This window comes from Perca fluviatilis, chromosome 11, assembly GCF_010015445.1.
Source record: "Perca fluviatilis chromosome 11, GENO_Pfluv_1.0, whole genome shotgun sequence".
Lineage (NCBI taxonomy): Eukaryota > Metazoa > Chordata > Actinopteri > Perciformes > Percidae > Perca > Perca fluviatilis.
Genome location: NC_053122.1, coordinates 1776425 through 1920603, shown reverse-complemented (window position 1 = coordinate 1920603; position 144179 = coordinate 1776425). Strand labels below are relative to the sequence as shown.

The 144179-nt window shown below is 40.3% G+C and overlaps 2 protein-coding genes, 1 long non-coding RNA gene and 8 gene segments (V, D, J or C); 5 read left to right on the top strand and 6 right to left on the bottom strand.

Annotated features, from left to right (window-relative positions):
* Positions 1–13805: 13805 nt before the first annotated feature.
* On the bottom strand, positions 13806–22549 carry LOC120568501 (the record flags this gene model as incomplete). Its single annotated transcript, XM_039816059.1, has 6 exons — positions 22342–22549; positions 21968–22254; positions 15731–15866; positions 15513–15643; positions 14309–14444; positions 13806–14095 (listed from the first exon to the last, which is right to left on the bottom strand). Coding segments are annotated over exons 1-6 (1026 nt in total), but the record flags the coding sequence as incomplete, so codon positions are not given.
* A 7756-nt stretch (positions 22550–30305) lies between these two features.
* LOC120568500 (heterogeneous nuclear ribonucleoprotein A/B-like) lies at positions 30306–31481 on the bottom strand. Its single transcript, XM_039816058.1, has 2 exons — positions 31448–31481; positions 30306–30994 (listed from the first exon to the last, which is right to left on the bottom strand). The coding sequence occupies exons 1-2, from the start codon at positions 31479–31481 to the stop codon at positions 30306–30308; spliced, it is 723 nt and encodes a 240-aa protein (XP_039671992.1).
* An 8837-nt stretch (positions 31482–40318) lies between these two features.
* Positions 40319–40866, bottom strand: LOC120567888 (the record flags this gene model as incomplete). The annotated part of the segment is given in 2 exon segments: positions 40319–40617; positions 40717–40866. Coding segments are annotated over 2 exon segments (417 nt in total), but the record flags the coding sequence as incomplete, so codon positions are not given.
* Positions 40867–49929: 9063 nt separating this feature from the next.
* Positions 49930–50419, bottom strand: LOC120567891 (the record flags this gene model as incomplete). The annotated part of the segment is given in 2 exon segments: positions 49930–50234; positions 50312–50419. Coding segments are annotated over 2 exon segments (351 nt in total), but the record flags the coding sequence as incomplete, so codon positions are not given.
* A 12523-nt stretch (positions 50420–62942) lies between these two features.
* On the bottom strand, positions 62943–63445 carry LOC120567893 (the record flags this gene model as incomplete). The annotated part of the segment is given in 2 exon segments: positions 62943–63247; positions 63338–63445. Coding segments are annotated over 2 exon segments (351 nt in total), but the record flags the coding sequence as incomplete, so codon positions are not given.
* A 3999-nt stretch (positions 63446–67444) lies between these two features.
* LOC120567894 lies at positions 67445–74108 on the bottom strand. Its single transcript, XR_005640628.1, has 3 exons — positions 74050–74108; positions 67591–67638; positions 67445–67500 (listed from the first exon to the last, which is right to left on the bottom strand). It is a non-coding gene; the product is annotated as an uncharacterized LOC120567894 (long non-coding RNA).
* A 3501-nt stretch (positions 74109–77609) lies between these two features.
* Positions 77610–78150, top strand: LOC120567886 (the record flags this gene model as incomplete). The annotated part of the segment is given in 2 exon segments: positions 77610–77756; positions 77846–78150. Coding segments are annotated over 2 exon segments (423 nt in total), but the record flags the coding sequence as incomplete, so codon positions are not given.
* Positions 78151–87508: 9358 nt separating this feature from the next.
* On the top strand, positions 87509–88423 carry LOC120568499. The segment is given in 3 exon segments: positions 87509–87530; positions 87628–87949; positions 88351–88423. Coding segments are annotated over 3 exon segments (417 nt in total).
* Positions 88424–99053: 10630 nt separating this feature from the next.
* On the top strand, positions 99054–99854 carry LOC120567887. The segment is given in 2 exon segments: positions 99054–99196; positions 99413–99854. Coding segments are annotated over 2 exon segments (420 nt in total).
* Positions 99855–121925: 22071 nt separating this feature from the next.
* On the top strand, positions 121926–124082 carry LOC120568498. The segment is given in 2 exon segments: positions 121926–121968; positions 123748–124082. Coding segments are annotated over 2 exon segments (378 nt in total).
* An 8460-nt stretch (positions 124083–132542) lies between these two features.
* On the top strand, positions 132543–133037 carry LOC120567892 (the record flags this gene model as incomplete). The annotated part of the segment is given in 2 exon segments: positions 132543–132642; positions 132733–133037. Coding segments are annotated over 2 exon segments (351 nt in total), but the record flags the coding sequence as incomplete, so codon positions are not given.
* Positions 133038–144179: the final 11142 nt, after the last annotated feature.

The following is a 144179-nucleotide window of genomic DNA, read 5'->3' as shown; positions in this document are numbered from 1 at the left end:
AGTGCAGAAGTAGTGCACCTCCTACTTGATAATGTCGCTCTCTAGTGGAGGTACACAGTTCAGTACAGCAGTCTAGAAAAAAGTCTTCCAGCAGCTTGTCAGTGTGGCAGCTTGTGTTTTTGTACAGAGACTGTGGGTTTGCTGTCACTGTGGGCCACACAGCACAGTAGTACAGAGCAGAGTCTGTCACTGCAGCAGAGGAGATCTGCAGATCCATTTTGGTTTTATCCTCACTCACTGAAACAGACAGTCCAGAGATTGTTTCATTTTGCGATCCCAAATGAAAGATGATGAACTCTGGTGGTTTTCCTGGATATTGTCGATACCAGAAAAAATAATAACTGTATCCAGCTTGGTTGGAGTATCTGTAGGACAGAGTAACAGAACTGCCTTCTAAACTGTTCTCTTCTTTCTCTACTGGAGTGAGTTCTTCACAGCTGATACCTAAAGGAAGAGATAACTCTGTTATGTAATGTGGTAAAAGATTTAAATAATTATTCACAATCAGATGTTTTTAGAATTATATTTTTTAAGTTGCATAGTCTAACATAATGTACCTGTGATGATTGAGATAAAAAGCAGAGAAAACACACAATGCTGCAGTGACAGCATGTTGAATACAGGTAATGTTGATGGTTTGTGTATTAAACTCTGTTTAATATAGAAGTTCCTCTCTCTTCTATAGCTGAGTAATAGCTTAGCTCCTCCCTGAGTCTCTCCATCTCCTCTTAGAGTAGAGTCTTCTCCTTCGCCCAGAAAAAGAAAACGGAGATTGAAAAGAGCAAGATACCGGCTTTTTGAAGCGTGAAGGCTACCGTAGCTGTAATATGTAATTTGAACTGCGAGGTGCGAGAGAGTTGATTGCAATATACAATCTCAATGCTAGATGGGAGAAACACACATTTGACATTTAAGAATATGGAGAAATAGTGTCCATTAAGTAAGAAGTTGTGGTGTGAGGAAAAACAGTGGACAAGTTTGTCAGGTGTCTGAGTTAGTGACCAGAATTGGAAATAGAACAATCAAATGCTATTCCTTCACATTGAGTTGTTTCAATTAAAAATTAGGTAAATCATATCAGCCAGTACCAGTAAAACAGTAAAATAACAATATGGACACAAGAGAACAAGAAGGTTTAACCCTCCTTTTCTCATCAGGTCAAATTAGACCCGTTTTCAAAATGTCTGTATCAGAAATATGGGTTTCTCTTCAACCAATTACCAAAATTAACATGGATGATTCGATACAATGCTCTTCACAAGTACAATTAATGATCACTACTTTCATTGAATTTTGAGTGTTTTCATTTTTGTTTCATTCATTTGAAAATAATGTATATAGTTTGAAAAGTAACTGACAAAATGTTGACAAACACAAGTCTCTTGATTATCCATCAACATACGTTCTTCTAAAATTAGTCCAAAAAAATAGATATAATTTCATATACACAAGGTTTATTAACAATTAATTCCAAAAATAAGTGTGAAACTAAAGTGTTTTAGTTGGTGTTAGTGGTAGTGAAAAGATTTATCAAACGTCTAAAAAAACGTGACAAAGAAAAGGGACATAAAAAGTGTCAAAGTCATAGAAAAAAAGTGTTAATTTTCTATTTTTTACCCGAGAGGACATGGCCGGCCGGAAGACAACATAAAGTTTAAAGGAGTGATAGAATGCAAAACTGATTTTACTCTGTCATAGTTGAATAACGACAGTTCGGTGGGTGAATAGGACATACATAGAAGCTCAAAAGGGTCTTAGGTACCTCAAGGGGCGGTAACCCACGAACACTGTGGTGGACACCGGTCCGACTGAAGAAGGAATCTTTCCGGGATATGTTATCCCAGAGGACTCCGGAGGCAGTTGCAGGGTACCGAAGGGCCTGAAAGGCTGCAGCTTCTGCCGTGAAAGAGGCAAAGCAGCGGGTGTGGGAGAAGTTTGGAGAAGACATGGAGAAGTACTTTCGGTCGGCACCAAGGTGCTTCTGGAAAAGTTCGCCACCTCAGGAGGGGGAAGCGGGGAACCATCCAAGCTGTGTACAGTAAGGATGGGACACTGTTGACCTCAACTGTGGAGGTAATAAGTAGGTGGAAGGAGCACTTTGAGGAACTCCTGAATCCGACTAATACGCCCTCTATGTTAGAGGCAGAGCTGGAGGATGATGGGGGATCATTGTCAATTTCCCAGGCGGAAGTCACTGATGTAGTCAAACAACTCCACAGTGGCAAAGCCCCTGGGATTGAAGAGATCCGTCCAGAAATGCTCAAGGCTCTGGGTGTGGAGGGGCTGTCCTGGTTGACACGCCTCTTCAACATTGCGTGGAAGTCTGGGACAGTGCCAAAGGAGTGGCAGACCGGGGTGGTGGTTCCCCTTTTTAAAAAGGGGGACCAGAGGGTGTGTGCCAATTACAGGGGTATCGCATTTCTCAGCCTCCCTGGTAAAGTCTACTCCAAGGTGCTGGAAAGGAGGGTTCGGCCGATAGTCGAACCTCAGATTGAAGAGGTGGTCGTGGAACAACGGACCAGCTCTTCACTCTCGCAAGGATCCTGGAGGCAGCCTGGGAGTATGCCCAACTGGTCTACATGTGTTTTGTGGATCTAGAAAAGGCGTATGACTGGGTCCCCCGGGAGATACTGTGGGAGGTGCTGCGGGAGTATGGGGTGAGGGGGTCTCTTCTCAGGGCCATCCAATCTCTGTACGTCCAAAGTCAATCAATCAATCAATCAAAATGTATTTGTATAGCGCTTTAAAACAACCAACAGGTATCCAAAGTGCTTCACATCTTGAGCTAAGAATAGACAACATATGTTGCAATAAGAAGAATGAAATGTAGAAAACAGTAAAATCATAAAAAGGTTACATAGAAACAGAAAGAGGAAATTGTCACACCACTACTGCGTATTAAAAGCCATTCTAAACAGGTAGGTTTTGAGTTTAGACCTAAAAAGAGCAACATCTGTAATTTGTGGCGCAATATCAGGGGTAACTTGTTCTAGAGTCTCGGGGCAGCAACCGCAAAAGCCTGATCACCCCATTGTTTGTACCTTGACCTTGGGACTTCTAAAACCAGTTGGTTAGAAGACCGCAAAGACCGGCTGTGCTCACGCAGGGTTAAAAATCTCGGATAGGTACTCCGGGCTAGGCCATTAAGGGCCTTAAAAACAAAAAAATAAAATCTTAAAATCTATTCTAAAACGCACAGGGAGCCAATGTAGGGTGAAAAGAACGGGAGTGATGTGTGCACGTCTAGATGTATTTGTTAAAAAGCGAGGAGCAGCATTTTGCACAAGTTGAAGACGTGAGATGGAGGTTTGATTCAAACCAACATAGAGAGCATTACAGTAATCCAACCTTGAACTAATAAAAGCATGGATCGCTTTTTCTAGATCATGCTTGTTAAGGAATGGCTTAACTTTAGCCAGGAGACGGAGCTGGAAAAAGCTCATTCTAACAACATTGCTGATTTGTTTGTCAAACTTCATGTTGCATTCAAAAGTCACCCCCAAATTCTGACAGCTGGCTTAAAATATGAAGCCAGTGCTCCAAAACTCGCGATATGGACGGTTTGTCGTGCCTCGAAGTACTGAAGATGATACACTCCGTTTTATCTTCGTTCAAGTTTAGAAAGTTTTGTGACAGCCACAAATTTAATGTCATTGATACAACTAAGCAGGGAGTCTAATGCGACACGGTCATTTGGTTTGATAGGCAAATAAATTTGCAAATCATCTGCATAACAGTGAAAAGATAAGTTGTGCTTTCCTATTATAGCCCCTAACGGCAATATATATATAAAGAAAACAGGATTGGGCCAAGAATTGAACCCTGGGGTACCCCACAAGAGAGAGGAGTGGTTGACGAGGAACAGTCACCAATCATAACAGAAAAGCCTCGTCCGCCAAATAGGAGCTAAACCACTGAAGTGCCGAGCCTCCGGATGCCTACGTATTGATCAAGGCGAGAGGAGGACTGCATGGTCTACCTTATCAAACGCCGCTGTGAGGTCCAATAGCACTAAAACAGTCGGATTCCCAGCATCTACAGACAGGGCAATATCATTGTGCACTCTAAGCAGTGCAGACTCAGTGCTGTGACGTGATCTAAAACCAGATTGAAATTTTTCAAACACACAGTTCAGTTGCAAAAAAGGCTTGTAACTGTATATAAACAACTTTTTCCAAAACCTTTGACATAAAAGGCAGATGGGAGACTGGTCTAAAATTGGTCAACACTGTAGGGTCAAGATTAGGCTTCTTAAGTAGGGGCCTGACCACAGCATGTTTAAAGGCAGCCGGGACAGAACCTAAACTAAGACAAGAATTAAAAAAAGTGAGTAGACTCGGCCCAATGGTGTCATTAAAAACCTCCTTCACTATCCTGGCGGGAACAATGTCTAACGGACAGTGGGTAGGTTTCATGTGTTGCACGATCTCAGAAAGCAATGTCAGAGAAACTGGCTGAAATTCCTCAAACACAGCAGAATGCATAGGAGCAGCAGGTACAAACACATTAAAACTAACACTGGCATTTTGCCTGACCGATGCAACTTTGTCAATAAAATAAAAGAGAAACTTCTCACAGGTACTAGTTGAAACCTCTGTCGGATCAGAGGTGCATGGATTTACAACAGAGTTAATAGTATTAAATAACACTCTGGGTTCATGGCAACTGCTAGCTATTACGGAAGAGAGATGTTGCATCTTTGCCACCTTCACAGCCTTCTGGTATGTGGCTAGACTGTGGCTAAAGTGAGCGCTGTGTCCGGGTTATCAGCAGTAAGTCGGACTCATTTCAGGTGAGGGTTGGCCTCCACCAGGGCTGCGCTTTGTCACCAATCCTGTTTGTAACATTTATGGACAGGATATCAAATCGTAGTCGGGGTGGGGAGGGGTTGCGTTTTGGTGGGCTGGGGATCTCATCGCTGCTCTTTGCAGATGATGTGGTCCTGATGGCATCATCGGCCTGCGACCTTCAGCCCTCACTGGATCGGTTCGCAGCCGAGTGTGAAGCGGTTGGGATGAGGATCAGCACCTCTAAATCTGAGGCCATGGTTCTCAGCAGGAGTGCCTACTCCAGGTAGGGAATGAGTCCTTACCCCAAGTGAAGGAGTTCAAGTACCTTGGGGTTTTGTTCACGAGTGAGGGGACAATGGAGCGGGAGATTGGTCGGAGAATCGGCGCAGCGGGTGCGGTATTACATTCAATTTATCGCAACGTTGTGACGAAAAGAGAGCTGAGCCAGAAGGCAAAGCTCTCGATCTACCGGTCAGTTTTCGTTCCTACCCTCACCTATGGTCATGACGGCTGGGTCATGACCGAAAGATCCAGATCCAGGGTACAAGCGGCCGAAATGGGTTTCCTCAGGAGGGTGGCTGGCGTCTCCCTTAGAGATAGGGTGAGAAGCTCAGTCATCCGTGAGGAGCTCGGAGTAGAGCCGCTGCTCCTTCAGGTCGAAAGGAGCCAGTTGAGGTGGTTCGGGCATCTGGTAAGGATGCCCCCTGGACGCCTCCCTAGGGAGGTGTTCCAGGCACGTCCATCTGGGAGGAGGCCTCGGGGAAGACCCAGGACTAGGTGGAGGGATGATATCTCCAACCTGGCCTGGGAACGCCTCGGGATCCCCCAGTCGGAGCTGGTTAATGTTGCTCGGGAAAGGGAAGTTTGGGGTCCCCTGCTGGAGCTGCTCCCCCCGCGACCCGACACCGGATAAGCGGACGAAGATGGATGGATAGAAGCTCAAAGTCCCATTGACACCCCTTTACTATGAAAATCTCATATTTTGAAACTGCCGCTGAAAACGGGCGAATCCCAACAAAGCTGGAAGTTGACGTCAACCTCCCAAAAACCGGAACCTTTCTCAGCCCATGGGTGTATTAAGAGAACGGTCACGCCCCAACATTTACACAGGCTACACAACTGACCTGAGATCAGATAGTCTTCTGAATCTAGCTAGGTCAGGTTTCAGTTAATCTTTTAATGTGTGTAATTATAATGTGTTGAGTTATTTAAACAAACGATTGGGGAAATAAACGCCGCTGCTGGATGTAGCTCTATCAATGAGAGCTAGCTAGCCTCCTCTTAGAATTCCTCTGAAATTCACAAATATTCATTAACTTGAAATCGGACACCGTTGTTAGATTTATAAGACATTTAGTTAGATGTTGTATATGTGGCGTGACGAAATTCAAACTTTAAATATACTCGAAGTACGACCAAAAATAAAGCTAACTAGCTGCAATCTGTACACATAGGATTGAAGGGACAGTCACAGCTAACGAAACCCTTACAGTTCACAAATATTCATTAACTTCAAATCGGACACCGTTGTTAGCTTTATAAAATATTTAGTTAGATGTTGTATATGTGGCGTGACGAAATTCAAACTGTAATTAAAGCTGTGAGCAGCGATGGACGGGCCCTCACGCGTCGGGGTTACCCGCGGACACCGCTCCTTGCGACCGTGCATTTGCGCGGCACTCAGACGCCGATAAATTGTCAACAATGAAAAGGGAACTCCCTGCCGAGTTCAACAATAGCTCACACAAGACTCTATGTCATACGGTTCATTACCTGTGAAAAGGTGCGTGGCAAAAGCGTAGGGGGCGGGTCAAACCATCACCAATTAAAAAGGAAGTCTGTGCTGAGTTCAATGATACCTCACATAAGACTCTACCTTAAACGGGTCAAAAGTTATGAAAAGGGGCGTGGCTTAACCATAGGGGGCGGGTCAAACCATCACCAATTAAAAAGGAACTCTCTGCTGAGTTCAATTATACCTCACACAAGACTCTACCTTAAATGGGTAAGGTTTTATAAAAGGGGGGTGGCTTAAGCATAGGGGGTGGGCCAAACCATCACCAATGAATAAGGAAGTCTGTGCTGAGTTCAATATCTCACACAAGGTCTATATGAAACGGGTCATTAGTTATAAAAGGGGGCGTGGCTAAAGCATAGGGAGTGGGCCAAACCATCACCAATGAAGAAGGAACTCTTTGCTGAGTTCATTGATACCTCACACAAGGGTCTGCATCAAACGGGTCATTAGTTATAAAAGGGGACGTGGCTAAAGCTTAGGGGGCGGGCCAAACCATCACCAATGAAGAATGAAGTCTCTGCTGAGTTCAATGACACCTCACACAAGACTCTACCTTAAACGGTTCAAATGTTATGACAGGGGGTGGGGCCTGAGTAAGTGGGCATGCTCATATTATAGGGGACGGATCAGTATCACATGTAGACCCCACATTCTGAGTTTCATGTAAATCGGATGATGTTTGTCATATAAGGCAGATTTCCTGATGCCAGACTTTTGGTGCTATGACCAAAAGTCAATTTTGGCCTGTAGGTGTCCTCAGGCCTTGACCCTTGTCAATTGTGAGAAATTCCGGGCAGATAGGACAATGTACACTCAAGTTACAACAACTTCTTTGTTCATCGCTAAACACTCTGGCCGCCACGCCACGCCAACACCGTCTGACGAAAAGTTTTTAATAACTTTTCATCTTTCAGGTGTTGGGATGGTACAGACCAAGTTTGAAGTCCATCTGATGAAATCTCTAGGAGGAGTTTGTTAAAGTATAGCACCTTGACTTTTAGGCCTACTTCCTGTTGCCACCAGGGGGCGCTATGACTTTAAGTAAATTTCGGCCGTTATTTGTCCTCAGGGTTGGACTCTTGTGAATCCTGAAAAGTTTCGAGGTAATCGGACAACGTATACTCGAGTTACACCCACTTCCTGTTTCGGCGGAAAAATGCACAAAATGGCTGCTCCGGCACGGCCACGCCCTATGACGAAAAGTTTTTCTTTTAACAACTTTTCATCTTTAAAGTGATGGTTCGGAGTAATTTCACCCTAGGGTAACTTTACACCATGACCTCGAGCGAAACACCCCCCCAGAAGCTTTTTTCACCTGGGTCTAACATTGGGACAGTTAGCGTAGAGTAGCGTTATAAGCTGAATAGCTTAGCGCAGGGGCTAATGGACCCATGTTTGTATCTCGTAAATGATCCCACTAATAATGCCCCGAAACGATACCAAACTTCTACACTAGTACAAATAGGTTATGTACTCATAAAACGATGGATTGGAAAGTTTGTAAGTACACCAGAAGTTTATGAACACTTGCCTGCTCTCTTCTGCTCTCTGTTGCTGCTGCTGCTACCTGCAGTTAGACGAGTGCTTAGGGCCGTCTACAAATTACTACACCGAAAAGAGATACAACAAAAATATTTATTAATTTAATGATTAAATAAGGTAATGTCTCCAAACTTACCTCAGTTATTATTTGTCTCCTGCTAGTTATACAACAGCACTTTAAAAAATAAGTTAAATTAATAAATATTTTTGTTGCATCTCTTTTCGGTGTTGTAATTTGTAGACGTCCCTAAGCACTCGTCTTACAGCAGCAACAACAACAGCAGAGAGCAGAAGCCAGCAGGCAAGTGTTTTTTACATAAAATTCTGGTGTACAAACTGTCCAATCCATCGTTTTATGAGTGCATAACCTATATGTACTAGTGTAGACCTTTGGTATCATTTCGGGCATTATTAGTGGGGTCATTTATGAGATACAAACGTGGGTCCATTAGCCCCTGCGCTAAGCTATTCAGCGGCTAACGCTACTCTACGCTAACTCGCCCAATGTTAGACCCAGGTGAAAAAAGCTTCTGGGGGGGTGTTTGGCTCGAGGTCATGGTGCAAAGGACCCTACGGTAAATTAATCCGAACCATCACTTTAAAGAAAAGTGGTTGTCAGTCGCCAAAAACTGAGCATAACGTGCTGGATTACGTCAGTTCTTTTCGAGAGCGTCTCAATCATGTGTGTCAGTTAGCCCGTGATAACTTGGCACAAAGTACGACTAAAATGAAGCGTCGTTATGACAAAAGTCTGTGTTCCAACCAGGGGAAAATGTTTTGGTGCTGCTTCCGTTACTTGGATCCAGTTTGCAGTCTCGGTTTTCGGGTCCATATACGCTGGAGAGTGAAATTAGTGACACAGACTATGTTATTCAAACTCCAGATCGGAAAAGGAAATCTAGAAAATGCAATATTAACCTGTTGAAACGTTACTTTTCCAGGGTGAGTGATTCCCCGCCATCTCCTGCTGCGCCCGTGATGTCCGTGTCCGCTGCTCTTCCTCAATACAGTCTTGCTGATGATGGATTGGTAGAGAAAAGTGGTTTAAATTCAGTTACCAAACCCGATTCATTTCCGCTCCCCAGGATGGAGGATTGCATAGACCGTGTAGGCTCCGCCACATATGTGACAAAGCTGGACCTGTTAAAAGGTTACTTGCAAGTTCCTTTAACACCATGGGCCTCTGAGATATCAGCTTTTGTCACACGCGACACTTTCCTCCAGTATACAGTTATGCCTTTTGGGTTGCGTAATGCACGCGCCACTTTCCTGCGTTTAATGCGTACCGTGTTATCTGGCGTTCATATTGCGTCCTAGGCACCCCTAGACTGGGGCGTAACACTATGAAATAACTGGTTAATACTGCATGTTATGTGAAACTTTGATCTCTGTTCTAACACTCACCTATAAGGGGAGAGAACAGGTAAAACAACATGTCTTTGGAGTTGTTAAAGCCAAACAGACAGCAGATGAGCAATGTTCTTCCACTGCAGTAGAATGAAAAACTAAACAGCCTCTCTGATGTGCAGCCCTTCTTCTCAACATCAAGCTGATTGTGCTTTTAGTTCCTCAAACATTTCTGCTCTGGAGACAGAAATAATCTCATTGGTTGACTTAAACGTCAGTGGGGGCGGGGCCAGAGAATAACCTTTTACTGAAAGGTGAAAAGATAAAACAGCAGTGAAGAGAAAGAAGACCTTTGGTGGATGTTTCTGATGTTGGTGGAGTTGTTGTGTGATTGTCTTAAAGTTTAGCAGTGTGTGACTCCCTCTGGTGGATGTTGTGGAGTATTGTGTTGTCTTTGCTCCAAAGGTTTTTGTACAGAGTTTTGGTGTTTCCTGTCACTGTGGGCCTCACAGCACAGTAGTACACAGCAGAGTATGACACCTTAGCTGAAGAGATGTTCATATGGATTTGTTTGTCCTCCACTTTAATCTTCAATCCAGGGAATAGATTAGTTCCTACTTCTCCTGAAGCAGAGTGTGAGATGATTAAATCTGGTGGTTTTCCTGGATATTGTTGGTACCAGAAGAAATAATCACTTAATGACAGTTTGGAGTATCTGTAGGACAGAGTAACAGAGCTGCCTTCTAAACTGTTCACTTCTTTCTTTGATGGAGTGAGTTCTTCACAGCTGACACCTAAAGGAAGAGATAACTCTGTTATTTCATGTTTTAAAAGACTCCATAAATGATTCACATTCAGATGATGCTGCAAATAAACTTTTTCATGCTTCATAATCTAACATACCTGTTAGAATGGAGAGAAACATCAGAGAAAACACACAATGCTGCAGTGACAGCATGTTGAATAAAGGTAATGTTGATGGTTTGTGTATTGATCTCTGTTGAATATAGAAGTTCCTCTCTCTTCTATAGTTCAGTAACAGCTCAGCTCCTCCCTGAGTCTCTCTGTAAAGTGATGCTAGACTGCATGATGAAAAGTATTGTAGTTTAACAGTGTGTGACTTCCTCTGGTGGATGTTGTGGAGTATTGTGTTGTCTTTGCTCCAAAGGTTTTTGTACAGAGTTTTGGTGTTTCCTGTCACTGTGGGCTTCACAGCACAGTAGTACAGAGCAGAGTCAGACAGCTTAGCTGAGGAGATGTTTATACGTATTTGGTTGTCTTCCACTTTAAAGTTCAGTCCAGGGAACATATTATTTATTAATACTGCTGTTCCTGAATGAGTCAATAAGTATTCTGGAGGTTTTCCTGGATGTTGTCGATACCAGAAGAAATAATCAGTTCCAGTTGGTTGTTTGGAGTATCTGTAGGACAGAGTAACAGAGCTGCCTTCTAAACTGTTCTCTTCCTTCTGGACTGGAGTGAGGTCTTCACAGCTGATACCTAACGGAAGAGATAACTGTTATTACATGTTGTAAAACACTCAAGAAATTGAGAAGACATTGGTATCCAACTTTTCCTTGATGAAGAATCTAATATACCTTTTGCAATAACTAGCAACAGAAGAGTAATAACAAATTGCTGCAGTGACATCATGTTGAATAAAGGTAATGTTGATGGTTTGAGTATTGATCTCTGTTGAATATAGAAGTTCCTCTCTCTTCTATAGTTCAGTAACAGCTCAGCTCCTCCCTGAGTCTCTCCGTCTCCTCGTAGCTCTGGATTTTCACTTCTCCTAGTTACACTACTAAGGTAAAGTGATTCTAGACTACATCAGGAAAACATATTCGAGTTTAACAGTGTGTGACTCCCTCTGGTGGATGTTGTGGAGTATTGTGTTGTCTTTGCTCCAAAGGTTTTTGTACAGAGTTTTGGTGTTTCCTGTCAATGTGGGCCTCAGAGCACAGTAGTACACAGCAGAGTCAGACAGCTTAGCTGAGGGGATGTTCATATTGATTTGTTTTTGTTTGTCCTCCACTTTAATCTTCAGTACAGGGATTACATTATTGTTATCTTACAGTGCCTTGCGAAAGTATTCTTTCCCTTGAACTTTTGACCTTTTGCCACATTTCAGGCCTCAAACATAAAGACATAAAACTGTAATTTTTTGTGAAGAATCAACAACAAGTGGGACACCATCATGAAGTGGAACGAAGTTTATTGGATATTTCAAACCTTTTAAACAAATAAAAACTGAAATATTGGGCGTGACAAATTATTCAGCCCCTTAAGTTAATACTTTGGGCGCCACCTTTTGCTGCGATTACAGCTGTAAGTCGCTTGGGGGTATGTCTCTATCAGTTTTGCACATCGGAGACTGACATTTTTGCCCATTCCTCCTTGCAAAACAGCTCGAACTCAGTGAGGTTGGATGGAGAGCGTTTGTGAACAGCAGTTTTCAGTTCTTTCCACAGATTCTCGATTGGATTCAGGTCTGGACTTTGACTTGGCCATTCTAACACCTGGATATGTTTATTTGTGAACCATTCCATTGTAGATTTTGCTTTATGTTTTGGATCATTGTCTTGTTGGAAGACAAATCTCCGTCCCAGTCTCAGGTCTTTTGCAGACTCCATCAGGTTTTCTTCCAGAATGGTCCTGTATTTGGCTCCATCCATCTTCCCATCAATTTTAACCATCTTCCCTGTCCCTGCTGAAAGAAAAGCAGACCCAAACCATGATGCTGCCACCACCATGTTTGACAGTGGGGATGGTGTGTTCAGGGTGATGAGCTGCGTTGCTTTTACGCCAAACATAACGTTTTGCATTGTTGCCAAAAGTTCGATTTTGGTTTCATCTGACCACAGCACCTTCTTCCACATGTTTGGTGTGTCTCCCAGGTGGCTTGTGGCAAACTTTAAACGACACTTTTATGGATATCTTTAAAGTAAACTTTCTTCTTGCCACTCTTCCATAAAGGCAAGATTTGTGCAGCGTATGACTGATTGTTGTCCTATGGTCAGAGTCTCCCACCTCAGCTGTAGATCTCTGCAGTTCATCCAGAGTGATCATGGGCCTCTTGGCTGCATCTCTGATCAGTCTTCTCCTTGTATGAGCTGAAAGTTTAGAGGGATGGCCGGGTCTTTGTAGATTTGCAGTGGTCTGATACTCCTTCCATTTCAATATTATCGCTTGCACAGTGCTCCTTGGGATGTTTAAAGCTTGGGAAATCTTTTTGTATCCAAATCCGGCTTTAAACTTCTCCACAACAGTATCTCGGAGCTGCCTGGTGTGTTCCTTGTTCTTCATGATGCTCTCTGCGCTTTACACAGACCTCTGAGACTATCACAGAGCAGGTGCATTTATACGGAGACTTGATTACACACAGGTGGATTCTATTTATCATCATTAGTCATTTAGGTCAACATTGGATTATTCAGAGATCCTCACTGAACTTCTGGAGAGAGTTTGCTGCACTGAAAGTAAAGGGGCTGAATAATTTTGCCGCCCCAATTTTCAGTTTTTATTTCTTAAAACGTTCGAAATATCCAATAAATTTCGTTCCACTTCATGATTGTGTCCCACTTGTTGTTGATTCTTCACAAAAAATTACAGTTTTATATCTTTATGTTTGAAGCCTGAAATGTGGCAAAATGTCGAAAAGTTCAAGGGGCCGAATACTTTGCAAGAGCACTGTAGTTCTTGTCCTGAAGAAGAGTGGGAGATGATGAACTCTGGTGGTTTTCCTGGATATTGTCGATACCAGAAGAAATAATCACCCAATGACATTTCCAAATGTCTGTAGGACAGAGTAACAGAGCTGCCTTCTAAACTTTTCTCTTCTTTCTCTACTGGAGTGAGTTCTTCAAAACTGACACCTAAAGGAAGAGATAACTGTTATTTCATGTTGTAAAAGACTTAATACATGATTCACATTCAGATGTTATTAAAATAAACGTTTTTCATGCTGCATAATCTAACATACCTGTTAGAATGGAGATAAACATCAGAGAAAACACACAATGCTGCAGTGACAGCATGTTGAATAAAGGTAATGTTGATGGTTTGTGTATTGAACTCTATTGAATATAGAAGTTCCTCTCTGCTATAGTTCAGTAACAGCTCAGCTCCTCCCTGAGCCTCTCTGTCTCCTCATAGCTCTGGAATTTCACTTCTGTCAGTTACACTTCTAAGGTAAAGTTATTCTGGACTACATCATATTGAAGTTTGTCAGTGTGTGACTCCCTCTGGTGGATGTTGTGGAGTATTGTGTTGTCTTTGCTCCAAAGGTTTTTGTACAGAGTTTTGGTGTTTCCTGTCACTGTGGGCTGCAGAGCACAGTAGTACACCGCAGAGTCAGACAGCTGAAGCTTTTGGATCTTCAGAGGAACTGATGTCTTGTTGATTGCAGCATCAACTCTCTCTTGCTCTTTAGAATTATCAGTTTTTACAGAGAAACGTTGCAACAGCATCTTTGGGTAATCCTTTTCTTTTTGTATGTACCAGTACAAAGTGGGATTTGAGATACTGGTCTCAAATGTACAGCCAATAGTAACTGTCTCTCCTTCAGTAGTAATGACATCTCCTGTTGGCTGGTTCACTCTGTCTTCTGCTTTACACTCTGGGAAGAACAGAACATGCAAAGATAAAGAGGAATCAAAGAAGATTATTTAAAGCAGAAAAGTAGGTTTGAAGAGTAAATAATCTGTATTTTCCATTACTGCTTTTTCATGTCAGAGAAAACCATATAACATGTTATTTAGAATGTACGAGATACCAACAGAAATTTTCTTATGTTGCTTTTGTGTGCATTAAAACACTATTTGCACCTTACCAAAGAAAAGAGCAGCAAGAATAATCCACAGCCAATGTTCCATCTCTACAACAAGGTATAAATCAACAGGAGAAACTAGCTGATGTTCAACATTCAGTCTGAGAATTGTTCTCTTCACAGCAGCACTTATTATTGACTGAATGGTTGAACACAGTGCAGAAGTAGTGCACCTCCTACTTGATAATGTCGCCCTCTAGTGGAGGTAAAAACGCCAGTACAGCAGTGTGGGGAAAAAAGTCTTCCAGCAGCTTGTCAGTGTGTCAGCTTTTGTTTTTGTACAGAGACTGTGGGTTTGCTGTCACTGTGGGCCTCACAGCACAGTAGTGCAGAGCAGAGTCTGTTACTGCAGCAGAGGAGATCTGAAGATCCATTTTGGTTTCATCCTTACTTACGGAAAGAGACATTCCAGAGTTTGTATTTTGCATTATTTCTCCTGATTTCAGATGAGAGATGAGGAACTCTGGTGGCTTTCCTGAATATTGTCGATACCAAAAGAAATAATCAGCAGAACCTTTGGAGTATCTGTAGGACAGAGTAACAGAGCTGCCTTCTAAACTGTTCTCTTCTTTCTCTACTGGAGTTAGTTCTTCACAGCTGATACCTGAAGGAAGAAATAACTGTTATTTATTGTTGTACAATGCTCAAATGATTCACATGCAGATATTATTGAAATATAACTTTTTCATGCTATATAATCTAACATACCTGTGAGAATGGAGAGAAACAGCAGAGAAAACAAACAATGCTGCAGTGACAGCATGTTGAATAAAGGTAATGTTGATGGTTTGTGTTTTGATCTCTGTTGAATATAGAAGTTTCTCTCTCTTCTATAGTTCAGTAACAGCTCAGCTCCTCCCTGAGCCTCTCTGTCTCCTCGTAGCTCTGTATTTTTATTTCTCTGTTACTCTTCTAAGTTTAAGGGATTCTAGACTACTTCATATTGAAGTTTAACAGTGTGTGACTCCCTCCGGTGGATGTTGTGGAGTATAGTGTTGTCTTTGCTCCAAAGTATTTGTACAGAGTTTTGGTTTTTCCTGTCAGTGTGGGCTGCAGAGCACAGTAGTACACAGCAGAGTCAGACAGCTGAAGCTTCTGGATCTTCAGACGAACTGATGTCATGTTGATTGTAGCATAAAATCTTTCTTTCTGGAACTCTGGAGCATTATCTTTTGTGCTTCAGCATATACTTTGGGAAATCACTGACTTCTTGTTTGTACCAGAACAAAGTTGGATATGTGGCACTGGTCTCAAATATAAAGTCAAGAGTAACTGTCTCTCCTTCAGTAGTAATGACCTCTCCTGTTGGCTGGGTCACACTGTCTTCTCCTTTACACTCTGGGGAAGAAGAGAACATTCAGAGGAAGAGATGAGTCAATAAATATGATTTATTAAAGGAGAACAGTCAGTAGTTTAAATAGTTACCTAGCCAGAGAGTCCGAATCAGGATGTTAGTCAGCCGGTGTTTCATGTCTGCAGTGAGAGGGGAGGAGAGAGAGGAAGAGCATTGATACTCTGATGGATCTGGGCCTTCATACCATTGGTTCTTCCTCTTCATCATCTGTTGAAGATTTGTCATCGTCTTGAAGTTTACAGTTTTTTACGATCACTATGACACTTTTTTCAATACTTTTAACAACTTTCCTAAACTCTTAACACAGTTAGCACAACATCCGTCTGTGTAGGCTATACAATTAACACATTTCTTGTTGCTTTGACACAAAATGCATTCAGTTAACACAAATTTAAAATGCTTGAACTTCTTTTACACACAAGCTCCACCAAAACCAAAACAATGGATTTTTACTGCAAAATTTACAAATGCTTTTACAGCTGTATGTCAGAACAGATAACATCATGTTCTAAACCTAACTTATAGGCTAAAGTCAAAGTGAACAGCTGATCATATTGTAAATTGAAACACAAATATATCCCGTGCATTTTATACATGCATTTATTGAGAAACAGCTGATTGAAGTTATAGATCAATCACGGCGGATTCCCTTCTACGAAAACACACTCAGGTGTTGAGGTTCTTTCAATCGCATGATCATATGGTAGTACAGTAAAAGAGGACCTATTTGAACAATATACTGTAGATGAACACAGAAAATAAGAAAAATGCCTTCACAAGGGAGAGGAAGAGGAGTACCAGGACAATTCTGCCTCTGTCTCCTTTTTTTCATAAACCGTACATTCTATAAAGCTACTCTGAGATGGGTCAATAATTTATTTATTGAATCTCTGCAGCAAAAGAAATAAATTGGTTAGTGGGTAGACCAGGCGCACATATACTTGGAGGTTTGTGCCTCGACGCAGAGGTCCAGAGTTCAAATCTGACTTGTGACGATTTCCTGCATGTCTTCCCCCCCCTCTCTCTCCCCCTGCAATTTGTCCTGTCAAATAAAGGCAGAAAAGCCCCAACAAATAATCTTCAAAAAAATGTACTAAACCCAAAGGAAACAAAAATGTAGAGAGGCTTCAACAGAAACTACAGTGCAATATGATCAATACAATCACTTGTGGCTGTTGTATAAGGGCAGACCTGACTGACACGTATAAAATAATGCAGTTTCTGTAATTCCATGGGATGTTAGTGTTTTGTATGACATTGTGCTATGATTGACTAAATGTTCCTGTTGGGAGAGAACATGTGTTAGTGTTGTGGAAGAAGTATTTGATTTTGAGACATGATTGCATTGTTTTGGTAGACATAGTGTATTGTGTGAATTATTGTATTTTGAAAATCAGTTTTGGAGTTAAGTTTACAATGTGTGATTTTGAGCATGAAATTAACTGTTTTGCCAATCGTGTGTTGTAGGTGTGTTGGTGCGTTAAGAGTTTAGGAAAGTTGTTAAAAGTGTTGAAAAAATTGTCATAGCGATTGTGAAAAAACAGTGTGTGACTTCCTCTGGTGGATGTTGTGGAGTATTTTGTTGTCTTTGCTCAACACATTCTCACACCAAACTCGTAAAAAATAAGGACGTTTGGTCAGGAGCCTTTCTCGTTCTTATTGACGCTAAAAGTCTCCTTTCTTCTAGTAAACTATTGTTACCTGTAAAAAATATGAATGTGTTGATAAAACCAAAAATAGTTAATTTAAGTGAATTAGGATTGCAATACTTGTTACATCCTGAACATCCAAAACAGGAGAAGAAGACTGAGATGCTTCAGACTGCGCATGCGTTTAGTTTTGAATTCCTGACCGGACCTGGACCGGACCAACATGCCTGACCCTCCTTCGGTTAATTTTGGTAATTCTGTCAGAAAAGTTGCAGTTGGTGTTGGGTGTCTGATATGGAAAAGGTAGGAGGACATTTTCTTTCACTCGAACCTGTTTTGTAATATTTTCTTGAGCATTGTACTTTGTGTTTGTGATGCAAACTGCTGTAAAAGCAGGTGGGTCTTCGACATGTTTGCTATTGAAACTTAGCTAGCTAGCTAACGTTAGCTGTATGACCCAGGTCAGTTAGCTGTTTATCCATGTAGGGTGCCGCTTAGCTATATCTAACGTGTGTAGTGTTTCTAAACTTGAATTTAGTGCTGGTGGCCCAATGTAATTAGCTCAGGTTAGCCGTTAGCTCCGGTCAGCTCGAGTGAGGAAGAGGGTGAATAACCAGATAAATGACGTTTGGGGTCGCATCCACAGTGGTGTGGCTGCGGCGCTTTCGCGGTTTATTAGAACAGATATTTCTGCAGGCCACAACACCACAAGCAACATGCTGCTACTAATGTTAGCCTCTGAGCCTGAAGTGAATGTTGTGGCTGTGTCATGCTCACTGCACGATAAACTTTCTGCATTTAGCTAATACAATAGAAACAATAGAAAAAAATTTGTGGACCTGACGTACGGTTAGCTGCAACACTGCATATCACTCATCTTTAGTTTCAAAGCAGTTGGGCAGGACCCATCCACTTATTTGTGGTGAATTTGAAAGTTTATGTTGCACATGTATTTAGAGTATAAAATATATACCACTCCCCCTACTGGTTGTCTTATTATAACTACAGCTCGCGCTACCTTCCACTCCCCCCACTGGTTGTCTCATTGGAACTACAGCTCGCGCTACCCTCCACTTCGGTGCCCCTACTGGTTGTCTCATTGGAACTACAGCTGCAGCTAAAAGTTGCATAGTGCTGCTTTAAGAACCATGTAAAATGTGCCACAATAATTGATCTGTTAACATCTTTATATGTTTATTTGTCTCTTTTAGTAATCATTATGTTGCAAAATTTCAGATCCTGAAAAATTGCTTCGTTGATGAGTTGTGCTCCTGTCTGGATAAGACCTACTCAAAAAAAGGTAAGATCGTAACTAGCTACCTAGTTACTGCAAATCGGCTTTTGCATATTTTTAGGAACATTTATTAGATGACAGCTTCATTATCTTGTTCTGAATAGATTTTTTTTATTTTAAGGTATAAAGCTCTCTTAAATGCAAGTAATGCATTTCAGTAGTTGATGGCTTCTGTAAATCTGTTGAATTTCAGGTCCTGGCTGGGATAGCCTTTGTCAACTCCCTACGTATTGATGTATTATAGCTGGACTGCGGAGCTTTCATGTGTTACGTTATGGCAGAAAATAGAAAAACCTTTTTATGAGGTAGTACTAAAATAATGAATGTTGACTGTTTTAGTATAGGTACCATTAATATAATTTGTGTTTGTGGACATGTTTTCAGATGGAGGCAGACTTTGTCTTACTACTACTACTCCCCGTCTCTCAAAGTTCCTTACACAACTTGACCAACGCACTGAGCAGCTCATGAAAGTGTTGAACAAAGGAGGCTCTGCAGGGAGGAAAATCAGGATCATTATGGCCCCAATGACACAGGTATGTTTTGCTGTTGGTAGAAAATATTATGGAATTATAAGTTGATGTTGACTAGTTAATCTGACTGACTAGATAGTATCTGTGAATGCACCCTTAAGAGTAGGCTATGAAGTTAGGTTTTGATAGTTGCCTCTTCTGCTTCTTTCAAATTATTTTTTATTTGCAGCCACCTCTGAATATAAACACAGATCAATCAATGTAGCTGTGTTTAGGGATCAAATGTATTGATATTTGGAATGAAAAACAGAAGTTTGCTTCTCAACATACAGCACTGATCACTCAAACAATTGAGGCCGGTTTATCTATTAGTGAGTGTTGTGAAAATTGCGTAGGTAAAACATTTTCTAATATAATTGTTTTCTCCTTGCTCTTTCTTCTCTGTAAAGGAAGCCGAGGGGGCTTGAGAAGTCACCTTTGGTATCTACAGCATCGATGTTAAGGGAGGTGATAGCGCCACTCCTCCAGCCGATGTTGGAATTGTGATTCAGGGTGTTGAAGTTCTGCACGACTTGGGAGACTTTGCCTCTGCATGTGCCCTCAGTTATCCTAACAGACTGAAAGCCTTCTTTGAAGTACTTCAAAAGTTCTGCCTTCAAAAGGATGCTTGCAGACTCTCAACCAAGGTACAGCTGCTCATTAACTAACTGTACAAATGAGACAATCACTGATTTGGATGCTGAATGTTCCATAGAACAGGAGAAATATTTTGGGCCGAAACTGAAAAAAATGATCTGTTTGAAAATAGAGCAGAGAATATACACTTGAGGAAAACAACCAATTTCTTTGCAAACTTTTGAAAAACTTAACCATCTTAACCATCGTTAAAGAAATCCTACTTTAACAGAGAGTAGATGTTTGTTAAAGTGTTAACATCTAAAATAAAGTTTTCAGTGGCAAGGCTGTTAGATGGAGAGACTATTATTTTGTAAACAAATTTGAAAACTGTAAAAAGTATTATTTATTAAACCATAAAAAGTGAGTTATTTATTAAAGTGTGAATTATTTATATATTTACTGTCAATCAATCGACTAATATTTGCATCTGTAATTCCATGTGTTACAAATGTGTACATGCATTGAAATGTTACTTTATTGTATACAATGTTACTTTAGTTTATAGAATGGCACCAAAATGTTACTGAATCACTGCTGTGTTGATGAATAAAGGAAATATGAAAACTATGTTAGGTGTACCAAATTCATTTGTGTGGAACCTGTTGACAAACTTTAATTATGTCAAAGTAAATAGTAAAACTTATATTAGATGAAAACTTAAAGTTATCATTAACTGAACTTGAATTGATTATTTAATGACTACAAATGAGATATATGCTGAATTGACAAATGTAAAATATGTAGCCTGTACATATATTATTTAGGTTAATATAACATAATTGACTTAATTTGGTTAAGCTTAAATATGTCTTGTTGATCAGAAGTAAAACATTTTAATTAGCTGAATTTACAATCATTGTGTTACTGTAACTGTTAGTTAAATTAAATGACCTTAATATTTTTGCTTTTAACTAACCGAATAAAACTACGTGGAACTGGTTGCCTTAATAAATTTAATTAAAGTCAATGATTGAATTTTTTCAGTGTATGTGTATAAATATGATTCATGTTTAACAGCAGGAACAGGAATCGACTATGTTGTTTTGAAGATTAAGGTGGAAATTGGGATCAGAGATGTAAGTTTCAGAGTATTTTGTAGTGTGTTCCAATCATGTACTGCTGCAAAGCGGAAGGCATTGCGTCCAAAGGTAGTAGAAGTAGAGGGGGTACTAAACTTTATAAAATTACTTGATCTTGTGTGATAGGTGTTATGAGCAACATGAAAAAGAGATGACAAATAGAGAGGTGTCTTGCCCAGGATTGTCTTGTATATGAAGCAAAACCAATGATGAAGCCGCCGTGTGTGAAGGGAGGGCCAGCCCACCAGTTTATACAAATCACAGTGATGAGTATGAAAAGGAGCATTAGTGGCAAAACGGATGGCTGAATGATAGTGTATCAAGTTTTTTTTTTTTTTAGAGCTGTGTTCGGAGCTATTCTGTAAATAGTATCGCCATAGTCCAAAATTGGCAATACTGTCATCTTAACAAGAATGCATTTGGTAGCATGAGTAAAAGAAGCTTTATTGCGGAAAAGAAAGGCTAGTCTAGCTTTGACTTTAGTTTGAAGGTTCTTGATATGTTTAATAAATGACAAAGATACATCCAACCAGATACGTAGGTATTTATATGTTTCGACATACTCTATAGCCATACCGTTCACGCAGGTGATTGTCAATGGAGTCTCAGTAACAGGTTTTCAGCTGAAAATTATACATTTTTTCTTACTAGTGTTAATACAGAGGTGAAGATTGTCAAAGAACTGTTCTATCAAGGTGAAGCTTAGTTTAAGATTAGAAGCTGCAGAGGTAAGACCAGAACCAACTTTAGAAAATAATAAAACCATGTTGTTCTTTGTATCTTACCAAAGAAAAGAGCAGCAAGAATAATCCACAGCCAATGTTCCATCTCTGCAACAAGGTTTGAATAAAGGTAATGTTGATGGTTTGTGCATTGAACTCTGTTGAATATAGAAGTTCCTCTCTCTTCTATAGTTCAGTAACCGCTCAGCTCCTCCCTGAGTCTCTCCGTCTCCTCGTAGCTCTGGATTTTCACTTCTCCTTGTTACTCTTTTTACAAGCAAATCTACATCATGAAAGAGTTTAACAGTATATGACTCCCTCTGGTGGACGTTCTGGAGTATTGTGTTGTCTTTGCTCCAAAGGTTTTTGTACAGAGTTTTGGTGTTTCCTGTCACTGTGGGCTTCACAGCACAGTAGTACACAGCAGAGTCAGACAACTGAAGCTTCTTGATCTTCAGAGGAACTGATGTCTGGTTGATTGTAGCATCAAATCTTTCTATGTGGAACTCTGGAGCATTATCTTTTGTGTTTGAGTAACGCTTCAGCATGTACTTTGGGAAATCATTTTCTTCTTGTTTGTACCAGAACAAATAGGGATATGTGTCACTGGTCTCAAATGTACAGTCAAGAGTAACCGTTTCTCCTTCAGTAGTAATAACATATCTTGTTGGCTGGATCACTCTGTCTTCTCCTTTACAATCTGGGGTAGAAGAAAAACAGCAGAAGAAGAGCTAAATAAATAAAGATGATAGATTAAAGGAGAACAATCAGTAGTTTAAATAGTTACCTAGCCAGAGAGTCAGAATCAGGATGTTAGTCAGCCAGTGTTTCATGTCTGCAGTGAGAGGGGAGGAGAGAGAGGAAGAGCATTGATACTCTGATGGATCTGGGCCTTCACATCATTGGTCCTTCCTCTTCATCATCTGTCGGTTCCAGTCGCTACTCCTTTGGCAGACCACGCTACCCCTGTCTAGTTTTAGACTTTTTATATTTTTTGATTTTTTTGTCGCTATTTTTAGACTTTGCGATGGACGTCAAAAGTGCTGGTTGTTGCCGTTTTGCACATACCTCTTGCAGTCTTTGGTAAATTGAGGGTGTTATGCCTTGAGAGTTTGTTACTCGTCTGCTGAATTGAAAGGGATTGGAGCTGGCATGGAACAATGGCGGGTGGGTGGCTCAGTGGCTATCTTGGCAGATTTCCAAGAGTTACCGAAAGAGATAACAAGACACAGGAGAGGTAAATCTGTCGGAGTTTTAAAGAGACTTAAATCATGAAGATGTCGGCCCTAAATTCTGTCTATGATCATGGGCAATGTGCAGGATTGAGAACAAAATGGATGAACTGAGAGCCAATGCCCTGTTCCTCCACGAATATAGATCAATAACTTTGATGGTCTCCTCCACGAATATAGATCAATAACTTTGATGGTCTTTACTGAAACTTGGCTGACACACTGATGAACTGGTGATGAATTTAAAGTTTTTCACAGTTAGATAACGTTAATTAACTCCTTGTTTTTCTGGCTAACATTTACACAGTCAGATACAGACTTTACAGTGTTACTCCTCTTATATGTAACTGTGGACATGTATGTAATGAGCTACTAAGATTACTTTTACACTAAGCTAGCTGTTAAGCTTACCTAGGTTTTTTTATTTAACCTTTATTTGTCCAGGTAAGTCGATTGAGAACAACTTCTCATTTGCAACAACGACCTGTCACATTCACACATTCACACCTGGAAGCTGCCCAGTACAACCACAGTCTGATCTGCTGGCCACTGAGCAGCTCCACTGGAGCGGTTGGAGGTTAAGGGCCTTGCTCAAGGGCACCTCAGTGGTGGCAATGACAATGACAAAGCGCTGTTCTTTCACTTTCCCCAACCAGATTTTCTCCTGTCAGTCTGGGGATTGAACTGACGACCTCACGGTCACAAGCTCGCTTCTCTAACCTTTAGGCCACCACTGCCCGTAAGCTACAATATACAGGCCAAAAGTTTGGACACACCTTCTCATTCAATGTCTTTCTTTATTTTCATGACTATTTACATTATAGATTCTCACTGAAGGCATCAAAACTATGAATGAACACATATGGAATTATGTACTTAAGAAAAAAGTGTGAAATAACTGAAAACATGTCTTATATTTTAGATTCTTCAAGCAGTACCCCGTCCACCTTTTTTTTTTTGATAACTCTGCCAAACCCTTGGTGTTCTCTCAATGAACTTCATGAGGTAGTCACCTGAAATGGTTTTCACTTCACAGGTGTGCTTTGTCAGGGTTAATTAGTGGAATTTTTTCCCTTATTAATAAAAAGCAAAGGGTGGCTACTTTGAAGAATCTAAAATATTGTGTTCATTCATAGTTTTGATGCCTTCAGTGAGAATCTACAATGTAAATCGTCATGAAAATAAAAAGGAAATGCATTGAATGAGAAGGTGTGTCCAAACTTTTAGCCTGTACTGTATGTAAGCTAAATTTGTTAGCAGTAGCTGTGGCCAGGTTGCCGATGCAGGTGATTGTAAACAGCGTTTATAACATCAGTCACTCTCCTCCTTCACTCCTCCCCAGCTCCTCCCTCTCGTCTAAATATCCTCACATCGGTTTATAATGCAACCAAGATGACAGCACCCGTAACAGCAAACTCAATGACTCCGAGAAGCTCTGCACAAACCAATGGGTGACGTCACACATACTCTGTCACACTAGCAGCTGTAACCACAGGGACTCTGTTTAAACTGGAATAATAAGAATCCATCTGATATGAAGCTGTGGTTTGAATACCACTTCCCTCCCCTTTGAAGAGTAGTCAGATATCTGTGTTTAGGTTTCTGTACAGCCTCTTCTACACTTTGTATCACTGTGTTTCTAGAGCACAGTAGTAGAAACCTGTGTCTGCCAGGGTTAGTGTCTTTATGGTCAGTTCAGTTGTTTTCTCTGTTGTTTTGGATTCATACCCGCTTATCTGGATATATTCACCACTACTAGCTCCTTTCCAGAGTATAAACTGAGGTGCCTGAAGGTCTGAATGATGTCTGTACCAGTGAAGTGCAGGATTGTTGATCTTTGTCTCATAGTAACATCTGAGTGAGGCAGATTCTCCTTCTCTGTTACTGACTGCATTCCTTACAGGATAGATTTTGTTTCCAGCTATTAATCCTGAAAATAGTAGAGAAAATGAAGTCAGACTAACAATGTTCATGGGGTGGAGAGGAGAAGACAGTAGAAAATGTCAACTGTATATTCCTACTCTGGACAGGAACAGTTCAATTGTTCAGCGATTTCTGTTCTGAACTGCAGTTTATATAAATCTTTAGAAAATAATAAAACAATGTTGTTTTTTGTATCTTACCAAAGAAAGGGCAGCAAGAATAATCCACAGCCAATATTCCATCCCTACAACAAAGTTTAAATCAACAGGAGAAACCAGCTGATGTTCAACATTCAGTCTGAGAATTGTTCTCTTCACAGCAGCACTTATTATTGACTGAATGGTTGAACACAGTGTAGAAGTAGTGCACCTCCTACTTGATAAAGTCGCCCTCTAGTGGTGGTACAAGGTTCAGTACAACAGTGTAGAAAAAAGTCTTCCAGCAACTTGTCAGTGTGTCCGCTTGTGTTTTTGTACAGAGACTGTGGGTTTGCTGTCACTGTGGGCTTCACAGCACAGTAGTAAAGAGCAGGGTCTGTCACTGCAGCAGAGGAAATCTGAAGAAACATTCTGGTTTTATCCTCACTCACTGAAACAGACAGTCCAGAGTTTGTTAGATTTTGCATTCCCAACTGAAAGATGATGAACTGTGGTGGTTTTCCTGGATATTGTCGATACCAGTAAAACTCATCACTAGTAGTTGCTTGTTTGGAGTATCTGTAGGACAGAGTAACAGAGCTGTCTTCTAAACTGTTCTCTTCTTTCTGGAGTGGAGTGCGTTCTTCACAGCTGATGCCTAGATGTAGTAAAATACTTAATAAATGATTAACATTCAGATGTTATTGGAAGAAAGCTTTTTCATGCTACATAATCTAACTTACCTGTTGGAATTGAAAGAAACATCAATTTGGTTTCATCAGAGCATTGATACTCTGATGGATCTGGGCCTTCACATCATTGGTCCTTCCTCTTCATCATCTGTTGAGGATCTCTCAGCAATTTGTAATGTACCTGAAGTTTAAAAGTATGTGACTCCCTCTGGTGGATGTTGTGGAGCATTGTGTTGTCTTTGCTCCAAAGGTTTTTGTACAGAGTTTTGGTGTTTCCTGTCACTGTGGGCTTCACAGCACAGTAGTACACAGCAGAGTCAGACACTTCAGCTGAGGAGATGTTCATATGGATTTGTTTATTCTCCACTTTAATCTCCAGTCCAGGTATTAAATTATTGTTGTTTACTACTCCTCCTGAAGAAGAGTGTGAGATGAGGAAATCTGGTTGTTTTCCTGGATATTGTCGGTACCAGAAGAAATAATCACCAGTTGCTTGGTTGGAGTATCTGTAGGACAGAGTAACAGAGCTGCCTTCTAAACTGTTCTCTTCCTTCTCTACTGGAGTGAGTTCTTCAGAGCTGACTCCTAAATGAAGAGATAACTCTTGTTAGTTTATGTTGTAAAAGACATAATCAATGATTTACGTTCAGATGTTATGAGAATACAACTTTTCATGCTGTATAATCTAACATACCTGTTAGAATGGAGAGAAACATCAGACAAAACACACAATGCTGCAGTGACAGCATGTTGAATAAAGGTAATGTTGATGGTTTGTGTAATGATCTCTGTTGAATATAGAAGGTCCTCTCTCTTCTATTGTTCAGAAACAGCTCAGCTCCTCCCTGAGTCTCTCTGTAAAGTGATTCTAGACTATATCATGAAAAATATTGAAGTTTAACAGTGTATGACTCCCTCTGGTGGACTTTGTGGAGTATTGTGTTATCTTTGCTCCAAAGGTTTTTGTACAGACTTTTAGTGTTTCCTGTCACTGTGGGCTGCAGAGCACAGTAGTACACAGCAGAGTCAGACAGCTGAAGCTTCTGGATCTTCAGAGGAAAGGACTTATCCTTTATTGTAGCATCAACTCTCTCTAGCCTTCTAGAATTATCAGCTTTTACAGAGAAACGTTGCAGCATGTACTTTGGGAAATCATTTACTTCTTGTTTGTACCAGTACAAATTCGGACTTGCTCTAGTTGTCTCAAATGTACAGTTAAGAGTAATTGTCTCTCCTTCAGAAGTACTGACATCTGTTGGCTGGATCACTCTGTCTTCTCCTTTACACTCTGGGGAAGAAGAAACCATGCATAGGAGGAGATAAATTAATAAAGATTATTGATTAAAGGAGAAAAAATAGTAGGTTTAAAGAGTTACCTAGTCAGAGAGTCAGAAACAGACAGTAAAAATAGTCTGGATTTTAATTATCTGATATCAGATTAAATGATCATTAGAAGGTACTAGATGACAATACACATGATCTGTTTTGCTGTTCTGTATAATAAACATTAAAAGCACTTAACAGTTAAGTTACTTGTGAAAAATGCTGAGAGAGAATACATATTAATTGTATCTTACCAAAGAAAAGAGCAGCAAGAATAATCCACAGCCAATGTTCCATCTCTACAACAAGGTTTAAATCAACAGGAGAAACTAGCTGATGTTCAACATTCAGTCTGAGAATTGTTTTCTTCACAGCAACACTTATTATTGACTGAATGGTTGAACACAGTGCAGAAGTAGTGCACCGACTACTTGATAATGTCGCCCTCTAGTGGAGGTACAATGTTCAGTACAACAGTGAGGAAAAAAAAGTCTTCCAGCAGCTTGTCAGTGTGTCAGCTTGTGTTTTTGTACAGAGTTTTGGTGTTTCCTGTCACTGTGGGCCTCACAGCACAGTAGTACAGAGAAGAGTCTGTCACTGCAGCAAAGGACATCTGAAGAATCATTTTGGTTTTATCCTCACTTACAGAAACAGAGAGTCCAGAGTTTGTTGCATTTTGCATTCCGAAGTGAAAGATGATGAACTCTGGTGGTTGTCCTGGATATTGTCGATACCAGAAGAAATAATCAGCAGAAGTTGCTTGTTTGGAGTATTTGTAGGACAGAGTAACAGAGCTGCCTTCTGAACTTTACTTTTCTGTCTCGACTGGAGTGAGTTCTTCACAGCTTATACCTAAAGGAAGAGATAACTCTGTTATTAGATGTAGAAGTCTAAAATCAATGATCAATGATTCAACTTGTTTATGATGCATAATCTAAAATACCTGTAAGGATGGAAAGATACAGAAAAAACAATGCTGCAGTGACAGCCAGTGATGCCACGTAACGCGTTACTTGTAACTCGTTACTCTAATCTGACCACTTTTTTCAGTAACGAGTAATCTAACGCGTTTCCAAACCAGTAATCAGATTAAAGTTACTTATCCAAGTCACTGTGCGTTACTATTTTTGTAATTTTCCTTAGTAAAAATATATATTTTTGCGTTTTCTTGCGTCTCGGGGAGTGAAGTCACGTATGCGACAGGTCACGTTTTCAGCATGTGGACAGTTCACGTGTACCACGCAGTGACACAAACGTAAACAACAATGGAGGGAGTTGAAAGATGCGCCCTTTCTAGCTGGAAATATAGTCACTATTTAGAGTTTGTGTCGGCTAAAGACGGCAGTATTAAGGTTCGTTGTACACTCTTTGCTGGCGACAAAGTGCTATCTAGCTACAAAAACACTACGTCAAATTTGAAGAAACATTTAGAGTCGCAGCGCTGCAGTCAAACTTACAGAGCAAGTCCCAGCAGGTGGTGCGAAGCAGAGAGCAGGAGGTTTCCTACCACCCAAACAACAAAAGCTGGATTTCGGTGCAAAACCAGTAAGTGGAGAGTTGAAGAAGTTGGTCGGGCAGTATGTTGTAGCGGAAATGCTGCCCTTAAATACCGTTGACTCGCTCTCTTTTGTGCCATAATAAACCAGATCCGACTACTGGCAACGCCGAGCTGCCTCACAGTAAACCGGTTGTAATTTTTATGTTGAGGCTGTGGGGGTTTGTCGGCAGTTGCTGAATGTAACTAATAAAGTAACTTGTAATCTAACTTCGTTACTTTTAAAATCAGGTAATCTGTAAAGTAACCAAGTTACTTTTTCAAAGTAACTGTGGCAACACTGGTGACAGCATGTTGAATAAAGGTAATGTTGATGGTTTGTGTATTGATCTCTGTTGAATATTGAAGTTCCTCTCTCTTCTATAGTTCAGTAGCAGCTTATCTCCTCCGTAGTCTAGTCTCCTCATAAGTCTGTATTTTCACTTCTTTCAATTACTCTAAGGTAAAGTGATTCTAGGCTACATCATGAAAAATATTGAAGTTTAACAGTGAGTGACTCCCTCTAGTGGACGTCACTGCCTCTCCTTTCTTAGTGTAGCAATTCTGGTCATGGTTCCTGTTTTAGAGCTGGTGCAGATTGACTTTGGTAATTGTAGTGAACTTGTACATGCCTTTTTAATATTTCTTCATAGAAAGTTTGAAAGTAAACTGAGACTTGATATTTCAATAGGTTACATTTTAATGCTGTTTTTCAGAATGTTTCTTCAATGTGAAATGACAGGTTAGTATGTTTTGGTCCTCTGCAGCATTTTTAAGTCACATTCAAAGATGGTGAAGGTGTTGGGGAAGCTTCGGTTTTCTTGAAATTATTAGGATGTTAAAAACTTTTGCAAAAAAATGTGATTCCACTGAGTTCTTATGTGAATTATGATGTTATGGACTTTCAAGAAAATAAAACGATACAGCCGTAAACTGTGCGGCTGGTGTCTAGAGTCGAGAGTGCATCCATACATTTTTTCCTTGTCCCTTTAGCCACAAAGGCAAGGCAAGGCAATTTTATTTATATAGCACATTTCAGCACAAGGCAACTCAAAGAGCTTTACACAAATCAATCATTAAAGAACCAATAGCAAAATAGGGAGTAAAATAAGAATAAAAATAGTAATGAATAAAAATTTAAAACCATTTAAGATACATAAATAAAAAATATAGTTCAGCATGATTGTTCGGTTCTTTAAGAATCTCCCCACCGAACGGGGCGTCAGGAGAGGACACGTTATGACTCGTGGTTTTTTTATACCGTTTTGATTTCCCACATACAGTTGTTTAGTCAACAAATAGGTTATAAACCTGTAGAAATAGAAAGGCTACGGTGTAAACAACAATATTAGCCACATACATAATATACCATATTCTGAATAATATACAAATAGAATATCAATTTCAATCTAGGCAGTACTTAATATTATAATATTGTCACAAACCGGCTCATGGCCTGTGGCAGAGAATGAGGGGACACCAACAACAATTATAGGCCAATGAAGAAAATGCTTTATTGTAAACCAAAAATATTAACTATAAACAAAGAAAAAGGAATGAGGTGTGAAAATGTCATAATGTAAGGTGTCTGTAAAGTGCATGGGTGAGTGAGTCTGTATGTGTGAAAATGACTGAGTGGAAACTAAGTAAAACTAAAAAGGAACAAACAAAACAGGATCATACCTGGAGGAGCAGAGCGAGAGAAAAAAAGTGATTAGAAGCAGGTTAAATAACCTGAGCCCAGGTGGCTCCAATCACTAACGACCCTCCTCTGTGTTGCAGGAGGAACCACCCCTGCACTGCAGAGGCGGGGTCGTAACATCCCCCCCCTTAAAATGAGGGTCCCACCCTCAGCCCAAAATTTGGCCCAACCGAATCCAAAGTTCCCCAAAAAGAAAAAAAAACAAAACTCAATCCCGATTCCTAACAGTCGCCTTGTGTCCCCTGGCTGACTGTCCGTAGCCATAGTTCTGGTTGTATCCAGGTTGATCCCAGCTCTGGCCTGCACGGACCCTGCCACGTCCTCCGTATCCACGGCCGCCATACTGCTGCTGGTAGACCTCTTTTGGCTGGGCTATTTTAATCTCACACTTCCTTCCACCGACATTGTGGCATTTCTTCTCTATGACCTTCTTCACAGGAGTCTCTTCTTTATATGTGATGAATACGAATCCCCTCCTCTTCCCTGTCCTTGGATCTTGTGGAAGCTCAACGGTCCCAACCTCTCCAAAGGATCCAAAGTACTCCTGAATGACTTCCTTTGAGGTTTCCGGGTTAAGGCCTCCCACAAAGATCTTGACTGGATCCTTCATGGCCATGGCTTTCTTTGGGTCGATCACTCTGCCATCAAGCCTGTGCTCCTTCTGTCCAAGAACCCTTTCTACACTGGCTGCGTCTTTAAAGAGAATGAAGCCAAAGCCTCTTGACCGGCCTGTCCGCTGGTCCATCTTCATGGTGCAATCTGTCACCTCGCCAAATGTAGTGACGTAATCTTTAAGCTCATTCTTACTCGTTTCCCAGCTGAGACCACCAACAAACATTTTCCCTGCATCCTCCTTGCAAGAGGCAGAGCGGTTAACAGCACAACCTGGAAAAACCTCTGGAGACAGTTGCAATCTGGAGATACCTTTACAGGGAATACTTAAACTTGCTTCTTAAAGATGTTCATTTTGCCATCCGCCTACACCTTACTACCTGCCAAGTCATTCCCCAAAATCATATGGACTCCCTGTACTGGCAACTGGGGCCTAACCCCAACGGCTACATCACCCTCTACCAAACCACATTTAAGGTTAACATCATGTACATGAGAAAAGAATGGAACTAGTCCCATGCCACGTGTCAATACACAACTGCCAGTATCAGACTCCTTGGAGAACGGCAAAACAGATTCCAAAAGAAAGGAATCCAACGCTCCAGTGTCTCTTAAAATCCTGATAGGAACATTGTGGTTGCCATCTACCAAAGACACCACACCATCTGAAATAAAGGCTGAAAAATTTACCTTTGGAAGACTCAGAACCAATCTAAACTATTGGTTGAGAAAACTCACCCTGGTGGTCAGAGGCTGCAACATGAACTGCCATCACAGCAGGTTTAGCTTGATCTAACTTTTTTGATTGAAGTAGAGGACAATCTGCCTTCCAATGTCCTTCAACTAAACAGTTGCGACAAGTATTAGCCTCAACCAGTGCTGTAGGTCCCCCAGACCCAAACTGCTGCTGAGGCCTTTGAAACAAAGCTCCAGAAAAAGATAACCTACTATTCCTAGGAGTAAAGTTACTTATATAGTACATGTCACTGTTTGACTCAAAACGGCTTTTATGAGTTAACCTGTACTCATCTGCAAGAACTGATGCATCACTTGGAGACTTACTTTACGTTCATTAATGTATGTAGCAACCTGGTCAGACACTGAATCGTTGAACTGTTCTAACACAATCAAGTTAGACAGCCCCTCAAAAGTACCAACTTCAGAAGCAGTGCACCAACGATTAAATGCAGAAGTCAAATCTCGAACAAACTCAGAATAGGTTCGTGAATTTTGCTTTTCCCTATAATGAAAGCGCTGACGATATGCCTCCGGCACAAGCTCGTAGACCCTCAGGACTGCTGATTTAACTTTAGCAAAAACTTTACTATCAGCTACACTCAGTGCTGAAAAAGCCTGAAGTGCTTTCCCTGTAAGTGCACATTGCAACAACATAGTCATGTCCAAATCTGACCAAGCTTTAGCTCCCACAATACGCTCAAATAAAGTAAAGTACATATCTGGATCTGACTCATCAAATTTAGGCAACAAACAAAGATTCTGTGAAACATCAAACTGTGGTACTCCTTCTGGCCCATTGACATCTTGCAATCGCACCATTTCTAACTGCAGTCGCAACAACTCCCTCTGCTGTTCAAAAGTTAATGAAGGGCTAGACTGAAAACTTGCCCCCTCATTACTAGCAGACTGACCCAAAAGAACACCTGCTTCCCTAAGACCCTGCTTTAACCTAGCCTTAATGGTCTCTAAGTTTTTTATCAGTAATCTCAATCTGATAATGGTCAGCAATCTCAATTAACTGCTTCTTAGTACACAATTCCAAAGCTACCTCTTAAGGAGCTTGAACAAACCTGCTCAAAATAGAAGACATCTTCCTCAACCAATACAACTATTACAAATGCTGAAAAAGAGAAAAACATAAAATAAAAATAAAAATATATACACAACTCACCTGCTGCCAGTTTGGGTTTAAGGACAGGAGCCACACCCCACTATACTTCAAAACAACTAACTAGCCCCTGGTCTTCGTGCAGTCACATGTGGTGGGGTTTATGCACACAAAACCAGCGGAGTGGAAAAGACAACCAGAACCTGGTGGCCCCTCCCACAGAGGTGCTCCCGAGCCGATGTAGGGAAAAAAGGAAGCTCTACCCACGTTCACTGCCACCTAAAACAAAACCACCACAAGCCTCCTATTGACACTCGCTGATAAGCCTCAACAGGAGAGGACTCCCACCTAAACAAAAACCCAGAACAGGCCCAAAGTGAATTGCTAACCAAATTTAGCTATAAAGTTAACTGAACAAGAGGAACACATGGCTCTCATTGCTCTCTCCAATAATATTGGCCATACCAAAGCATCCCCTCAAACAAAAGTTTGGCAATCTGAGCTAAACTAACAAAACTACTAACCCAAATTAACTACAAAACCATAATTAAATAAGCCAAACTACAAGTAAACAAACAAATCAATAAGGCAAAAACAGTCTAGACAAAACTTTAACCAACTATTGAAAATTGTCAAAGTAAACTAAAATACTAAAGCAAGACTAAAGTATAATTAACTTTAACTTAAAGACGAGCCCCCACTTGTCACAAACCAGCTCATGGCCTGTGGCAAAGAATGAGGGGACACCAACAAGTATAGGCCAATGAAGAAAATGCTTTATTGTAAACCAAAAATATTAACTATAAACAAAGAAAAAGGAATGAGGTGTGAAAATGTCATAATGTAAGGGGTCTGTAAAGTAGGGATGGCTGAAGTGAAACTGATGTTCCGAAGCTTTGCCGAGATCCCGAAGCGCAGATGTTTCGAAACACTGATCCGAAGCGCGATTCAAAACACTGATGTCACGTGACTATGGCTAAATGAAACACCGGAGTGTTTCACTAGTGTTTCAACAGGTGGCATGGTCCGCCAAATCAGCGTTTGATTGACAGGGTCGGGAACACACATCGTACATCAGTATAAAAGTGAAGTCAACGCACCTTGACCTCGTGGGTTTTTGTGAGATGAGTTTGATTTTGAGATAGTGGATATTTGGTGATATAGTGACATTCATAGTGCGATTTGTTTAGTTATATTTAGTCTTACATTTAAATTTACACATTGACTGATAGACTGAGACAGACAGAGTATAGACCTACATACAGTGACACATTAATAGATAGATAGATAGATAGATAGATAGATAGATAGATAGAACAGGACAGTTTATGGGAACGTTTTAATGATCGTATCCGTAAAACCCAGATTATACATAATGCTACAGCTGAAGCCACAGTGGAAGTGAAAAAATACCACAACTATGCGTTTTTGCCCAGAACTCATGATCCCCTAACTTACTGGAAAGAGAGAGCAGTAATCTTTCCTCATTTGTATGTCCTTGCTAAAAAATATCTTTGCATGCCAGCAACAAGTGTCCCTTGTGAGAGGATCTTTTCAAAGGCTGGAGAAATTATCTGTAAAAAACGAAGTAGGCTAAGTCCTTCCACAGCAGAGAAATACATATTTTTGAATGAAAATCTATTAAAAAGTGAGACATTGTGGCTTGATTTCTTTTATTAATATTCATTTTTTATGACCAAAATAGCATTATGCACAGTGAGGAGTCTACATGCCTTACAAGCTTCACATATTAGAAAAATAATACAATACAATAATACATTTTTTATTTTTTTAATGGCTCGTTATCAAGGTTGTTTCAGATCAACACCTGCAAGTGACCACTAGGTGTCATCGTTGAGACGGGTGTCAGATTGTTTCGAAGCCTCGACACAATATGACACATTTGCTTCAACTGTTTCACTGTTTCACGAAGCCTCGATCTGCCCACCATTACTGTAAAGTGCATGGGTGAGTGAGTCTGTATGTGTGAAAATGACTGAGTGGAAACTAAGTAAAACTAAAAAGGAACAAACAAAACAGGATCATACCTGGAGGAGCAGAGAGAGAGAGAGAAAAAAAGTGATTAGAAGCAGCTTAAATAACCTGAGCCCAGGTGGCTCCAATCACTAACGACCCTCCTCTGTGTTGCAGGAGGAACCACCCTTGCACTGCAGAGGCGGGGTCGTAACAATATACATAGTGTTTAAACTGAATGACTAAACAAAGCGCATATATCTAAACAGAAATGCACATCAATATCAATGTTACACATTAAACCAGTAGCCCAAAACCACACAGGTGTATGTTGGTCTAAAGTGTAAACAGCGAGTGTAGTTTCAGATAGCGACGCTGTGCACAGCAATCCATTACCAATGTAAAGCGATTAACTACATTTCCCATCCAGCACCGCAACCAGGAAGTAGCTTGTGTGACAGTGAAACGCACCAATTTCAAACATTTACTGGAATATAGTCACGGATACTATCGAGCCGACAGCGTTAAAAATCAGACCACAAATAAGGTTTTATCAGCGTGACAAACGTAACAATTATCAAGCATACAAATTGCGCACATACATATCGGCAGCACAGCAGTAGCGCAACAGACAAACAAACTTAAACCTCAGCTCATGTAGAAACCAGTACTCGCTCCTGTTTATAGCCCGTGCTCGTTCGTTCCAGGATTCTAACACATCGCTTTCTTTGGTATCTTACTGGTCCACGTTTCAACTCTTGTCTGGCCCCTACTTCAATCAGGTAAGTCTCTACCATTTATTAACCTTCATGTTGATATCCCATAAACGTTTACTTTACAATTCGCATTGAAATTGTATACGAAATAAAATACAAGAATAAAATTCACTGTTCGATAAAAGAATTAACGAAAAGCATCATCAAAAATAAAGGTCTTCAGTCTTGATTTAAAAGAGCTGAGAGTTGGGGCAGACCTGCAGTTTTCTGGTATTTTGTTCCAGATATGCGGAGCATTAAAAAGTGAATGCTGCTTCTCCCTGTTTAGTTCTGACTCTGGGGACCACGAGCAAACCTGTTCCAGACGACCTGAGAAGTCTGATCTGAGATATATTTTAGTCCTAAGCCATTTGGGATTTATAAATCAGCATAAGTATTTTGAAATCCATTCTTTGAGGCACAGGAAGCCAATTTAAAGTCTTTAGAACTGGAGTGATATGATCCACTTTTTTTGTCCTAGTGAGAACTATTGCTGCAGAATTCTGAATCAGCTGCAGCTGTCTAATTAGTTTCAGGGATAAATTTCTTTTCATAAATCTCCAAGACTCCAAGGAAATTTGAATATCCAAGCCGTCATATCCAAAATGAGCTGTTTGCCTCACAATGTTGAAGTTTCTGGCCGAATACCAGTGGAAAATCTGTTTTTCATTTTCACACTTGTATCCTACATGCTTGATGCAGGAGTCACTGTATTCTCTGAGTTCTAAGGTTTTCACCGATACCTGGTATAAACCAATCTGTTCCGTTTTGCCTTTGATATCCCCATTGGAAGCTGAGGATGCCTCTGACACCATGTTGACAAGACCCATGTACCTTTTTAGCCAATGAGCAGACAATTCGATAGACACCAAATTTGACACGGAAATTTTAATCCTGTGATGGCTTTAGCTTGTTCTAAGCAAAAACAGGGCCTCCTATAAGCATATCAAACCCTGTGCAATTTGTAATTAATTATTTCTATATATTTATGTATACAGTTATTTCATGGATGTGTGTGATTGATGTGGATGTGTTTGTGTATTTGAGAAGTTTTTTTTTGTACTTTTTTGGTTTTTCTCTTTGCACTTTTCAAATTGAAATAAGAAAAAGAGAGATTTCTGCTCTGAACTGCAGTTTATATAAATCTTTAGAAAATAATAAAACCATGTCGTTCTTTGTATCTTACCAAAGAAAAGAGCAGCAAGAATAATCCACAGCCAATGTTCCATCTCTACAACAACGTTTAAATCAACAGGAGAAACGAGCTGATGATCAACATTCAGTCTGAGAATTGTTCTCTTCACAGCAGCACTTATTATTGACTGAATGGTTGAACACAGTGCAGAAGTAGTGCACCTCCTACTTGATAATGTCGCCCTCTAGTGGAGGTACAAAGTTCAGTACAACAGTGTGGGAAACAACTCTTCTAGCAGCTTGTCAGTTTGTCAGCTTGTGTTTTTGTACAGAGACTGTGGGTTTGCTGTAGCTGTGGGCATCACAGCACAGTAGTACAGAGCAGAGTCTGTCACTGCAGCAGAGGAGATCTGCAGATCCATAAAATGCTTTTCTTCAGACAGTTTCGCAGAGAACCTTGTGTCCAATGTCAGAGATTTTGCTTTTTTTGTAATGTTTATCCGTGAGATGAATATGATGAACTCTGGTCGTTTTCCTGGATATTGTCGATACCAGAAGAAATAATCATTGTTATCAGCTTATTTAGAGTATCTGTAGGACAGAGTAACAGAGCTGCCTTCTAAACTGTTCTCTTCTTTCTCGACTGGAGTGAGTTCTTCACATTCATTTTTGTCCTCACTCACTGAAACAGACAGTCCAGAGTTTGTACTTTCCTTAATTTTTCCTGATTCCAGATGAGAGATGAGCAACTCTGGTTTTGTCGATAACAGAAGAAAAAATAAGCAGAATCTACAGCACCTGTAACAAACTCAAGGCCCTCGGGCCAAATCCGGCCCCTTGCAGATTTAGATTTGGCCCGTATATCAATTTAGGTTCCCAATACATTTAGGCCCGCGTAGTTGTGCACCAAACCAAAAACACAGGAAAGTGTTTTTTAAACTGCAATGTCATTCAAAGCAGATGCATAATCGTTTTTCTTGATTTGCTGAATTCTATGACGGCTAAGGAACTCTTTTGATGACTTTTGTACGGCTTCATGTCAACAAAAATGCAACAAAAAGTGTATAGAAATGTCAGAAAAGCAACAAATTTGCAAAAAGGTGACAAATGTCTGAGAAAGCCACAAAAACGTTGGAACAAAACAAACAAAAATGAGGAAAGTAAAGCTACCAAAATGTTTAAAAAAAAGTGACATGCAGTAACAAAGGCACGTCAATATACTGTTCATGTCTGGCCCTAGGTGTGATTCTCTTTTTCCAGTGTGGCCCTCTGGGAAAATGAGTTTGACACCCCTGATCTACAGGACTGAGTAACAGAGCTGCCTTCTAAACTGTTCTCTTCTTTCTCTGCTGTATTAAGTTCTTCAAAACTGACACCTAAATTATTATTATTTATTATTATTATTTGATGTTGTACAATGCTCAAATGATTCAAATGCAGATATTTAGAAACATTTTCATGCAGTATAATCTAACATACCTGTGAGGATGTAAAGAAACATCAGAGAAAACACACAATCCTACAGTGACAACATGTTGAATAAAGGTAATGTTGATGGTTTGTGTATTGAACTCTGTTGAATATAGAAGTTCCTCTCTCTTCTATAGTTCAGTAACAGCTCAGCTCCTCCATGAGTATCTCCTTCTCCTCTTATATTTTCACTTCTCTCAGTTACACTACAAGGTAAAGGGATTCCAGACTACATCATATTGAAGTTCAACAGTGTGTGACTCCCTCTGGTGGATGTTTGTGGAGTATTGTGTTGTCTTTGCTCCAAAGGTTTTTGTACAGAGTTTTTCGTGTTTCTTGTCACTGTGGGCTGCAGAGCACAGTAGTACACAGCAGAGTCAGACAACTGAAGATTCTGGATCTTCAGAGGAACTGATCTTAACTTGGAATTCAGTGTAGATGAAAATCTCTCCCTGAACTCGTCTGCTGTGTTCCCTTCATCCCGTTGAACGCGGCTGAGAATGAATTTGGGGCTGTTGTTTCCATCCTGTTTGTACCAGAAGAGATAATTATTAGTTGCACTGCTGTTATATTGACAGCCAAGTGTTACTGCTTCTCCTTCAGTAGTAGTCACATGTCCTTGTTTTTGCAGCACGTTGTCGTTTTGTGCTCTGCATTCTGTAAAACAGCAACAAACAATATCAGTGTGCTATGAAAGATTAATTACAAGGTGGCATTGATAGCAAAGAAACAGAGTTGTTTTCATACCAAGGCTCATTGCAGCCAGCAACACTGAGATGAACAGAGGCTTCATATCTGCAGTGTGGAGTAACTCTGAGTATAGGCAAGTATAAAGAAGGCTGTGATCTCTCTGTTTAGTCTTCATCAACACTAAGTTGGTGGATTAGAAGGAGGAACCTGATCACAGCCCTGGGTTATTCCCCCTACTGACAACTTTACAACTAACACATTTTGTACCTCTCTCCTTTCCTAGTAAAACATGTCTTGTATGAAGTGGTCTTTGTAGTTTTCAGCTGACATGGTTCCTGTTTTACAGCAGGTGCAGATTCACTTTGTTCTCGAACGTATAAAAGGTGGTAATTGTAGTGAACCTGTACATGCCTTTTGATATTTCTTTCTAGAAAGTTTGAAAGTAAACTGAGACTTAATATTTCAACATCTTACGTTTTATGCTAGGTTCATAATGTTTATTGAATGTAAAGTGACAGTTTAGTATCTTTTGGTCCTCTGCAGCCTTTTGAGGTCGAACTTAAAGATGGTGGAGTTGTTGGGGAAGCTTCTGTTTTCATGGAATATAAACTACCAATGATTTCAGAGTTCTATTAGTAAATGTATCAGTGTCTACTTGGGATGCAGATCAACATGTTGAATAATGGAATGAGCTCATTGTGGCCTAATGGCACACAGGGTATGAAGAGGATTTAGTAGGTAAGTCAGTGTCCATGTATTTGTTGTCATGGTGTCTTGTGTTTGAACCATCATACAGTTGGTTTTCCATTGATGTGGATTTTCTACTCATTTGGATCCTCCCACAGAGTTACATTAGCAGCTGTAACCACAGGGACTCTGATAAAACTGGAATAATCAGAATCCATCTGGTATGAAGCTGTGGTTTGAATACCACTTCCCTCTTCTTTGAAGAGTAGTCCGATATCTTTGTTCAGGTTTTTATACAGCCTACAGTGTCGTGATGGTCAGTTCAATTGTTTTCCCTGGTGTTTTGGATTCATATCGCTTATCTGGAATATATTCTATCCTGTACTCTTTTGCTCCTTCCAGAGTATAAACTGAGGCGCCTGAAGGTGAGAATGATATCTGTACCAGTGGAGATCAATATATTCTTCATTAGTCTCATATTCACATTTGAGTGTAACAGATTCTCCTTCTCTTTTACTGACTTCATGCGGTTTTACAGGAGAGATTTTGTCTCCAGCTACTAGTCCTGAAAAAGTAGAGAAAATGAAGACATTAGACTAACATTGTTCATGAGGCTGAGAGGAGAAGTCAGTGGAAAATGTAAACTGTACATTGTTACTCTGGACAGAAACAGCTCAACTGTTCAGAGATTTCTGCTCTGAACGGCAATTTAAATAAATCTTTAGAAAATAATAAAACTATATTGTTCTCTGTATCTTACCAAAGAAAAGAGCAGCAAGAATAATCCACAGCCAATATTCCATCTCTACAACAAGGTTTAAATCAACAGGAGAAACTAGCTGATGTTCAGCATTCAGTCTGAGAATTGTTCTCTTCACAGCAGCACATATTATTGACTGAAAGGTTGGAAAGTGCAGAAGTAGTGCCGCCTACTTTATAATGTCGCCCTTCAAAAGAGTGTGTGTCCTTCTGGTGGATGTTGTGGAGTATTGTGTTGTCTTTGATCCAAAGGTTTTTGTACAGAGTTTTGGTGTTTCCTGTCACTATGGGCTGCAGAGCACAGTAGTACACAGCAGAGCCAGACAGCTGAAGCTTCTGGATCTTCAGCGGAACTGATCTTGAGCTGGAATTTAGTGTGGATGAATATTTCTCCTCATCAACTGTTTTCCCAGAGCCAAACATAAAGCGGCTCAGAATGAATTTGGGGCTGTTGTTTCCATCCTGTTTGTACCAGAAGAGATAATCATTATTTGAACTGCTGTTATATTGACAGCCAAGCGTTACTGCCTCTCCTTCAGTAGCAGTCACATCTCCTTTAGGTTGCAGCACGTTGTCTTTTTGTGCTCCACATTCTGTAAAACAACAACAACAACAACAAACCCAATCAGTGTGCTATTAAACATTAATTTCAAGGTGGTATTGATATCAAAGAAACAGAGTTGTGTTCATACCAAGGCTCATAGCAGCCAGCAACACTGAGATGAACAGAGGCTTCATATCTGCAGTGTGGAGTAACTCTGAGCTACAGCAAGTATAAAGAAGGCTGGGATCTCTCTGTTTAGTCTTCATCAACACTAAGTTGGTGGATTAGAAGGAGGAACTTGATCACAGCCCTGGGTTATTCCCCCTACTGGCAACTTTACAACTAACACATGTTGTGCCTCTCTCCTTTCCTAGAGTAACATTTCTTGTATGAAGTGGTCTTTGTAGTTTCCAGCTGACATGGTTCCTGTTTTACAGCTGGTGCAGATTCACTTTGTTCTCAAACGTATAAAAGGTGGTAATTGTAGTGAACCTGTATATGCCTTTTAGGGCATTTTCACACCTACCTCATTAGGTCCAGACTTTTGAGATTGGTCCACACCAAAATTACAGGTGAGAAAGGTGCCTCGGACCACGGTCCGGATCAAAAGACCAAATTTTGGTCCGATAAAAAGAGGTGGCTTCGGTACGGACCAAACTGAACCATGGCCCGGTCCGTTTATAGTTTGAAAGCATTTTTTGGATGGTTCGGACTTCCAGACCAAATACAACAAGCTCTGGCAGGCTCTCGTCGTGTTACAAGACCGGGGAAGCTCCTTTAAAGAATAGCTCGGTGCTTATGGCGCTTTTCCATTACATGGTACCTACTCGCCTCGCCTCGACTCTACTCGCCTTTTTTGGTTTTCCATTACGAAAAAAAGTACCTGGTACCTGCTAACAGATACTTTTTTTAGTACCTCCTCAGTCAAGGTTCCAAGCGAGCTGAGGCGAGCCGAAAATGTGACATGAAACCCTGCAGGCTGCTGACTGGTCGGAAAGAATCGTCACTGATCACTGCATTGCTAGCGAGAGACGGCATTTTTAAATAGTTTAGCCAGCGGTGTTTTTTGCTCGCGCTCCACGCGAGACTTTCTCCGTAGCATACAGGCCGTGGCCTGATGTTTATACTTGTGCGCTGGTGTGTCGAAGTGCCGGGTGTGTGTAGCTGGTGAGCGAGGGAGAAGTGAGAGAGTTGACGGCGATTAGCCCGCGAGCGAGTAGTGACTCTAGAGTCATATGTGAGAGAAACAAAGTTCTGTCTCTTCTTCTTCTGACCACGGTGGGAAATCTGGAGCAGTAAAAGTTAACTATCTTGTTGATTTCATGTTGTTTACGGAGAAGGAGAACCAGGAAATGAGTCGGGGGGGAAATGCAACGCTACCAAGCCACGCCCACGGCAGTCGCTATGACGACCAGCCACGCTGAGGCGGTACTAAAATCTGCAATGGAAAAGGGACGCACAGTGCGCCGAGTCGAGGCGAGTCGAGCAGGTTACATGTAATGGAAAAACGCCATTAGTGTGTACATGAGAGAGTGAGTGACGGTGAATGCGCTCAGAGAAGACAGCTTACTGTTAAGTTTACTTGTTAAGTGGTACTAAATGTACAGTGTAGGTTTCAGTTTGTCTCTGAATAAATGCTCCAGAAAGAAAGTTCCTGTGTCTTGCTTCTCAACATCACAATAAATCAAAAAGAGGCGCGGTGGTAGGAGAGAGCAGCAGTCAGTAGGAGAGAGTAGCAGTCAGTAGGAGAGAGCAGCAGTCAGTAGGAGAGAGTAACAGTCAGTAGGAGAGAGTAACAGTCAGTAGGAGAGAGCAGCAGTCAGTAGGAGAGAGCAGCAGTCAGTAGGAGAGAGCAGCAGTCAGTTGAAAAATCTCTGACACAGAGAGAGGATACGGGAGAGGACAGGGAAGCCAGTCTACAAACCAATCACTTATAAGTATCTGGACACACAGGTCACGTATGTGATGACGCAGGACGCCGTTTTGTCACATATAGATCTTTAGTGCACTTGCACAATTGCAGTGTGAAACCAAAACTTACCAGATCAAATGTATACAATGTAACAAAAACATGAACCTTGGTCCGGACCTTGGTTTGGACTTTCAGGAGTGAAAAAGGCCATAATATTTCTTTCTAGAAAGTCTCAAAGTAAACTGAGACATAATATTTCAACATCTTACATTTTATGCTCTGTTCATAATGTTTATTGAATGTAAAGTGACAGTTTAGTGTCCTTTGGTCCTCTGCAGTCATTTGAGGTCAAATTCAAAGATGGTGGAGTTGTTGGAGAAGCTTCTGTTTTGATGAAATTCTTCAGTTAGTAAAATCTTTGGCAGTAAAAATGTGATTCCACTGAGTTCTTCTGATTTCATAGTTGTATCAGTTAATGTTTCAGGTCTATTTGGGATGCTGATCAACATGTTGAACAATGGAAGGAGCTCATTGTGGCCTAATGGCCCACAGGGTATGAAGAAGATTTAGTAGGTAAGTCAGTGTCCATTTATTTGTTGTCATGGTGTCTTGTGTTTGAACCATCATACAGTTGGTTTGTCGTTGATGTGGATTTGCTCCTCATGTGAATCCTCCAACAGTGTTACATTAGCAGCTGTAACCACAGGGACTCTGATAAAACTGGAATACTCAGAATCCATCTGATATGAAGCTGTGGTTTGAATACCACTTCCCTCCTCTTTGAAGAGTAGTCAGATATCTGTGTTCAGGTTTTTGTACAGCCTCTTCTACACTTTGTATCACTGTGTTTCTAGAGCACAGTAGTAGAGACCTGTGTCTGCCAGGGTTAGTCTATTAATGGTCAGTTCAGTTGAGTTTACTGATGTTTCGGATTCATATCGCTTATCTGGGATATATTCCATACTAGTACGGTCTCTTGCTCTTTTCCAGAGTATAAAATGAGGTGCCAGAAGGTCTGAATCATGTCTGTACCAGTAAAGCAAGACAATGTTGTCATTAGTCTCGTAGTTACATCTGAGTGTAACAGATTCTCCTTCTCTTTTACTGACTTTATCTCCTGCAGGAGAGATTTTGTTTCCAGCTATTATTCCTGAAAAAGTAGAGAACATGAAGCCATTAGACTAACATTGTTCATGAGGCTGAGAGGAGAAGACAGTGGAAAATATCAACTGTACATTGTTACTCTGGACAGAAACAGCTCAACTGTTCAGAGATTTGTGTTCTGAACTGCAGTTTATATAAATATTTAGAAAATACTAAAACCATGTTGTTTTTTGTATCTTACCAAAGAAAAGAGCAGCAAGAATAATCCACAGCCAATATTCCATCTCTACAACAAAGTTTAAATCCACAGGAGAAACTAGCTGATGTTCAACATTCAGTCTGAGAATTGTTCTCTTCACAGCAGCACTTATTATTGACTGAATGGTTGAACACAGTGCAGAAGTAGTGCACCGCCTACTTGATAATGTCGCCCTCTAGTGGAGTTACAATGTTCACTACAACAGTGTAGAAAAAAGTCTTCCAGCAGCTTGTCAGTGTGTCAGCTTGTGTTTTTGTACAGAGACTGTGGGTTTGCTGTAACTGTGGGCTTCACAGCACAGTAGTACAGAGCAGAGTCTGTCACTGCAGCAGAGGAGATCAGAAGAATTATTTTGGTTTTATCCTTACTCACTGAAACAGACAGTCCAGAGTTTGTTTCGTTTTGCGATCCCAAATGAAAGATGAGGAACTCTGGTGGGTTTCCTGGATATTGTCGATACCAGAAGAAATAATCATCATATTCAGCTTGTTTGGAGTATCTGTAGGACAGAGTAACAGAGCTGCCTTCTAAACTGTTCTTTTCTGTCTCAACTGCAGTGAGTTCTTCACAGCTGATACCTAAAGGAAGAGATAACTGTTATTTCATCTTGTAAACGACTCAATAAATGATTCACATTCAGATGTTATTGGAAACTTTTTCAGGCTGCATAATCTAATGTACCTATGAGGATGGAAAGAAATAGCAGAGAAAACAAACAATGCTGCAGTGACAGCATGTTGAATAAAGGTAATGTTGATGGTTTGTGAATTGAACTCTGTTGAATATATGTTCCTCTCTCTTCTGTAGTTCAGTAACAGCTCAGCTCCTCCCCGAGTCTCTCTGTCTCCTCGTAGCTTTGTATTTTCACTTCTCATTTACACATCTATGGTGAAGTGATTCTAGAGCGATTCGACTTGTCAATATTCCTCCTTTTACTAAATGAGAGATGATGAAACTCTGGTGGTTTTCCTGGATATTGTCGATACCAGAAGAAACAATCATCAACAGCAGATTGTTTGGAGTATCTGTAAGACAGAGTAACAGAGCTGTCTTCTAAACCGTTCTCTTCTTTCTCGACTAGAGTCAGTTCTTCACAGCTGACACCTAAAGGAAGACATCATTTCTCATTGCATTTTATAAAACTCATTGAATCAACAGATTAAGAAAATATTTAAATTAAAGTTTTCCTCAATGCAGAATTTAACAAACCTGTTAGAATAATGAGAAACATCAGATGAAGCACACAATGCTGCAGTGACAGCATGTTGAATAAAGTTAATGTTGATGGTTTGTGTCTCTGTTGAATATAGAAGTTCTTCTCTCTTCTGTAGTTCAGTAACAGCTTAGCTCCTCCCTGAATGTCTCAATCTCCTCTTAGATCTGTATCTTCACCTCTCTATTATGCTTCTTCTGGAAGACTGAATTAATCTCATCCAAAGACATGTAATCAGAGAATGAGGGGACCTAGGATTGAACCCTGTGGTAAGCCACAATAAATCAGCTTTATAGGGGCACTATGCAGTTTTGGCCATTTCTTGGCTGTTTTCTGGCTTTTTGCTCGCAGGTTTCTCTATAGAGCTCCCCCTACAGCTTCGGAATAGATATTTGTCAGCTCCTATGTTTACTTGTTTACTGACTACAGACCCGGTCAGTCTGCCGTTTCCTCTTTCTCTGTTCCTCCGACAATGCTTTCCTAGCTTTCTGCTTCTTTTTTTCTGGCTCAGCCATGACGATAGTGTGAAAAACTCCATCACTATCTTGTCCTTAAAGCTAGCCGGTTCCTGGATTTGTCCAGTGTGATACTTACTGTAGGATTCACGTAGGGTACAGATTTGATCATTGGCAAATTATCAAAGATGTTTTATCAATATTAATAAAGTTATGAATATGGCTATTAATAACTTTATCAAATCGACAAACCATCAAAACGGGGCACCACCCTGCTAGTCAGGGACCAATAATCAAACTGTGGAACAGTCTCATTTGTGTAAAAATCCTTTAAAAGGAATAAAAGGAAGGGGTGATTTTGAGCACGACCCGTTCGACCAGCAGTTATCACAACAAATACACAAATAATCACCAGCAACTGCTAATAATCGAATTTATTAACGTCACAATTATCAACAGCCAATCAATAATCCTTCAATAATAAAACGTATATACATTTTACAATATCACAACCAAACAAAGCAAAAACAAAGCAGCATGTCTTGTAGACACGTCTGTGTCTGTGTGTATGTGTATGTGTGTGTGTGTGTGTGTGCATGTGTGTGTGTGTGTGAGTGTGTGGGAAAAAGAGAGTAAGAAAAGAGGAGCGGAGGTTATCGAAATGTAACGCCAAACAAAACTCCAAAACCCCGGCAGGTCGCAAAACCATTTAGCCTCAAGAGGGCGGTAGTGGTGCTGGGTGCACGGAGAGGAAGAAGCCGAGGTGGGGTTTCGTAGGCAACGCGCACCTTTATACCATATGCTAAATCCCCTATAAGCTCTATACAAAACCCACGTGGTTCAATTAGCAGAGTTAGCTCGGGAGCTTCGTGGTTAGCTTATATGTCCGTGTGTGGGTTAGTAAAAGGAACAGAATAAAGGAGGAAAGGAAAAGAAACACTCTGATCTTAGTTATAGATAATGACCCAGTTCCCCTCAGCTCCTCAGGTCTGGGCTAACGTGTAGTTTAGGACAGACTGAGACTTTTGATTTACCGAGGGAAACGGCCAGTATAACCACTCTAGTGACTAACAGCTGATTCACCGCGATTATCTCGCGGACAGTAACTAAACTCCGTGAAAGGAGTGTTTTAGCAGATAGCATTTACGGTTTTAACCCAGCTACTTAACACAACATAAATCGACGGTATAATTGATCGATTATACATTCACAGAACAGATTAATAATCATATATGGACGAGTACATGATTAAATCAGATCACATTAATGGCAACAATGGTAGCGAACCCTTTGCTCATTAATAACAAAACAAAACACACTAGTTCTAGTATCTGCCCAGAACTGTGTAAGCCTCTTACTGTATGCGTGGTTTGTCAGTTAAAGCTCTTGCCAGAGTTTAATGATCTGTTTCGTCTGAAGCAGAGGGGACGAACGTAATCCAGGTCGACCAAACAAGAAACAGAACGCTGTCCTTTTCTTGAATACAGGCTGATTAAGCCCGCTGCAGATGAAGGAATACTCGGACAGTATTTCCTCGGATCCCCTTTGTATATCAGACCGATATAAATTTGTCCCAGTTCAACTCGACCAGCGAGGTGATGCTGGCTAGCTAGCTAGCTAGCTAGTCCGGACTAGAGTGCTTCCTGTAGTGAACTGAGTCACCGTGGAAAAAGCGAAGAAAACACAGTGCCGACAGCTTTTATCCTACCTCCGCCTCCTAGTGGCGGGGTGGTGCATTCAAAGACCCGACAGCCAATGGGAAAGCGCAACCTTCTCACAGGTGTGAAGCAGTTCTTTGTCTCACCACCAGTCTGCCGTGCCCTCCACGTGTTGAAGTTAGAATCTCCATCTTAGGGACTCTGCTTACAAATAGCAGCCTGTAGGAGTTTGGTGAACTGGCTTTGGGATTAACATGTAGGCCAAGATCCTTTGTCTCTGCAGTCAGCTCAGTCTGAGCCAAATCACTGTTTAACCAGCTTCTTGGTCCCCAACACTTACTGACGCTGAGGCCGAACCATATTATAACCAAGTTGCAAGGGTGATTTTTCCACTCACTGGCGCTAGGGGGAAGCGGACGACCACCATTCAACGCAAAAAAAGTCATATAACCATTCCAATGACTCTGAAACTGTTCAGTTATGTTGTACAATCCATTTATGTTATTTTCTTGAATAAGATACAACACGTCATTATCATCCTTACTGTTGAATAAAACGCTTTTCCTTTCATATTTAGTGCTTCATTTTCTGTTATTGTCATCTCTACAAATAATCTAGACTGTATCATTACATACTATACAACCTTTAACAGTGTGTGTCCATCTGGTGGATGTTGTGGAGTATTGTGTTGTCGTTGCTCCAAAGGTTTTTGTACAGAGTTTTGGTGTTTCCTGTCACTGTGGGCCTCACAGCACATTAGTACACAGCAGAGTCAGACAGCTGAAGCTTCTGGATCTTCAGAGGAACTGACTTATCCTTGATTGTTGCATCAATTCTCTCTTGCTCTTTAGAATTATCAGTTTTTACAGAGAAACGTTGCAGCATCATCTTTGGGTAATCATTTTCTCCTTGTTTGTACCAGAACAATGTAAGACTTGGATCAGTTGTCACAAATGTACAGCCAAGAGTAACTGTCTCTCCTTCAGTACTAATGACATATCTTGTTGGCTGGATCACTCTGTCTTCTCCTTTACACTCTGGGAAAGAAGAGAACATGCAGAGGAGGAGATGAATCAATGAAGATGATGATTAAAAGAGAACAATCAGTAGTTTAAATATTTACCTAGCCAGATAGTCAGAATCAGGATGTTTGTCACCAGTTCAGTAGAGGGGAGAAGAAAGACAAATACTGTGGATCTGGGCCTTCACATCATTGGTCCTTCCTCTTCATCATCTGTTGAGGATCTCTCAACGATTTGTGATTGTCTTAAAGTTTAACAGTGTGTGACTCCCTCTGGTGGATGTTGTGGAGTATTGTGTTGTCTTTGCTCCAAAGGTTTTTGTACAGAGTTTTGGTGTTTCCTGTCACTGTGGGCTTCACAGCACAGTAGTACACAGCAGAGTCAGACACCTTAGCTGAGGAGATCTGCAGGTCTACTTTGGTTTTATCCTCACTCACACTCACTGAAGCAGACAGTCCAGAGTTTGCAGCATTTTGCGTTCCCACGAGAAAGATGAGAAACTCCGGTGGCTTTCCTGGATATTGTCGATACCAGTAGAAATAATCAGTATATCCAGCTTGTTTGGAGTATCTGTAGGACAGAGTAACAGAGCTGCCTTCTAAACTGTTCTTTTCTGTCTCTACTGGAGTGAGTTCTTCACAGCTGTTACCTAGAGGAAGAGATAACTGTTAATAGGTGTAAAAGTTTAAAAAACTTATTCACATTCAGATACTCAGAAACTTTTTCATGCTGTATAACCTAACATACCTGTTAGAATGGAAAGAAACATCAGAGAAAACAAACAATGCTGCAGTGACAGCATGTTGAATAAAGGTAATGTTGATGGTTTGTGTATTGATCTCTGTTGAATATAGAAGTTCCTCTCTCTTCTATAGTTCAGTAACAGCTCAACTCCTCCCTGAGTCTCTCTGTAAAGTGATTCTAGACTACATGATGAAAAATATTGAAGTTTATCAGTGTGTGACTCCCTCTGGTGGATGTTGTGGAGTATTGTGTTGTCATTGCTCCAAAGGTTTTTGTACAGAGTTTTGGTGTTTCCTGTCAATGTGGGCTGAGTATTGTATTTAGATTAGATTCACCTTTATTGTCATTGTGCAGAGTACAATTACAAAGACAATGAAATGCATTTTGCGTCTATCCAGAAGTGCAAAATAGCAGAAAAGTGCCATGTGATATACAAAGTATAGACAACTGGTGCATAGACAGAACAAGAAATATATCGCAGTGTTATAAGAGCAGAATAAATATGGCTATGTAATATGAACAGTGTATGAACAGCATGTACGCATATGTGCAATGTAGTAGCAGTGACACTATAATAGTAGTATGAATAATATAGATATGCAGTGTATTAGCAGAATATATTATAAGAAAAACAGAATAAATATGGATATGCTGAATGCAACATATAGACAGATATGTACAGTATGTACAGCTATGTGCAGTGTGGTAACATTATAAGAGTAGTAAGAATAAGTATAAGTGCAGGATGAATAGTATGAAGAGCAGTAGAATATGGCTATGTATAGATGTAATTACAGTATGTACATTAGTAAATAAATAAATAGAACAGTATGGGTGGGGTAGGGTAGTGCAAATTGTGCTTAGTAGGCTTCAATTGTTACCGGGATAACCTGCAGTGTGTGACTCCCTCTGGTGGATGTTGTTAGAGTATTGTGTTGTCTTTGTTCCAAAGGTTTTTGTACAGAGTTTTGGTGTTTCCTGTCACTGTGGGCCTCAGAGCACAGTAGTACACAGCAGAGTCAGACAGCTGAAGCTTCTGGATCTTCAGAGGAACTGATCTTAACTTGGAATTGTGTGTAGATGAAAATCTATCCTTGAACTTGTCTGCTATGTTCCCTTCATCCCCTTGAATGCGCATCAGAATGAATTTGGGGCTGTTGTTTCCATCCTGTTTGTACCAGAAGAGATAATCATTAGTTGAACTGCTGTTATATTGACAGCCAAGTGTTACTGCCTCTCCTTCAGTAGCAGTCACATCTCCTTCTGGTTGCAGCACGTTGTCTTTTTGTGCTCTGCATTCTGTAAAACAGCAACAAACAGAATCAGTGTGCTGTTAAAGAATCATATCAATGATACCAAGGTTCCAAGGTTCATACCAAGGCTCATAGCAGCCAGCAACACTGAGATGAACAGAGGCTTCATATCTGCAGTGTGGAGTAACTCTGAGCTACAGCAAGTATAAAGAAGGCTGTGATCTCTCTGTTTAGTCTCCATCAACACTAAGGTGGTGGATTAGAAGGAGGAACCTGATCACAGCCCTGGGTTATTCCCCCCTACTGGCAACTTTACACCTAACACATGTTGTGCCTCTCTCCTTTTCTTACTTTACAATTCCTTAGCTTTGTGCTTCGAGGGGCGGCCTCTAGATCACCCAGTAAGAGTGTTCGCCCCATGTTGGCTGAGTCCTGCAGCGGCTCGGGTTGAATCTGACCTGTTGCCCTTTGCTGCGTGTCATCCCCCATCTCTCTCCCCCTTTCATGTCTATCCACTCTCACTTGAAATAAAGGGGAAAAGCCCCAAAAAAAAATCTTTAAAAAAAGTTTTGTTTTGAGGCCTAAACTAGTAGTAAATTAGAAGAAATAATTAACTCTGACTCTGCACTCTAAGACTTTTATAATGTTTTATGTCTAAATTACATAAAAAGATAAATGTAAAAGAAGAACAAAAACAGTGATATTGTGTCAGTCTGTCACAAATGGGTCCTAGAGTTCTAGGGTTAGTAGTCAAGTTAGTCACTTACTTTATGGATAAATATAAATAAATAATAATGTAAATGCTAGCCTGGATGCCAGCCGAATTTAGCCCCGCCCACAAAATTCGAGCTCGGGAAGTTCCGTCTGGAGTTGTTCCGTTGAGAAGCAATTATTGCCCGAACAGGATCTGTTCGGACCAATCAGATTGTCGGACAGATGATCAACCGTAACAGAATCAACCACGTCACCAAAGAACGCTTGTGTTGAATTTGTTGAGATGTGTAGATTCCTCCATCGCGTCTGTTACAGAAGATATCGACAGCACATTCATTTTAAAATCCTCAACGGAGGAGCCTCAACAACTGCCCGAAAGCATGGTAGCGTTATATGGTGGAGAGAGATAGAGAGAGACTGAAGAGAGATAGCGTTATATGGTGGAGAGAGATAGAGAGAGACTGAAGAGAGATAGCGTTATATGGTGGAGAGAGATAGAGAGAGACTGAAGAGAGAGAGCGTTATATGGTGGAGAGAGATAGAGAGAGACTGAAGAGAGAGAGAGCGTTATATGGTGGAGAGAGATAGAGAGAGACTGAAGAGAGAGAGCGTTATATGGTGGAGAGAGATAGAGAGGGACTGAAGAGAGGGAGCGCCCAGCGGCGCTAGAACAAAGCCGTGAATCAGAGAAATAAAACGTGTTTTTGCTGATTCATCTCTTGAAACGCAACTGTAGCGAGCATGTCACTATCACTAATGTTATCCACATTTATATTTACACGCAACAAATGATATATCCAGCTTCAAAAAGGTCTAAAAGTCGGAAGTTAGAACCAATGCATTGTGCAAAGAGTGGTTGCTATGGAGACGATACACAGTGTTGAGTTCTGTTGACAGTTGAGTTGAGTTCTGTTGCTCTGATTGGTTGTAGGTCTATCCAATGAATGCATAGGCATTGTTTTTCCTGGTTTGGTTGGAACACGCCCCATAATCACAGCCCAACGGAGCGGTTTCAGACTCACATTCTGACTAGAATCCGAGTAGGACCACGTCAGGCTATGTAAATGCATGTGTGAAAGAGAAAATAAATGTTTGAATAAACATACCTTTATCTCAGGTTCAAAACACACCAACTGGATCACATAGAGTCGGAAATCTTTTTCTTTTTTTAAATGAAGGGAGTAACTTTACGTTACCCAGCGATTTTGCTGCTATAACGTCAGCAGATTGCAACGTGTAGCCCTTTACTTTATAAGTCGATTGGTCATCTCATTTTGGGTGAACATCAACTTATGAATTAAGGAGGGAACCCAAGGAAGCCACAACAATAGACGTTAATGGCCAACATAGCTCCTCTGTTAATGAAATGATTGAGCCATGACGTACTTCGTGACGCTACTATTAAAGATGCAGTAGGTAAGTCTTATAAAACTAACTTTCTGTCATATTTGCTGAAACTGACCCTATGTTCCTGTAGAACTACATGAATTATGTAAAAAAGAAAAAAAAAAGACAGCTCCTCTGGCACCTCCTACAGCCTGTAGTGCGATTGGCAAAATTCCACCGCTCCCGGTCGATTTTCTCCAATCAGGGCCACAGGGGTGGTCTATCTGCCTGTCAATCACTGCTCAGGCACGTACACGCATATATAGCGTTCTCCCCTCCCCCCTCCCCGCGCACGAGCTGCAGAAAGATTTTCCAAAACTCCGTGAATAATGGAGTGGCTTTTCGGAGGTGGCGTGAGCTGTGGGATTTTAAAGATCTGAAGAACGATGCAGATGTAGCCACATTTCCTCTCAACAGGTAACATAATTACCATGAATGATTTATCTTTCACTTGGTTATTAGTAGTCAAAAGTCCACAAAGCTACGTTGTTGAGGATAATGGTAACGTTTGCACAGTGGTCGGTCTGATATGATGCTGAAATGGCTAACGGTAGCCTGCTAGTTAGCATCGTTTTACTGTTGGTGAGTAAAGTTAACGTTGTGTTAGTGTTTAGTTACTGAACATGTTGTCTGACATGCCGGCAGTTCTGTCAAACTCCGTTGTGTGGGAGGGGCTTAGGAGACGGTTTGGGCTTCAGCAGAAAGGGGGGAGGGACTGAGAAGTTGTCGATGTTCAAATGTGTTGGCAAAGTCTTGGCTCTTCACAATCTTACCTACAGCAGCTTTAAATTAAGTTTGAAGTTGTTGCATATCAATTTTGAATGTTTGACCAGCATGTTTTTCATTTTGCAATCCATTTTTTGTTAGCCGCCACATAGTTTTTATATGCAAACAGAATTATCTTCATTTCCAACTGGCACTCAGTCACATAACTTCACTTCTTCATGATTCTCTGTGATCTGTCAGGTTGGGATATAGTGGATCTGGGCAATGATGCATTCATGACGTATCGCATTGCTGGGAATTAATAACATTAGTTGATTCAAGAATAGACGGAAATTTATTTATTTGTCGAACACCTTTTAAAATAATATACTTTTTCCTCTTTCAGTTTGGGGAAAGGTATCAAGTCTTTAAAGTCAAAAGGCTCAAGTCCAAGTAAAGTCATGAGTCATTGGTGTTGAAGTCCAAGTGGAGTTGCAAGTCTTTTCTTCTCGAGTAGGGTCTAAAGTCATCAAATTTGTGACTCAAGCCTGCACCTCTGGTTAAAGGACTCTAAACATTTACATCACATTTAGCATATTTAAATTATTGTCATGAGTCTCAAAGATTGTATTGGAGAAGACAACAGGATGTCTGTTAAGTAACACTTATCAACAATGAAAAATAAAAACTGTAGAGAAAAATAACTTTCTTGTGAAGTTCTTCTGTCTAAACAAGAGTTAAGATTCACAACAACAATGAACTGGATTACATCTTTTTCATGAAGTTGTAAGCACGAATAATCAGTGTAAACAATGAAATATTGCATTTATTCATTGATTTATGTTGTCAGTGTCCACTTTATGGCACTGTTGTTCAATAAAAGGAGGAGCTGAAGTGTGTATATGTTCAGTGAGGAGCTGTCAGGTTTTTGTACAGAGACTGTGGGTTTGCTGTCACTGTGGGCCTCACAGCACAGTAGTACACAGCAGAGTCTGTCACTGCAGCAGAGGAGATCTGAAGAATAATTTTGGTTTTATCCTCACTTACAGAAGCAGACAGTCCAGACTTTGTTTCATCTTGCGTTGCAGAGTGAAAGATGAGAAAATCTGGTGGTTTTCCTGGATATTTTCGATACCAGAAGAAATAATCATCATATTTAGCTTGTCTGGAATATCTATAGAACAGAGTAACAGAGCTGCCTTCCAAACTGTTCTTTTGTGTCTCGACTGGAGTGAGTTCTTCACAGCTGATGCCTAAAGGAAGATATAACTCTGTTATTTCATGTAGAAACAGACTCAATTGATGATTCACATTTAGATGTTATTGGAATAAACTTTTTCAAGCCGCATAATCTAACCTACCTGTGATGATGGAGAGAAACATCAGAGAAAATACACAATGCTGCTGTGACAGCATGTTGAATGAAGGTAATGTTGATGGTTTGTGTATTGATCTCTGTTCTTCTATAGTTCAGTAACAGCTCTGCTCCTCCCTGAGTCTCTCCTTAAAGTGATTCTACATCATGAAAAATATTGAAGTCTAACAGTATGTGACTCCCTCTGGCGGATATTGTGAGGTATTATTTTGTCTCTGCTCCAAAAGATTTCGTGCAAAGTTTTGGTGTTTCCTGTCACTGTGGGCCTCAGAGCACAGTAGTACACAGCATAGTCAGACAGCTGAAGCTTCTGGATCTTCAGAGGAACTGACTTATCCTTGATTGTTGCATCAACTCTCTCTTGCGCTTTAGAATTATCAGTTTTTACACGTTGCAGCAGCATCTTTGGGTAATCATTGACTTCTTGTTTGTACCAGAACAAATTGGGAAATGTGTCACTGGTCTCAAATGTACAGTCAAGAGTAACTGTCTCTCCGTCAGTAGTAATGACATCTGCTGATGGCTGGATCACTCTGTCTTCTCCTTTATACTCTGGGGAAGAAGAGAACATGCAGAGCAGGAAATTGATCAATAAGGATGATTGATTAAATGAGAACAATCAGTATTTTAAATAGTTACCTAGCCAGAGAGTCAGAATCAGAATGTTAGTCAGCCAGTGTTTCATGTCTGCAGTGAGAGGGGAGGAGAGAGAGGAAGAGCATTGATATTCTGATGGATCTGGGCCTTCACATCATTGGTCCTTCCTCTTTATCATCTGTTGAAGATATCTCAACAATTTGTCATTGTCTTGAGGTTTAACAGTGTGTGACTCCCTCTAGTGGGTGTTGTGGAGTATTGTGTTGTCTTTACTACTTTGGTGTTTCCTGTCACTGTGGGCTGCAGAGCACAGTAGTACACAGCAGAGTCAGACACTTCAGCAGAAGAGATCTGAAGATCTATTTTGGTTTTACCCTCACTCACTGAAGCAGACAGTCTAGAGGTTGCAGCATTTTGCGTTCCAAATTGAGAGAAATTCTGGTGGTTTTCCTGGATATTGTCAATACCAGAAAGAATTATCAGCACCAGTTGCTTGTTTGGAGTATCTGTAGGACAGGGTAACAGAGCTGCCTTCTAAACTGTTCTCTTCTTTCTCTACTGGAGTGAGTTCTTCACAGCTGATACCTAAAGGAAGAGATAACTCTGTTATTTCCTGTTGTATGAGGCTCAATCAATGATCATTCCAATTTAGATGTTATTGGTATCAAACTTGTTCATGCTGCATAATCTAACATACCTGTTAGAATGGAAAGACACAGCACAGAAAACACACAATGCTGCAGTTACATCATGTTGAATAAAGGTAATGTTGATGGTTTGTGTATTGAACTCTGTTGAATATAGAAGTTCCTCTCTCTTCTATAGTTCAGTAACAGCTCAGCTCCTCCCTGAGTCTCTCTGTCTCCTCGTAGCTCTATATTTTTGCTTCTCCTTGTTACTCTTCTTTCAAACAAACCTACATCATGAAAAAGTTTAACAGTATGTGACTCCCTCTGGTGGACGTTGTGGAGTATTGTGTTGTCTTTGCTCCAAAGGTTTTTGTACAGAGTTTTGGTGTTTCCTGTCACTGTGGGCTGCAGAGCACAGTAGTATACAGCAGAGTCAGACACCTTAGCTGAGGGGATGTTCATTTGAATTTGTTTGTCCTCCACTTTAATCTTCAGTCCAGGAATTATATTATTGTTGTTTACTTCTGCTCCTGATGCAGTGTTTGAGATGATGAACTCTGGTGGTTTTCCTGGATATTGTCGGTACCAGAAGAAATAATTACCAGATGAATATCTGTAGGAGAGAGTAACAGAGCTGCCTTCTAAACTGTTCTTTTCTTTCTCAGCTGGAGTGAGTTCTTCAGAGCTGATACCTAAAGGAAGAGATAACTCTGTTATTTCATGTTGTAAAAGACTATTTAAATGATTCACATTCACATGTTATTAGAATAAAATGTGTTCCTCCTGCATAATCTAACATACCTGTTAGAATAGAGAGAAACATCAGAGAAAACACACAATGCTGCAGTGACAGCATGTTGAATAAAGGTAATGTTGATGGTTTGTGTATTGATCTCTGTTGAATATAAAAGTTCCTCTCTCTTCTATAGTTCAGCAACAGCTCAGCTCCTCCCTGAGTCTCTCTGTAAAGTGATTCTAGACTACATCATATTGAAGTTTAACACTGTGTAACTCCCTCTGGTGGATGTTGTGGAGTATTGAGTTGTCTTTGCTCCAAAGGTTTTTGTACAGAGTTTTGGGGCCCTATCTTGCACTCAACTCAATTGCCTTTGTACACCGACACATGTATTATTCCTATTTTGCAACCCAGGCATAGCGGACTTTTCCCTCCACAGACGCTCGTCGGTAAATTAAGGAATGTATTATGAGGCATGTTCCGGCGCAAATGTTCCCTGGTGCTATTTTGCAGTTTCAGAAAACAATTCCACCACAGACCAGGAAAAACCTGATCTAAAGTCAGTGGCACTAGTCTAAAGTCAGTGGTGCGTTATTCAGATGCTATTTTAGGGGTGCATGTTTGGCCATAATGTAGCTTGTTCACAACGCGCATACACTTTGCTTCTCTACTTTATCTACACGGACGCAGCAGTTCCCATTTTTGCAAACCATACATAATTACAAAGAAAAATATTACTGAAAATGCATTTCAGGTGTTTGGATAGATCAGGAGGCACTTTACAGTACAGTCCTCAAAAAGTCCCAGCATTCTTTGTGGCTTGTTGTGTTTTACACATTTCCATGAATCATGGATGTGTTGATGACTGTCACGACCTGGCTCAAAGGTATGACAAAAAAGGGGGAGACACACATGTATTTCCAGTCAAATCAAAAATATTTAAAATAACCAAGATAAACATAAATTCAGTAAATCAGTAATGTGTGTAATGTATGGATGTCCGTAAATGTATCAAAGCTACAACGCAAAATAACTAAACCAAAATCCAAACAAACCAAACAACCTGGAGGAGGGAGAGAGAATGACTGGCCAAGCACTGCTACTTATAGACAGGTGAGCAATCAGTTGCTCCAGGTGTCAATCATCAGTCCTCATTAGCCAATCCCCAGAGCCCAGCAACCAAAGGGACTTAATAGGCCTAGGAGCCATCACATGACATAAATTAGGAAATATTAGAGGACTTAAGGAGACGTGATGTTGAACTATGGCGGGATTGGACACTCCGGAACAATCTGGTCCGGGAGTGGCAATGCGCAAGGCACTCCTGGTGGAGCGCGTGGACGGAGATGGAGTGGGGGGAGGAGGAAGGGGCACAACAGGAGCAGGTGGTGCGTTTGGAGGCCCACGCTCCACGGCTGTAGCAATCCTCTCCAGACTTGAGGAGATGCGCCCGAGAGAGCGCAGCAACATCGCCACCCGGTCAAGACGGGCATTTATTACTTTGCCGCATCTCGGACAGCTCCCGCTGGCGTGCGGCAGGCAAATCTGCCGTCATAATAGCAATCTGCCATGGAACAAGCGCGCCTGCTCTTAAAGGGAATGTGAGATGGCGCTCTGATTGTTTTTTTGCACGTTACGCCCAAACCATACCTAGCTACTTCAGATCCACCCATTTTAGATTTGCGTCATTTATCCCACCGGTATAATAGCAACAGCGCCCGAGATCCGCCCACAAAGCTATTTGTGTTTCACATTTGATATTTGCGTTTCAGATCGCTTAAATAGGGCCCCTTGGTGTTTCCTGTCACTATGGGCCTCAGAGCACACTAGTACACAGCAGAGTCAGACACCTTAGCTGAGATGATCTCCAGTTTAACATGGTTCTTTAACTTGTCAATGTGAGCTGAGAAATCAGAAGCAGTTGGATGAATTGGTCCTTCCTCTGTGATGTAAGTAAAAAAGTAAGTAAAATTTATTTATAGAGCGCATTTCACAGATATAAATCACAAAGCGCTTTACAAGGTACATACACATATAAGTGGGAAGAAAATACAGCATGACATGAGGAGAGACGAGGAGAAAAAGGCAACTCCCAGACTATGCCCCTGAATAGGGGTACAGTGTGGGAACAGGAAAAAAACACCTCAGCACATAAGCACACAAGCAATACATTTGCACTGCTGCACACCACATAACAGTACATTTGCACCTCACATAACAAACATAACAATATAACATGACACGCAGTGGGGGTGGGATGATGGGTGCATCGGGATAGGGGTCATGGAGTAGAGGTAGTCCAGGACAGGCAAACAGACATCTGGTCCTGCAGCCAAACAAAGGCGCTGGCCCCAGACCTGCCCGCCTGACTGGGGGAAGAAGCGGTGAAGGCGCTGGATAGGGGGCTGGGGTGTGGTTGCAAATCTGTATGTATGTCAAAGTTTGTGTATGTGTAGGCCTGTTAAGTCAAGCTACGTCTGGCCCCCGTAATCTGGTTTACTCAGTCCGCACGATTGTCATTGCGATACACAGCCGGTTGCCATGGAGTCAGCCCTGAAACAGGACCCAGTACGAGTCAACAATCAACAGGTGTCTGTGGGAGTCGGGTGGGGAAATGAAGAGTGTGCCTCGCTGTAGTGCTCCAGGGGGAGTGAGAACTTCCACACGGCCTTGGCCAAGGCCAGCGCTGGTTCAGGAGCCGAAAAGATAAGGTTGGAATTTGTTTTGTCTTGGGTCTAGGAAGCCGGCAGTTAGTCACTCCCGACTTCTCTGAAATGTCCCCTCTGGTCTCCGTAACGATCAAATTTCCTTGCCAAAACCGTGAGTTTCCCCAAGATGTTGTCCAGCTTGTCCAGAGCTGACTGTCTCTCCAAGATGGTATCCAATTTTGGGCCCATGATAATCACAGTATCCAATTTGTGGCTCATGGAGTTCAGAGTCACAATTTGAGTTCCGACAGCTCTGCCCACAGCTTCAACCATGACGGCCAGCCTGGTAATTTGCTCTGTTCCCGTCTTCACTTTAATTTCTCGATAAACCAGGGCAATGCCTGAGCCAATCAGCAAAAGACCTGTTATCATGGTTCCGAATAGGTAGATATCTTCAATGTCCTCCACGGAAAGAACCGCCAGACACACGACCCGCAACCTCTCCCACGCGTCCATCGTGTAGCCGGCTGCGAACGTCCCGGCAGGGCAGTCAGGTTCCCCCGAACCTGAGCTTCTCGTCGAGAATATGGTGTCAATTGCGCCGAGAGACCAGTTAATCAAATCCATAATTCGTAGTTTAGGAGCAGTGCAGAGAGAGAGACTCTAAAAGTACAAGAAACAGCAGACAGCACGAGACAAGATAGCAAGCAGGGTAGGCCTGGGAGGGAGAGGGAGAAAAGCGACCGCCTTCGTTGAGAGCAGAAAGAATAATAATACAGTGCGTGTAGAGCAGGAACTCTGGTCTGGATCTCTGGTATTGTCAGTACCATTGGATATTGTTGATATTACCCTCATATGTACAGGTCAGGTTGATGTTTCTGTCCTCTGCAACATGTTCTTCAGTACTTTCTGGCTTTATGCCGTACATGGAACCCAGTGCTGCAAACTGAGTATTATTCACATCAGTTATCATTAACTTACACAGATAAACCTCTAGTTATGAAATATTTGGCTAATACAGCAGGTTATATGATACGTTGATCTCTGTTCTAACACTCACCTATAAAGGGAGAGAAAAGTAAAAACAGGTAAAGCAACATGTCTTTGGAGTTGTTAAAGCCAAACAGACAGCAGATGAGCAATGTTCTTCCACTGCAGTAGAATGAAAAACTAAACAGCCTCTCTGATGTGCAGCCCTTCTTCTCAACATCAAGCTGATTGTGCTTTTAGTTCCTCAAACATTTCTGCTCTGGAGATGGAAATAATCTCATTGGTTGAGTGAAATGCCAGTGGGCGGGGCCAGAGAATAACCTTTTGCTGAAAGTTAAAAAGATGAAACAGCAGTGGAGAGAAAGAAGACTTTGGTGGACACTGCATGAAAAGTGGGATTTCCGTCCCCGTAAATGCCTGTAAACGCCCGGAAATCCCCCTAATTTTCGGCAGTTATCGACAATTTACAGGCTGCAAACGTCACGTTCGTCTGTGCCACATATTGTCGCAAACGAACCATGACGTATGTGGAGAGCCCCCGCGGAGGTGTTAACCCTTGTGTAGTCCTTCGGGTCACTGGGACCCGAAGGACCACACAAGGGTTAATGGATCTAATTAGAATATGAATAGGCGCCTGGCCAGAGAACGTCTGGCCTGGCTGGAATTTCCTCACTCAGGATTGGATGAAACCACTACTTTTAAACAAGAAAAATCTCTCGTGATTGGTTGGCAAGTCTGTCACGGGTTAGGTTATTGGTCAACCTGGGCCATTATTATTATTATAATAAAATTTTATATATATATATATATAAAAGACAGTCACTGTACGATCAAGAGTTAATAAACAGTACAGACTAGCTCGCCGTTTCATTAATAATCATATACTTACGTTGTCTTCTTCTTTTCTGTGAGCGCATCTTTGGAGCCCCGGAGGTGACATGGAGGAGAGAAAAAAAAACGCTCCAAACGTCTTGAACAAATCCTGTGTGTTTCCAAGTGAAGTTTGACAGAGTGTTCACACAACTCTTTTACCAGCTGGCCTGAAATATTCCAATATTTTGGAAGTTTTTGCTCTAACTCTCGGACTCATCTCCCGCAATCTCCCGCCGCTATTTTCAAATGGAAGCAGTGAAGGCGGGGGTAGGAGGCGGGGCAGAGTGATAGAGAAAGACAAAGAGGAGCACATTAACCAGCAGGGCGCGAACAGCGCACACACTGGTGTGGAGGTGAATTACAGTGAGATTTAATGGAATACTGGGAAAGCTTAATAACAATAGGACAATTGTAGCCTGGGTAAACCCTGACGACCTTCCGGCAAATTTGAGATTTGCTCTGCAGGTCAGTCTGGTGAAGAGCCCATTCAAACCCATTTCCAATGTCCTCAAAATTGAGGCACCAATCACAACCGCTGAGGCGGGCTTAACACCAATCACAACCTTTGAGGCGGGCTTTACGCGACGAGGATAGTGCAGCGACGGTGTGCAGCTTTTTGTTTACATTTAACATGACGGCTACCGAAGCCCTGCTTCACCATGAACAGGGACCGGCAGGTGAGTCTGACATATGCCGATTTTATACCGGTCAATGCTATAATTAACTGACAACAGAAGTTATACGAGTTACAGTTCTCAAGGACGCACGCACACATGGACAGAGACACAGTCTCTTTTTCCTTTCTTTCAACTTCTCCGCCGTGTGTGGCGTGTACCCGCTCGCGGTGTGAAGCGCGTGTCCGCGCTATTCTTGCACATGTAGCGAGCCTCGTGATTTAACCTGCAACATATCAGCTGTTTGGAAATTCTTCAGCGTGTGGTCAGAAGATAACAAGTTAGCAATATGAACACCTGCAAGGAGAAAGTAGGGCGTGGAGGGACGACACCAAAAACCAGAATCACATTTTTTTTGTTGGATGTGAATAACGTCACCCGCATCGTTGTTCTGATTGGTTGAAGGACTATCCAATGAGCCCAGAGGCATTTGAGTGGCGTCCGTTGGTGACGCCCCTCTGGAAATGTACCGTCAATGAACCTTTCCCAGACCCACTCTCATCTAGAGTGAGGTCATTTCAGCAGAGCCAACAGCTTCATATGCCATGGACATGTGAATATGGTTCTGAATTTGCCAGTATTTTAAGAAGACAAATGGTTGGGACCTTGTCATGCAATGACACAGCTGACATGCTTTATGTGAAGCACAGTGTTTTGGTGTCAGCAGAAAGACAGTTTTTAAAAAAAACTGTACAGTGGAGCCTCTGTCTCCATTCCACCAGACAATGTTGAATGAGCAAGACCAAAGAAAGGCCACTGTAGTCATGTCACTATGCACAGTGAATGAATCATGGAATGCACATTTTACCTTTGTGGCAAAGCCTGATTAAAACTAATTGTTGAAATAAATTATTTTGTGTATCTTTTTTACATCTAATTAGTCATTAATAATGACATACACAGTAATTAATCTAGCATACTTTCATCAAATAAATCTACTGAAGAGTCTACAATTAGGCTATACTGAGTCTGATCTATTTTAAGAGATTTTCTTAAAATTAATTTAATACCTTTTAGAAAAATGTCACCTGGGGTAAAACTCCCCCTGCTGCTACCCTGATTTGCATTTGTATAGCTAACAGCATTTTCATTTACATGTTAAAGCCTCCCCTAGAATTAGAGGGAGGGGGGTTCATGGAGGGACAACTGCGAAGCAAGGCCCACGTCAATTTCCGACAATTCATGGCAGTTTTCGGTGTTGCCTGTAAATTGACGTGTACAGCCGTAAACCTGAAGTTCCACGACAATCTACAGTGCATCCCACTTTTCATGCAGTGGGATGTTTCTGATGTTGGTAGAGTTTTTGTGTGATTGTCTTAAAGTTTAACAGTGTGTGACTCCCTCTGGTGGATGTTGTGGAGTATTGTGTTGTCTTTGCTCCAAAGGTTTTTGTACAGAGTTTTGGTGTTTCCTGTCACTGTGGGCCTCAGAGCACAGTAGTACACAGCAGAGTCAGACAGCTGAATCTTCTGGATCATCAGAGGAACTGATCTTAACTTGGAATTGTGTGTAGATGAAAATCTATCCTTGAACTCATCTGGTGTGTTCCCTTCATCCCCTTGAACGCGGCTGAGAATGAATTTGGGGCTGTTGTTTCCATCCTGTTTGTACCAGAAGAGATAGTTAGAAGGTGAACTGCTGTTATATTGACAGCCAAGTGTTACTGCCTCTCCTTCAGTAGCAGTCACATCTCCTTCTGGTTGCAGCACGTTGTCTTTTTGTGCTCCGCATTCTGTAAAACAGCAACAAACAGAATCAGTGTGCTGTTAAAGAATCTTATCAATGTTGGATTGATATCAAAGAAACAGAGTTGTGTTCATACCAAGGCTCATAGCAGCCAGCAACACTGAGATGAACAGAGGCTTCATATCTGCAGTGTGGAGTAACTCTGAGCTACAGCAAGTATAAAGAAGGCTGTGATCTCTCTGTTTAGTCTTCATCAACACTAAGGTGGTGGATTAGAAGGAGGAACCTGATCACAGCTGTGGGTTATTCCCCCGACTGACTACTTTACACCTAACAAATATTGTGCCTCTCTCCTTTCTTACTGTAACATGTCTTATATGAATTGATCTTTGTAGTTTTCAGCTGACATTGTTCCTGTTTTACAGCTGGTGCAGATTCACTTTGTTCTCGAACGTATAATACGTGTAAAAAAGGTAGTGAACCTGTACATGCCTTTTGATATTTCTTTCTAAAAGGTTTGAAAGTAAACTGAAAATTAATATTTCAAAATCTTTTTTTTCAGAATGGTTGTAGAATGTAAAGTGACAGTTTAGTATCTTTTGGTCCTCTGCAGCGTTTGAGGTCAAATTCAAAGATGGTGGAGTTGTTGGGGAAGTTGCTGTTGAAATGAAATTCTTAAGTTAGAAAAATTTTCAGCAGTACAAATGTAATTCTTCTGTGAATTATTATGGTACGGAATATAAATAACCAGTGATTTCAGTTTTATTGGTGTTTCAGTCTCTATTTGGGATGCATTATAATTAAAATACTGCGATACAATATGGCCACGATAGGGGGTGGTTTTGAGCTATGTTAAGCAATTTCCTGAAGATTTCCCATCAAAGGCTATGGGAAATTTTAACATTGTGGCCTAATGGCCAACAGGGTATGAAGAGGATTTAGTAGGTAAGTCAGTGTCCATTTATTTGTTGTCATGGTGTCTTGTGTTTGAACCATCATAAATTTGGTTTGTCATTGATGTGGATTTGCTGCTCATGTGAATCTTCCCACAGTGTTACATTAGCAGCTGTAACCACAGGGACTCTGATAAAACTGGAATAATCAGAATCCATCTGATATGAAGCTGTGGTTTGAATACCACTTCCCTCCTCTTTGAAGAGTAGTCAGATATCTGTGGTCAGGTTTTTGTACCGCCTCTTCTACACTTTGTATCACTGTGTTTCTAGAGCACAGTAGTAGAGACCTGTGTCTGCCAGGGTTAGTCTATGTATGGTCAGTTCAGTTGTTTTCACTGGTGTTTTGGATTCATATCGCGGATCTGGGATATATTCACCACTACTAGCTCTTTTCCAGAGTATAAACTGAGGTGCTTGAAGGTCTGAATGGTGTCTGTACCAGTGGCGATCAGGATAGCTATTGGTTGTCTCATATTTGCATTTGAGTGTGACAGATTCTCCTTCTCTTTGACTCCATCTTCTACAGGATAGATTTTGTTTTTAGCTATTAGTCCTAACATTGTTCATGAGGCTGAGAGAAGACAGTGGAAAATGTCAACTGTACATTGTTACTCTGGACAGAAACAGATCAACTGTTCAGACATTTCTGATCTGATCTGCAGTTTATATAAATCTTTAGAAAACAAGAAAACCATGAGTTCTTCGTATCTTACCAAAGAAAAGAGCAGCAAGAATAATCCACAGCCAATGTTCCATCTCTACAACAAGGTTTAAATCAACAGGAGAAACTAGCTGATGTTCAACATTCAGTCTGAGAATTGTTCTCTTCACAGCAGCACTTATTATTGACTGAATGGTTGAACACAGTACAGAAGTAGTGCACTGCCGACTTGATAATGTCGCCCTCTAGTGGAGGTACAAAGTTCAGTACAACAGTGTAGAAAAAGTCTTCCAGCAGCTTGTCAGTGTGTCAGATTGTTTGCTGTCACTGTGGGCCTCACAGCACAGTAGTACAGAGCAGAGTCTGTCACTGCAGCAGAGGAGATCTGAAGATCCATTTTGGTTTTATCCTCACTCACTGAAACAAACAGTCCAGAGTTTGTAGTTTGCATTATTTCTCATGAATCCAGATGAGAGATGAGGAACTCAGGTGGCTTTCCTGAATATTGTCGATACCAGAAGAAATAATCAGCAGAACCTTTGGGTATCTACAGGACAGAGTAACAGAGCTGCCTTTAAACTGTTCTCTTCTTTCTCTACTGGTGTGAGTTCTTCACAGCTGATACCTAAAGGGAGAGATAACTCTGTTATTTCTTGTTGTACAATGCTCAAATGATTCACATGCAGATATTATTGAAGTATAACTTTTCCAAGCTGCATAATCTGACATACCTGTGAGAATGGAGAGAAACATCAGAGAAAACATACAATGCTACAACATCACTTCTTTCAATTACTCTTCTAAGGTAAAGGGATTCTAGACTACATCATATTGAAGTTTATCAGTGTGTGACTCTCTTCTATAGTTCAGTAACAGCTCAGCTCATCCCTGAGTCTCCTCGTAGCTCTGGATTTTCTCTTTTCTCAGCTAAACATCTAAGGTAAAGTGTTTCTAGACTACATGATGAAAAAGATTGAAGTTTAACAGTGTGTTACAGTAGCACAGTAGTACAGAGCAGAGTCAGACACTGCAGCAGAGGAGATTTGGAGAATCATTTTGGTTTTATCCTCACTCACTGAAACAGACAGTCCAGAGTTTGTTTTATTTTGTGTTCCAAAGTGAATAATGAGGAACTCCTTATTCCTGGATATTGTCGATACCAGAAGAAATAATCATTGTTATCAGCTTGTTTGGAGTATCTGTAGGACAGAGTAACAGAGTTGCCTTCTAAACTGTTCTTTTCTTTCTTAGCTGGAGTGAGTTCTTCACAGCTGACTCCTAAAAGGAAGAGATAACTCTGTTATTTCATGTTGTAAATGTTATAGAAGACTAAATACATTATTCACATTCAGATGTTATTAGAATAAAACTTTTTCATGCTGCATAATATAACATACCTGTTAGAATGTAAAGAAAGATCAGAGAAAACTCACAATGCTGCAGTGACAGCATGTTGAATAAAGGTAATGTTGATGGTTTGTGTATTGATCTCTGTTGAATATAGAAGTTTCTCTTTTCTATAGTTCAGTAACAGCTCAGCTCCTCCCTGAGTCTCTGTCTCTCCTCGTAGCTCTGGATTTTCACTTCTCTCAGTTACACTACTAAGGTAAAGTGATTCTAGACTACATCATTGAAGTTTGTCAGTGTGTGACTCCCTCTGGTGGATGTTGTGGAGTATGACTTGTCTTTGCTCCAAAGGTTTTTGTACAGAGTTTTGGTGTTTCCTGTCACTGTGGGCCTTACAGCACAGTAGTACACAGCAGAGTCAGACAGCTGAAGCTTCTGGATCTTCAGAGGAACTGACTTATCCTTGATTGTTGCATCAATTCTCTCTTGCTCTTTAGAATTATCAGTTTTTACAGAGAAACGTTGCAGCATCATCTTTGGGTAATCATTTTCTTCTTGTTTGTACCAGAACAAAGTGGGACTTGGATCAGTTGTCTCAAATGTACAGCCAAGAGTAACTGTCTCTCCTTCAGTAGCAATGACATATCTTGTTGGCTGGGTCACACTGGTTTTTTCCTTTACACTCTGGGGAAGAAGAGAACATGCAGATGAAGAGATGAATTAATAAATATGATTGATTAAATTGATTAAACAATCAGTAGTTTAAATAGTTACCTAGACAGAGAGTCAGAATCAGGATGTTAGTCAGCCAGTGTTTCATGTCTGCAGTGAGAGGGGAGGAGAGAGGAAGAGCATTGATACTCTGATGGATCTGGGCCTTCACATCATTGGTCCTTCCTCTTTATCATCTCTTGAGGAAGTCTTAACGATTTGTGATTGTCCTGAAGTTTAACAGTGTCTGACTCCCTCTGGTGGATGTTGTGGAGTATTGTGTTGTCTTTGCTCCAAAGGTTTTTGTACAGAGTTTTGGTGTTTCCTGTCACTGTGGGCTGCAGAGCGCACAGTAGTACACAGCAGAGTCAGACAGCTGAAGCTTCTGGATCATCAGAGGAAAGGACTTTTCCTTGATTGTAGCATCAACTCTCTCTTGCTCTTTAGAATTATCTGTTTTTCACGCGCAGCAGCATCTTTGGGTAATCGACGGTTCTTGTTTGTACCAGAACAAATAGGGATATGTGTCACTGGTCTCAAATGTACAGTCAAGAGTAACTGTTTCTCCTTCAGTAGTAATGACATCTCTTTTTGGCTGGGTCACACTGTCTTCTCCTTTACACTCTGGTGAAGAAGAGAACATGCAACGGAAGAGATGAATCAGTAGAGATGATTGATTAAAGGAGAACAATTTAAAGTAGTTTAAATAGTTACCTAGCCAGAGAGTCAGAATCAGGATGTTAGTCAGCCAGTGTTTCATGTCTGCAGTGAGAGAGGAGGAGAGAGAGGAAGAACATTGATACTCTGATGGATCTGGGGTCTCATTTATAAACGTGGCGTACGCAAAAACGGGGCTGAAAACATGCGCGACGCCACTTCCCACGCAAAGGTTGTGATTTATAAAAACAAACTTGACGGGAGAATGTGCGGTCCTCCATGCAAACTCTGACCCATGCGACGCACATTTTGGAGACAAAATAGGAATTGCCGGACGCAGATGGTGAGGTGGTGAACTGAAGTCAGACTGCAGAAAGTACATGTGGGAATAACGATTAGGCTACTCTTAATATGTTTAAGTATCAAAAAGAATGCCTCACGCACATTTCTTCACACCATATGGAGATTAAATTGAAAGATTAAAGTGTTATTTGCACTTGTACTGAGTGATAATTGTTCCATAAACGCCTCAAACTCAAATCTTCAATAAAAACTCATTCTTAATATTTTATCGGCGCTGTCTCGCCTCACATTGTCCGCTACGGAGCGCAGGAGGAGGAGATGGCCCGACTGCATGGAATACATGATAGCATCAAATACTCTACCATTAGATAACTGCACAACACAGTGTAAATAACTAAATATCTGTCTTTAAAACTGTGCATATATCATCAAATGTCAAAGTCTGGAAATACAGCCGTTAAGCTCTCGCCCAATCGTTAGCTCTATGTCCTTGTTATCGGGTTAAAATTTAATAACAAACCCTGCATGAAGAAAAGTGTGTTTGCTTATTACATTTCAATTTCAAATTGTATCGGGTGGGTGGGGGGATACCACTAGTTGTTGCTGTGATTTTAGCAAGGTGTTAACAATCACAAATTGTTGTAGACTAAACATATACAGTGCCTTGCGAAAGTATTCGGCCCTTGAACTTTTCGACCTTTTGCCACATTTCAGGCCTCAAACATAAAGATATAAAACTGTAATTTTTTGTGAAGAATCAACAACAAGTGGGACACAATCATGAAGTGGAACAAAATTCATTGGTATTATTTCAAACCTTTTAAACAAATAAAAACTGAAATATTGCGTGCAAAATTATTCAGCCCCCTTAAGTTAATACTTTGTAGCGCCACCTTTTGCTGCGATTACAGCTGTAAGCGCTTGGGGTATGTCTCTATCAGTTTTGCACATCGAGAGCTGACATTTTTGCCCATTCCTCCTTGCAAAACAGCTCGAGCTCAGTGAGGTTGGATGGAGGCGCGTTTGTGAACAGCAGTTTTCAGTTCTTTCCACAGATTCTCGATTGGATTCAGGTCTGGACTTTGACTTGGCCATTCTAACACCTGGATATGTTTATTTGTGAACCATTCCATTGTAGATTTTGCTTTATGTTTTGGATCATTGTCTTGTTGGAAGACAAATCTCCGTCCCAGTCTCAGGTCTTTTGCAGACTCCATCAGGTTTTCTTCCAGAATGGTCCTGTATTTGGCTCCATCCATCTTCCCATCAATTTTAACCATCTTCCCCTGTCCCTGCGGAAGAAAAGCAGGCCCAAACCATGATGCTGCCACCACCATGTTTGACAGTGGGGATGGTGCGTTCAGGGTGATGAGCTGTGTTGCTTTTACGCCAAACATAACGTTTTGCATTGTTGCCAAAAAGTTCGATTTTGGTTTCATCTGACCACAGCACCTTCTTCCACATGTTTGGTGTGTCTCCCAGGTGGCTTTTGGCAAACTTTAAACGACACTTTTTATGGATATCTTTAAGAAATGGCTTTCTTCTTGCCACTCTTCCATAAAGGCCAGATTTGTGCAGTATACGACTGATTGTTGTCCTATGGACAGAGTCTCCCACCTCAGCTGTAGATCTCTGCAGTTCATCCAGAGTGATCATGGGCCTCTTGACTGCATCTCTGATCAGTCTTCTCATTGTATGAGCTGAAAGTTTAGAGGGACGCCCGGGTCTTCGCGAGATTTGTAGTGGTCTGATACTCCTTCCATTTCAATATTATCGCTTGCACAGTGCTCCTTGGGATGTTTAAAGCTTGGGAAATCTTTTTGTATCCAAACCGGCTTTAAACTTCTCCACACCAGTATCTCGGACCTTCCTGGTGTGTTCCTTGTTCTTCATGATGCTCTCTGCGCTTTAAACGGACCTCTGAGACTATCACAGAGCAGGTGCATTTATACGGAGACTTGATTACACACAGCTGGATTCTATTTATCATCATTAGTCATTTAGGTCAACATTGGATCATTCAGAGATCCTCACTGAACTTCTGGAGAGAGTTTGCTGCACTGAAAGTAAAGGGGCTGAAATAATTTTGCACGCCCACTTTTCAGTTTTTTATTTGTTAAAAAGTTTGAAATAGCCAATGAATTTCGTTCCACTTCATAATTGGGACCCACTTGTTGTTGATTCTTCACAAAAATTACAGTTTTATATCTTTATGTTTGAGGCCTGAAATGTGGCAAAAGGTCGAAACGTTCAAGGGGGCCATACTTTCGCAAGGCACTGTAAATACTGTAATGCTGCATGATGGCCCTGCTGGCCCTGCAGAAGGACTGGAATGGAAGAATCAGGAGAAAAAGAGACTTCAGGGACCATGATGATGACTGGCTCATATGCCGATTTAAATTCCCCTTACGTAGCTGTAATAGTAATATAGCTGCGCTCTTGGATCTATGTACTGAATTGGGTCCAGTAGAGAGGGCAATGCGCCGGAACCGTGCGCCATCCCGGTCCAAATACAGGTCCTCGCCACTCTGGGTGAAACCGGCTGTTTCCAGAGGGAAATGGCTGAAGCTAAGTGTTTTTTAAATAAATATTATATATAATCTTCAACTTCATCACTAAGGCTTGTTTGGATATAATATATAGTTCTGTTAAATTTTATTATATACGTCTGGTATTTCGCTGCCCCAAAGTACCGTAATGCCTGCTGATTTGGAAGATTTTATTAATAAAGGTAGTCTATAGATCCGGTTTCCCTACACTGTGCGAAAATTAACAGGCCGAAATTATGATTCAATTGGCAGAAATTCCGCCGCGCCTGAGAGGTTTTTTTGTTTGTTTGTTTTCTCCGCCAGTCGTCATGATTCGGATGATTCGGTGTAACGAAGAACAACTGCGCAGGGTCATTAACATACTGATCAGCATTCACGAGGTGCTTTACATTGACTATTTATGGTTAAAAATGGGCGTGTACAGGGCGGGATAAGAGGCTGATCTACGTCCGCACACTTGTAGTCAGTCTGTGATTTATAAAGGGAACATTGCTTACAGGGTGTAGCATACACGGTTTTATAAATCTGACTTTTTCGGCACACCAATTTGGGCTTTTGGGCGCACGTATACTTATAGTAAGGATCCACGCACAGTTTTATCAAATGAGACCCCTGGGGGCCTTCACATCATTGGTCCTTCCTCTTTATCATCTGTTTAGGAACTTCGCAACAGAACATCAGCCACCCAAAAGAGGAGCTGAAGTGTGTAAAAGTTCATGGAGGAGCTGTCAGGTTTTCGTTACAGAGACTGTGGGATTGCTGTCACTGTGGGCTTCACAGCACAGTAGTACAGAGCAGAGTCTGTCACTGCAGCAGAGGAGATCTCCAGATCCTCACCGTGATTTCATCCAGTCACAAGGTTCATGTGTCTAATCTCTGAGACTCTGCTCGTCTTGTACTGATTAACAGCTCGGAGTTCTTGTGGTTTTCCTAGATATTGTCAATCCAGGAGTTAACTTCTTCACAGCTGACCCTAGAAGCAATGTCAGCGTGGCTGCAGACTTCTGCTGAATCTAAACGTCAACCTTTTGGACCAGTGGCCCCTGTCACTGTGTGTGCAATGTGGCAGTGTTGGGCAAGTTACTCAAAATGGGTCATCGTTAATTACTAACAACGTGTTACTACACTTTGGTTACTCACTAGAGGTCGGCCAATTAATCGGTCTTTTTGACATTTTTTACATCAGCCGATATCCGAGTATATCAAGCCGATTTTTGTGTTCAAGTGTTATACATTTTCTTCAAACCTAAAAAAATAAATGCTGCTGGTTGCTACTGTGTGCAGCACTACTATTGTTAAAATTGTTAATTTATTTTATTTTGAAAAGTTTGCAGATCTGTGTCAGAATATTGATAAATGCTGCTAAGTGCACTAAACTTTATTTTTTCATTGAAAGGTCGGACAAAATTTGCAATTAGTCATCCATTTCCGTAAAGCGGCCCATATTTGAGCTTTACATAGTTGATTTCTTGCATAAAAAAGTTTCAGAAGTGAAGTTTGTAATAATAGCAGAGATCTGCGTGACCTAGCTATATTCAGAAGACTACCTGATCTCAGGTCAGTTGTGTAGCCTATGTAAATGTTGGGCGGGACTCTTAATACACCCATGGGCGTGACAAAGTTACAGGTCTTGGGAGGTTGACGTCAACTTCCAGCTTTGTTGAGATTCGCATGTTTCAGCGGAAGTTTCAAAATATGAGATATGAGAAGGGGTGTCAACATTTGCAACAACCAAAATCGCTTGTTCGGGTTCTTTTCATTGATTTTACTTCTGGTTTTTAATACTATGCAAATGGATATTCTTTTAGAACAACTTCATAGGATGAATGTGAATGGCGGACTTATTCACTGGATTAGACGTTTCGGTAGCACTGTATATTACGAATCCGTAATAAGATGGTAATAGTGGGGTAACAGTGAGATAATAAAGAGGTAATATATAAGTAATAACATTAGGGATGCACCGAACCCAGATTTTAGGGGTTCTGCCGAATACCGAACCTACTGGTTAAGATTCTGCCGAACCCCGAACCGAAACCGAACCCTACTCCCATTCTTAACACAGTAAACACATTAATGAAGTAAACAATGTCCACAGCAGTGCATTTTTCATTGTATTTTAAGTGTAAAAATAAAAAGAATAGGCAACATTATGCCTGGCACCCAAGTGGGAAAAAACTATTTTTGACAAGGCCTATGTTTACCCTATCTCAAGATCCAACCAATATCCAAAATATTAGCCTTTTAGATTTATAATCCCATAAAGTAGGCTACCCCCACGCTCTATTCACATCGTGGGAAAGTACATCGGTATCGCCAGATGAGTGACAATTTTGTTTTGCAAACTTTAGAATTAGAAAGCTACCGTTAGCTAACGAGCAGCAGCGCGCCGCGTCGCTCCGGCCCTCGCTGTAGGAAGACTCATTTACCAAGAGAACAGCTGACAGCCCGGAGAGGCTCCGGTCTGGTTAACACCAGTTTTTAGCTGTGACTGTCCTTCCTTTGCTGTACCTGAAGTTGCTGCATTTTGGCTGGTGTCTGGAGATTCCTTCATGCACAACTCGTATTCTTTCGGATGTTTCATACGCAAATGTCTTAACAGCGGCGGTGTTTTGTATAGTTTAGGGTCCTCGTCACCACGACAAATCGGCATTGCAAATTGAACATGTAGCGCACTTGAATCGCCTTCTTTGACTGAAAGTATTGCCAAACAACAACTTTTTCTGCTCACAAGTTCCATTTTCACTTTCTCACAGCTTACTACCGTGCTAGGTTGCTACTGCATTCCGTCTCAGCTACGTCATTACTTCGATCACGTAACTCTACAAAGAGTAGTGAAGTGACAAGATAGTTCAGTCCAAGATAGCGAAGCTGCAGCTCTGGGGGGTTTTGTGTTTTTTTTTTTTTTTGGGTTTTTTTTTTTTTTTTTTTTTTTTTTTTTGGAAAAAAAAAAAAAAAAAATTTTTTTTTTTTTTTTTTTTTTTTTTTCGTTACTTCTCTTTGGTACCGTTCGGTTCGGTCGAAAAAAAAATTCTGACGTTCGGCAGTACCCGAACTCCGTCAAAAAGCCCAAAGTTCGGCCGAATTCAAACCGAACGGCTGGGTTCGGTGCATCCCTAAATAACATGTAATTACCAAAGTAATAACGTGGTAATACATCACAGTAGTAAGATGTAATACTGGGGTAATAAGGTGATAAGGTAACAGCTGTAATAACATGCAATTACCAATGTAATAAGTAAGAAAGGGTTTGACAATAACCATATGTATATCTAGGTAATGGTAATATACTTATATTTATATTCTAATAATGTGGTAATAATGGGGTAATATATGTTGATGTTTTCACATTATTATAGGCTACTATCAGCGTAATACCTTCCAAATTAGATAAAACTTCTTGGGATTTAAAATTGGTAATGTATCCACCCTTTATGTTCCAAACATTTCCCTTTTGTTTCAAGGTAATACTTTATGTTAATTTATGTTAATGATGTTTAATCTTGTGGCTTCTTACATGGAAATGCTTCTGGTAGTTTCTGTGTTTCTGATAGTCTAATATGAGCTATCAATCATCATCAAAAATATACATATTGCACATCAAACTTTCTGACAATAATTAACAAAGATATCAGAACAGTATGTAAAAATCTGTTTCACATACCGAGAATGCTACCAAAGGCATGGAACGTCAAAGATTGAGGCGGATTGTATGGAGAGATAACACATGAGGCTGTCCTGCTCAGCGTTCAACTTCCTGACTGAAGTCCCATGGTGCAAATGTCCTACAGTTCTTAAAGGAACACACACACTTGTGGAACAAACTGCTGCGAGCAATGGGAGAATGTGTGTGTTCCTTTAAGAACTGTAGGTCATTGGCACCTATGGGACTTCAGTTTTGCGGCCCCATTTTGTGGCTGTTTTCTGGCTTTTTGCTCACAGGTTTCTCTACAGAGCTCCCCTACAGCTTCGGAATAGATATTTGTCAGCTCCTAAGTTTACTTGTGTCTGACTCCTCGCTCGGCCAGTCTGCCATTTCCTCTTTCTCTGTTCCTCCAACAATGCTTTCCTAGCTTTCTGCTTCTTTTTTGCCGGCTCAGCCATGACGATAGTGTGAAAAACTCCATAGCTACCTTGTCCTTATAACTAGCCAGTTCCTGGATGTGTGCAGTGCCGTGAAGCAATTCGTTACATCGCGAGACCTGATATCAAGCGATACTTCCTGACGCTGAGGCCGAACCATATTGCAAAGTTGCAAGGCTGATTTTTCCACTCACAGGGGGCAACACAGTCTCACTCCCTACTCTTCAAATGTATGACGCAGGTCAAGGACCCTGGCGTCAAGTTTCAACGAAATAGGGGTACCCTTGACGTTATTTTTCGCCGAGGGGTCCGTCAGATAGACATTCATGTTATTCCCTCACCGTCCGGATATCGACGAAAGAAAAAAACACCCCCGCCCCTTAACATGAAATCTGTGACAGTTATTATGGGTATTTTTAGCCCAATAACCGCTGTTTTAATCAACATTATTCACGAGATAGTCTCATGGTTTATATGTATTTCTTTTAATGTTATTATTTCGGTATATTTCGGCCAGGGAAGCTGGATTGCTTTTTGTTGATTTATATTTTTAAACTATAATGCTACATCTATCAACATTTATTTAGATGTTATCATGGTATTCATTTCTTTACTTTAATAATATTATTTCGGTCTTATTACCGGTGAAATATTACAGTATATGCTGTAATACAGAACATGTCCCCAATGCAATGTGGCCATTCATTTCAATGAATCGGGCAGCGATCAGCTGGTCTTTAACGTCAGGATCGCTTCAATATACATATATACAGTCAGTGATCAGTATCGCTTCAATATACATATATACAGTCAGTGGTCAGTATCGCTTCAATATACATATATACAGTCAGTGATCAGTATCGCTTCAATATACATATATACAGTCAGTGATTGTGTCACCAGCAACAACACGTTGCTCAGTTTTGTTCCAGTAAGTTATGAACCATAATAACGTTTAAACGAATCCGCGGAAAAATCCGAAGTGACGTAATACGTCCGGCGCGAGATACGAAGATAAAAATATATAGGCCTAACATTCCTTAATATTTTTTTTCTAATGTTGTATTTGAGGAGTTAAACAATAAAGATAGTTATAATATTAAAACACAGTTTCATGTATTTGTCTACGTTTAAACGAATCCGCGGAAGTGACGTGGAAATTCCACATCTCGTCTGTGAAAGAATGTTCCACGTTATGCGTGAGAATTTCCACAATAAAATACTAATAATGAAAAAATTGTGTTTTATATTTAGCTTTGATTTGCCTTATATATACTATATAAAAACCTACAGTTGACTGTTTAGAAATACAGCCTAATGGCTTGTTTGACTAATTTGCATTTGTTTTTAATTGTACTGTTGTGAAAAACAATAAACTATAGGCCTATACAAAGAGAAGCATTTTTTATTTTATTTTCCATACATAGTTATTTAAAAGCGCAATTTTCTAATTTTGCAATTGATGAATATTAATAGCAAAGACTAAAGGGGAAAAACATGAGTATATTTATGTGTGGGACTTAGTTTGATTTAAAATCACACTGCATTATTAGTTGTTTTAAATAAATTACTTTTTGAAATATCAATTTATGGTAGGCCTAACATACTAATTATTATATTCAGAAGATGATCCTCATATCAATCACCGTGGTTACAGCTTGTAGCCATCCTAACCTTTGTAGCCTTTACTGAGACTACCTTTTCAAAATTAAGAAGGGACTAATTTTAAGAAGCATTTTCAGGAAATTAAAAGGATAAGCAGATTGTTACTGAGGTTTTTGTTCACAGAGTAAGATGTATATAGCTTTGTTTGGGTATGTATACATATACAACATGTGTTTTGGCATTTTTGGCACACGTCTACCTCAGCACTGCACAAAGACAAAACTCACACATCTCATTCAACCATTTCACAAGCTGAGAAAAGGGTCATGACATGGGTCAGAGCAGTGGTTCCCAACCTTTCTTCCTTGGTGCCCCCTACTCATGTCTAAGAAAAGCTAACCCCCTTGAAACTGAAGTTGAGGTAACTCTCGAGATAGAGCTGGGTCAGAGGGATATCAGAGGTCATAAATGATTAACCAATCCATGGGGCTCTCTGCTCCCTATAGGCCCAATGGTGTCCTTATGGACAACATGCACCTTTGAGGAGCCCATGTTGAAAGTGTATTATTTATCATTTAGAGCAGACTACCCACACGGTGAATCAAGATGGTTTATGCACAAGGCTGCATTACAGAGAATTTTATTATGACTCTCATGAAGTTGTGTAGGAATAGAAACCAGTCACCAGGCAAGCAGCACACAAGAATATGGTCTGCTCTATCTTTATTCTCCATTGCCAAGGTATAGGCTCTTAACATCACTAGCAGAGATATGGGTAAACAACGCATTTCTAAACTATAAAAGCGTTGATGATGATGTATAGGCCTAATTTAGACCAATTAAAACTTTAAAATAATGTTGCTTGAGATTGAGGGGTGTGCAATATAGCTTCATGATATGAAGCATGGTTGTGTTAACTCTTTGTCACTGTTTGTGAAAGATGAGCAATAGATTGTTACTGTGTGATGTGCTTCAGTCAGCCTATATCACTTTGTACATGTTGTTTTTATTGTAAGTATATGCGGCTGTACATGATAAAACAATATGTCAGCGTGATATTCCATTTGTGAACATTTGAACTCAAGGCAAATATCCCTCGGGACAAATTGAGGCTATCTCCTGCTAGAAATTGATTCTCCATGATGAAATAATAAAATTAAAAGCGGACGACTATGAAAATCATATCGTTGGAAAGGTCTCAAGTAATTGTTGGGGTTTTGGAAATTATAGAGTGTGGTCTTGACCTACTCTATCTGTAAAGTGTCTCGAGATAACTTTTGTTATGATTTGATACTATAAATAAAATTGAATTGAATTGAATTGAATAGTTTCAATCTCTCTGATAAGAATTATCTAGGGGCACATTTTATATGTTGGGGAATAAACAGGAAACAACTCACCTGAAAATGTCAAGGATGACTGCATACAAGACATATTACACTAAGAAAGGAAAGAGGCTCAACGTGTTTATTGTAAAGTTGCCAGTAGGGGGAATAACCCAGGGCTGTGAATGAGCCCTGTCACTGTGATCAGGTTCCTCCTTCTAATCCACCAACTTAGTGTTGATGAAGACTAAACAGAGAGATCACAGCCTTCTTTATACTTGCTGTAGCTCAGAGTTACTCCACACTGCAGATATGAAGCCTCTGTTCATCTCAGTGTTGCTGGCTGCTTTGAGCCTTGGTGTGAACACAACTCTGTTCTTTGATATCAATCCAACATTAATATGATTCTTTGACAGCACACTGATTCTGTTTGTTGCTGTTTTACAGAATGCAGAGCACAAAAAGACAACGTGCTGCAACCTAAAGAAGATGTGACTGCTACTGAAGGAGAGGCAGTAACACTTGGCTGTCAGTATGACAGCAGTTCATCTAATGATTATCTCTTCTGGTACAAACAGGATGGAAACAACAGCCTCAAATTCATTCTGAGCCGCTTTAAGGTTGGCTCCGGGAAAACAGTTGATGAGGAGAGATTTTCATCCACACTGAATTCCAGCTTAGGATCAGTTACTCTGAAGATCCATAAGCTTCAGCTGTCTGACTCTGCTGTGTACTACTGTGCTCTGAGGCCCACAGTGACAGGAAACACCAAAACTCTGTACAAAAACCTTTGGAGCAAAGACAACACAATACTCCACAACATCCACCAGAGGGAGTCACACACTGTTAAACTTCAATATGATGTCTAAAATCACTTTACCTTAGAAGTGTAAGTGAGAGAAGTGAAAATACAGAGCTATGAGGAGACGGAGAGACTCAGGGAGGAGCTAAGCTGTTACTGAACTATAGAAGAGAGAGGAACTTATATATTTGTAAATGTAAATGGTCTGTATTTATATAGTGCTTTTCTAGTCTTAACGACTAGTCAAAGTGCTTTTATGTTACAGGAACCATTCACCATTCACACACATTCATACACTGATGGCCAAGGCTGCCATACAAGGTGTCACCTGCTCATCAGATAAACACTCACACTCATTTACACTCCAATGGTGCAGCATCAGGAGCAATTCAGGGTTCAGTTTCTTGCCCAAGGACATTTCGACCTGGAAATGCAGGGCCAGGGATGGAACTGCCAACCTAGAAAAATATCTAATGAAGTTCATTGTTTGTGTGATACTTAACTATTTCAGAAGCAATTGACAAGAAAGTTATTTTTTTCTACAGTTTTTTATTGTTGAAGAGTTACTTAACAAACATCCTGTCATCATGTCCAATGCAATCTTTGGCTACATTCAGACTGCAGGCGAAAGTGGCCCAAACTTCTTCAGCAATAGTGTGACCACTCAAATCTTGGTTAGAGTATCAAAATATCAGTGGTATATGAATCAGACCAAGGTCTATTGAGGTATATTTTAATGCGGCTGCAGTTTGGACAACTGAGGTAAAATTAAAAACTTAACTAGACCTACATGGAGAACAGTGATAGAGCAAGTCAATGGAGGGAGAGGGAGGTGTTAGACCTAGTTAGTGTATGCTCATTAATGTTACGGCTGCCATTAAACAAACATTTTGAAATAAAAGTGAAAATGCTTACTTCCTCTATAACCTCCATAACTTTAGTGCAACAGCGTGCTGCATCTGATGTCATTAGCCGCTTTCAGACCAAGTAGTTAGAGGAACATCTTTATAGGAAAAGTCCACCTCTAATCATATCTACCTAGTACGCTCCCCCAAAACCGTTTTTTCAATATGCATTCACACTGGCCACGTGGCCATAGGGACTGGTAGGAGGTGTAAGGGAGTGATGCAAGTACCGCAACGGTCTTTAAAAGCATTAAAATCAGAAAACAAATAAACCAAAAATGAAATGAACTAATACTAAATCTAATGTATATAGCATATTCGTAATAATTTAAACATAATTTAAACAAGTGTCCTGAAGAGAGATGGATATCTCTCTCTCCCCCGCCTCTGCCTGTTGCGCTGTGGCCGTGTGTGTGTGTGTGACTGTGTGTGTGTGTGTGTGTGTGTGTGTGTGGTTTGTGTGTTTTTGTGTGTGTGTGTGTGTGTGTGTGTGTGTGTGTGTGTGTGTGTGACTGTGTGTGTGTGTGTGTGTGTGTGTGTGTGTGTGTGTGTGACTGTGTGTGTGTGTGTGTGTGTGTGTGTGTGTGTGTGTGTGTGTGACTGTGTGTGTGTGTGTGTGTGACTGTGTGTGTGTGTGTGTGTGTGTGTGTGTGTGTGTGACTGTGTGTGTGTGTGTGTGTGTGTGTGTGTGTGTGTGTTGTGTGTGAGAGACGGCCGGCCAGCAATGTTGTCATAAGACAGTTAACCACAGGTTCTCGTTAATCTTATGATGGACATGTGTTGTGATATTTAAACAAACGAACCGTCAGCGGCGAAATAAAAGCCTCTTATTTATGAGACCAGTCTGAGAGACGTCCAGCTTACAGCGGGGTCTCTAAGCATGACTGGCTGAGCGACAAGCTAGCTGCCGGGGCAGGCGCTGGCTGGCTGTTGCTTCACTTCATGGAGCTTCTCAACTCCGAAAACTTTGAATCAAATTGTCAATTTGGCATCGACTTTCGCAAGACTGCCTATATTCAAAATCTAAACAGTTAATTTCTCGCCTAAAACTAAGAACTGCAAAAATCCCTCCGGTCGTAAAGCGGGTATTGTTATTGTACTTTTGACCATGCGGGTTAGTTCAAAACCGCAAAGAGTTCACACTGGAATCTGATATAGGCCATTTTAAAAAGGTAACGTGAACAGACAAACAAAAAATAGGATCTGAGCAAAAAATCCAAATTAAGCTTTAAGACTTGTGGTATGAATGTAGCCTTTGACACTCATGACAATGATTTCGTCATGCTAAATATTATGTTAATGTTTAGAAATCTTCAACAGATGATAAATAGGAAGGACCAATGATGTGAAGGCCCAGATCCATCAGAGTATCAATGCTCTTCCTCTCTCTCCTCCCCTCTCACTGCAGACATGAAACAGTGGCTGACTAACATCCTGATTCTGACTCTCTGGCAAGGTAACTATTTAAACATACTGATTGTTTTTCTTTAATCAGTCATCTATATTGATTTATCTCCTCCTCTGAATATTCTCTTCTTCCCCAGAGTGTAAAGGAGAAGATAGAGTGACCCAGCCAACATGAGATCTCATTACTACTGAAGGAGAGACAGTTACTCTTGACTGTAAATTTGAGACAACTTATTCAACCTTCACTTTGTTCTGGTACAAACAAGAAGTCAAACATTACCCAAAGTACATGCTGAAGCGTTTCTCAACAACGGTAGAAAATGCTGCAGAGTTTAAGAGAGATAGATTTGATGCTACAATCAACAAGACATCAGTTCCTCTGAAGATCCAGAAGCTTCAGCTGTCTGACTCTGCTGTGTACTACTGTGCTCTGAGGCCCACAGTGACAGGAAACACCAAAACTCTGTACAAAAACCTTTGGAGCAAAGACAACACAATACTCCACAACACCCACTAGAAGGAGTCACACACTGATAAACCTCAATCAATATTTAGTCTAGAATCACTTTACGGAGAGACTCAGGGAGGAGCTGAGCTGTTACTGAACTATAGAAGAGAGAGGAACTTCTATATTCAACAGAGATCAATATACAAACCATCAACATTACCTTTATTCAACATGTTGTCACTGCAGCATTGTGTGTTTTCTCTGAGCTTTCTTTCCATCTTCACAGGTATGTTAGATTATGCAGTTGAACAAGTTTGATTCCAATAACATCTAAATTGGAATCATTCATTGAGACTCATACAACATGAAATAACAATTTCTTTTTTTTTTTTCCTTTAGGTATCAGCTGTGATGAACTCACTCCAGTATAGAAAGAAGAGAACAGTTTAGAAGGGAGCTCTGTTGCTCCTACAGATACTCCAAACAAGCTACTGTTGCTGATCAATTCTTCTGGTATCGACAATATCCAGGAAAACCACCAGAGTTCATCATCTTTCACTTGGGAACGCAAAATGAAACTAAATCTGGACTGTCTGTTCATGTAAGTGAGGATAAAACCAAAATTATTCTTCAGATCTCTTCTGCTGCAGTCTCCTGACAGACACAGAGCCCCGTTTGAAACACAGAGCCCGTTTGAGACGTTTAAGGAAGTGGCTATACGCTGCTAAACATCGGAGGTGGAAACCCGAAACTTATGGCAGAAATACACGGAGCTCAAACGAGACACATCTGCCGCAGCATGTCCGCAGCAGGAGTGGACACTAAGCAACGTCCGGTTTCATATTTGTCAGTTAACTTTTCAAAATACATTTGGGGTTAAACTCAAAACATTTGGGGCTGAACCCCCGGCAAAATGTTTGATGCTGAAGGAGACGGAGATGAGCACCGGCAGGGTGTGTTGTGGACCTGAGGAGGGGGAGCTGCGCTACGGTGCGCTCCGGCCCAAATTAACCTCTGGGTGTATGAATTAAATAAACTTCAGCTGGAGTCCAATTTACTACGGCAACACTGTTGACCGCATCAGTGATCTCTTTCCATCCAACATTCTTTCTATAGCCTTTAATACCAGTTTTCAGGCTGGCAAATAGTACACACGTTAGTGCAAATTAACCTGAGATATCAGGGTTTCAATCTCCACCTCTGAAAAGTGCTGCAGATTAAGTCTCACCATGTCGTAAATGGCAGGGGCGAGGCCTCAAAACCGAGAATATATTGGGGCATGATATTTAAATTACGATCATTTCCAGCCGCTGCATTTATATCAATGTACGACCATTCTTACGCTCTGATTGGTGTGATACGAACGTTTCATGAATCACACGTGAAGCCTGTCGTAAGATGATTTCTGCGCTCATATCTGCACTGGTTTCTACAATAGGTTGATAAATGAGGGCTAAAGTCTCTGTACAAAAACACAAGCTGACACACTGACAAGCTGCTTGAAGCGTCTTTTTCTACACTGTTGTACTGATCTTTGTACCTCCACTAGAGGGCGACATTATCAAGTAGGAGGTGCACTACTTCTGTACTGTGTTCAACCATTCAGTCAATAATTAGTGCTGCTGTGAAGAGAACAATTCTCAAACTGAATGTTGAACATCAGCTAGTTTCTCCTGTTGATTTAAACCTTGTTGTAGAAATGAAACACTGGCTGTGGATTATTCTTGCTGCTCTTCTCTTTGGTAAGATACAAAGAACATCATGGTTTTATTATTTTTCTAAAGATTTATATAAACTTCAGTTCATAGCAGAAATCTCTGAATATTTGATCTGTTTCTGTCCAGAGTAACAATGTACAGTTGATATTTTCCACTGTCTTCTCCTCTTAGCCTCATGAACAATGTGACTTCAAATGACTTAATTTTCTCTACTTTCCTTTTTTCAGGAAAAATAGCTGGAGACAAAATCTCTCCTATAGAAGATGAAGTCAGTAAAACAGAAGGAGAATCTGTTACACTCAGATGCAAATATGAGACAACGTATAGTCCTACACTTTACTGGTACAGACATCATTCTGACCTTCAGGCACCTCAGTTTATACTCTGGAAAAGAGCTATTAGTGGTGAATATATCCCAGATAATCGGTATGAATCCAAAACACCAGGGAAATCAACTGAACTGATCATAAGGACACTAACCCTGGCAGACACAGGTCTCTACTACTGTGCTCTAGAAACACAGTGATACAAAGTGTAGAAGAGGCTGTACAAAAACCTGAACACAGATATCTGACTACTCTTCAAAGAGGAGGGAAGTGGTATTCAAACCACAGCTTCATATCAGATGGATTCAGATTATTCCAGTTTTATCAGAGTCCCTGTGGTTACAGCTGCTAATGTAACACTGTGGGAGGATTCACATGAGCAGCAAATCCACATCAATGACAAACCAACTGTATGATGGTTGAAACACAAGACACCATGATAACAAAGAAATGGACACTGACTTACCTACTAAATCCTCTTCATACCCTGAGGGCAATTGAGCCACAATGTTAAAATTTCTTTACTGGGATGTCTTCGGGAAATAACTTAACATAGCTCAAAACAACCCCTCTTTGGGGCCATGCTCTATCTCCATATTTTAATGTAGAAAAATAATTAAATGTTTAAACCGAAGACAAGACTTTGGCCTTTATTGGCCTGAACAAGCATTCTGATATCATGCACGGTTTCTACCAAATCACAGTTTATGTATCGTCCAGTTTTCAGACATTTTCAGATTTTCCAATGTGTATGTATGGGACGAAATGTTGAGAGCTAGAGGGGAGGACAGAGGGGGAAGCTGTGGTACATCTCTCTGAAATTTTTCCAAACAAATTACTCTCTCCCCTACAGTTTTCACTCTTCATACATCATGGTTGGTCACAATGTAGGAAATATTGTGCCTGTCGCAGACATCTATCTATGGAATCCACCGGACTTAAACTTTTGGCTCTGTTCGTACCAACTGCCGATGGAAACAATGAAAATAGATAGGCCACAATGAGCTCCTTCCATTGTTCAACATGTTGATCTGCATCCCAAATAGACACCGAAACACCAATAAATAAATAAAACTGAAGTCACTGGTAGTTTATATTACATAACATCATAATTCACAGAAGAACTCAGTAGAATCATATTTTTACTCCACCATCTTTGAATTTGACCTCAAACTGCTTCAGAGGACCAAAAGATACTAAACTGTCACGTTACATTCAAGAAGCATTATGAAAAGAGCAGAAAATACAATATGTTGAAATGTTAAGTCTCTGTTTACTTTCAAACTTTCTAGAAATACATTTTTTTTAAATGTCCCATGAAATGTTAGCCTGACGTGGTCCTACTCAGATTCTAGTCAGAATGTTAACTTCCCGACCTCAAATTTTGTGGGCGGGGCTAAGTTCGGCTAGCATCCAGGCTAATGACATGTCGCTCTTTGGATTCTTTTATATAGACCTTAGTGGTCCCCTAATACTGTATCTGAAGTCTCTTTTATATAGACCTTAGTGGTCCCCTAATACTGTATCTGAAGTCTCTTTCCTGAAATTCAGCCTTGGTGCACAATTACAGCCTCTAGAGCCAGTCCCACAATGAGCTTTCCTTAGTTTGTGCCATTTCTGTGTCTGTAGCTATTGAGGAGGAGAGAGGGAGGTCAAGGTGGAGGTTGGGGGGGTGGCCTTCACCAACTGCCACTTTGCTCGTTTGAAAGCCATGATGTCTCTCTTTCTCATGGGCAGGCCAAATTCTCTGGGCAGGCAAAGCAGAGAAAGGGGAGGTAAACTCGCTCCTTATGACCTCATAAGGAGAAGATTCCTGATTGGCCCATCTGAGCTTTCATTTTCTCAAAGGCAGAGCAGGATACTCAGGGCTTGGTTTACACCTCTCGCCATTTCTAGCCACTGGGGGACCATAGGCATGCTGGGGGAACTAATATTAATGTTAAGAAACCTCATAAAGTGAAATTTTCATGCCATAGGACCTTTAAAATGCATGTAAAGCTTCACTACTATTACCAAACAAAGTGATTCTGCAACAGCTGCAAAACAGGAACCATGTCAACTAAAAATTACAAAGACCACGAAATGTTACACTAACAAAGGAGAGAGACACGCCATGTGTTAGGTGTAAAGTTGCCAGTAGGGGGAATAACCCAGGGCTGTGAATGAGCCCTGTCACTGTGATCAGGTTCCTCCTTCTAATCCACCAACTTAGTGTTGATGAAGACTAAACAGAGAGATCACAGCCTTCTTTATACTTGCTGTAGCTCAGAGTTACTCCACACTGCAGATATGAAGCCTCTGTTCATCTCAGTGTTGCTGGCTGCTATGAGCCTTGGTATGAACACAACTCTGTTTCTTTGATATCAATCCAACATTAATATGATTCTTTAACAGCACACTGATTCTATTTGTTGCTGTTTTACAGAATGCAGAGCACAAAAAGACAACGTGCTGCAACCAGAAGGAGATGTGACTGCTACTGAAGGAGAGGCAATAACACTTGGCTGTCAATATGACAGCATTTCATCTAATAATTATCTCTTCTGGTACAAACATGATGGAAACAACAGCCCCAAATTCATTCTGAGCCGCTTTCAAGGGGATGAAGGGAACACAACAGAGGAGTTCAAGGAGAGATTTTCATCTACACACTATTCCAAGTTAAGATCAGTTCCTCTGAAGATCCAGAAGCTTCAGTTGTGTGATGTGGTTTTTTGTAATGTTGTGTGCTGCCGTTGCGGAAAAAAAAAAAAAAAAATATATAAAAAAAAAAAAATAGAAAAAAAAAAAAAAAAAAAACAAACCACACCCCAGACACAACAAAACAAAAAAAAAAAAAAAATTTTTTTTTAATAAATAAAAAATTATTTTTTTTGGTGTAAATTAAAAAAAAGAAAAAAAACAGAGCCACCAGGAAACCGAAAAAGCCCCCGGAGAACTGCCCTGTTTTAAAAAAATAAAAAAAAAGAGAATTTATATAAAAAAACAAAAAAAAAAAAAAAAAAAAAAAAAAAAATTATTTTTTTATTTATATTATTTTTTTTTTGTTTTTTTTTTTTTTTTTTTTTTTCTTTTTCATAATGTATGCTAGTTTACATAGTTAGATTATTTTTTTTTAAAAAAATATTAATTTTATTATTTTTTTAATTATAATAAATAAAAAAAATAAATTATTTTTTTTTTTTTTTGTTTTGTATAGTTACATATTAAATAAATAAAAAAAAAATTAAAAAAAACATTACTTTTTTTATCTTACCCTTTTTTACTTACCTTACAATGTCAACTAGTAATTATTTCTTCTGGTACCGACAATATCCAGGAAAACCACCAGAGTTCATCATCTCCCACTCTGCTTCAGGACAAGAAGGAAACAAAAATAATGTAATCCCTGGATCAACGATTAAAGTGGAGGACAAACAAATCCTCATGAACATCCCCTCTGCTAAAGTGTCTGACTCTGCTGTGTACTACTGTGCTGTGAGGCCCACAGTGACAGGAAACACCAAAACTCTGTACAAAAACCTCTGGAGCAAAGACAACACAATACTCCACAACATCCACCAGAGTGAGTCACACACTGGTAAACTACAATCAATATATAGTCTAGATTCACTTTACGGAGAGCCTCAGGGAGGAGCTAAGCTGTTACTGAACTATAGAAGAGAGAGGAACGTCTATATTCAACAGAATTCGACTGACAAACCATCAGCATTACCTTTATTCAACATGCTGTCACTGCAGCATTGTCTGTTTTCTCTGATGTTTCTTTCCATCCTCACAGGTATGTTAGATTATGACACATGAACAAGTTTGATTCCAATAACATCTAAATTTGAATCATTCATTGAGTCTCACACAAACATGAACTACCAGAGTTATCTCTTCCTTTAGGTGTCAGCTGTGAAGATCTCACTCCAGTTGAGAAAGAAGAGAACAGTTTAGAAGACAGCTCTGTAACTCTGTCCTACAGATACTCTAAACAAGCAACTGCTGCTGATCGATTCTTTTGGTATCGACAACATCCAGGAAAACCACCAGAGTTCCTCATCTTTCACTTGGGAACGCAAAATGAAAAAAAATCTGGACTGTCTGTTCATGTAAGTGAGGATAAAACCAAAATTATTCTTCAGATCTTCTCTGCTGCAGTGTCAGACTCTGCTGTGTACTACTGTGCTGTGAAGCCCATAGTGACAGGAAACACCAAAACTCCATACAAAATCCTTTTGGAGCAAAGACAACAAAATACTCCACAACATCCACTAGAGGGAATCCCACACTGTTAAACTTGAATATGACGCAGTCTAGAATCACTTTACCTTAGTAGTGTAACAGAGAGAAGTGAAAATAGAGAGCTACGAGGAGACGGAGAGACTCAGGGAGGAGCTGAGCTGTTACTGAACTATAGAAGAGAGAGGAACTTCTACATTCAAAGACTTCAATACACAAACCATCAACATTACCTTTATTCAACATGCTTTCACTGCAGCATTGTGTGTTTTATCTGATGTTTCTTTCCATCCTCACAGGTATGTTATACAGCTTGAAAAGTATATAATAACATCTAAATTGGAATCATTCATTAAGTCTTTTACAACATGAAATAATAGTCATCTCTTCCTTTAGGTGTCAGCTGTGAAGAACTCACTCCAGTTGAGACAGAAGAGAACAGTTTAGAAGGCAGCTTTGTTACTCTGTCCTGTACATACTCCAAAGGTTCTGCTGATCAATTCTTCTGGTATCGACAATATTCAGGAAAGCAACCAGAGTTCATCATCTCTCATCTGGAATCAGGAAAAATAATGCAAACTACAAATTCTGGACTGTCTGTTTCCGTAAGTGAGGATAAAACCAAAATGGTTCTTCAGATCTCCTCTGCTGCAGTGAGAGACTCTGCTCTGTACTACTGTGCTGTGAGGCCCACAGTGACAGCAAACCCACAGTCTCTGTACAAAAACACAAGCTGACACACTGACAAGCTGCTGGAAGACTTTTTTCTACACTGTTGTACTGATTGTACTGAATAAGTGCTGCTGTGAAGAGAACAATTCTCAGACTGAATGTTGAACATCAGCTAGTTTCTCCCGTTGATTTTAACCTTGTTGTAGAGATGGAACATTGGCTGTGGATTATTCTTACTGCTCTTTTCTTTGGTAAGATACAAAGAACAACATGGTTTTATTATTTTCTAAATATTTATTTAAACTGCAGTTCAGAGCAGAAATCTGTGAACAGTTGAGCTGTTTCTGTCAAGAGTAACATTGTACAGTTGACATTTTCCACTGTCTTCTCCTCTCAGCCTCATGAACAAGGTTAGTCTGATGGCTTAATTTTCTCTACTTTTTTCAGGAATAATAGCTGGAAAATTTTTTTTTTGCTGTAGACGTTGAAGTCAGTAAAAAAGAAGGAGAATCTGATGTGAATATGAGACAACAGATAGTGATCCTGACCTGATCACTGGTACAGACATCATTCTGACCTTCAGGCCCCTCAGTTCATACTCTGGAAAGGAGCTATTATTGGTGAATATATCCCAGATGAGCGGTATGAATCCAAAACATCAGTGAAAACAACTGAACTGTCCATAACGACACTAACCCTGGCAGACAAAGGTCTCTTTGGAGCAAAGACAACACAATACTCCACAACATCCACTAGAGGGAGTCACACACTTTTAAACTTCACTATGTTGTAGTCCCTTAACCTTAGAAGTGTAACTGAGAGAAGTGAAACTACAAAGCTACGAGGAGACAGAGAGACTCAGGGAGGAGCTGAGCTGTTACTGAACTATAGAAGAGAGAGGAACTTCTATACTCAACAGAGTTCAATACACAAACCATCAACATTACCTTTAGTCAACATGCTGTTACTGCAGCATTGTGTGTTTTCTCTGCTGTTTCTTTCCATTCTAACAGGTATGTTAGACTATACAGCATGAACATATTTTATTCCAATAATATCTAAATATTTTTAATTAAGTATTTTACAACATTAAATAACTGAGTTATCTTTTCCTTTAGGTATCAGCTGTGAAGAACTCACTCCAGTCGAGACAGAAAAGAACAGTGTAGAAGGCAGCTCTGTTAGTCTGTTCTACAGATACTCCAAAAACGCTGATTATACTGATTATTTCTCCTGGTATCGACAATATCCATGAAAACCACCAGAGTTCCTCATCAATCACTTGGGATTACAAAATTTAACAAACTCTGGACTGTCTCTTTCAGTGAGTGAGGATAAAACCAAAATGGTTCTTCAGATCTCCTCTGCTGCAGTGACAGACTCTGCTCTGTATTACTGTGTTGTGAGGCCCACAGTGACAGCAAACCCACAGTCTCTGTACAAAAACCTGCCAGCTCCTCAGTAAACATTTATTCACTTCAGCTCCTCCTTTCATTGAACAACAGTGCTGTCAAGTGGACAATGAGAACATAATTCATTGAATTCATTGTTTACACTGATTATTTGTCCTTACAACTTCATGAAAAATATGTAATCCAGTTAATTGTTTTTGTGAGTCTTAAAGGGGTGATAGAATGCAAAACCTATTTTACCTTGTCATAGTTGAATAATGACAGTTCGGTGGGTAAATAGGACATACATAGAAGCTCAAAATCCCATTGACACCCCTTTACTATGAAAATCTCATATTTTGAAATTGCCTCTGAAAACGGGCGACACTCAACAAAGCTAGAAGCTTACGTAAGCATCCCAAGACCTGTACTTTTGTCACGCCCATGGGTGTATTAAGAGAACGGTCATGCCCCAAAATTTACATAGGCTACACAACTGACCTGAGATCAGGTAGTCTTCTGAATCTAGGTCGCACAGATCTCTGCTATTCCATTACAAAATTCACTTCTGAAACTTTTTTATGTGAGAAATAAACTATGTAAAGCTCAAATATGAGCTGTTTTACGAAAATGGATGGCAAATTTCAAATTTTGTCCGACTGTGTGTCGGAGTTCAGCGGCTGGTGCTGCTTGGGTTGCTACATCGCCGCTCTGCCTGTCTTTCTTCACCGACCCCGGCCTGCTGTGTGCTCGATTGAGCTCCGCCTGGCAGCCCCCGGTGCGCAATACCCGCGCAAACTCACCGTTTTCTGGGGGTACTGGACTACCAAAACGCCGCTGCCCTGACAGAGCTCCAGGGCCTGCAGCTCGCTGTTTATGGAGGAAATATTTATTCATAATTCAAATTGAAAGTCCAAACACAAATTGAAAGTCCAACAAAGCGAGATCAAATTAAAAATATTATTTTTTGTTTTTTAATTTTCCATTTGGCTTATCCATTTGGATTGAATATTTGGCTTTTTGATTCCAATTTAACATTGGCTTTTAATTTGGATTTAATATTTGTCTTTCAGAAGTGAAACATTGCAGTGTTTGGAATGTGAGATTCTGTCGCTTCTCTAATGTGTGTGTATGGGGGATTCGCTCAACTAATCAGTGCGCGTCTCTAATGTGTGTGTATTGGGATTCGCTCAACTAATCAGCACGCAGCTAATCTAAATATTCATGATCATACCATATTTGGAAGAAAAGCTCTTGTTACAAATAGGGCCAAAACACAGGGATGCATAAGGGCCAATAAAATATCAACCAGGCCATTTTCAGCCCAACTAATGTTACACATACCCCATTAGGAGACCATAAGGAACAGTGTGAAATACCCTATATAATCATTCTATCATCCCTTTAACTTTTGTTTAGACAAAACCACTTGACAAGAAAGTTGTTTTTCTGTTGAACTTTATACCTCCCCTAGAGGGGGCGACATTACCAAGTGGGGGGGTGCACTACTTCTGCACTGTGTTCAACCATTCAGTCAATGATAAGTGCTGCTGTGAAGAGAACAATTCTCAGACTGAATGTTGAACATCAGCTAGTTTCTCCCGTTGATTTTAACCTTGTTGTAGAGATGGAACATTGGCTGTGGATTATTCTTGCTGCTCTTTTCTTTGGTAAGATACAAAGAACAACATGGTTTTATTATTTTCTAAATATTTATTTAAACTGCAGTTCAGAGCAGAAATCTGTGAACAGTTGAGCTGTTTCTGTCAAGAGTAACATTGTACAGTTGACATTTTCCACTGTCTTCTCCTCTCGGCCTCATGAACAAGGTTAGTCTGATGGCTTAATTTTCTCTACTTTTTTCAGGAATAATAGCTGGAAACAAAATTTTTGCTGTAGACGTTGAAGTCAGTAAAAAAGAAGGAGAATCTGATGTGAATATGAGACAACAGATAGTGATCCTGACCTGATCACTGGTACAGACATCATTCTGACCTTCAGGCCCCTCAGTTCATACTCTGGAAAGGAGCTATTATTGGTGAATATATCCCAGATGAGCGGTATGAATCCAAAACATCAGTGAAAACAACTGAACTGTCCATAACGACACTAACCCTGGCAGACACAGGTCTCTACTACTGTGCTCTAGAAACACAGTGATACAAATTGTAGAAGAGGCTGTACAAAAACCTGAACACAGATATCTGACTACTCTTCAAAGAGGAGGGAAGTGGTATTCAAACCACAGCTTCATATCAGATGGATTCTGATTATTCCAGTTTTATCAGAGTCCCTGTGCTTACAGCTGCTAATGTAACACTGTCGGAGGATTCACATGAGCAGCAAATCCACATCAATGACAAACCAAATGTATGATGGTTAAAACACAAAACACAAAAACACCAAATAAATGGACACTGACTTACCTACTAAATCCTCTTCATATCCTGTGGGCCATTAGGCCACAATGAGCTCCTTCCATTGTTCAACATGTTGGTCTGCATCCCAAATAGACACTGATACATTAACTAATACAACTCTGAAATCATTGATAGTTTATATTCCATAACATCATAATTCAAAGAACTCATATGCTGTCCTCACTAAAGGTTGTTGCAGGCAACGTATTCTTCAGCTATACAGCTAGCTTAACATTATATTATCCAGCATTATATTCTCCAAGAAACAGGCAGGTTGTTGTGTTTGGCAGGATTTAATTAAAAGGTCCAATACGTAATATATGTACTGTAATAAATCAAAAAATGACACCAATGCCTCATTAGGCCACATTGAACTCCTTCCATTGTTGAATATGTTGATCTGCATCTCAAATAGAAACTGATACATTAACTAATACAACTCTTAAATCATTGGTAGTTTATATTCAACAAAAACAGAAGCTTCCCCAAAAACTCCACCATTTTCAAATTTGACCTCAAACAACTGCAGAGGACCAATAGATACTAAACTATTACTTTACATTCAAGAAACATTCTGAAAAATTCATAAAACATAACATGTTGAAATATGAAGTCTCAGTTTACTTTCAAACTTTCTAGAAAGAAATAGTAAAAGGCATGTACAGTTTCACTACAATTACCACCTTTTATACGTTAGAGAACAAAGTGAATCTGCACCAGCTCCAAAACAGGAACCATGTCAGTTAAAAACTACAAAGACCACTTCATACAAGAAATGTTACACTAAGAAACGACAGAGGCACAACATGTGTTTAGTGTAAAGTTGTCAGTAGGGGGAATAACCCAGGGCTGTGATCAGGTTCCTCCTTCTAATCCACCAACTTAGTGTTGATGAAGACTAAACAGAGAGATCACAGCCTTCTTTATACTTGCTGTAGCTCAGAGTTACTCCACACTGCAGATATGAAGCCTCTGTTCATCTCAGTGTTGCTGGCTGCTATGAGCCTTGGTATGGACACAACTCTGTTTTCTTTGATATCAATCCAACATTGATATGATTCTTTGACAGCACACTGATTCTGTTTGTTGCTGTTTTACAGAATGCAGAGCACAAAAAGACAACGTGCTGCAACCAGAAGGAGATGTGACTGCTACTGAAGGAGAGGCAATAACACTTGGCTGTCTATATAACAGCAGTGCAACTAATAATTATCTCTTCTGGTACAAACAGGATGGAAACAACAGCCCCAAATTCATTCTGATGCGCGTTCAAGGGGAGGAAGGGAACACACCAGACGAGTTCAAGGAGAGATTTTCATCTACACACAATTCCAAGTTAAGATCAGTTCCTCTGAAGATCCAGAAGCTTCAGCTGTCTGACTCTGCTGTGTACTACTGTGCTCTGCAGCCCACAGTGACAGGAAATACCAAAACTCTGTACAAAAACCTTTGGAGCAACGGCAACACAATACTCCACAACATCCACCAGAGGGAGTCACACACTGTTAAACTTCAATATGATGTAATTTTGAATCACTTTACCTTAAATGTGTAAGAGAGAGAAGTGAAAATACAGAGTTACGAGGAGGCAGAGAGATTTAGGGAGGAGCTATCTAGATCATGCCTGTTAAGGAAGGGCTTAACTTTAGCCAGGAGAGGAAGCTGGAAAAAGCTCATTCTGAAAACATTGCTGATCTGCTTATCAAATTTCATGCTGCAATCAAATGTAACCCCCAAATTCTTGACAGCTGGCTTAGTGTATGAAGCCAGAGCTCCCAAACTCAAAGCTGGACCGTTTGGCATGCATGAAGTACTGAAGGTAATACACTTATCTTCATTCAAATTAAGAACGTTTTGTGAAAGACACAATTTAATATCATTAATACAACTACAGGGAGTTTAGTGTGACACTGTAATTGTATTTCAAAGGCAAATCAATTTGCAAATCATCTGCATAACAATGAAATGGTTGTGCTTACCTATAATATATACAATGCCCCTAAAGGCAACATGTATAAGAAAAACAGGATGGGGCCAAGTATTGAACTCCTAGGTACAGCCAGGGGCGGATCTACAGGGGGGCAAGGGGGGGCAGCTGACCCCCCACTGTAGGGCCTTGCCCCCACAGCTGCCCCCCTAACTTTGGTGTTCAAAAAACTTTGCTTGTAAAAACAAACTGCCACTATGTGCACAGGCTTCTTAAAACATTGAAACAAACAATTAATTTATATTAATTCATAATAAATAATAATTGTAGATGTAATCTTAGCCCCCTGCCCCTCACATACTTAGCTACGTCCCTGCATCAAACGTGCAGAGCAGCGTTCGCACATTCTGGCTCGCACACAGCGAGTCTGCTGCGGTGTGGGGGCCCTGCATCCCGGCAAAGACTGGAGCGACTGAACTGCCCCCCGAGCCTCTGAAGGTGAAGTCAGTTTCCCCAGGTGAAGTTAAAACACACGTTTCATGTAAAGTTAAATTTGTAATAAATGTAATGTATGCTAAAGGCGAGTCAGCATCAACAACAGCGCGTCCATTACGTTAGCCAAAAGTCAAATCGCTCCCTCGTGGTTTGTAAGCGCATTCTGCTGTTTGATTAGTTTGATTTCAGTAAAGACAAGAAGAGCAGAATACAAAATATTACAAACTGGCATGTTTGAATTCATAACGTTTACAGAGGGTCTCCGTTTCGGTGACGTTATGTTAAAACACACTACACAGTGCTCGCTGAGACCGATCATTTGTATACGATTAGTTAAGGAGTACTATTAAATCCACTTCCTCTCACATATCACGGCAGTATGGCTGCACAAATTAAACCAGGCAACATCCTTTACTGTCAAACTGGGAAAACAACAAATGCAACGGGATTAAGAAGGCTAGTCTAAACATAACTGATGTGTGCATGTAATAAATCTCGTCTGATGTTATGTTTTTTTAGGCTACTTATTAGCTACAGGGCCATACAGTGTAATGTAATACAATAATAACAAGAGCTTTTCACATCTTGACTTTTGCAGGCCAGAGTAGCTGGAGATATTAGCTGAAGCCTAACAGTGGGGATATTGCCAGCCAAGAAAATTCTGAGATGTGCACAGGAGGAAGAGGAGGAGGGAAATGAAGAAGGAGAAAACAGGAAACTGGAGAGACCAGGCAGGTCAGAGCAGGAGAAGACCACAGAAGGAGATGCAGAAATGAGTGAAAGAGAAGAGGGAAAGGAAGAATTGACAGTGAGGGATGAAGAGGAGGCTGCAGGTTCAGAGAGAGGGACAGAGGCAGAGAGTGATCAGGAGGAGGCAGATGAAGATGACAGAGAGGAAGAGGAGGCTGCAGTTACCCCTGGACCATATGGTTGGTTTATATTCTCCTTACATATAAATTGCAGTACAGTAACATAACATGTTGTGACATGACGTTTTTTCAGTTTTTGGCTATTTCCATTCTGTTGTATATGTTATAGGGTTAGATATGTAAATATTTACATATACAACAACAGTTGACTCTTCTCAAGACACTTTACAGATAGAGTAGGTGTAGACCACACTCTTTAAGTTACAAAGACCCAACAATTCTCCCAAGAGCAAGCATTTGGTGCAACAGTGGCGAGGAAAAACTTCCTTTTGGGCAGAAACATCAGACAGACCCAGGGTCTTGGTGGCCGCTGCCGGTTAGATACAGATGGATACAGATATAGAGAATTTTATGATTCATAATAATGGTAATTATAGTAACAAAAAAGATAATGGAACTATGACTAGAAATAATAGTTGTAGCAGTTTAGGGCGTAGCAGTTTAGGGCATAGCAGGGCGAGGCGTAGTTTACGTATGGGGGTTCCCATGTACCGTCTTCCCCTGCCACCCTACCAAGATCTCTCGCTACCCCTTTGCCCCCCCATGTAAAATTTTCTAGATCCGCCACTGGGTACAGCACAAGAGAGAGGAGTTAGTGATGAGGAGAGGTCACCAGTCATGACAGAGAAGTTCCTATTTGCCATATAGGAGCTAAACCATTTAAGTGCCGAGTGCTTGATCAAAGCGAGAGAGGAGGACTGCATGGTCCACTGTATCAAAAGCCGCTGTGAGGTCCAAGAGCACTCAAACAGCAGGATTCCCAGCATCTACAGACAAGACAATATCATTGTGTACTCTCAACAGTGCCGACTCAGTGCTGTGACGTGATCTGAACTCTTCAAACACAGAGTTCTGTTGTAAAAAGGCTTGTAACTGTATGAAAACAACTTTTTCCAAAACCTTTGAAAGAAAAGGCAGATGAGAGAAACAAATTGGACAACACTGTGGGATCAAGATGAGGCTTCTTAAGTAGGGGCCTGACCACAGCATATTTAAAGGCAGCTGGGACAGAACCTAAAATTAGACAAGAATTTAATAAAGTAAGTAGACTCGACCCAATGGTGCTATTAAAAACCTCCTTCACCATCCTGGTGGGAACCATGTCTAAGGGACAGTAGGCAGGTTTCATGTGTTGCACTACCTCAGTAAGCACCGTCACAGAAACTGGCTTAAATTCCTCAAACACAGCAGAGTGCACAGGAGCAGCAGGTACAAACAATTTAGACATAAAACATTATGAAAGTACGAGAGTGCAGAGTCAGAGTTAATAAGTTCAGTAGCACTTGATAAAAACATGGTATAAAAAATGTATTCATGATTTGGGTAAATTTAATTTATTACAACTCTGTTGTCTCAGCCAGGTCTCACGGCAGGTCGTTATATAGTTACGTTATTTTAATCTATTAAGTCATGGACAGGTTACGTAAATGCCTTTTTTTTGTGTGCCGATTACGAAATTGAAAGCAATGCATTTTAATGGGAAGCATATTTCGTGATCCCAGAACGCTGACGGTAGCGAGTAATATTGATAAGGCGAAAGTCCGCGTAGGGAGGTTGGTCAGGGTGGTGGATGGGTCAGAAAACACAGAACTTTCACCCCGGAGACCGGGAATTGCGTCCCGCGTGTTGCGGTACCTTTGTCCCGCGTGTTGCAGTTCCTTTGTCGGTGTGTCCCGCGTGTGACGGTTCCTTTCCCCATTCTTTTTTTTTCCTAACCACAACCGTCCAGTTATTGTTTCATTTCCCCATTGTGGCGTTTCATTTCCCCGTTGTTGTGTGCCCCTGCGCCCGTGGATCGCGTCCTGCGAGTGGCGGCCCGCGAGTGGCGGCCCATCCCGTTGTTTTGGCCGGTGTGTGGCGCTTCATTTCTCCGTTGTCGCGTCCCCCAGAGCAGGTTCAAAAAGCGTCACCTGTACACGTTCAAAAGTCGTTGCATATACACGAAAAAAAACGTCAAAATAAGTCGTTACATATACACGAAAAAAACTTCAAATTCGTAACCTGTACACAAATTTATGAATCAAAATAACGTGACTATTGCACGACCTGGCGTGAGTATGGGTTGGTTGTCTACATTTGGTGAAGATTGCTTCATGACCTGTTTATGGCTCGAAACACAAAGTTAAGGAATTGGAACTTCACTTAGGACTTCACTCGGCACGTCCTTGTCTTGACTTCAGTGCAAAGACTTGACACTTAGTTGTGATTTGCAAAACAGTGATTTGGTCCCACCTCTGTCCTCAACAGATGATGAAGAGGAAGGACCAATGATGTGAAGGCCCAGATCCATCAGAGTATCAATGCTCTTCCTCTCTCTCCTCCCCTCTCACTGCAGACATGAAACACTGGCTGACTAACATCCTGATTCTGACTCTCTGTCTAGGTAACTATTTAAACTATTGATTGTTCACGTTAGATCAATCATCTTTATTGATTCATCTATTCCTCTGCGTTTTCTTCTTCCCCAGAGTGTAAAGGAGAAGACAGAGTGATCCAGCCAAGATGTCATTACTACTGAAGGAGCAGACTGATCCCACGTGGTGGGTATGTTTACATCAGCTGTATACAGCGTAGGCATACACGTGGATAGCTGAAAATGCGTACAATAACAACGCCATTTTGCTTTATGAAAGTGGCGTGTATATTTACGCAAAGTCATGATGCCATGTTGGAAGGAGAGACAGTTACTCTTGGCTGTACAATCGAAGTCAGTGTTAGCTCGAATGCATATTTGTTCTGGTAGAAACAAGAAGTCAATGATTTCCCAATGTTTATTTTGAGACGTGATACCATTGGAACAGAAGAGAATGCTCCAGAGTTCCAGAAGGACAGATTTGATGCTACAATCAACAAGACATCAGTTCCTCTGAAGATCAAGAACATTCAGCTGTCTGACTCTGCTGTGTACTACTGTGGTCTGAGGCCCACAGTGACAGGAAACACCAAAACTCCTTTAGAGCGAAGACAACACAATACTCCACAACATCCACCAGAGGGAGTCACACACTGTTAAACTTCAGTGTATTTTATGAGCCAGTCTGGATTCTTTTCACTAATGAAACACAGTTGTGATGAAGACTTGAAGAAATGAAACTAATTCAACATCTGAGTCTCCTCCTACTGACTGCAGAGGTGGCTTCATCACAGAGAACTGTTTGATTCCAGCTGTGAACATCAGACCAAACAACTCACAAAACTTCTTCATCCTGAACATTCAAAAACAGCATTTCACCTCTGCAGACATGGAAAAACTCACTGTAATTCTGTTCTGCTTCACTCTCATAGGTACGTATGTTTTTGATTATAAATCCTGAAATACAAAGACATTTTCAAAGTTTTACAGATCCACTTCAGATTTTAGATGGAGTTCAAAGTTACACATTTCAAAAATAATAATTTAGATGTCATCACTTTATCTCATTGTATCAACATTGTTAACAGCATAATAAACTATCAAAAATATGTTTTTCAAATGTTGGATATGTGACTTTGGAACAGAAGTGTAAATCTAACATGTTGTTTTCCTCACTAGGTAACACGATGGAAGATGATATTACTGCCAGCAGTGCTGAAGTGTTTTCATCAGAGGGCCCTAATGTTACTCTGTCCTGTACCTATTCAGTTAAAGCTGAAAATCTCCAGTGATATCGACAGGATCCTGGATCAGCTCCTCAGTTTCTTCTCCTGATCACTGATACAAAATCGCCTTCAGTAGTGGAAGCAAAACCTCCTCACCCTCGACTGAAAGCTACACTGAATGAGGAGAGAAATCAAGTTGATCTGCAGATCTCCTCTGCTGTAGTGTCTGACTCTGCTGTGTACTACTGTGCTCTGCAGCCCACAGTGACAGGAAACACCAACACTCTGTACAAAAACCTTTGGAGCAAAGATAACACAATACTCCACAACATCCAGCAGATGGAGTCACACACTGATAGAGGATTACATTATCAAGTAGGCAGTGCACTACTTCTGCACTGTGTTCAACCATTCAGTCAATAATAAGTGCTGCTGTGAAGAGAACAATTCTCAGACTGAATGTTGAACATCAGCTAGTTTCTCCTGTTGATTTAAACCTTGTTGTAGAGATGGAACATTGGCTGTGGATTATTTTTGCTGCTCTTCTCTTTGGTAAGATACATAGTGTTTTAATGTACAAAAAGACAAAAACAGATAATTTCTGTTGGTATCTCGTACATTCTGAATAACATGTTATATGTTTTTCTCTGACATAAAACAGCAGTAAGGGAAAATCCAGATTATTTACTCTTTAAACCTACTGTTCTGCTTTAAATCAATCACCTTTATTGATTCATCTCCTCCTCTGAATGTTCTCTTCTTCCCCAGAGTGTAAAGGAGAAGACAGAGTGATCCAGCCAACAGGAGATGCCATTGCTACTGAAGGAGAGACAGTTACTCTTGGCTGTACATTTGAGACCAGTGACACATTTCCCCGTTTGTTCTGGTACAAACAAGAAGTAAATGGCTTTCCAAAGTTCATACTACAAGTCTACTCTGGAACAAAAGATGCTGAAGACTTTCAGAAAGAAAGAATGTATGCTACAGTCAACAAGCCATCAGTTCCTCTGAAGATCCAGAAGGTTCAGCTGTCTGACTCTGCTGTGTACTACTGTGCTCTGCAGCCCACAGTGACAGGAAACACCAAAACTCTGTACAAAAACCTTTGGAGCAACGATAACACAATACTCCACATTATCCACTAGAGGGAGTAACACACTGTAGGTTATCCCGGTGACAATTTAACCTATTAAGCACCCCCAGGACAATTTGCACTACCCTAACCCACCCATACTTTTCTATTTATTTAATTAAAATGTACATACTGTAATTACACCTATACATAGCCATATTCTACTGCTCTTCATACTTTTTTTTTACGTTTTTCTTATTATATATTCTGCTAATACACTGCATATCTATATTATTTATACTACTATTATAATGTCACTGCTACTACATTTCACATATCTCTACATGTTGTTCATACACTGTTCATATTACATAGCCATATTAATTCTGCTCTTATAACACTGCAATATATTTCTTGTCCTGCCTATGCACCACCTGTCTATACTTTGTATATCACATCCTCCCTCTCAGTGGGAGGAGACTGAGAGAAACTCGAGGTTTCTTGAAGAAAACCGGCTCCCGACCAGAGGCCCGTTCCAGAAAGCAGGTTTAGTGAAAACTCTGAGTTGGTTAACCCTGAGATGAGGGAAACTCTGGGTTTTCCGTTCCAGAAAGAGAGGTAACTTAACCTCGGGGTCAGTTAATATGGTAACTGAGTCTGTGAACCTAACCAGGGGTCCGTTCCAGGTAGGAGGTTTAACAAACTCTGAGTCTAACCCTGATGTCTGAGTTGATTTACCCTGAGATGGGAAACTCAGAGTTTTCGGTTCCAGAACAGCTGATATGAGTTGGTTCAATCAACTCGGAGTATGTTCACTCAGGGTTACGCGCGTGCACAAAAGGCAGTATGAATGGAGCCATGATTCTACGATTCACCATGGTAACAACCAAAAAAACGGGTCGGGAAAATACTCATGCCAACAAAGCGAGTTTGAACATGTGTTTCGTTAAAAAGCAAGACAGCGGTGCCGCGCAAAGAGAGAATTGGTGTGGGAGAAAATTGCCGTTCGAGTCAATTGCGTAGCTACATATTTACAGTGTATTAATTTCATATTTAATCACAGTTAACTTAAATATTACTGGTGAAAACTGGAATTGTATTACACCTATAATTTCATTTAGGTGCAATCCTGCAGGCGAAAAGTAAACTATACTAATCCCATTCTGGGGCTGCAGCACCATGATCATTAACAGAACTATAATGTATAATGATGTATTTTTTAATGGCTCTACTGTCCAGGGAACACTACAAAAAGTTTAAAAACGTTTCAGAAGCGAGTCACACTTTTTTGATTGCTCTGCATAAGCGGCTTAGCCTACTATTAGCCTACAGTATGGTCCGGCTACACTGTTGTTAGAGAAAACTGCTGTTTGCAAAATGCGATACAAAGAATCTGCTGGGATGTTAAAGCCTGTCCACAATGGTTGATGTTAGTGATATGAGGACGGATAAGGTATCTACATATCTAATGGACTGTGTTAAAAAAAAAACCTCCCAAATCGGTTATGTGGAAATGAATATATATATATATATATATATATATATATATATATATATATATATATATATATATATAGTCGGAATATCGATGTATCTCTGTGATATACAGCTTTTTCATCAATGGGATCGTCGATAGGACGGAGCATGTTTGAGAAAAACGTTTTATAATCTGCCAAATATAAACCAATTAGTTTTTTATTCATGCAGATAAACTGCAAAAAATGCGCTGATACAGACTGAATGAATGAATGAGTGAAAGTTTTTTCCTCCCTCCTCAGCCGGAGGGAGACTGAGAGAAACCTCGAGGTTTCTTGAAGAAAACCGGCTCCCGACCAGGTTAGGTTCACAGACTCAGTTACCATAGTAACTGACTCCGAGGTTAAGTTACCTCTCTTTCTGGAACGGAAAACCCAGAGTTTCCCTCATCTCAGGGTTAACCAACTCAGAGTTTTCACTAAACCTGCTTTCTGGAACGGGCCTCTGGTCGGGAGCCGGTTTTCTTCAAGAAACCTCGAGTTTCTCTCAGTCTCCTCCCACTGAGAGGGAGGGAGACTGAGAGAAACGGGGAAAAAAACTTGAGTTTCTCTCATTCTCCTCCCTCTCAGAGGGAGGGGAAACTCATTTCCTCATTCATTCATTCAGTCTGTATCAGGCGCATTTTAATGCAGTTTTATCTGCATGAATAAAAAAACGTATTGGTTTATGTAAGGCAGACTAAAATGTTTTTTTTCTCAAACATGTCATGTCCTTTTGTTGACGATTCCGTTGATGAAAAAGCTGTATTAATTCACAGAGAGTTTACGTCGGGAGATGATATTGAGTCCCATCTTTATGTTAGGCCTATTTCATTTCCACATAACCGATTTGAGAGGTATTTTTTATCACAGTCTATTAGATATGATACCTTATCCTTCTACTAGTTCAACATCGTGGACAGGCTTTAACATCCCAGCAGATTCTTTGTGTCGCATTACGTTTTTTGCAAACGGCAGTTTTCTTTATAACAGCAGCGGATCATACTGTAATAGTAAAGCCACTGTATGCAGAGCCGTCAGAAAAGTGTGATCGCTCTGAAACGTTTTTTTAAACGTGTTCCCTGGACACAAACCAGTGAGAGCCATTAAAAAGAAATAAATGATTATACTTATAATTCTTGTAATGATCATGGTGCTGCAGCCTCAGAATGGGAAAAGTATAGTTTACTTTTTCACCCGCAGGATTGCACCTGAATAAAATTATAGGTGTCGCCTACATTTCCAGTTTTCACCAGTAAAGTTAACTGTGATTAAATATGAAATTAATACATTGTTAATGTTTACGCATTGACTCGAGCAGCAATTTGCTCCCACACAAATTCTCTCTCTTTTGCAGCAGCGGCCGCTGTCTTGCTTTTTTAACGAAATACATGTTCAAACCATAGACTGTTAATATCTATGGTTCAAACTCGCTCTTTGTGCGCATGAGTATTTCCGCCGACCCGTTTGTTTGTGGTTGTTACCATGGTGAATTGTAGAATCATGGCTCCATTCATTGGCATTCATGGCTCCATTCACTGCCTTATGTGCACGCGCGTAACCCTGAGTGAACATACTCCGAGTTGATTGAACCAACTCAAATCAGCTGTTCTGGAACCGAAAACTCTGAGTTTCCCATCTCAGGGTAAATCAACTCAGACATCAGGGTTAGACTCAGAGTTTTTTAAACCTCCTACCTGGAACGGACCCCTGATGTCCATTCTCAAAGCAATGAAACACAAAAGAAAGTAACCAAAAAATAACGGTGATCAGTGCCTCAGTCTCTGTCCAGGATCTCTGTCTCCCATCCTCTTATATCCAGGGGCGGGGCCACCCTCAATCAGCAATCAGGCACACCTGAGATAAACAAAGGAAATAGAGAGCAGGGCAGGGAGCACGTAACATGACCTCATAAGGAGCAAGATTCCTGATTGGTCCATCTGAGCTTTCATTTTCTCAATAGCAGAGCAGGATACCCAGGGCTCAGTTTACACCTATCACCATTTCTAGCCACTGGGGGACCATAGGCAGGCTGGGGGAACTCATATTAATTTTAAAAACCTCATAAAGTGACATTTTCATGCCATGGGACCTTTAAATATACTTTGTCATTTTGATTGGTATTTATGTTAAAATAGGGGCAGTTAAAACTGTCCGGTCAATTTTGACCGCGAACAATAAATTAAGGGGGTATCAACAAACAGTGTTTAAAGGTTAAGAATTTAATGACAACAGAAAGCTTCCCCAGAAACTCTACCATATTTGACCTCAAACGGACCAAAGGATACTAAACTGTCACTTTACATTCAAGAAACATTTTGAAAAGAGCATAACACGTAACATGTTGAAATCCTAGACTAGAATATTAATGGACAGAGCATGTGTGACGTCACCCATTGGTTTGTGCAGAGCTGCTCTGAGTCGTTGAGTTTGCCTCTAACAAAAAATAGGGATGGACCAAACCCAGATTTTTGGGGTTCGGCCGAATACCGAACCCACTGGTTAAGATTCTGCCGAAACCCGAACCGAACCAAACCAAACTCTACTCCCATCCTCTACTCCCATCTTTTATTTTATTTTTAATTTGTCATTTTTAATTTAATACATACTGTATACTGTGTACATATACTTATACTTTACTTATATTGTTTATATTATATTTAGAGAATGTGTGACATGCACCAAACAAACACACCAACACCAAAACAAATTCTTTGTATGTGTTAAAAACATACTTGGTAATAAAGCTTTTCTGATTCTGATCCTCAGTCCATTAACACAGTAAACACATTAATGATGTAAACAACGTCCCCAGCCTCTAAAATAGTTAAATGTAACAACTTAATGTTGAATTCACACGCTCTTTACACATCGTAGGAAAGCACATTGCTATCGCCTAACAGTGTATGATGAAGGCATGTTAGGGGGGTGAAATTAGAAAGCTAACGTTAGCTAACGAGCAGCAGCTGGCTGTTTGGTCGCTCCGCTCCCACTGTAGGGAGACTCATTTACCAAGAGAACAGCCCGGGAGAGGCACTGTCTGGTTAACACAAGTTTTTAGCAGTGATTGTCCTTCTTTACCTGAAGTTGCTGCATTTTGGCTGCTGTCTGTAGATTCCTTCATGCACAACTCATACGCAAATGTCTTAAGAGCAATGTTGTGTATTGTTTAGGGTCCTTGCCACCACGAGACATTACATCGACCAGCATAGCGCACGTAGTGCAAGTGTAACACTCTACAAAGAGTATAGAAGTAAGAAGAGGCTTCAGTCCAAGATGGTGGAGCTGCAGCTCGGTCATGGGTGAGTTTGTTGCAATGGAACGTTCTATTGCGTTTCGCCTCTTGTTACTTCTATACTCTTTGACAAGAGCAGACAATCAACACAACGTTCACCGTACGTTCATCTCTTTTTCTCAAGTTTTGCCTCTTGTTACTTCTCTTTGGTACCGTTCGGTGGAAAAAGATTCTAAGGTTCGACAGTACCTGAACTCCGTCAAAAAGCCCAATATTTGGCCGAATCCAAACCCGAATACTGGGTTCGGTGCATCCCTACTTAAAAATAAATGTAACATTACTTACCGGAGAAAGTATACAGCCGACTCCTTTAGTGTCTTGTCAACTGAATGCTGAAAAAGCCATTTTTAGGAGACCAAAATGTTTGATTAAAGTAGTGAAAACAGCGTAAGATGGTCAAAGTTCAGAACAAGAACATGGACACCACCAGCCTCTGTAATTATTGACAGTTCGCGAACTACAAAGTAGCCACGTCTTAAAACACACCCTGCTTCATCGTCTATTTTAAAATCAGTGACAAAATAATTAAAAAAATGTACATCATTCTGTATTTAAGAAGGCTTAAAACTATTGATTGAGACCATAAACCCCTTATGAAAATATTTACTGAGGTAATAACACGGCTGTGAATGGCTTGATGGTCTTTTAACCCTTGTGTTGACTTTGGGTCAAATTGACCCGTTTTCAATTTTTGTTTTATATCACAAAATATGTGATGTAGAAATAAGCACTGAAAATGTGTAGAAGAAAAATGTGACAATTTAAAATGTTGGAAAAAGCTAAATCAAACTGTATTCTTCCAGACAGCGCTGCACCTAACCCTACCCTTAACCCTAACCATAACCATGTCTAATCGTAGTAGCGTCACCTGGAAGGAGACGTTGGGGGATTAAAACACGGATAAACATGTGAATGAGCCATGTCACTGTGATCAGGTTCCTCCTTCTAATCCACCAACTGAGGGCCCTATCTTGCACCCGGCGCAGCCACAATGTCCACTAGATGGAGTCACACACTGGTAAACTTCAATATTTTTCATGGCTTAGTCTGTAATCACATTTTAGAAGTGAAAATACAGAGCTACGAGGGGACGGAGAGACTCAGGGAGGAGCTGAGCTGTTACTGAACTATAGAATAGAGAGGAACTTCTATATTCAACAGAGATCAATACACAAACCATCAACATTACCTTTATTCAACATGCTGTCACTGCAGCATTGTGTGTTTTCTCTGATGTTTCTCTTTATTCTAACAGGTAAGTTAGATTATAAAGCATAAAAACGTTTTATTACAAAAACATCTAAATGTGAATAATTTATGGAGTATTTTATTAGGCTACATGCAATAATAGAATTATCTATTCCTTCAGGTGTCAGTTGTGAAGAACTCACTTCAGTAGAGAAAGAAGAGAACAGTTTAGAAGGCAGCTCTGTTACTCTGTCCTACAGATACTCCAAACAACCAACTAGTGGTGATGAGTTTTATTGGTATCGACAACATCCAGGAAAACCACCAGAGTTCATCATCTCTCATTTAGGAACAGGAACAACAATGAGAAATCCAATCCCTGGACTGACGGTTGAAGTGGAGGACAAACAAATCCATATGAACATCTCCTCAGCTAACCTGTCTGACTCTGCTGTGTACTACTGTGCTCTGAGGCCCACAGTGACAGGAAACACCAAAACTCTGTACAAAAACCTTTGGAGCAAAGACAACACAATACTCTACAACATCCACCAGAGGGAGTCACACACTGCTAAACTTTAAGACAATCACACAACAACTCATCTACCAAAGGCCTTCTTTCTCTTAAAGCTGCAGTAGGTAAGATTGTGAACAGCCAGGACTTTGCCAACAGATTTGAACATCAACAACTTCTCAGGCCCCGTCCACACGTACCAAAACGATCTTTTTTTACCCGTCTTCCCTGGATTCGTTTCAAGAATAGTTGCGTCCAAACGAATCCACTTGTAAATGACTCAATACGCTACTTCATATTCCAGGCCTATAGGCGGCGCTGTTTCTGCTACAGAAAACGGAGAAGAAGAGCACAGTCACTTCCACTTCCCATCATAACAGATTATCATTTTCTCTTAATACATCCGTGGACTATAATAACTTTCATCACTGCTCATTTTATAAAGGCTGCCGCAAGAAAATGTGTCTTTGTTTAAGTTGTATAATGTGCTGTTGGATTGCTTTTTATTTTGCATGATTGCAGCACACTAGCAGCGAACTAACGTTAGCGCGCTAACGTTCGCTAGCTCTAACATCTGCAGTTAAACAAACATCAATGATCCATGAATGATGTCTTTTTAATAATCTATGTTTTTCTTGCAGTAGCCTTTATACAATAAGCCGTGGTAAAAGTTACTATAATCCATTCAAGGAGTTGATAAGCAGACAGATTAGCTAGCTAGCTAGTTGATAAGTTATCTACTTCCACTTTATAAACAGATAGCCATAGCAGCTAACGTTAACGTTACTGTGCTGCTGGAGCGGTCAGCTACTTTAGCGATTTTTAACGTTGGCTACATAACGTTAGCAATATATCTTGTGTAGAATCCAGAGGGAAGGGTCAGGGAGCAGAGACACAGTGTTTAGATGAAGCGAGCTGGTTTGACCACGGAGATGGGACATGCTTGCTAGCTTCACCACAGTTGTGCGTCAGCGGCCGTGGGAGAGGGTGTAAAATCAATACGGATCCGTATTCACCATCCACACGAAGCCAAACGAGAGCCGTTTTCGGATTTTTTCACCCTGAGACCTGGTTTCAAAAAAGTGCGTTTTCAGGCAGTGTGTTTGCAGGATTCGTCTGGACGGTCGGCCCAAACGATGCAAAACATGTGCGTTTGCACAAAAAAACGTTTCCGTGTGGACGGCCCCTCAGTCCCTCCCCCCTTTCTGCTGAAGCCCAAACCGTCTCCTAAGCCCCTCCCACACAACGGAGTTTCACAGAAGTGCCTAGGCATGTCAGACAACATGGTCAATAACTAAACACTAACACAACGTTAACTTTACTCACCAACAGTAAAACGATGCTAACAAGCAGGCTACCGTTAGCCATTTCAGCATCATATCAGACCGACCACTGTGCTAACGATACTATCATCCTCACCAACGTAGCTTTGTGGACTTTTGACTACTAATAACCAAGTGAAAGATAAATCATTCATGGTAATTATGTTACCTGTCGAGAAGAAATGTGGCTACATCTGCATCGTTCTTCAGATCTTTAAAATCCTGCAGCCATGCCACCTCTGAAAAGCCACTCCATTATTCACGGAGTTTTGGAAAACTTTTCTGCAGCTCGTGCACGGGGAGGGGGGAGGGGAGAACGCTATATATGCGTGTGCCTGAGCAGTGATTGACAGGCAGATAGACCACCCCTGTGGCCCTGATTGGAGAAAATCGACCGGGAGCGGTGGAATTTTGCCAATGGCACTACAGGCTGTAGGAGGTGCCAGAGAAGCTGTTTTTTTTTTACATAATTCATGTAGTTCTACTGGAACATAGGGTCAGTTTCAGCAAATATGACAGAAAGTTAGTTTTATAAGACTTACCTACTACATCTTTAACTGCTGTTTTATCTTTTTACTTTTCAGCAAAATGTTATTCTCTGGCCCCGCCCACTGACATTTAACTCAACCAATGAGATTATTTCTGTCTCCAGAGCAGAAATGTTTGAGGAACTAAAAGCACAATCAGCTTGATGTTGAGAAGAAAGGCTGCACATCAGGGAGGCTGTTTAGTTTTTCATTCTACTGCAGTGGAAGAACATTGCTCATCTGCTGTCTGTTTGGCTTTAACAACTCCAAAGACATGTTGCTTTACCTGTTTTTACTTTTCTCTGCCTTTATAGGTGAGTGTTAGAACAGAGATCAAAGTCTCATATAACCTGCTGTATTAACCAGTTATTTCATAACTAGATGTTTATCTGTGTAAGTTAATTATAACTGACGTGAATATTACTCATTTTGCAGCCCTGGGTTCCATGAACAGCATAAAGCCAGAAAGTACTGAAGAACATGTTGCAGAGGGCAGAAACATCAACCTGACCTGTACATATGAGGGTAATATCTACAGTATCCAGTGGTACCGACAATACCAGAGATCCAGACCAGAGTTCCTGCTCTACATCACAGAGGAAGGGTTGATTCAAACAACTGGCTCTAATTTCTCAGCTCACATTGACAAGTCAAAGAAACATGTTAAACTGGAGATCATCTCAGCTAAGGTGTCTGACTGCTGTGTACTACTGTGCTCTGAGGCCCACAGTGACAGGAAACAGCAAAACTCTGTACAAAAACCTTTGGAGCAAAGACAACACAATACTCGACAACATCCACCAGAGGGAGTCACACACTGTTAAACTACATAGTTTTCATCATGTAGTCTAGAATCACTTTACCTTAGTAGTGTAACAGAGAATTGAAAATCCAGAGCTATGAGGAGACAGAGAGACTCAGGGAGGAGCTGAGCTGTTACTGAACTATAGAAGAGAGAGGAACGTCTATATTCAACAGAGATCAATACACAAACCATCAACATTACCTTTATTCAACATGCTGTCACTGCAGCATTGTGTGATGTTTCTCTCCGTTCTAACAGGTATTTTAAACTATGCAGGATGAAAAAGTTTCATTCTAATAACATCTGAATGTGAATCATTTATTAGGTCTTTTACAACATGAAATAACAGTTATCTCTTCCTTTAGGTATCAGCTGTGAAGAAGTCACTCCAGCTGAGAAAGAAAATAACAGTTTAGAAGGCAGCTCTGTTACTCTTTCCTACATATATTTATTCATCTGGTAATTATTTCTTCTGGTACAGACAATATCCAGGAAAACCACCAGATTTCCTCATCTCACACTCTTCTTCAGGAGGAGTAGTAAACAACAATAACTTCATTCCTGGACTGGAGATTAAAGTGGAGAACAAACAAATCCATATGAACATCTCCACAGCTAAGCTGTCTGACTCTGCTGTGTATTACTGTGCTGTGAGGCCCACAGTGACAGGAAACACCAAAACTCTGTACAAAAACCTTTGGAGCAAAGATAACACAATACTCCACAACATCCACCAGAGGGAGTCACACAATGATAAACTTCAATATGATGTAATTTAGAATCACTTTACCTTAGTAGAGTAACAGAGAAATGAAAATACAGAGCTAGTCTCTGCATAAAAACACAAGCTAACACACTGACAAGCTGCTGGAAGACTTTTTTCTACACTGTTGTACTGGACTTTGTACCTCCACTAGAGGGCAACATTATCAAGTAGGCAGTGCAATAATTCTGCACTGTGTTCAACCATTCAGTCAATAATAAGTGCTGCTGTGAAGAGAACAATTCTCAGACTGAATGTTGAACATCAGCTAGTTTCTACCTGTTGATTTAAACATTGTTGTAGAGATGAAACATTGGCTGTGGATTATTCTTGCTGCTCTTTTCTTTGGTAAGATACAAAGAACAACATGCTTGTATTATTTTCTAAAGATTCATATGAATTGCCGTTCAGAGCAGAAATCTCTGAACAGTTGAGCTGTTTCTGTCCAGAGTAACAATGTACAGTTGATATTTTCCACTGTCTTTTCCTCTCAGCCTCATGAACAATGTTAGTCTAATGACTTAATTTTCTTTACTTTTTCAGGACTAATAGCTGGAGACAAAATCTCACCTGTAGAAGATGAAGTCAGTGAAAGAGAAGGAGAATCTGTTACACTCAGATGTGAATATGAGACTAATTAATTATATATTGAACTCCACTGGTAGAGACATCATTCTGACCTTCAGGCACCTCAGTTTATACTCTGGAAAGGAGCAATAGAGTACAGGATTGAATATATCTCAGATAAGCGATATGAATCCAAAACATCACAAAACTCAACTGAACTGACCATAAAAACACTAATCCTGGCAGACACAGGTCTCTACTACTGTGCTCTAAAAACACAGTGATACAAAGTGTAGAAGAGGCTGTACAAAAACCTGAAAACAGATATCTGACTAATCTTCAAAGAGGAGGGAAGTGGTATTCAAACCACAGCTTCATATCAGATTGATTCTGATTATTCCAGTTTTATCAGAGTCCCTGTGGTTACAGCTGCTAATGTCACACTGTGGGATGATTCACATGAGCAGCAAATCCACATCAATGACAAACCAACTGTATGATGGTTCAAACACATGACACCATGACAACAAATAAATGGACACTGACTTACCTACTAAATCCTCTTCATACGATGTAGGCCATTAGGCCACAATGAGCTCATTCCATTGTTCAACATGTTGGCATTCCAAATAGAAAATTAAACATTAATAAAACCGAAATCACTAGTAGTTTATATTCCATAACATCATAATTCACAGAAGAACTCAGTAGAATCAAATTTTTAGCACCAAAGATTTCACTAACTTAAGAATTTCAGTGAAAACAGAAGCTTCCCCAACAACCCCACCATCTTTGAATTTGACCTCAAACGGCTGCAGAGGACCAACATATGCTAAACTGTCACTTTACATTCAAGAAACATTATGAAAAAAGCATAAAACGTAACATGTTGAAATATTGTCAGAAAACACCATAACTATGTACAAAAACGTTTGGAGCAAAGACAACACAATACTACTATATTTTTTATGATTTAGAATCACTTTACCTTAGTGTAACTAGAAGATTCTTTTTGTTAAAGGTCCAATATGTAATGTATCTACTGTAATAAATCCAAAAATGACACCAATGCCTCATCAGATATTAAGGAGACATGTTAAGCTGAAATACTATCTTTTCTGACAACAATGCTAATGTCAGTACTCTTTCATTTTGAAATTTGTTGTGAAAAAATGTTTTGGCCTGTGTGTTGTTATCAACGGCCCAGTTTGACAGCCAGGCCGGGTTGCCAGATATATACCTGTAAAAACGTAAACCCAGCGTGCTACAGCTGTAACATTAGTACAGCCATGAAAGCAGCAAAAAAATGAATTGGATAAACGGAGAAAGATTCTACCTGACCTAAAAAAAAATAAAAAACAGCATGTTTCTAACAGTTGGGTGACCAGGGTCACAGGGTCGCGTTAACCTCAGAGTCAGTTACTACGGTAACTGAACCTGTGAACCTAACCTTGTCGGGAGCAGGTTTTCTTTAAGAAACCTCAAGTTTCTCTCAGTCTCCTCCCTCTGACACAATGCTCTTTCATTTCCTCATTTCCTCATTCATTCAGTCTGGATCAGGCGCATTTTAGCGCAGTTTGTTATTGGCATGAATAAAAAAAAATTGTGTTGGTTTATTAACCATGTTAGGCAGACTATAAAATGTTTTATTTCTCAAAACATGGCATTTCCTTTTGTCAATGATCCCGTTGTTGAAGCAGCTGCTTTACTTCGCAGGGTGTTATATGTCGGAAGATGATATTGAAACCCTGACATTTCAATTTTCAGATAACTTCCTATTTGAGCGGTATCGTATTTCTTCCCAGTCGATCAGTTATGTAGCCTAGGCTACATTAAATTGCAGTGTCTTTATGCTTCGCATCATCAATGTTCTAAAGACAAATGCCGTTTGCAAAAAAACGTAATGCGACACAGTAGGGTCACCCATCTATGCTCTTACATCCCAGCAGATTGTTAACAGATGTTAAAGTGGATGTAAATGTGGAGGACAAACAAATCCATATGATCATCTCCTCAGCTAAGGTGTCTGACTCTGCTGTGTACTACTGTGCTCTGCAGCCCACAGTGACAGGAAACACCAAAACTCTGTATGAAAACCTTTGGAGCAAAGACAACACAATACTCCACAACATCCACCAGAGGGAGTCACACACTGTAAAACTTCAGGACAGTCACAAATTGTTGAGATATTTTCAACAGATGATAAAGAGGAAGGACCAATGATGTGAAGGCCCAGATCCATATGCTCGTCCTCTCTCTCCTCCCCTCTCACTGCAGACATGAAACACTGGCTGACTAACATCCTGATTCTGAATCTCTGGCTAGGTAACTATTGAATCATACTGATTGTTCTCATTTAATCAATTATCTTTATCAATTCATCTCCTCATCTGCATGTTCTCTTCTTCCCCAGAGTGTAAAGGAGAAGACAAAGTGATCCAGCCAACAGGAGATGTCATTGCTACTGAAGGAGAGACAGTTACGTTTGGCTGTACATTCAAAGTCAGTGTTAGCTCGAATGCATATTTGTTCTGGTACAAACAAGATGTCAATGACTTCCCAATGTTTATTTTGAGACGTGATACCATTGGAACAGAAGATAATGCTCCAGAGTTCCAGATAGATAGATTTGATGCTACAATAAACACAACATCAGTTCCTCTGAAGATCCAGAAGCTTCAGCTGTCTGACTCTGCTGTGTACTACTGTGCTCTGAGGCCCACAGTGACAGGAAACACCAGAACTCTGTACAAAAACCTTTAGAGCAAAGACAACACCATACTCTACAACATCCACCAGAGGGAGTCACACACTGTTAAACTTCAATATTATGTAGTCTAGAATCTACAATATTTTTCATGATTTAGTCTAGAATCACTTTACCATTTTAGGAGTGTAACTAGGAGAGAAGAGAAAATACAGAGCTACGGGGAGATGCAGAGACTCAGGGAGGAGCTGAGCTGTTACTGAACTATAGAAGAGAGAGGAACTTCTATATTCAACAGAGATCAATACACAAACCATCAACATTACCTTTATTCAACATGCTGTCACTGCAGCATTGTGTGTTGTTGTTTCTTTCCATTCTAACAGGTATGTTAGATTATGCAACATGAACAAGTTTAATTCATCTAATTAATAACATCTAAATTGCAACCATTCACTGAGTCTCATACAACATGAAATAACAGTGATCTCTTCCTTTAGGTGTCAGCTGTGAAGAACTCACTCCAGTAAAGAAAGAATAGAACAGTTTAGAAGGCAGCTCTGTTACTCTGTCCTACAGATACTCCAAACAAGCACCTGGCAGTGATCAGTTTTTCTGGTACAGACAATATCCAGGAAAACCACCAGAGTTCATCATCTCTCATTTAGGATCAGGAGGAACATTGAAAAGTCCAATCCCTGGACTGACGATTGAAGTGGAGGACAAAATAATCCATATGAACATCTCCTCTGCTGAAATGACCCCATGCCAACGAGGCTACTTAAAGAAGCGTTAACCGTGGTTAAGACTTCGTTACTATATATGATCAATGTCTCTATTAACAGGTTATGTACCACAGTCATTTAAAGCAGCTGTGATAAAACCTCTTCTGAAAAAAACACCCTAGATCCTGAAGTCTTAGGCAACTATAGAACTATATCTAACCTTCCCTTTCTCTCCAAGATCCTTGAGAAGGTAGTTGCCAATCAGTTATGTCATTTTCTACATAGCAATAATTTCTTTGAGGACCTCAGTCAGTATTTAGAAAGCATCATAGCACAGAGACGGCACTGGTGAAAATTACTAACGACCTTCTAACTGCTGCAGACAAAGGACTTATTTCCGTACTTGTCTTATTAGATCTTAGTGCTACATTTGACACTATTGACCATATCATCCTGTTACAGAGATTGGAACATGTAGTTGGCATTAAAGGAATTGCTCTAAGCTGGTTTAAATCCTATTTCTCTGACTGATCTCAATTTGTTAATGTTAGCAATAAATCCTCCAGGTAATGGAAAGTTAGGCATGGTGTGGAACGGAGCGGCCCGTGGCGCAATCCAATCCTATCTTATGTTGGCTTGGTAATATTATTAGGAAACACTCAATTAACTGTCACTGTTAATTTCATATTACACTTGAGGCCTCACGTCAGTGATGCGCCTTTTGGACCTTGTAATTAAACCCTCTCATGTCATATGGCTTAAACAAACGTCAGCGTTAAACGCTGATGTAGTTTTAAATGGTGTCAGAAAGGAAGATGTTAACCAATATTTTATATTAATCCCAATTTTTGCTGTCATATTTCATATCCATAAATGCAGATTTCGAAATTAGAACATTAAAAAGATTTAGCCTATAATAAAATATTGGTTAACCACTTATCCAAATTTTAGATATCAGGTCCCCTTCTAATGGGAAATATTATTGTAGCCTACTCTTCTGTGGTCTCATATGTTAATTGTAAAATTGTATTCATTTTAGTATTATGTGGGTGGCTTTATTGTTGAGATATATTTTTTTCACTTTGCATACGTTTTTATGTTATGCTTGTCCTTTTTTTACTGTTATGAATTTGCAAATAAAGCATTAATAAAAAAAAGTAAAGTCATCGCAGGTTTCATCAAATAAACAACAAACGTTAACATCAGGGAGACAATATTAACATCCATAAACAATATGTATGGCTATCATTAATTTAAGAGTTTAAACGGTGTTCAATTAATTGCATCATGCTCACTAACTTAACCTTGACTTCATTTAGAAAATAATTCACGATTTCATATTCTGAATATCTGAATTTACTGTTGGACATGCCCAGGCATGAGACGGGAGGTCTCCAGGCTGCAACCATACACTCCGTTGTGATGAAGACTTGAAGAAATGAAACTAATTCAACATCTGAGTCTCCTCCTACTGACTGCAGAGGTGGCTTCATCACAGAGAACTGTTTGATTCCAGTTGTGAACATCAGACCAAACAACTCACAAAACTTCTTCATCCTGAACATTCAAAAACAGCATTTCACCTCTGCAGACATGGAAACACTCACTGCAATTCTGTTTTGCTTCACTCTCATAGGTATGCATGTTTTTGATTATAAATCCTGAAATACAAAGACATTTTCAAAGTTTTCCAGATCCAGTTTCGATTTTAGATGGAGTTCAAAGTTACACATTTCAAAAATAATAATGTAGATGTCATCACTTTACTAATTTGCTTTACTCATAAATGTCAGAGTGATGTTTTTCAAATGTTAGATCTGTAACTTTGGAACAGAAGTGTAAATCTAACATGTTGTTTACCTCACTAGGTAACACGATGGAAGATGATATTACTGCCAGCAGTGCTGAAGTGTTTTCATCAGAGGGCCCTGATGTTACTCTGTCCTGTACCTATTCAGTTAAAGCTGAAAATCTCCAGTGGTATCGAGAGGATCCTGGATCAGCTCCTCAGTTCCTTCTCCTGATCACTGATACAACATCGCCTTCTGTAGTGGAAGCAAAACCTCCTCACCCTCGACTGACTGCTACACTGAATGATGAGAGAAATCAAGTTGATCTGCAGATCTCCTCTGCTGAGGTGTCTGACTCTGCTGTGTACTACTGTGCTCTGCAGCCCACAGTGACAGGAAACACCAAAACTCTGTACAAAACTCTTTAGAGCAAAGACAACACAATACTCCACAACATCCACCAGAGGGAGTCACACACTGTTAAACCTCAAGACAATGACAAATTGTTGAGATATTTTCAACAGACGATAAAGAGGAAGGACCAATGATGTGAAGGCCCAGATCCATCAGAGTATCAATGCTCTTCCTCTCTCTCCTCCCCTCTCACTGCAGACATGAAACACTGGCTGACTAACATCCTGATTCTGACTCTCTGGATAGGTAACTATTTAAACTACTTTAAATTGTTCTCCTTTAATCAATCATCTCTACTGATTCAGCTCTTCCTCTGCACATTCTCTTCCTCCCCAGAGTGTAAAGGAGAAGACATAGTGAGCCAGCAAACAAGATATGTCATTACTACTGAAGGAGAGACAGTTACTCTCGACTGTACATTTGAGACCAGTGACCCAACTCCCACTTTGTACTGGTACAAACAAAACAAAAATGAGTACCCAAAGATGCTGCTGCAGCATTTCTCTGTAAAAACTGATATTTCTAAAGAGCAAGAGAGAAATGATGCAAAAATCAAGGATAAGACCTTTCGACTGAGAAAACGTTTATTCTAATAACATCTGAATGTGCATCATATATTACCTCTTTTACAACATGAAATAACAGAGTTATTTCTTCCTTTAGGTATCAGCTGTGAAGAACTCACTCCAGCTGAGAAAGAAGAGAACAGCTTAGAAGCAGCTCTGTTACTCTGTCCTACAGATACTCCAAACAAGCTGAAAATACTGATTATTTCTTCTGGTATCGACAATATCCAGAAAAACCACCAGAGTTCATCATCATTCACTTTGGAATGGAGTTGTTACTGAACTATAGAAGAGAGAGGAACTTCTATATTCAACAGAGTTCAATACACAAACCATCAACCTTTATTCAACATGATATTTTGAAAACGGGTCTAATTTGACCTGATGACAAAAGGAGGGTTAAACCTTCTTGTTGTCTTATGTCCATATTGTTACTTTACTGTTTTACTGGTACTGGCTGATATATGATTTACCTAATTGTTAATTAAAAAAACTCAATGTGAAGGAATAGCATTTGATTGTTCTATTTCTAATTCATGTCACTCACTCAGACACCTGACAAACTTGTCCACTGTTTTTCCTCACACCACAACTTCTTACTCAATGGACACTATTTCTCCGTATTCTTAAATGTCCAATGTGTGTTTCTCCCATCTAGCATTGAGATTGTATATTGCAATCAACTCTCTCTCACCAGGCAGTTCAAATTGCATATTACAGCTACAGTAGCCTTCACCCTTCGAAAAGCTGTTCTTTTGCTTTTCAATCTCCTTTTTCTTTTTCTGGGCGAAGAAGAAGAAGACTCCTGTTCCTGAAATTAGGATTTTGAATACATGTGGTCCTCCATGTTTCCTTCTTCAAACTTGCCGGGGCCGGGAAGCTACGATACCCATTAGCAGCATTAGCAGCACCTGTGAGTTCATCATGTGACAGCAAAAATGTGAAAGGTGGAGCAGTATGTCCCTCACCGGCTAATGTATTTCAAGATGGAGCATGAATATGGAGCGTCTACCCCAGTTCATGCAAATGCAAATGTAAAATTTCAAGCCAAAAGGAATACTTGGAATTGATGGTGGTAACTCAACATGTTACACAATGGACCTTTAAATATTTCTGGTCCATTGGGCGGATTCAATCTTCTATCACACCTAACCCTCATGTTGTCCTCGGGTCAAATTTGACCCGTTCTCAAAACGTCTCTATCAGAAATATGGGTTTCTTTTTAACCAAATTACAATGTACAAAGTACAATTGCAAGTACTCCAATACTACTTTCATTGAATTTTGGGACTTCAATTTTATAGCATTTGAAAAAATTTAAATGGTTTCAAAACCTGACTAAACTTTGACATCCACACATCTGTGATTCTCCACCGACATAAGTTCCTCTAAAATTAGTCAAAATCATTCAGAATTTCAAATTTAGGTATAATCTCCTATAAATGAGATTTATTGACCATGAATTCCAAAAATATGTGTAAAACTATTGGTAAAAAGTTGTGAAAAATAGCATCAAAAATGTGGGAACAAAGTGACGCAAAAAAGAATCATCAGAAACATCCACCAAAGGTCTTCTTTCTCTTCACTGCTGTTTTATTTTTTCACCTTTCAACAAAAGGTTATTCTCTGGCCACATCCACTGACGTTTAAGTCAACCAATGAGATTATTTCTGTCTCCAGAGCAGAAATGTTTGAGGAACTAAAAGCACAATCAGCTTGATGTTGAGAAGAAAGGCTGCATATAAGAGAGACTGTTTAGTTTTTCATTATACTGCAGTGGAAGAACATTGATCATCTGCTGTCTGTTTGGCTTTAACAACTCCAAAGACATGTTGCTTTACCTGTTTTTACTTTTCTCTCCCTTTATAGGTGAGTGTTAGGGCAGAGATCAAAGTCTCATATAACCTGCTGTATTAACCAGTTATTTCATAACTAGAGGTTTATCTGTGTAAGTTAATAATAACTGACATGAATAATATTCATTTTGAAGCCCTGGGTTCCATGAACAGCATAAAGCAAAAAAGTACTGAAGAACATGTTGCAGAGGGCAGAAACATCAACCTGAACTGTACGTATGACGGTGAATACAATATCCAGTGGTACCGACAATACCAGAGATCCAGTCCAGAGTTCCTGCTCTACATCACAGAGGGAGGGGGGATTCCTCCAACTGGTTCTGATTTCTCAGCTCACATTGACAAGTCAAAGAAACATGTTAAACTGGAGATCATCTCAGCTAAGGTGTCTGACTCTGCTGTGTACTACTGTGCTGTGAAGCCCACAGTGACAGGAAACACCAAAACTCTGTACAAAAACCTTTGGAGAAAAGAGAACACAATACTCCACAACATCCACCAGAGGGAGTCACACACTGATAAACTTCAATATTTTTCATGATGTAGTCTAGAATAACTTTACCTTAGTAGTGTAAAAGAGAGAAGTGAAAATCCAGAGCTACGAGGAGACGGAGAGACTCAGGGAGGAGCTGAGCTGTTACTGAACTATAGAAGAGAGAGGAACTTCTATATTCAACAGAGTTCAATACACAAACCATCAACATCATTCAACATGCTTTCACCGCAGCATTGTGTGTTTTCTCTGATGTTTCTATTCATTCTAACAGGTATGTTAGACTATGCAGACTGAAAACTTGTATTATAATAACATCTGAACAGAGGCACCGTTGGAGGTGCGACAGGCAAAAAGCCCAGCAGAAAGAACACCTTGCTGTAATGAATGATGAATGTTAATCATGTATTAAGTCTCTTACAACATGAAATAACAGTTATCTCTTCCTTTAGGTGTCAGTTTTGAAGAACTCACTCCAGTAGAGAAAGAAGAGAACAGTTTAGAAGGCAGCTCTGTTACTCTGTCCTACAGATATTTGGAAATGTCATTAAGTGATTATTTCTTCTGGTACCGACAATATCCAGGAAAACCACCAGAGTTCCTCATCTCTCACTCTGCTTCAGGACAAGAAGGAAACAACAAGAACGTAATTCCTGCACTGCAGATTAAAGTGGAGGACAAACAATTCAAAATGATCATCTCCTCTGCTGAGGTGTCTGACTCTGCTGTGTACTACTGTGCTGTGAGGCCCACAGTGACAGGAAACACCAAAACTCTGTACAAAAACCTTTGGAGCAAAGACAACACAATACTCCACAACGTCCACCAGAGGGAGTCACACAATGTTAAACTTTAAGACAATCGCACAACATCTCAACCAACATCAGAAACATCCACCGAAGGTCTTCTTTCTCTTCACTGCTGTTTGTGACTGCCCTGGTCAGGTGTCCACATCAGTGATAACTGATGTGAATAATACTCATTTTGCAGCCCTGGGTTCCATGAACAGCATACAGCGAGAAAGTACTGAAGAACATGTTGGAGAGGGCAGAAACATCAATCTAACCTGTACATATGAGGTGCCATCTACAATATCCAGTGGTACCGACAATACCAGAGATCCAGACCAGAGTTCCTGCTCTACATCACAGAGGGAGGATCGATTCAGCTAACTGGTTCTGATTTCTCAGCTCACATTGACAAGTTAAAGAAACGTGTTAAACTGGAGATCATCTCAGCTAAGGTGTCTGACTCTGCTGTGTACTACTGTGCTCTGCAGCCCACAGTGACAGGAAACACCAAAACTCTGTACAATAACCTTTGGAGCAAAGACAACACAATACTCCACAACATCCACCAGAGAGAGTCACATACAGTGCCTTGCGAAAGTATTCGGCCCCCTTGAACGTTTCGACCTTTTGCCACATTTCAGGCCTCAAACATAAAGATATAAAACTGTAATTTTTTGTGAAGAATCAACAACAAGTGGGTCCCAATTATGAAGTGGAACGAAATTCATTGGCTATTTCAAACTTTTTTAACAAATAAAAAACTGAAAAAGTGGGCGTGCAAAATTATTCAGCCCCTTTACTTTCAGTGCAGCAAACTCTCTCCAGAAGTTCAGTGAGGATGTCTGAATGATCCAATGTTGACCTAAATGACTAATGATGATAAATAGAATCCAGCTGTGTGTAATCAAGTCTCCGTATAAATGCACCTGCTCTGTGATAGTCTTAGAGGTCCGTGTAAAGCGCAGAGAGCATCATGAAGAACAAGGAACACACCAGGCAGGTCCGAGATACTGTTGTGGAGAAGTTTAAAGCCGGATTTGGATACAAAAAGATTTCCCAAGCTTTAAACATCCCAAGGAGCACTGTGCAAGCGATAATATTGAAATGGAAGGAGTATCAGACCACTACAAATCTACGAAGACCCGGCCGTCCCTCTAAACTTTCAGCTCATACAATGAGAAGACTGATCAGAGATGCAGCCAAGAGGCCCATGATCACTCTGGATGAACTGCAGAGATCTACAGCTGAGGGCGGGAGACTCTGTCCATAGGACAACAATCAGTCGTTACTGCACAAATCTGGCCTTTATGGAAGAGTGGCAAGAAGAAAGCCATTTCTTAAAGATATCCAAAAAAGTGTCGTTTAAAGTTTGCCAAAAGCCACCTGGGAGACACACCAAACATGTGGAAGAAGGTGCTGTGGTCAGATGAAACCAAAATCGAACTTTTTGGCAACAATGCAAAACGTTATGTTTGGCGTAAAAGCAACACAGCTCATCACCCTGAACACACCATCCCCACTGTCAAACATGGTGGTGGCAGCATCATGGTTTGGGCCTGCTTTTCTTCAGCAGGGACAGGGAAGATGGTTAAAATTGATGGGAAGATGGATGGAGCCAAATACAGGACCATTCTGGAAGAAAACCTGATGGAGTCTGCAAAAGACCTGAGACTGGGACGGAGATTTGTCTTCCAACAAGACAATGATCCAAAACATAAAGCAAAATCTACAATGGAATGGTTCACAAATAAACATATCCAGGTGTTAGAATGGCCAAGTCAAAGTCCAGACCTGAATCCAATCGAGAATCTGTGGAAAGAACTGAAAACTGCTGTTCACCAACCACTCTCCATCCAACCTCACTGAGCTCGAGCTGTTTTGCAAGGAGGAATGGGCAAAATATCGTGTCTCTCGATGTGCAAAACTGATAGAGACATACCCCAAGCGACTTACAGCTGTAATCGCGCACAAAAGGTGGCTGCTAAAGTATTAACTTAAAGGGGGCTGAATAATTTTGCACGCCCAATATTTCAGTTTTTTATTTGTTTAAAAGGTTTGAAATAACCAATAAATTTCGTTCCACTTCATGATTGTGTCCCACTTGTTGTTGATTCTTCACAAAAAATTACAGTTTTATATCTTTATGTTTGAGGCCTGAAATGTGGCAAAAGGTCGAAAAGTTCAAGGGGGCCGAATACTTTCGCAAGGCACTGTACTGTTGAAGGGCAACATTATCAAGTAGGCGGTGCACTACTTCTACACTGTGTTCAACCATTCAGTCAATAATAAGTGCTGCTGTGAAGAGAACAATTCTCAGACTGAATGTTGAACAACAGCTAGTTTCTCCTTTTGATGTAAACCTTGTTGTAGAGATGGAACATTGGCTGTGGATTATTCTTGCTGCTCTTCTCTTTGGTAAGGTGCAAAGAACAACATGGTTTTATTATTTTCTAAAGATTTATATGAACTGAAGTTCAGAGCAGAAATCTCTGAACAGTTGAGCTGTTTCTGTCCAGAGTAAAAATGTAGAGTTCATATTTTTCACTGTTGTCTCCTCTCAGCCTTATGAACAATGTTAGTCTAATGACTTCATTTTCTCTACTTTTTCCAGGAGTAATAGTTGGAAACAAAATATATCCTGTAGGAGATGAAGTCAGTAAAAGAGAAGGAAAATCTGTCTCACTCAGATGTGACTATGAGATTAATTTACAATATATTAGACTTTACTGGTACAGACATCATTCTGACCTTCAGGCACCTCAGTTTATACTCTGGAAAGGAGCAAGAAAGGAAACGACTGAATATATACCGAGGTCACAGGGCTGGTGGCTATCTGCTAGCTAGCTGCAGCAGCAGCTAATATTAGAATAGACCCAGCACCGGAGGTCTGATCCCCATGATCTGATCCCGAACCGCCGGTGACTCTGCCAGATCAGCAACAGAACGTTTGGGATTGTTAACGGTGGCGTAACGGTAACGTTACAGCCGTGAACTGAAAGTCTGTTTCCTCAGCTGGTTCGACTCTCTTGGGGTGAAGTTGTCTGCGGCGGGGAGAGACAGAGAGTCAGAGGGAGGCAGGGAGAGAGGGGAATAAATACATGTGGCATTATGAAATAAAATCCCCCCCCAAGCATTATCAAGAGCACAGGTTTCCAAAGTAATTTTGGCCTGGGCTGAAAGCAACACTGGTAGGCTAGGCTGGCGCTGTTGCCTTGGAAATGACAACATCCGGTCTCTGAATATGAAAAAACAAACCTTTTTTCATTTCTATTTCCGAGTGATTTTATTTTTGTTATATGAAATAGAAAATGAAAATCACAGCATATTTTTAATTTCTCCCATCCCCTTTTGACCATGAAAAGGAAAAAAATGCCTTGTATTTCGATTTCAATTGTTGTATTTTAAAACGAAAATCAAATAACCATTCGTTTTTTGTTTTTTAAGTCTGATTATGAAATGAAAATTGAATGAACGAAAAAGTACACGGACCATTAACTAATATAAATCTGAAATCACTGGTAGTTTATATTCAACGAAAACAGAAGCTTCCCCAAAAACTCCACCATCTTTATATTTGACCTCATGCGGCTGCAGAGGACCAAAAGATACTAAACTCACTCTATCACTCTACATTCAAGAAACATTCAAAAAAAATTCATGAAATGTAACATGTAACATTATATATTAAGTCTCAGTTTACTTTCAAACTTTCTAGAAAGAAATACTAAAAGGCATGTACAGTTTCACTACAATTACCACCTTTTATATGCTAGGGAACAAAGTGAATCTGCACCAGCTGTAAAACAGGAACCATGTCAGCTGAAAACTACAAAGATCTCTTCATACAAGAAATGTTACACTAAGAAAGGAGAGAGGCACAACAAGTGTTTAGTGTAAAGTTGTCAGTAGGGGGAATAACCCAGGGCTGTGAATGAGCCCTGTCACTGTGATCAGGTTCCTCCTTCTAATCCACCAACTTAGTGTTGATGAAGACTAAACAGAGAGATCACAGCCTTCTTTATACTTGCTGTAGCTCAGAGTTACTCCACACTGCAGATATGAAGCCTCTGTTCATCTCAGTGTTGCTGGCTGCTATGAGCCTTGGTATGAACACAACTCTGTTTCTTTGATATCAATCCAACATTGATATGATTCTTTAACAGCACACTGATTCTGTTTGTTGCTATTTTACAGAATGCAGAGCACAAAAAGACAACGTGCTGCAACCAGAAGGAGATGTGACTGCTACTGAAGGAGAGGCAGTAACACTTGGCTGTCAATATAGCAGCAGTTCAACTAATGATTATCTCTTCTGGTACAAACAGGATGGAAACAACAGCCCCAAATTCATTCTGAGCCGCTTTAAGGTTGGAACGGGGGAAACGGTGGACGAGGAGAAATATTCATCCACACTGAACTCCAGCTTAATATCAGTTCCTGTGAAGATCCAGAAGCTTCAGCTGTCTGACTCTGCTGTGTACTACTGTGATCTGGAGCCCACAGTGACAGGAAACACAAAAACTCTGTAGAAAAACCTTTGGAGCAAAGACAACACAATACTCCACAATGTCCACCAGAGGGAGTCACACACTGTTCAACTGATAAAGGTTATCCCAGTGACAATTTGCACTACCCTACCCCACCCATACTGTTCTATTTATTTATTTACAAATGTACATACTGTAATTACATCTATACATAGCCATATTCTACTGCTCTTCATACTATTCATCCTGTACATACACTTATTCTTACTACTCTTATGTTACCACACTGCACATAAATGTACATACTGTACATATCTGTCTATATGGTGCATTAAGAATATCCATTGTTATTCATTTTTTCTTATTATATATTCTACTGTTACGACCCCGCCTCTGCAGTGCAGGGGTGGTACCTCCTGCAGGCAGAGGAGGGTCGTTTGTTATTGGAGCCACCTGGGCTCAGGGTATTTAAACTGCTTCTAACCACTCTTCTCTCTCTCTCTCTGCTCCTCCAGGTATGATCCTGTTTTGTTTGTTCCTTTATAGGTGTTCTTACTTTCCACTCAGTCATTTTCACACACACAGACTCACTCATCCATGTACTTTACAGACACCTTACATTATGACATTCTCACACCTCATTCCTTTTTCTTCGTTTAAAGTTAATAGTTTTGATTTACAATAAAGTATCTTCTTGATTGGCCTATACCTGTTGTTGGTGTCCCCTCATTCTTTGCCACAGGCTATGAGCCGGTTTGTGACACTACTAATACATTGCATATCTATATTATTCATACTACTATTATAGTGTCACTGCTACGACATTGCACATATGTGTACATGCTGTTCATACACTGTTCATATTACATAGCCATATTTATTCTGCTCTTATAACATTGCAATATATTTCTTGTCCTGTCTATGCACCAGTTGTCTATACTTTGTATATCACATTGCACTTTTCTGCTTTTTTGCACTTCTGGTTAGACGCAAACTGCATTTCGTTGTCTTTGTAATTGTACTCTGCACAATGACAAAGTTGAATCTAATCTAATCTAATCTAAAAACCTTGGCCCAGTTTTTCAAAAGTAATCCACTAGGATTTTAGATAACGGATTGGATCAAATCTTGAAAATGGGTTTTTCAAAAGAAAAAACGGATTACATAATCGGATTAGATCACGTAATCCAATCTTGGTTTTGATCCGGATCAAACCTTTAGTTTGGGTTTTTCAGAACTTTTTTGTAGGATTTGGATCACTTTGATCCAAAAAATCTGGATTAAACTGATCCCATCGGAAGGGTGGATTCAGTGTGGATTTCATGCCCAAAATGTAATGAAAACTTTAAAAATGTATCAAATACTATATTTGGATCATGCAGTATCTTACAAGATATCCTATTTATTCATAAGGTTTTAATTTTATTTGTTCATCCGTCTGGCTACAGTGATTAGGTAGGCTTTAACGTATTCAGCCTTTCAGTATAGGCCTACAGCAAAGTAGAAAGAGTTTGGCTTCATTAAATAATCCCTCAAACAGCTGTCAAAATTGACCAAAAACAATACATTTTATTCTGTCACTAATTGATATATATATATATATATATATCACAATCGAAAATATTTTTGTTTTTAGAATATTTATTAGTGATGCATGCAATGATTACAGAATAACCAAAAGAATGCAAAGAATGGCAATCACAGATTTTTGAAATCCAAAACAAATCCAAATCAGAAATAGTGTCTAACTATCGCGTCCCTTTTGCATGTCCTGTCTGCTCGTTCTGGCAGAATGCAGGGGTGGGGCTTTTCTTGTTTTAAGTTTTTTTTTAAATGTGTGTGTTTTCATTTCAAAAATGAATAATCTTATATTGACCCCACACTGGCTATTCTACTTGTTGCTCTTTACATATCTATAGTTCTACATTGTGATTTCCTATCCTGTTTGAGCACTGGTTATCCAGATTTGGTGATCCTGAAAAGTTCCTATCCGGATCAGATTGATCCAATCCGATGTTGCTTTGAAAAACTGCCTCAAAAGTAAGCTGGATTACGTGATCACGGATCGCAAAAAAAAGTATTACTAAATCCGGATCAATTTTATCCGGATTAAACCTTTTGAAAAACTGGGCCAAGCTTGGGTACAAGGAAAACACAATACTCCACAACGTCCACCAGTTGGAGTCACACACAGATAAACTTCAATATTTGTCATCATGTAGTGATGTAGTGACTTTACGGAGAGACTCAGGGAGGAGCTGAGCTGTTAGTGAGCTATAGAAAAGAGAGGAACTTCTATATTCAACAGAGATCAATACACAAACCATCAACATTACCTTTATTCAACATGGTGTCACTGCAGCATTGTGTTTTTTCTCTGATGTTTCTATCCATTCTAACAGGTATGTTAGATTATACAACATGAAAACGTTTCTGACTATCTGAATGTGAATCATTTTTTTAGACTTTTACACCTAATAACAGTAATCTCTTCCTCTAGGTATCAGCTGTGAAGAACTCACTCCAGTAGAGACAGAAAAGAACAGTTTAGAAGGCATCTCTGTTACTCTGTCCTACAGATACTCCAAAAAAGCGTCTGGTCTTGATTATTTCTACTGGTATCGACAATATCCAGGAAAACCACCGGAGTTTCTCATCTTTCTCGTGGGAACTCAAAATGCTGCAAACTCTGGACTGTCTGCTTCAGTAACTGTGAGTGAGGATAAAACCAAAATAGACCTGCAGATCTTCTCTGCTGCAGTGTCTGACTCTGCTGTGTACTACTGTGCTGTGAGGCCCACAGTGACAGGAAACACCAAAACTCTGTACAAAAACCTTTGGAGCAAAGACAACACAATACTCCACAACATCCACTAGAGGGAGTCACACACTGTTAATCTTCATTCTTTTTTTCATGTAGTCTAGACACACGTTACCTTAGATGTTTAGCTGAGAAAATAGAAAATACAGAGCTACGAGGAGGAGAGACTCTGAGATGGGAGGAGCTGAGCTGTTACTGAACTATAGAAGAGAGAGGAACTTCTATATTCAACAGAGATCAATACACAGCATCAACATTACCTTTATTCAACATGCTGTCACTGCAGCATTGTTTGGTTTCTCTGCTGTTTCTCTCCATTCTCACAGGTATGTTAGATTATGAAGTATGAAATAGTTATATTTCAATAATATCTGCATGTGAATCATTTAAGCATTGTACAACAATAAATAAGAGAGTTATCTCTTCCTTTAGGTGTCAGCTGTGAAGAACTCACTGCAGTCCAGAAAGAAGAGAACAGTTTAGAAGGCAGCTCTGTTACTCTGTCCTGTAGATACTCCAAAGGTTCTGCTGATTATTTCTTCTGGTATCGACAATATTCAGGAAAGCCACCAGAGTTCCTCATCTCTCATCTGGAATCAGGAAAAATAATGCAAACTACAAACTCTGGACTGTCTGTTTCCGTAAGTGAGGATAAAACCAAAATGATAATTCAGATTTCCTCTGCTGCAGTGACAGACTCTGCTCTGTACTACTGTGCTGTGAGGCCCACAGTGACAGCAAACCCACAGTCTCTGTACAAAAACACAAGCTGACACACTGGCCCAATCCCAAAGTGAGCCCTGAGGACTAAGGACTAAGGACTCACAGACTTAAGTGATCTCAGGTACTAAGTGAGCGAGTGTGTAATGCCACATGGGCTCGGATAGGTATAAATGGGATTGGGACGGCGCTTCACGAGATCACATGTTACCTTGGCGACGTTTAATAACAAAGATGTTGCTAACACTTGCCGGTTTGGGAATTGTCCTTTTAAGTTTGTTGCTTTTCACACGGCTGAGGCCCAGGAGACGGCTGCCTGAATCCAAACTCTTGTTTTACGAGCTGGACAACAGGTTGGTCCGTTCCGTGGTCGTGTGTCGTGCTGTTGTTTACCTTCGTAATTTCCGGATTCCTTCCCTCTATCCCCTGATAGCGATCAAGCGCTTTGAACTGTGGGTAATTCCCTTTGGTGAAGTCTGCATCGATGCAGACTCACGGAAAGGGCTCGGTAAGTGTGTACTCAAACCCTCACGCCTTTTCAAATTCCACATTGGGACAACCCTAAGCCCTGACGAATTTCGCGAGAACGCGCACCAAAGTCCGTGAGTCTGTGAGTCCGGACATTGGGATTGGGCCACTGACAAGCTGCTGGAAGACTTTTTTCTACACTGTTGTACTGAACGTTGAACCTCCACTAGAGGGCAACATTATCAAGTAGGAGGTGCACTACTTCTACACTGTGTTCAACCATTCAGTCAATAATTAGTGCTGCTGTGAAGAGAACAATTCTCAGACTGAATGTTGCACATCAGCTAGTTTCTCCTGCTGATTTAAACCTTATTGTAGAGATGGAACATTGGCTGTGGATTATTATTGCTGCTTTTTTCTTTGGTAAGATACAAAGAACATGGTTTTAGTATTTTCTAAAGATTTATATAAACTGCAGTTCAGAGCAGAAATCTCTGAACATTTGAGCTGTTTCTGTCCAGAGTAACAATGTACAGTTGACATTTTCTACTGGCTTCCCCTCTCAGCCTCATGAACAATGTTAGTCTAATGACTTAATTTCTCTCTTTTTCCAGGAGTAATAGCTTGAGACAAAATCTCTCCTGTAGAAGATAAAGTTAGTATAAGAGAAGGGGAATCTGTTACACTCAGATGACACTATGAGAATAATGACAACAATATCTACCCTCACTGGTACAGACATCATTCTGAACTTCAGGCACCTCAGTTTATACTTTGGAAAGGAGCAAAAGACTTATCTGAATATGAACATATCCCAGATAAGATAAGATATTAATCCCAAACAACAGTGAACCAACTGAACTGACCATAAAGAGACTAGACACAGGTCTCTACTACTGTGCTCTAGATACACAGTGATACAAAGTGTAGATGCCTGCAACAAGTGTCCCTTGTGAGAGGATTTTTTCAAAGGCTGAAGAAATTATCTGTAAAAAAATTAGGCTAAGTCCTTCCACAGCAGAGAAATTAATATTTTTGAATAAAAATCTATAAAAAAGTGAGATATTGTGGCTTGATTTCTTTTATTAATACTCATTTTTCATGACCAAAATAACATTATGCACAGTGAGGAGCCTACAAGCCTTACAAGCTTCACATATTAGAAAAATACAATATATATATTTTTTTTTTAATGGCTCGTTGTCAAGGTTGTTTCAGATCAACACCTGCAAGTGACCACTAGGTGTCATTGTGGAGACGGGTGTAGGATTGTTTCGAAGCCTCGACACAATATGGCACATTTGCTTCAACTGTTTCATTGTTTCACGAAGCCTCTACACCACCAAAAAGCAAATGGCAAACTGAGGCAGGCAGGCAAAAGGCAAAGTCCCAAATCCAAAAGTTCCCAGAGAAAAAGACAAGAAAAAATCCACAGGGAACATTCCAAAATCACACCGACAGGATACAGACACAAACTGACAGAGCAAAGACAAAAACAGACACAAAACAATGTAACAAGAGAAAAGGGAAACACAAGGGCTAAATACACTGGGTAATGAGGTAACGATGGGCAGGTGACCCAGCAGGTGAAACACATTAGGAGAGACAGGGTAATCAACAAAGGCGGGCAAACACAGGAATTAAAACTAGACAAGACAAGACAGAAAACAGGACTATCAAAATAAAACAAGAAACAGAAATCTACACAAAAAAAAACAGAGTCCACAGAATACACAAAACAGGATAAATCTACAAGCCAGGGAACAGAAAAATACAGAATAAATATACAAAACAGAAAACAGCAACCGAAATATACAAACAGGCAACAGAAACATCCACAACCCCAACACATGGTTTGACATATCTTAAATGCATTGCACTACACTGCTGAACAACTTGTAAGTTGGAAGCTGAACTGCACATAAGTTAAGAGCTGAAATACATTTGTAGAAAAGCTGGAAGCTAAACTGTAATATACTCAAAAGTATAAGTTTCAATAAAATGACTAAAAAACTTATTATCAGCCATATCCATTGCATAAAAAACACAAGCATAACGAGAGAAAGAGACAGAGAGAAAGAGACAGAGAGAGAGAGAAGAGAAGAAAGAGGGGAAAGAGAGGAGAGGAGAGAAGGAGAGAAGAGAGAAGGAGAGAAGGAGAGGAAAAAGAGGGGAAAGCTAGAAGGAGAGGAAAAAAGAGAAAAAGGAAGCAACTTTCAATAGCTATATATGTCAGTAGTAACACGCCTCTGGAGCCAATATGGGTTAAATGTACAATATGTAACTTTCTGCCGCTAGGGGTCTCTCAACCAAAACAATGGACGGTAAAACTGGACTTTTGATGACTTTGGGAAGTTGCGTGGAATTATGGGAGTTTTTAGTGTTAAACACCTTCGCTGCCGGTTAGAATGCATCAGTTCACGGATGAGTTTACCCGTTCAAGTTTATTCACGTTACGTTTATTCATGTTATTGTAATAAAATAGCTGCAGTTTCCCCAAAATAATTACGTTTTTCTTGATTAGATTTGTATTTGTAGCTGACCAGTTAGCTAGTGAGCCAGCAAGCTAACAGTAGCCAGCAGCTAAAACACAAAATATTTCACATATCAATGTCTATTGGATGGTTTCAACACCGGGGCGGACGGGGTTTGTTGTAACGCTAGCTAGCTACTAAACGAGGCTGAGAGACGGTGTGGGTGGGGGGGATTGTCGGGGAAATCTCCGCGATAGCGAGCCAGGACGTTTGATGCCTGTTGTGCAGCAGCAGAACATCTCCCAGCTGCCGGGAATTATCTCCCCTTCACTTTTCAGTAATCTTAACTTTTCGTTTTGGTGCTTAACCCACCTTTTGTCGGGTTAATTTAGCTAACCGTAAAGACAGCTAAACGCGAAGGGGGGAGAAATTCGGCACATACACCGGTAGCGCTATGGAGATGTAGCTACCGCTATGGATGGCCGCTGTTGTGGCTCGGTGCTGGGTCTGATATAGTCTGTTTCCCGACGTTTAATTAAACTGCCGTTAGCGTTGGTTGCTGTAATGAAAGTAGCTGGCTGATAGCTGACTGGGGGCTAACGGTAACTAGCTAGCTATATGTCCCGGGGCTGTTGTCAGCGGTCATCCCGACTGAGTTTCTCTGCGCCGGGGGAGTGAGGCAGACAGACCGGGGTGTGCTAGCTGGCTAAATTAGCATTAGATTAATCATCTATCTATACAGCTAATGTTAACGTTACTAGTGAAGTTATTCGTGGGTTAGCTCAGTCCTGTTAGCTGTGGTCAAAACAGTCATACTAAAAATAACTTTATTAGCGTGTTCAACGATGTTGTAACCTCATAATGTTACTCACAAAGCATTAGCATCAACGTTAGCACATTGTAGTAAAGTCAAGCTGGTAGCGATATTGAACTTTCAAAATAGATAAGGTCTCTGTTGTATTACTGTGATAAAAAGTGGGATGTAATTAATCACAAAATTATGCTGTATGGCAAAAAGTAGTATTTTTTTTCCTGTGACATTGTATGATTTACAATTACTCCTGAACGTATCATCTTGGTGCCAGTGTTCTGAGGAAGTTAGAGTAACTGGAGGGTGAAAGGTTATATGACGCCACTGACGGGCGACTAAAGGAAACGTGCCGTGTCTGAAAATAAAATAACAGATTTCTCTGGATTTGACATTTGATGGAAACATTTGGGATAGTGTAAGAACACAACTAATACAAATATATAACATAGGTATGGTCGTTTTTAGACATTTTAAAGCAGAAATGTTACATAATGTACCTTTAAGTGTCTTCCTCAATCAAATTAAAAATAAAGAAAGAACCGAATAACAATAGTTGGAATGCTGCTGAATCAGCATTCCAACTAATAAAACTCTGAAATCACTGGGAGTTTATATTCCGTGACATCATAATTCACAGAAGAACTCTTTTCACAGTTTTTTTAAGGTTTTTACCAACATTCAACCCGAAAAAAAGTCATATGAACATTACAATGACTCCGAAGCTGTTCAGTTAAGGTAAATTATACTAAAAAAACGTGCATAGTTCCCCTTTAAGAATTGAACAAAAACAGAAGATTCTCCAACAACTTTACCATCTTTGACTTTGACCTCTTATGGCTGCAGAGGACCAAAAGATACTAAACTGTCACTATACATTCAAGAGACATTCTCAACGGAGCATAACACTTGTTGTTCATTCTTTTGTTTACTTTCTAAAGAGAAATATTCAAAGGCATGTACAGTTTCACTATAATTACCACCTTTTATATGTTAGGGAACAAAGTGAATCTGCACCAGCTGTAAAACAGGAACCATGTCAGCTGAAAACTACAAAGACCACTTCATACAAGAAATGTTACACTATGAAAGGAGAGAGGAATAAAATGTGTCAGGTGTAAAGTTGTCAGTAGGGGGGAATAAACCAGGGCTGTGAATGAGGTTCCTCCTTCTCATCCACCAACTTAATGTTGATGAAGACTAAACAGAGAGATCACAGCCTTCTTTATACTTGCTGTAGCTCAGAGTTACTCCACACTGCAGATATGAAGCCTCTGTTCATCTCAGTGTTGCTGGCTGCTATGAGCCTTGGTATGAACACAACTCTGTTTCTTTGATATCAATCCAACATTGATATGATTCTTTAACAGAACACTGATTCTGTTTCTTGCTGTTTTACAGAATGCAGAGCACAAAAAGACAACGTGCTGCAACCAGAAGGAGATGTGACTGCTACTGAAGGAGAGACAGTAACACTTGGCTGTCAATATAACAGCAGTGCAACTAATTCAAATCTCTTCTGGTACAAACAGGATGGAAACAACAGCCCCAAATTCATTCTCAGCCGGTTTCAACGGGATGAAGGGAACACACCAGATGAGTTCAAGGAGAGATTTTCATCTACACTGAATTCCAGCTCAAGATCAGTTCCTCTGAAGATCCAGAAGCTTCTGCTGTCAGATTCTGCTGTGTACTACTGTGCTCTGCAGCCCACAGTGACAGGAAACACCAAAACTATGTACAAAAACCTTAGGAGCAAAGACAACAAAATACTCCACAACATCCACTAGAGGGACTCACACACTGTTAAACTTCAAATTGATGCAATTTAGAATCACTTTACCTTAGATATGTAAGAGAGAGAAGTGAAAATACAGAGCTACGAGGAAACGGAGAGACTCAGGGAGGAGCTATTTCTAGATCATGCCTGTTAAGGAAGGGCTTCACTTTAGCCAGGAGAGTAAGCTGGAAAAATCTCATTCTGACAACATTGCTGATCTGCTTAGGAAATTTCATGCTGCGATCAAATGTAACCCCCAAATGTTTGACAGCTGTATGAAGCCAGAGCTCCCAAACTCAAGCTGGATCATTTGGCATGCATAAAGTACTGAAGATGATACACTCAGTTTTATCTTCATTCAAATTAAGAACGTTTTGTGAAATCCACAACTTAATATCATTAATACAACTAAACAGAGAGTTTAGTGTGACACTAATTTGGTTTCAAAGACAAATACATTTGCAAATCATCTGCATAACAATGCTTGCATATAATATATAATAGCCCCTAATGGCAACATATATAAGGAAAACAGGATGGGGCCAAGTATTGAACCCCTAGGTACAGCACAAGAGAGAGGAGCTGGTGATGAGGAGAGGTCACCAATTATGATAGAGAAGTTCGTATTTGCCATATAGGAGCTTAACCATTTAAGTTTTCAACAATTTAAGCCTTGTTCAAGGCAAGAGAGGAGGACTGCATGGTCCACTGTATCAAAATCCACTGTAAGGTCCAAGAGCACTAAAACAGCAGGATTCCTGGCATCTACACACAAGACAATATCATTGTGTTCTCTCAACATTGCAGACTCAGTGCTGAGACGTGATCTGAAACCAGATTGAAACTTTTCAAACACAGAGTTTTGTTGTAAAAAGGTTTGCAACTGTATGAAAACAACTTTTTCCAAATGAGAGACTGGTCTACAATTGGACAACACTGTGGGGTCAAGATGAGGCTTCTTAAGTAGGGGCCTGACCACAGCATGTTTAAAAGCAGCTGGGACAGAACCTAAACTAAGACAAGAATTTAAAAAAGTAAGTAGAGTCGACCCACTGGTGCTATTAAAAACCTCCTTCACCATCCTGGTGGGAACAATGTCTAAGGGACAGTAGGTAGGTTTCATGTGTTGCACTACCTCAGTAAGCACCGTCAGAGAAACTGACTTAACTGGAACAAACTCCCAGAAAACTGCAGGTCCGCTGCAACTCTCAGTTCTTGTAAATCAAGGCTGAAGACCTATCTTTTTGATGTTGCCTTTCTTTAAATAACCTATTTTATCTGCTTTTATGTTTAACTGTTTTAACTGCTCTTTCTTTAAATTCTTATCATTTTTTAGACTGAAGTTGACACTGCATGATATTCTATAACTGCTCTTTAATGTTTAATTTCTTATACTGCACTATAACTTTTATTCACATATTTTATATCTCAGTTCTTTGGGGTTCTAGTTAGATCAATTAATAGAATTGAATTCATGATTTATGATTATTCCAGTTATTCCAGAAAAAGACATATTTGTGATTATTTCTTTGATACGAGTGTGACAATAGATTACAGAAGAGACAGGCTGTGGACTGTCAACAAAGTTAGTTTGATAACTAACAAAAGGGTCTGAAGACCAAAACAATTACAACTGAACAGAAATAGTCTGAGAAACTATTAAATTAAGAATAAAATGAATAGTCTACGAAACTAGCATGTTTCCTGACTATTAGAGACGGTCTGAAAACCGTTCCGGGTTTTGCAAGGTTTGCCGAAGAAAAGAATTAAGCCTTGTGGTGACGACTGCACTGAAAAAGAGTATGCTAAAGCTTCTGTAACTATGGGGAATAAAACCTCCATGTGAAGCATCTGGACCCATTGTTGGTGAGATGAACCAGAAATATTGACCGAACTGCTTGAGATGTCTGACATATTGGTCCTTTCTTTAATTAACCTACTTTATCTGCTTTTATATGTTTAACTGTTTTAACTGCTCTTTATTCGCATATTTTATCTCTCAGTTCTTTAAATTCTTATACTGCACTGTAAAATATATTCTTGTCTTTTAAATTGTTTTTAATTGTTTTATAGCTGCTCTTTCATGTTTTATGTAAAGCACTTTGAATTGCCCTGTTGCTGAAATGTGCTATATAAAAAAAGCTGCCTTGCCTTGCCTTGCCTTAAATTCCTCAAACACTGCAGAGTGCACAGGAGCAGCAGTTACAAACAATTTAGACACAAAACATTATGAAAGTATGAGAGTGCAGAGTCAGAGTTAACAAGTTCAGTAGCACTTGATAAAAACATGGTATACAAAATGTTTGAAAAGGCCTTCATGATTTGGGTAAATTTAATTCGTTATAACTCTGTTGTCTACATTTGGTAAAGATTGGTTCATGACTTGATTAGGACTCGCAACACAAAGTTAAGGAATTGGAACTTGACTTAGGACTTCACTCGGCACATCTTGTCTTGACTTGGGACTTCAGTGAAATTACCTGACACTTAACTGTGACTTTATAAACAGTGACTTGGTCCCACCTCTGCCCTCAACAGATGATAAAGAGGAAGGACCAATGATGTGAAGGCCCAGATCCATCAGAGTATCAATGCTCTTCCTCTCTCTCGTCCCCTCTCACTGCAGACATGAAACACTGGCTGACTAACATCCTGATTCTGACTCTCTGGCTAGGTAACTATTTAAACATACTGAATGTTCATGTTAGATCAATCATCTTTATTGATTTATGTCTTCCTCTGCATGTTCTCTTCTTCCCCAGAGTGTAAAGGAGAAGACAGAGTGATCCAGCCAACAGGAGATGTCATTACTACTGAAAGTGAGACAGCTACTCTTGACTGTACATTTGAGATCAGTAACACATTTTCTTATTTGTTCTGGTACAAACAAGAAGTCAATGATTTCCCAAAGTACATGCTGAAGCATTACTCAAACACAAAAGATAATGCTCCAGAGTTCCAGAAAGAACGATTTGATGCTACAATCAACAAGACATCAGTTCCTCTCAAGATCCAAAAGCTTCAGCTGTCTGACTCTGCTGTGTACTACTGTGCTCTGAGGCCCACAGTGACAGGAAACACCAAAACTCTGTACAAAAATCTTTGGAGCAAACATAACACAATACTCCACAACATCCACCAGAGTGAGTCACACACTGTTAAACTACATAGTTTTCATCATGTAGTCTAGAATCACTTTACCTTAGTAGTGTAACTGAGGGAAGAGAAAATGCAGAGCTATGAGGAGACGGAGAGACTCAGGGAGGAACTGAGCTGTTACTGAACTATAGAAGAGAGAGGAACTTCTATATTCAACAGAGATCAATACACTGAATCAACATTACCTTTATTCAACATGCTGTCACTGCAGCATTGTATGTTTTCTCTGATGGTTCTTTCCATTCTAACAGGTATGTCAGATTATGCAGCATTAAAGGCTTATTCCATTAACATCTGCATGTGAATCATTTGAGCATTGTACAACATGAAATAACAGTTATCTCTTCCTTTAGGTATCAGCTGTGTATAACTCACTCCAGTCCAGAAAGAAGAGAACAGTTTAGAAGGCAGCTCTGTTACTCTGTCCTACAAATACTCCAAACAAGCAACTAGTAGTGATTATTTCTTCTGGTATCGACAATATCCTGGAAAGCCAACAGAGTTCCTCATCTCTCATCTGGAATCAGGAAAAATAATGCAAAATACAAACTCTGGACTGTCTGTTTCTGTAAGTGAGGATAAAAAAGTAAGATAAAAAATAAAGAAAGAAAGAAAGAAAAGTTTATTTAGGCTCTTTCGCCAGAGGGGCAGCTAAGCCAATCTGGGCAAACGGGCCGTTGCCTGGATAACAATAGCCCGTACCTGTCGCTGGACCAAAACTTAATCTTTCTCTTAACTGCTGTTTTATCCTTTTACCATCTAGCAAAAGTTTATTTTTCTGGCCCCGCCCACTCAACCAATGAGATTATTTCTGTCTCCAGAGCAGAAATGTCTGAGGAAGTAAAAGCACAATCAGCTTGATGTTGAGAAGAAAGGCTGCACATCAGAGAGGCTGTTTAGTTTTTCATTCTACTGCAGTGGAAGAACATTGTTCATCTGCTGTCTGTTTGGCTTTAACAACGCCAGACATGATGCTTTACCTGTTTTTACTTTTCTCTCCCTTTATAGGTGAGTGTTAGAACAGAGATCAAAGTCTCATATACTGTAACATGCAATATTAACCAATTATGTCATAACTTGAGGTTTATCTGTTTAAGTTAATGATAACTGATGTGAATAATGCTCATTTTGCAGCCCTGGGTTCCATGAACAGCATAAAGCCAGAAAGTACTGAAGAACATGTTGCAGAGGGCAGAAACATCAACCTGACCTGTACATATCAGGGTGCTATCTACAGTATCCAGTGGTACCGACAATACCAGAGATCCAGACCAGAGTTCCTGCTCTCCATCACAGAGGAAGGATCATTTTATCCAACTGGTTCTGATTTCTCAGCTCACATTGACAAGAAAGGGAAACGTGTTGGTCTCGAGATCATCTCAGCTAAGGTGTCTGACTCTGCTTTGGAGCAAAGACAACACAATACTCCACAACATCCACCAGAGGGAGTCACACGCTGTTAAACTTCAATATGATGTAACTGAGAGAAGTGAAAATCCAGAGCTAAGAGGAGATAGAGTGACTCAGGGAGGAGCTGAGCTGTTACTGAACTATAGAAGAGAGAGGAACTTCTATATTCAACAGATTTCATCTCACAATCCCCCAACATTACCTTTATTCAACCTGCCGTCAATGCAGCATTTTGATTTCTCTCCTGTTTCTTTCCATCCTCACATGTAAGTTAGATTATGCAGCATGAACAAGTTTGATTCCAATAACATCTAAATTGCAATTATCCATTGAGTGTCACACAACATGAAATAACAGTTATCTCTTCCTTTAGGTGTCAGCTGTGAAGAACTCACTCCAGTCGAGACAGAAAACTTTTTAGAAGGCAGCTCTGTTACTCTGTCCTACAGATACTCCAAACAAGCTGGATATACTGATTATTTCTTCTGGAATTGACAATATCCAGGAAACCCACCAGAGTTCCTCATCTTTCACTTGTGATCGCAAAATACAAAGAAATCTGGACTGTCTGTTTCATTGATTGAGGATAAAAAATAGATTTGCAGATTTCCTCAGCTAACCTTACAGACTCTGCTGTATACTACTGTGCTGTGAGGCCTACAGTGACAGGAACCACTAAGGGCCCTAATTTAACGATCTGAAAAGCAAGTAGCTTTGTGGGCGGATAAATGACTTTTGCGCCCGACACAAATCTAAAATGGGTCAGTCTGAAGTAGCTAGGTGTAGTTTGAGCGCAACGTGCAATAAACCAATCAGAGCGTCATCTCACATTCCCTTTAAGGCAAAGTAATAAATGCCTGTCTTGACCGAGTGGTGATGTTGCTGATCCTCTCGGGCACATCTCCTCAAGTCTGGAGAGGATTGCTGCAGCCATGGAGCGTGGGCCTCCAAACGCACCACCTGCTCCTGTTGTGCCCCTTCCTCCTCCCCCCACTCCATCTCCGTCCACCCGCTCCACCAGGAGCGCATCGCGCATTGCCACTCCCGGACTCGATTCCGCGGGAGTGTCCAATCCCGCCGTAGTTCAACATCACGTCTCCTTAAGTCCTATAATATTTCCTCATTTATGTCATCAACACATCCATGATTCATGGAAATGTTGTGTAAAATAAAACAAGCCACAAAGAATGCTGCAACCTTTTGTGGACTGTACTGTAGCCTCCTGACTTATCCAAACACTTGAAACGCATTTTCAGTAATATTTTTCTTTGTAATTATGTATGGTTTGCAAAAATGGGAACTGCTGCGTCTGTAGATGAGCGAAGCAAAGTGTATGCGTGTTGTGCACACGCTACATTATGGCCAAGCATGCGCCCCTAAAATAGCATCTGAATAACGCGCTACTGACTTTAGAGTAGAGCCACTGACTTTAGACCAGGTTTTTCCTGGTCTGTGGGGAATCCCCGGGAGCGCAAATGCATTCCCTAATTTACCGACGTGTGTCTGTGGAGGGAAAAGTCTGCTGTGCATCGGGTGCAAAATAGGAATGGTACGTGCATCGGTTTACAAAGGGATTGCTCTAAGTGAAAGATAGGGCACCAAAACTCTGCACAAAAACCTTTGGAGCAAAGACAACACCATACTCCACAACATCCACCAGAGGGAGTCACACACTGTTAAACTTTTTTCATGATGTAGTCAAGAATCATTTTACAGAGAGACTCAGGGAGGAGCTGAGCTGTTACTGAACTATAGAAGAGAGAGGAACTTCTATATTCAACAGAGTTCAATACACAAACCATCAACATTACCTTTATTCAACATGCTGTCACTGCAGCATTGTGTGTTTTCTCTGTTTCTCTCCATTCTATCAGGTATGTTAGATTATGCAGGATGAACAAGTTTTATTCTAATAACATCTGAATGTGAATCATTTATTATGTATTTTAAAACATGAAATAACAGTTATCTCTTCCTTTAGGTATCAGCTGTGAAGAACTCACTCCATCTGAGAAAGAAAAGAACAGTTTAGAAGGCAGCTCTGTTACTCTGTCCTACAGATATTCATCTGGAACTTTTTTCTTCTGGTACCGACAATATCCAAGAAAACCACCAGAGTTCGTCATCTCCCACTCTCCTTCAGGAATAGTAGGAAAAAAAAATAACATAATTCCTGGACTGAAGATTAAAGTGGAGGACAAACAAATCCATATGACCATCCCCTCAGCTAAGCTGTCTGACTCTGCTGTGTACTACTGTGCTCTGCAGCCCACAGTGACAGGAAACACCAAAACTCTGTACAAAAACCTTTGGAGCAAAGACAACACAATACTCCACAACATCCACAAGAGGGAGTCACACACTGATAAACTTCAAAATTGTTCATTATGTAGTCTAGAATCACTTTACAGAGTGTCTCAGGGAGGAGCTGAGTTGTTACTGAACTATAGAAGAGAGAGGAACTTCTATATTCAACAGAGATCAATACACAAACCATCAACATTACCTTTATTCAACATGATGTCACTGCAGCATTGTGTTTTTTCTCTGATGTTTCTTTCCATCCATACAGGTATGTTAGATTATGCAGCATAAACAAGTTGAATCATTGATCATTGATTTTAGACTTTTACATCTAATAACAGAGTTATATCTCCCTATAGGTATCAGCTGTGACGAACTCACTCCAGTAGAGACAGAAAAGAACAGTTTTGAAGGCAGCTCTGTTACTCTGTCCTATAGATACTCCAAACAAGCAGCTGCTGGGGATCAATTCTTTTGGTATCGACAATATCCAGGAAAACCACCAGAGTTCATCATCTTTCACTTTGGAACGCAAAATGCTGTAACCTCTAGACTGTCTGTTTCAGTGAGTGAGGATAAAACCCAAATTATTCTTCAGATCTCCTCTGCTGCAGTGACAGACTCTGCTCTGTACTACTGTGCTGTGAGGCCCACAGTGACAGCAAACCCACAGTCTCTGTACAAAAACACAAGCTGACACACTGACAAGCTGCTGGAAGCCTTTTTTCTACACTGTTGTACTGAACTTTGTACCTCCACTAGAAGGCGACATTATCAAGTAGGAGGTGCACTACTTCTCCACTGTGTTCAACCATTCAGTCAATAATAAGTGCTGATGTGAAGAGAACAATTCTCAGACTGAATGTTGAACATCAGCTAGTTCCTCCTGTTGATTTAAACTTTGTTCTAGAGATGGAACATTGGGTGTGGTTTATTCTTGCTGCTCTTTTCTTTGGTAAGATACAAATAACAACATGGATTCATTTTTATAAACTGCAGTTCAGAGCAGAAATCTCTGAACTGTTTCTATCCAGAGTAACAATATACAGTTGATATTTTCCATTGTCTTCTCCACTCAACCTCATGAACAATGTTAGTCTAATGACTTCATTTTCTCTACTTTTTTCAGGAATAATAGCTGGAGACAACATTTTTCCTGTAGAAGTTGAAGTCAGTAAAAAAGAAGGAGAATCTGTCACACTCAGATGTGATTATGAGACAACGCATCGTGATCCTAACCTTTACTGGTACAGACATCATTCTGACCTTCAGGCACCTCAGTTTATACTCTGGAAAGGAGCTATTACTGCTGAATATATCCCAGATGACCGATATGAATCCAAAACACCAGGGAAAACAACTGAACTGACCATAAATAGACTAACCCTGGCAGACACAGGTCTCTACTACTGTGCTCTAGATACACAGTGATACAAAGTGTAGAAGAGGCTGTACAAAAACCTGAACACAGATATCTGACTACTCTTCAAAGAGGAGGGAAGTGGTATTCAAACCACAGCTTCATATCAGATGGATTCAGATTATTCCAGTTTTATCAGAGTCCCTGTGGTTACAGCTGCTAATGTAACACTGTGGGAGGACTCACATGAGCAGCAAATCCACATCAATGACAAACCAAATGTATGATGGTTCAAACACAAGACAACATGACAACAAATAAATGGACACTGACTTACCTACTAAATCCTCTTCATACCCTGTGGGCCATTAGGCCACAATGTTAAGATTTCCCATAGACATTAATGGAAATCTTCGGGAAATCGTCTAACTCAAAGCAACCCATTTTGGGGCCATACTTTAATGTAGAAAAATAATTAAAAGTTTAAACTGAAGACTTTGACCTTTATTGGGCTGAATGGGCATTTGGCTATCAAGCACGGTTTCGACCAAATCACAGTTTATTATTAAAAGGCATGTACAGGTTTACTCCAAATACCACCTTTTATACGTTTGAGAACAAAGTGAATCTGCACCAGCTGTAAAACAGGAACCACTCCAATTACCAGCTTTTATATGTAAAACAGGAACCATGTCAGCTGAAAACTACAAAGACCACTTCATACAAGAAATGTTACAATTAGAAAGGCACAGCATGTCTTAGTTGTAAAATTTAAAGTAGGGGCAATAATTCAGGGCTGTGAATGAGCCCTGTCACAGGTTCCTCCTTCTAATCCACCAACTTAGTGTTGATGAAGACTAAACAGAGAGATCACAGCCTTCTTTATACTTGCTGTAGCTCAGAGTTACTCCACACTGCAGATATGAAGCCTCTGTTCATCTCAGTGTTGCTGGCTGCTATGAGCCTTGGTATGAACACAACTCTGTTTCTTTGATATCAATCCAACATTGATATGATTCTTTAACAGCACACTGATTCTGTTTGTTGCTGTTTTACAGAATGCAGAGCACAAAAAGACAACGTGCTGCAACCAGAAGGAGATGTGACTGCTACTGAAGGAGAGGCAGTAACACTTGGCTGTCAATATGACAGCAGTTCAACTAATAATAATCTCTTCTGGTACAAACAGGATGGAAACAACAGCCCCAAATTCATTCTGATGCACTTTCAAGGGGAAGAAGGGAACACACCAGACGAGTTCAGCGAGTGATTTTCATCTACACACAATTCCAGCTTAAGCTCAGTATAAGATCCAGAAGCTTCAGCTGTCTGACTCTGCTGTGTACTAATGTGCTGTGAGGCCCACAGTGAGAGGAAACATGAAAACTCGATATATATATAATATGATGTAGTCTAGAATCATTTTACAGAGAGTCTCAGGGAGGAGCTGAGCTGTTACTGAACTATAGAAGAGAGAGGAACTTCTATATTCAACAGATTTCAATACACAAACCAACAACATTACCTTCATTCAACATGATGTGTTTTCTCTGCTGTTTCTTTTCATTCTACCAGGTATGTTTTTTTTATGCAGCTTGAAAAGTTTATTAATTTCATTCATTTATTGAGTCATTTACAACATAAAATAACAGAGTGATCTCTTCCTTTAGGTGTCAGCTGTGAAGAACTCCAGTAGAGAAAGAAGAAAACAGTTTAGAAGGCAGCTCTGTTACTCTGTCCTACAGATACTTGGAAATGTCATCTAGTGATTATTTCTTCTGGTATCGACAATATCCTGGAAAACCACCAGAGTTTATCATCTCCCACTCTGCTTCAGGAAAATTGTTTTTTGGAGGAGAAGTAAATAATGTAATCCCTGGACTGAAGTTTGAAGTGGAGGACAAAATAATCCATATGATCATCTCCTCAGCTAAGGTGTCTGACTCTGCTGTGTACTACTGTGCTCTGAGGCCCACAGTGACAGGAAACACCAAAACTCTGTACAAAAACCTTTGGAGCAAAGACAACACAATACTCCACAACATCCACCAGAGGGAGTCACACACTGTTAAACTTTAAGACAATCACAACTTTCTCTTCACTGCTGTTTCATCCTTTTTAGAGTTTAGACCCTGTGGCCGGGTCAGGCCGACATTTCCTGCCACTATCCTCGGGCAAGGCTGGGCCCTTGATAAAGCATTTGTGTTTTTTTAATCTTTACTTTATTAGCATAATTGGGTGGGGAGAAAGCCATGCCTCGCTAGCTTCTCCCGTAACTCTGGGTGTATATCCTGCACTGACTTGAGTGTGAGGTAAACTGTGCTACATCGGGTCTACTTCTTCTGTAGCACTGTTGTCCGTGAGCGGAGGGGGCGTGGCGCGAGTGGCCGCAAGCATACCATTCTCCTATTGTCGGCCAGCGCGTCAGCATGCAGACCGTGGCGAAGGACAGTATTAATTAGGTGATTGAGACAAAAAAGTCTCCTATTTGGTTGCATAGATTTGATTATGTTGCTGCCTTGATCAGTTACCCACACTATTCAGCTGAGGGCGCTTATAAGGTCGAGGTTTCTTTTTTTTAACGTTTCTTCATTCGGATCCATTTGCGATCTATTCCATTCTGAATAAACAAGCAGCGTAGGTTTCGTCCTTGTTGCGTTATTCATGAAGATAATTCTAAACAGATTTCTGTAGTTCAAACAACTCAGAATTCTAGTTGAGAACTTCAGTTATAACGGCCCATGTATTCAAAGTTTAATCGGGTTTAAAGCGGGCTTGGGCTCATAATTACAGTTAATGTGTCGGACCAGGTTCGGACACAATGTGCATGGGCTC

What these genes read in the sequence shown, in the direction of transcription:
- LOC120568500 (XM_039816058.1), bottom strand. Translation starts at nt 31,481, where the DNA reads ATGGCAGTTCATGTTGCAGCCTCTGACCACCAGG. An exon ending in TGCAGCCTCTGACCACCAGG is followed by an intron (nt 30,995 to 31,447) that starts GTGAGTTTTCTC and finishes AACTGTCTCCAG; the next exon opens with AGGTTTTTCCAGGTTGTGCT.